General features: G+C 44.1%; 2 protein-coding genes across 2 annotated transcripts; one reads left to right on the forward strand and one right to left on the reverse strand.

Annotated features, from left to right (window-relative positions):
- Positions 1-58657: 58657 nt before the first annotated feature.
- Rmp24 (ribonuclease MRP subunit p24) lies at positions 58658-65440 on the forward strand. Its single transcript, XM_021150769.3, has 5 exons — positions 58658-58843; positions 58933-58955; positions 60780-60979; positions 63268-63467; positions 64934-65440. Exons 1-5 carry the CDS (start codon positions 58767-58769, stop codon positions 65085-65087), a joined length of 654 nt encoding a protein of 217 aa, XP_021006428.1. The 5' UTR covers positions 58658-58766; the 3' UTR covers positions 65088-65440.
- Positions 65441-69961: 4521 nt separating this feature from the next.
- On the reverse strand, positions 69962-117487 carry Rprd1a (regulation of nuclear pre-mRNA domain containing 1A). Its single transcript, XM_021150946.3, has 8 exons — positions 117237-117487; positions 93779-93908; positions 92043-92149; positions 91867-91964; positions 90973-91099; positions 90708-90883; positions 73141-73336; positions 69962-72848 (listed from the first exon to the last, which is right to left on the reverse strand). The coding sequence occupies exons 1-7, from the start codon at positions 117385-117387 to the stop codon at positions 73187-73189; spliced, it is 939 nt and encodes a 312-aa protein (XP_021006605.1). The 5' UTR covers positions 117388-117487; the 3' UTR covers positions 69962-72848; positions 73141-73186.
- Positions 117488-121896: the final 4409 nt, after the last annotated feature.

Consider the following 121896-nt stretch of genomic DNA (forward strand, 5'->3'; position numbering starts at 1 on the left):
CATTCTCTCCTGTTGGAATATGTTCAGAGCTCTTGACTTGCAGTTCTGACTGGCTGGAGTTTTTTTGTTTGCTTTCTTTCTTTCTTTCTTTCTTTCTTTCTTTCTTTCTTTCTTCCATTGGATATTTTCTTTATCTACATTTTAAATGTTATTATCCCCTTTCCTGGTTTCCTCTCCGAAAAACATCCTCCCCCTATCCCCTCCCCCTCCCCCTGCTCACCAACCCACCCACTCCCACTTCCTGGTACTGGCATTCCCCCACACTGGGGCATAGAGCCTTCACAGGACCAAGGGCCTCTCCTCCCATTGATGACTGACAAGGCCATCCTCTGCTACATATGCAGCTGGAGCCATGAGTCCCTTCATGTGTGGTTTAGTCCCTGGGAGCTCTGGGGGTACTGGTTAGTTCACATTGTTGTTCCTCCTATGGGGCTGCAAACCCCTTCAGCTCCTTAGGTCCCTTCTCTAGCTCCTACATTGAGGACCTTATGCTCAGTCCAATGGATGTTTGTTTTCTTTTTTGTTGCTTTTTTAGGCTGCCCAAAGAATACAGAGCTTCTTAGGGTAGCTCTAACACAAATGATTCAGCGCTTATAAAGCTCTTCACCCCCCCCCCATCTTTTTTTTTAAGTATCTGCTTCAAACCACTAATTATAATTTATTATAACAATACTACTCAGGAAAAAGTGCTCTCTCTATAATTAACTGCCGGAGAGTAGGATGCAGCAACTGTTTACTTGGTTTCAATCTACTTGTTTGGAATTTGTTACCACTTGAAAGTTAACTCACAATCAGATCTAAACTCTAAATGTTATAGAATGGTCACCGAAATTTGCTTTTTTTTTTTTTTTTTTTTGGAGGGGAGGATGACGCCTGCCATTCTACGTAGCTGAGAGGGAAAGATCTTATCCTAAAATGTTAACATATTTATGCCTTTTCTGGAAGATGAGATGCATGGCTCCCGGGCATCGGGCACAGCTTTCAAGTGCTGGGTTGTGAGAACTGGAAATGCTCTTCTCTCCGGTCATGCTCCATCAAGCATCGAAATGAAGAGGCGTTGTCTCCTGTGGTCTGTCCCGAGACTTGCACTGATTCTGTCTCCTTATCTGAAAAGTTCGGTGATGACAGAGTGGCATGGCTGAGCCTCATCTAAAGCATTTGGCAAAGGGCTTGGGAGCAAGCAAGCAATTCTGACTTCATTCTGTGCCAGCTAACAAGGTCACGGTGGCAGCGCTAAGGCAGATGGGAGAGTAGGTGCTTGGGCTTCGGCTGAGCTGGGACAGGTACTGCCTACAAATGAACAGCAGCCCTTTTGTCTCCATGCAGGTCAGACTTCTAAGGCAACGTTCAGTGCTTAATTCAAACAGTCGCCAGAACCAAGTGGTTTTTAAATTACTTGGCTCTCAAGTGGTTGGGTGACAAATCCCTCAGTCACCTTCTTATCACCCTGTTACTGGCTTTCAGGTCCTTTAGCTCCCCAGACTGAGATTTTTCTTTTGAGAATGAAGTGAAGAGGTTTTTGTTCCTGGCCTTGAGTGGTGTAAATTCTTGAGGATATTTGCCAGGCCTTGGGAATGCCTACCAATATTCATGCTCACATAGTACCATGTCACCTGCAGTTATTGAAATGTCACGCTGGTAGTTCAGAAGGTTGGCACGTGGAGATTTAGCTTGGTGACACAATATTAAAATAACACCATGCAGATGTGTTTGAAGCATTGCCCTTTTTTGCAGAATAGAAATATTAATAGTTCAGTTGTGCCGGAGGGCCCTCATTTGACAGAGTGTTTGCATACTGTGCACAAAAGTGCCGGGCTCAGTCCCCAGTGCTGCAGAAACTGGGTATGGTGGTCCACACCAGGGTCATAGGGATAGGAGTTTCAAAAATTCAAGACCACTCTTGGCAGCACAGTGAATAAAGTATAAACTCACCAGCCTTGGGTTGCTCAAACCCTGAATGCTCCCCCGCTGTCAAGAGTGTCCAGGGTCTAACTCTTGGGAGCATCCTGTACAGAGCATCTGTACACCTGAGGCCTTGGTATCAACAATAACGTGTATGGTGAACAATGGCATTTGTCAAGATTTTGGGCCACATTGCATTGCGTCTTTTCTGAAGTGTTGAGTGTCCTGGGCAGTGTTCTACTGCTGGGAAGAGACTCCATGAGCAAGGCAACTCTTACAAAAGGAACCATTTAGTTGGGACTGGCTTACAGTTTCAGAGGTTAATCTATTATCGTAATTGTGGGAGGCAGGCAGAAATGGCGCTGGAGTGGTGGCTGAGAGCTTTACATCCTGATCTGTAGGCAGCAGGGAGAGAGAGAGAGAGAGAGAGAGAGAGAGAGAGAGAGAGAGAGAGAGAGAGAGAGAGAGAGAGACTGGGCAGGTGGGCAGCAGGGTGGGGCCTTTTAAAACCACAGAGCCCACTCTCAATGGCGGGAGTCCTGTAGTAAGGCCACACATCGACCAACAAGACCACATCTCCTAATCCTTCTCAAACAATTCAAGTAACTGGAGACCAAGCTTTCAAACATATGCACCAATAGGAGCTGTTCTCCTTCAAACCACCACTCTGGACCAAGGAGCTGAGGCTAGCTACACAGGCACTGTGTGTCCATGTGATTGTCCCTGAATTCCAAAGCTCAAAGCATGGGAGCAGTTCTCATGTGATGTCACATCACAGCTGGGGGAATCTCAGCTGTATGTGATTCTCCAGGGGAGACAGTCAGAAGGGGTCCTTAGTTTCTCCTGTGCCTTTCCCCATTGTTGATATTCATCTCTAGCATCCTGCTATAGTAAACAAACTGAACCATCTTATGGAGATCCTATGAGTCTCCCAGTAAGTCATCAAAAATGGGGATCATCTTGGGGACTCCCAGTGCAAATAAAAAAGAAAAACTGCAGGGCAGAAGTGGTGCGTGCCTTTAATCCCAGCACTTGGGAGGCAGAGGCAGAGGCAGAGGCAGAGGCAGAGGCAGAGGCAGAGGCAGAGGCAGAGGCAGAGGCAGAGGCAGAGGCAGAGGCAGAGGCAGAGGCAGAGGCAGAGGCAGAGGCAGAGGCAGAGGCAGAGGCAGAGGCAGAGGCAGAGGCAGAGGCAGAGGCAGAGGCAGAGGCAGAGGCAGAGGCAGAGGCAGAGGCAGAGGCAGAGGCAGAGGCAGAGGCAGAGGCAGAGGCAGAGGCAGAGGCAGAGGCAGAGGCAGAGGCAGAGGCAGAGGCAGAGGCAGGAGGATTTCTGAGTTCGAGACCAGCCTGGTCTACAGAGTTACAGAGTGAGTTTCAGGACAGCCAGAGCTACACAGAGAGAAACCCTGTCTCGAAAGAAAGAAAGAAAGAAAGAAAGAAAGAAAGAAAGAAAGAAAGAAAGAAAGAAAGGAAGGAAGGAAGGAAGGAAGGAAGGAAGGAAGGAAGGAAGGAAGGAAGGAAGGAAGGAAGAAAGAAAGAAAGAAAGAAAGAAAGAAAGAAAGAAAGAAAGAAAGAAAGAAAAAAAAATTATCCATTTTAAACCTCTTAAAGGTAAGTTAAACACATGGCAATCATACACACACTTGAAGGTTTGTTTGTTTGTTTGTTTGTTTGTTTTAATGGAAAACAGATTATTCTGTTTAACAAGCTTTTCTTGGGTAATTTACAATGGATGTGTTTTCCTACAGCCTTAAATACAGGGATGTTATTTGTGTGACATTCCATTGTATAGAATATATAGAACTTGAGGTACATTTGTTTAACCAATTATCTACAAATAGATACATGGTTGCTTTTCTCTATTCTTTGTGTTATAAACAATGCTGCAGTGAGCCTCTCCATAAAGAATCTCTCTGTGAGCTCATCTAATTGTTTGTGGTACAACTGTGATGCAGTTATTGTATAACAAGGATAGTAACTCTGAGCCAGTAAGTGGGCTCAGCAAGCTAAGGCACTTGCAGCTGAGCCTGATGGCCTGAGCTTGATCCCTGGGACCCACAAGACAGTAAGAGAAAATCCCTGTAAGTTGTCCTCTGATATCTACAAGATTTGACAACACATGTGTACCACACATAAATTAAATAAATAGAATACAACTTAAAGACCGTAATACAAAGATTTCATAACTGTGATGAAAACTCTTTAAGTGATAAAATGAGGTGTGTTACAGCAGATCATGATTTTAAGACTCCCTCCAAGAGGGACTCTGATATTTAAAATGATTGGAATTGGTCTAGATTCTGAAGAAATCCTCACTTACATTAACGGGAGCCTGCATCCACACTCTTTCCAATATATCAACATCATAGGCTGTTATTTACTGTAAGTCTGAAAATATGCAAGGTTTTTCACTGAGATTTATTACAATCCATTTGTCAAAAGTTTTCAGCTGTAAAGAAAAAAAAAAAAAAACCTGGCTCAAAGCCCAAACGGTATGAGATCAAGTGTAGCCACTAACAATAATCTAGCCATCTCTAGGACAAAAACTGTCCACCCTCAGACAAAAGCAGCAGAGCCCAGAATCTATACATATATCATTAACAATGTCTGATGTCAGGAAAAAATTATCACAACACTAAATCTTTAACCAAGAGGAAACAGCAAGTTAATAAAAATCCATGCATGGCTAAGATATCAGAATTACCAGACAAAAAAACTTATAAAGACAATAACTCTGTGTGTGTGTGTGTGTGTGTGTGTGTGTGTGTGTGTGTGTGTGAAATGAGTTAAAATGAAAAATGTAAGGTGAATGAGCAGGTGTAAAGGTACAAAGGGAAGGAAAGGAACTCTGAAAATAATCAGAATTTTATTCTACTGGAAAAAAAAAGTGAAATTTGCAGAAAAACAGATGAATTTGGGAAGTATATTTAAAGAGGTGACCCACGGTCAGAAGTACAAAATCTACACATTCTCCTTCATCCTTGTGCAAGTCCAGGCTGAGCTACATGTCAAGATCATGTCTCAAAAAAATCAAAACAGGAAAAAGAAAGAAATTGGGCCAAAAGCATTAATGGATTTTCCACCAAGCCAGACCAGCGGGTGGCAGATAACCATGAGCAAAGACGTCAACGCTATTGGCTGTGGGGAAATGAAGACTTGAACCACCATAAAATGGTGTTAAAAGTCTAATGGGATGCTAGTAAGTAGGCTGCTCAGACTGTGAGGGAGTGGCTTTCACACATAGGCCCATGACAGGATGTGAGGTGGATATCACTCTGGAGAACACGGAGTGGTTACAACACCTACCCACAACACCTACCTACCACTGGCCCAGCACCTGCAATCTTGGGAATTTATCCCAGAGGAATGAGAACTATCGTCTCACATAAAACCTTGTGCATGAGTGTTCCTAGAAGGTTTATTCATAACTGCCAAAATATAAAAATGTCCAAATGCCCTCAACAGGTATGGTAATCTGAATGAGAATGGCTCCCAAAGGCCCTTAAGTTCGAATACTTGGTCTCCAGGTAATGGAACTGTTTTGGAAGAATTAGGAGGTGTGGCCTTGTTGGAGATGTGTCATTGGGGGTGGGCTTGGAGGTTTCAAAGCCTTCACCATTCCCAGTGGTACCCACACTCCGTTTCGGCTCTCTGCCTGCTTCCTGCTTGTGGAGCAGGTGTAAGCTTCAGCTACTGTCAGCACCATACCCACCTGTGCACTGCCATAATGGTCTCAGACTCACACTCAGAAACTGTAAGCCCTTGTAAACTCCAACCCCTATAAGTTCCCTTGATCATGGTGTCTTATCAGACCAATACAAAAGTAATTAAAGCAGCAGGTGAATAGATACTAACTGTGATAGACTTCTATAATGGAACACTACTCTGTAATAAAAAGGGCAAAATGTATTGATCAGTGACACACATGGTTGATTGGATTTTAGGGCATCATTAAAGAATGAAAAGCTATCTCAAGACTATATCCTATAAGAGTTAAATTCTACAGCATTCTCAAAGTAATTGTAGAGATGGAGAACAAGTTCATGGGTGCCAGGAGAACAGAGAGTGGAGGGACAAGAAATGAGCATTACACCAAAGCGCCCGGTCATTCCTGTGCAGCAGTGGACAGGTCTGTCTTCATGGGTAACCATATAAACCACACAAGCACACACTGCAGAAAGGCACACTTATGTACTTATCTGCAAAGATCTGGGAAAGAAACAGTCTAAACTACTGAACCAATAGGCTTCCTAGTTCTATGGTAGTGATCAGGCAATGTGGCGCTATGTGGTGAGGGATGGACAGTCAGGATTTCCATGTTACTTTCTTCTTGTGAATCTATAAAAAATTTTTAGACAGAAGACTTTGAAAGACTATTCATTGCCAAAGTTGAAAACAGTGTTTGGAGGGGTTTATAACACATAGAGAAGATAAAATGCACAACAAAACAACACAGGGTGGGAAACAGCATGAAGCACTGTTGTGTCTCTGACTGAGAACTAGAGTAATGTCAATTCAAGGTGAATTGTAATGATTCAAGAGTCTGTAGCGACTCTTTGCATAATAAATGCTCTCCCTAGATCAATAAGTGATAGAAAGACAGATGGGAGAGTTAGAACTCTGTTGGGTGTAGCTAGAAAGCAGACGAGGCAAACGTGGAGAATACTGCAAAGTTCAAGGCTAATCCTCAAGAAAATGAGGACAAGTCAGGCGAACAGAAAGGGCAAAATGGCAGACTGAGCCTAACCATGCCAGGAGCCGTGGTGACTCCGTGGGCTAAATACTTCAGTAAAAGATATACCTTGTCATGTGTGTGTGTGTGTGTGTGTGTGTGTGTGTGTGTGTGTGTGTTTTAAATCAAGTTCCTGCTACTAACAGAAGGTACACAATAGATATAAACACAGAAGGACCAAAAGTAAAAGGCTCAAAAGAACCAAACACTAATCCTGAGAATGTTAGTGCAGCTCTGCTGTTATAAAAATGGGCTTTGAGATCAGAAGTATGGCCAATGACATGGGGAAATGGCAAATGAGCACTGGAGGTGTAGCTGAACGTGCAGTGTTTGCTGGAATGCTTGAGGCTCTGGGTCCTCTCTCCAGCATGGCATAAACTGGGTTTTAGTGACATATGCCTGTAATCCCAACACTTTGGAGGTATAGTTCAAGGTCATTATAGGCTACACAGTGAGTTTCATAATAGCCTAAAATACACGGGACCCTGAATCAAAAATAAAATTAATAGTAAATAATAATAATAATAATAATAATAATAATAAACAATTCCCTTAACAGGACACAGTGACCTTAAAAATGCACATGTACCAATCTTCATGTGCAACTCATGAAACACAAACAAGATTGGTCCCAGGTGTGGTCCCAGCACTGTGAGTTTCAGGCCAGCCTGGTCTACATAGTGAGTTTCAGGCCAGCGTGGTCTACATAAGTGAGTTCAAGGACAGCTACAGCTACAAAGAGAGACCTTGTCTCAAAAAACCAACCCACCCACCCATCTGGTATCATAAACAAAGGAACTGTGTAAAACAAAAAAACAAAAAACAAAAAAAAAAAAAACAAAAAAACAACGATGGAAGGCATGGGAGACAGCTCAACACACAAAACAAGCACTTGTTTGTGGGCCAGAGTTGTCCTCTGAACTCCACGTGTGCATCCATACACCCCATATATGTCACACATACAGTGGTGGCTCACAGCCATGGGTGGCTCCAATTTCAGGGATCTGACACCCTCTTCTGAGTTACACAGCCTCCAAGCACATACACGCAGGCAAAACACGCATGCATATCAAAACAGATCTAACAAAATGTTAAATTGAACCAACAGAAGTAACCTCTACAGGCCCACTCGGAGATTTTGACATTCCTGTCAGTGTGTGCCTGCTTTTCAGAACACTGAGGTTTTGAATATTATAGGCCGAGGATTTTCTAGACTGCATCTCAGTTTCAGCTCCTCTGATGTTTCCTTGTGAAGAGATTCGGGTCCTTCAGCTTTGGCAGGAGGCTTACAGGAGTGATCGTGAGTCTGTGGTTCTAACAGAGATTTCAACGTTGCAGTCTGTTCTCTGTGGATGATATCCACCAGGTCGTTTGCTGGAGGGCAGGGCCTGCCAGGTTCCTCCATAGCAATGTCCTCCCTGGGCCTCTGGGAATGGTGAAGCACCTGCACCCACCTAGCACTCAGCTCATGTACTTCTATTTGTTTGGTTTTGGTTTTGGTGTTTGATCAGCATGGGCTCATATTTTACTTAATTCAATATGTAATTTGGTATGTTGGATGTTGTGGCACGTGCCTTTAATCCTAGCACTCAGGAGTCAGAGACAAGTTCTATGAGTTCGAGGCCAGCCTGATCTACATACATAGTGAGACCCTGTACTGCCCCACCAAAACCTGCCACAGTACACATGTATATTTTATTGATCAAATAGTCCCAAATATGGTCACGGTAGCCTCTTCAGCTGGTTTCTATGTCCTTTTTGATGCGTATCACTTTCTTAAAGAGTTGTTATTAGTGTGTAAGATGTATGTGTGGGGTGGGGTTGGATGCACATGTGGGGGTCAGAGGAGAACTCTGGAGTCATTCTCTCCCGTCAGGCAAGCACTTTGCCTGTGGAGCCATCTTGCCAGCTCTCTCATCTGACATTTCTTTCTTTATGGTATCAGATGACCCAGGCTTATCCTGTATGTCTTATCCCAGACCCAGAATCAGCCACTTCTTTAAGGAGCTCTGGACACTGTTCAGGTAACGTAGTCTTTGCAAACAAAGATCTGGGTATGAGGTGTGCTCTGTCTTCTTGGGATAGCATAGTCTTCTCTGTGGATGAGAGTTAAGGAAGAGGTATGCATGCACATGCCCCCCCCCCCCGTGTGTGTGTGTGTGTATGTGTGTGTGTATGTGTGTGTATGTGTGTGTATGTGTGTGTATGTGTGTGTGTATGTGTGTGTGTATGTGTGTGTGTATGTGTGTGTGTATGTGTGTGTGTATGTGTGTGTGTATGTGTGTGTGTGTATGTGTGTGTGTATGTGTGTGTATGTGTGTGTGTATGTGTGTGTGTATGTGTGTGTGTGTGTATGTGTGTGTGTATGTGTGTGTGTGTATGTGTGTGTGTGTGTATGTGTGTGTGTGTATGTGTGTGTGTGTGTGTGTATGTGTGTGTGTATGTGTGTGTATGTGTATGTATGTGTGTGTATGTGTGTGTTGGTAGTAACATTGCTTATATTGTCCTTAATGTGTTTACTTACCTGATTTCTCCACTGTATGTCACCCATTTTCCTGACAATGTCCCTCAACACAGTCATAGAGCATTTTACAGAATACCTTACCTGCACAGTGGTTTATATGCAGCATCTGTTTGTTTCCTACCTCTGGATCGTCTAACTGGTGTGAGCCACATTTCTCCTGACCTGATTTGAATTTCGAGTTAGTCTTTACTAAGCAGGACATCACTAACACAGTGTCTAGTTTATGGATACCATGCACCATGGCTGCCTTAGCTTGGCAGTTTGCTATCCTGAGGGAGAGCAGCTCTAGACTCTCAACCCTTTCAAATTCCTGGCTTTCCTATTGGTTCAGACTAAATCACAGCCTCCAGTGTTACTCAGTTTCCCTCCAAGGCACTCAAGAGAAGGAAGAAATACTGAACTGAATGTATTTATATATTTAATACATTTCTTGGAAAAGGGGGGCCCTGTAGATAGTGCAAGGTTCATTGAAAGGGCAGCATTTGATGCTTTCTGCGCAGGATACAGGGCAGACATTGAGATTCACAGCAGGCAGTCCTAGGTGCTGGAGAGGATCTGGTTATAACTGAAGGAAATAAATGAGAGCCTTTGGATGGGGAACTGCAGAAAAGTGACCCTCAGGCCCCAAGTAGGAAGCCAAGCATCACTTATCCTGCGCTCTCAGGACTGCCCCAGCCTCCATGCTATTGAGCCTGTCCAATCTTCCAAAATTGCAACACTGTTACACTATGTTGCCACCCACAACATTCAAGGCCAAATACTACAGAGAATTAATCCCCCTCCCCCCGCCCAGGCTAACTCCTTCCCCTTCCTCCAGCTTATCTTATTTCACGTTTATGGTTTTTGTCTTGGGCTGCACTCCTAACTGTGCTCAGCACACGCAGCCAGCCTCAGGGCCCAGGTTCAACATGCCTGACTGAATGGATGAAGGAGCCTTGGGTTCAAGATCTGCTATACAACCCACTCCCCTTCTGCTCTAGCCTTTCCAAAGTGCCTTGCCCTGTGTCAAATCCCTCAGGGGCCACCAGGTAGGCTCTGCTGCAGACCTGCGTCCCTCCGGCTGCAACACAAGACACGAGGGGTCAGAGCAGCGCCCGGGTCCTGTGTTGTAGCCTGAGGACCCGCATTGTATCCTGTGAGCCCGGGCAGCCTGCCCGGCATGGCTCCTCCTCTGGGTGGGCTCCTGGCTTCTGCTTGGGGAGTCCCATCTGCTGTGTATCCAGTGAGGAAGCTATAGAAGAACAGAGAGCAGCATGGTTAGTGGGTCCTGGGACTGGCACTGTGCTGCCCCCTAGGGGAAAACCTAGTGGTGGAAATGAGGCTGACCTTGCATGGTGAAGAAACCACAAGCCTGGTGGTGATGCTGAGAGACAGAGGCTATGTGCACGTCCATGACCATGTCCTTCTTCCTCTAAACAGTAAATTATGGCTGTTTATAAGCCACTAATTATAGTTTATTACAATGACACCTCCTAGGAAGTGGCTCTCACTCTAACACCACGATGAGAATTTTATAAATGCCAGGCTGATACAATGAATTGCCCTGGATTATAAATATCTTCACTGGGAGAATGGCAGAAAACACAACATTGAGTCTGTACAGGTCAGAGTGAGGACCACAGAGGCAGACAGCTTCTGGGACAGGCGGGAGCCACAGAGCCACTGAGGCAGCACCCTTTTGGGGCCACAGACATCCGGCACCCTCCCAGCCAGAGGACAGTGACCTGCCCTGCAGGGAGCGCCATCTTGGCTCCGGGACTCCGCGGAACTTAGTCTGTACAGGTCAGAGTGAGGACCACAGAGGCAGACAGCTTCTGGGACAGGCGGGAGCCACAGAGCCGCTGAGGCAGCACCCTTTTGGGGCCGCAGACATCCGGCACCCTCCCAGCCGGAGGACAGTGACCTGCCCTGCAGGGAGCGCCATCTTGGCTCCGGGACTCCGCCGAACTTAGTCTGTACAGGTAAGACTGAGGACCACAGAGGCAGACAGCTTCTGCGACAGGCGGGAGCCACAGAGCCACTGAGGCAGCACCCTTTTGGGGCCACAGACATCCGGCACCCTCCTAGCTGGAAGACAGTGGTCTGCCCTGCACAGGAGCCCTCTGCCTCAGGAGCAGGGAGCACATCTTGGATCCAGGACTCCACTGAACTTAGGAACTTAGTCTGCACAGCTGAGAGTGTGCACCACAGAAGCCTACAGCTTCTGTGACCTGCCAAAGCAACACAGCATCTGGGAAAGGTCCTGTTTTCCGCCTTCTTCTTCGGCCAGGAGGAGGTCCAAATGCCAGATATCTGTACACCTTCCCTTTAAGAGGAAAGCTTGTCAGCAGGGAGTGCTCTAACCACTGAAACTCAGAGGAGAGAGCCTGTCTCCCAGGTCTGCTGACAGAGGATACTCAGAATCACCAGAAGAACAACCTCTGAACAGAGACAACTATAACAACTCCAGAGATTACCAGATGGCGAGAGGTAAAGGTAAGAATCTTACTAACAGAAAGCAAGACCACTCACCATCATCAGGACCCAGCACTCCCATTTCGCCCAGTCCAGGGCACCCCAACACACCTGAAAAACTAGACCTGGATTTAAAAGCATATCTCATGATGATGGTAGAGGACATCAAGAAGGACTTTAAAGAACTACAGGAGAACATGGCTAAAGAGTTACAAGTCCTTAAAGAAAAACAGGAAAACACAACCAAACTGGTAGAAGTCCTTAAAGAGAAACAGGAAAACACATCCAATCAGATGATGGAAATGAACAAAACCATACTAGACCTAAAAAAGGGAAGTAGACACAATAAAGAAAACCCAAAATGAGGCAACACTGGAGATAGAAACCCTAGGAAAGAAATCTGGAACCATAGATGCAAGCATCAGCAACAGAATACAAGAGATGGAAGAGAGAATCTCAGGTGCAGAAGATTCCATACAGAACATCGGCACAACAATCAAGGAAAATGTAAAATGCAAAAAGATCCTAACTCAAAACATCCAGGAAATACAGGACACAATGAGAAGACCAAACCTACGGATAATAGGAGTGGATGAGAATGAAGATTTTCAACTCAAAGGACCAGCAAACATCTTCAACAAAATTATAGAAGAAAACTTCCCAAATCTAAAGAAAGAGATGCCCATGAACATACAAGAAGCCTACAGAACTCCAAATAGGCTGGACCAGAAAAGAAATACCTCCCGACACATAATAATCAGAACAACAAATGCACTAAATAAAGATAGAATACTAAAAGCAGTAAGAGAAAAAGGCCAAGTAACATATAAAGGCAAGCCTATCAGAATTACACCAGATTTTTCACCAGAGACTATGAAAGCCAGAAGATCCTGGACAGATGTTATACAGACACTAAAAGAACACAAATTCCAGCCCAGGCTACTATACCCAGCCAAACTCTCAATTAACATAGATGGAGAAACCAAAGTATTCCACGACAAAACCAAATTCACACATTATCTCTCCACGAATCCAGCCCTTCAAAGGATAATAACAGAAAAAAAACCAATACAAGGACAGGAACCACGCCCTAGAAACAACAAGAAGGTAATCCCTCAACAAACCTAAAAGAAGACAGCCACAAGAACAGAATGCCAACTTTAACAACAAAAATAACAGGAAACAACAATTACTTTTCCTTAATATCTCTTAATATCAATGGACTCAACTCCCCGATAAAAAGACATAGACTAACAAACTGGCTACACAAACAAGACCCAACATTTTGCTGCTTACAGGAAACTCATCTCAGAGAAAAAGATAGACACTACCTCAGAATGAAAGGCTGGAAAACAATTTTCCAAGCAAATGGTATGAAGAAACAAGCTGGAGTAGCCATTCTAATATCTGATAAGATTGACTTCCAACCCAAAGTCATCAAAAAAGACAGGGAGGGGCACTTCATACTCATCAAAGGTAAAATCCTCCAAGAGGAACTATCAATCCTGAATATCTATGCTCCAAATACAAAGGCAGCCTCATTCATTAAAGAAACTTTAGTAAATCTCAAAGCACACATTGCACCTCATACAATAATAGTGGGAGACTTCAACACACCACTTTCACCAATGGACAGATCATGGAAACAGAAACTAAACAGGGACACAGCGAAACTAACAGAAGTTATGGATCAAATGGATCTGGCAGATATCTACAGAACATTTTACCCTAAAACAAAAGGATACACCTTCTTCTCAGCACCTCATGGTACCTTCTCCAAAATTGACCACGTAATTGGGCACAAAACAGGACTCAACAGATACAAAAACATTGAAATTGTCCCATGCATCCTATCAGATCACCATGGACTAAGGCTGATCATCAATAACAAAATAAATAATAGAAAGCCAACATTCACGTGGAAACTGAACAACACTCTTCTCAATGATACCTTGGTCAAGGAAGGAATAAAGAAAGAAATCAAGGACTTTTTAGAGTTCAATGAAAATGAAGCCACAACATACCCAAACTTATGGGACGCAATGAAAGCATTTCTAAGAGGAAAACTCATAGCTCTGAGTGCCTCCAAAAAGAAACTAGAAAGAGCACACATTAGCAGCTTGACAACATACCTAAAAGCACTAGAACAAAAGGAAGCAAATTCACCCAAGAGGAGTAGACGGCAGGAAATAATCAAACTCAGGGGCGAAATCAATCAAGTGGAAACAAGAAGAACTATTCAAAGAATCAACCAATCAAGGAGCTGGTTCTTTGAGAAAATCAACAAGATAGATAAACCCTTAGCCAGACTAACTAGAGGGCACAGGGAAAGTATTCTAATTAACAAAATCAGAAATGAAAAAGGAGACATAACAACAGATCCTGAAGACATCCAAAACACCATCAGATCCTTCTACCAAAGGCTATACTCAACAAAACTGGATAACCTGGATGAAATGGAGAAGTTCCTAGACAGATACCAGGTACCAAAGTTGAACCAAGATCAGGTTAATGATCTAAACAGCCCTATATCCCCCAAAGAAATAGAAGCAGTCATTAATAGTCTCCCAACCAAAAAAAGCCCAGGACCAGATGGGTTTACTGCAGAGTTCTATCAGACCTTCAAAGAAGATCTAATCCCAGTTCTTCACAAACTATTCCACAAAATAGAAACAGAAGGTACTCTACCCAACTCATTCTATGAAGCCACAATTACTCTGATACCTAAACCACAAAAAGACCCAACAAAGATAGAAAACTTCAGACCAATATCCCTTATGAATATTGATGCAAAAATACTCAATAAAGTTCTTGCTAACCGAATCCAAGAACACATCAAAACAATCATCCATCCTGACCAAGTAGGTTTCATCCCAGGGATGCAGGGATGGTTCAATATACGGAAATCCATCAACGTAATCCAGTATATAAACAAACTCAAAGACAAAAACCACATGGTCATCTCGTTAGATGCAGAAAAAGCATTTGACAAGATCCAACACCCATTCATGATAAAAGTCTTGGAAAGATCAGGAATTCAAGGCCCATACCTAAACATGATAAAAGCAATCTACAGCAAACCAGTAGCCAACATCAAAGTAAATGGTGAGAAGCTTGAAGCAATCCCTCTAAAATCAGGGACTAGACAAGGCTGTCCACTTTCTCCATACCTATTCAACATTGTACTTGAAGTCCTAGCCAGAGCAATTCGACAACAAAAGGAGATCAAAGGGATACAAATTGGAAAAGATGAAGTCAAAATATCACTCTTTGCAGATGATATGATAGTATATATAAGTGACCCTAAAAATTCCACCAGAGAACTCCTAAGCCTGATAAACAGCTTCGGTGAAGTAGCTGGATATAAAATTAACTCAAACAAATCAATGGCCTTTCTCTACACAAAGAATAAACAGGCTGAGAAAGAAATTAGGGAAACAACACCCTTCTCAATAGTCACAAATAATATAAAATATCTTGGCGTGACTCTAACTAAGGAAGTGAAAGATCTGTATAATAAAAACTTCAAGTCTCTGAAGAAAGAAATTCTAGAAGATCTCAGAAGATGGAAAGATCTCCCATGCTCATGGATTGGCAGGATCAACATTGTAAAAATGGCTATCTTGCCAAAAGCAATCTACAGATTCAATGCAATCCCCATCAAAATTCCAAATCAATTCTTCAACGAATTAGAAATTGCAATCTGCAAATTCATCTGGAATAACAAAAAACCTAGGATAGCAAAAACTCTTCTCAAGGATAAAAGAACCTCTGGTGGAATCACCATGCCGGACCTAAAGCTCTACTACAGAGCAATTGTGATAAAAACTGCATGGTACTGGTATAGTGACAGACAAATAGACCAATGGAATAGAATTGAAGACCCAGAAATGAACCCACACACCTATGGTCACTTGATCTTCGACAAGGGAGCTAAAAACATCCAGTGGAAGAAAGACAGCATTTTCAACAAATGGTGCTGGCACAACTGGTTGTTAACATGTAGAAGAATGCGAATCGATCCATTCCTATCTCCTTGTACTAAGGTCAAGTCTAAGTGGATCAAGGAACTTCACATAAAACCAGAGACACTGAAACTTATAGAGGAGAAAGTGGGGAAAAGCCTTGAAGATATGGGCACAGGGGAAAAATTCCTGAATAGAACAGTAATGGCTTGTGCTGTAAGATCGAGAATTGACAAGTGGGACCTCATGAAACTACAAAGCTTCTGCAAGGCTAAAGACACCATCAATAAGACAAAAAAACCACCAACAGATTGGGAAAGGATCTTCACCTATCCTAAATCAGATAAGGGACTAATATCCAATATATATAAAGAACTCAAGAAGGTGGACTCCAGAAAGTCAAATAACCCCATTAAAAAATGGGGCTCAGAACTGAACAAAGAATTCTCACCTGAGGAATACCGAATGGCAGAGAAACACCTGAAAAAATGTTCAACATCCTTAATCATCAGGGAAATGCAAATCAAAACAACCCTGAGATTCCACCTCACACCAGTCAGAATGGCTAAGATCAAAAATTCAGGTGACAGCAGATGCTGGCGAGGATGTGGAGAAAGAGGAACACTCCTCCATTGTTGGTGGGATTGCAAGCTTGTACAACCACTCTGGAAATCAGTCTGGCGGTTCCTCAGAAAATTGGACATAGTACTACCGGAGGATCCAGCAATACCTCTCCTGGGCATATATCCAGAAGATGTCCCAACCGGTAAAAAGGACACATGCTCCACTATGTTCATAGCAGCCCTATTTATAATAGCCAGAAGCTGGAAAGAACCCAGATGTCCCTCAACAGAGGAATGGATACAGAAATTATGGTACATTTACACAATGGAGTACTACTCAGCTATTAAAAAGAATGAATTTATGAAATTCCTAGCCAAATGGATGGACCTGGAGGGCATCATCTTGAGTGAAGTAACACAATCACAAAAGAACTCACACAATATGTATTCATTGATAAGTGGACATTAGCCCAAAACTTAGGATACCCAAGATATAAGATACAATTTGCTAAACGCATGAAACTCAAGAAGAATGAAGACCAAAGTGTGGACACTGTGCACCTTCTTAGAATTGGGAACAAAACACCCAGGGAAGGAGTTACAGAGACAAAGTTCGTAGCTGTGATGAAAGGATGGACCATTTAGAGACTGCCGTATCCAGGGATCCATCCCATAATCAGCTTCTAAACGCTGACACCATTGCATACACTAGCAAGATTTTGCTGAAAGGACCCAAATATAGCTGTCTCTTGTGAGACGATGCCGGGGCCTAGCAAACACAGGAGTGGATGTTCACAGTCAGCTATTGGATGTATCACAGGGCTCCCAATGGAGTAGCTAGAGAAAGTACCCAAGGAGCTAAAGGGATCTGCAACCCTATTGTTGGAACAACACGGTGTACTAACCAGAACCCCGGAGCTCTTGTCTCTAGCTGCATATGTATCGAAAGATGGCCTAGTCGGCCATCAATGGAAAGAGAGGCCCATTGGACTTGCAAACTTTATATGCCCCAATATAGGGGAATGCCAGGGCCAAAAGAATGGGAATGGGTGGGTAGGGAAGTGGGGGGCGCTATGGGGGACTTTTGGGATAGCATTGGAAATGTAATTGAGGAAAATATGTAATAAAAATATTAAAAATTAAAAAAAAAAGAAAAAAAAAAGAAAACACAACATTATTGCTATCCACTTGCACCAGGCCTATGGAGAATTTATTGTTTATTTATGGCTTATTTTTATTCAAAAACTCGTGTATAACACTTTTGTGTGGATTTTTTTTCATTCAGTGCTTTCTTATAAAATTCAAATGAAGTTGGTCTAAAATCAAGGCGATGTCCTAATGTCAATTCCTCCAAAGTGACATGTTGATATTTTTTCTCCAGACTCACTGTCGGGTAAACTCTTTGCAAAAAAGCCCATGGGCTTCAGGACTGAGGAGTGAACAGCTCCCTCCCTCCCTCCCTTTCTCCTTCCCTCCCTCCCTCCCTTCTTCCCTCCCTCTTTTCTTCCCTCTTCCCTTCCTTCCTGCTCCCCCTTCCCCTCCTTTTTCTCTGTCTCTCTTTCTCCCTCATCTGTCCTCCTTTCCTCTCCCTCTGTCAATCTTCAGTGTTTCCTAGCCAGTCTCTACCCTGCCCCCCAGGCTCACACAATCAGCCTCTTGGGTAGCTGGGACCAAACCACACCACTGGGTCCAGCTCTCACTGGCTTGTGTCTTCAATAAAGGCGACATGGCTTTTGGTTCCAGCAGAAGGCAGGAGACTCTGGGGACAGATTAGAGGTCAAGCTTCAGTGCAGAACTTAAGTGTCACACGTTTTTCTACCAATGAAGGAAGAATCTCAAGACTTGCCAAGCAGGAGGTGGGACAATGTCCACTCATGTCTACCTTTGTACCTGGATTTAACATTAAACAATTTAGAGGGAGAAATAAAATCCTGCCGCTTGCCCAAATTATCTAAACGATGTCTGAGAGGCTCTTACCAGATGGCATGGCACTCCCTGTGGTATCTGTGGAACTCTCCTCTCGCAGGACTGTAGGACATGCTGGAAGTGACCAAAGGATGCATGAGAGGCAACCATCCCTGCTGGCAGCCATTCTCCTCTCTTCCCTCCCTTCTTCTTCTCTAGCAGAGCTGTTGAGCACAGCCAAGTGACTGTTTTCTCTAGACCAGAGGGAGGCAGGAGGCTCATAAAACACCCAAGGAATGGCTAAGATTCATAAGCTTTTCCCAGGGATTACCTAAGCATTAAATAATTACTGAGGGAGGGGGAGACTCTTGTGTGGAGCTGCCTATAAGTTGCACAGGGTTCCCCAGGGATGTAGTCTTGTGAGTTGTCACCATGCTAGGGAGAACTTTTTGCAAGGCAACAGCCACCCATGGTCCTGTAAGTAACCCCAATAAATCCACTGTCACCACAATAGACTATTTGTCATTAGTACCCCATCTGGGATAGACAGGTGTTTGTTCATCTCCCTAGGAAAAGTCACCCAACATTTGGAAGTCAAGATGAACACAGTCACACAACACTGGGATGTCAAAATGAACCCTCTCATCCCCAGGAACCAAGGACAAGCAACTGGAGTGTGGACCAGCAGGGACAGAGCTGTGTGAGCCAGTGTGAGCCTCTGCACCCGCAGCATGGCATGTCTTCCCAGGTGCCATGAGCTGGGTCCTCTTTCCACACTACATTCAGGACTAGAAAAGCTGATGAGCACACAAGGAAACACATGGGCAGACACAGTGGCAGGCAATGAAGCAAGCCAAGGAAAAGAAAAGCCTCCTGTCCCTGCTGGCTGCCAGGGACTGTCCACCTCCACCTTCACCCGTGTCTCCACCTCCACCTCCGCCTCAGTCTCCACCTGCACCTCCTGCATACTGGAGGGAACCAGCCACTCCCTCAAACCCACACTGAGAAGACTGCCTGGCTCCACATGCCAAGGAGAGGTAAATGGAAGAAAGAATGAAAACCAGAAAGGAGCTGAGAACAGAACTTGGGGCTCACCCCACCTCCCTTCCAGAGAAGGCAACAAGGAAAGGGAGGGTGTCACACAAGGACAGGGAGAGAAGGCTCTGGTTATCACAGTGCCTGTGACAAGTAGAGGGTCAGGAGCCTTCTAGGGGTGGTAAAGCCTGGAATGGGGTAGGACTCAGGGTGAGAAAAGAAGTTCCCATTGAGTAGCCAGTGTGCCTTGTTGCAGTGCAGATTCCAGGGCTTAAACAGGAGACACCAAGTGTCCCAGGAGCTTTTCCTACAATCAGGAGAGGAGGCATAAGATGGACCGAAGCCTGCAGGAGAGGACAATGGTAGAGCTCCTGCCAAGGCTGGAGGACACAGATTCCCTAGTATCCCTGGAAACTGGAAAGTACATAGCAACTTGCCCAGTGGTTTTCTGGGGGAAGGACTGAGCCAGAGGACAGGGTGTTGGGGGATTTTGAAGCAAGCCTGTCTGGCTTACAGCATGCACAGATGAGGTCAACTTTAACTCAAAGAGCCTCTGTGACAGCCATTGTTCCATCCCTGCCTGACCAGCACAGGTCAGGACAGGTCAGCACAGGTAAGGACGAGACCACTAGGAACAGAGGAAGGGGACAGCAAAATAAGACACTCCTCATGCCCCGAGAGTGCATTTAAAGAAACTGAGAAGCTACAGCGGTTGTTTGCAAGATAGCCACTAAGAGGCTGCAGAAATGGCTGTTGTCAAGCAGATGTTGCTGTTGCACACAAAGCAGGCCTGTTTGCCTTCCATTCGCAGCAGGTTCTGTTTGACCTCTATTTTCCTCTATTTATTTCTACACCCTAAACAGGGGAGCCTGAACCTTAAAAAATCACCTTTCAGCCATTTGCAATTCCCTCCCCCTGGTGCACCATGCATCTCCCTAGTAGGATTGTCACAGTGGAGAATAAGTAAGTTTCCTTCTTTACTTTCGATGTGTAACAGGCCCGAGACCTTAGCCCAACTGACTCCAGGATGGATGTACCATTCAGGCCTTGGAACCCAGCATGAAGGCAGCAACACCTGACAAAACAAAAGCCACAGAAAGCTTACTACATTTAGTAAATGTGACCACTAATAAAATAGTTATGTTCACTTCTTATAATGCTAATGAGAAACTGCGCATGCATCGAAGAGTCTACCTTAGACTCTTTAGAGGAGGTATGGCGATGGAGAAAGAGGACTGACTTTAGTCAGACTCAGTCCTGCAAAGCCATTCTCTGTGACTTTAGACAAATCACTTAAACGTTCTAAGCTTTGGTTCTTTACTCTGCAAAATGGAGTTACAAAAACATATCCTGGCTGTCTTAGTTAGGGTTTTATAGCTGTGAACTGACACCATGACCAATGCAACTCTTATAAAAGACAACATTTAATTGAGGTTGGCTTACTTACAGGTTCAGAGGTTCAGTTCATTATCATCATACCAGGAAGCATGACAGCAACCAGGCAGGTTTGGCACTGGAGGAGCTGAGAGTTCTATACCTTGATCTGAAGGCCTCTAGGAGAAGACTAGCTTCCAGACATCTAGGAGGAGGATCTCAAAGTCCACCCCACAGTGACATGACATACTTCCTCCTTGTGAAGTAGGCCACACCTACTCCAACAAGGCCACACCTCCCCTGGGCCAAGCATATTCAAACCACCACACGGGGGCTGGAGCAATGGCTTAGTTGGTAAAGAGCTTATCACATGAATATGAGGACCTATTTTGATCCCAGAACCCATGTAAAAACATCAGGCATAGTGAGATGTGTTTGTCATCCCAGAGCTGGGGAGGCAAAGACAAACAGACGGCTGTGACTTATTGACCAACCAGCCTAGCTGAATGAGTGAGTTCCGGGTAATGTAAGAGATCCTGTCTCAAAAAAAAGAAAAAGAAAAAGAAAGAAAAAGAAAACAAGATGGAGGGTGACTGGGGAAGGCACCTGGGAGTGTGAGCTCTGGCCTCTAATTACATAGGCACACATGCACCGCTGCACCTGCCCACGCATGAACACACACACACACACACACACACACACACACACACACACTGATCTGCCTCTGTACTGCTGTATTTATAGGCAGTATAGGGTGGGTCTTCTCTGTGACTCCAGAAATAAAAGCTTAAAGAAAGGGTTAACAACAAAACATTAGCAGAATAGTTACTTAAGGGAATGATTCACCCTGAATTCATTCATCAAACACATGTTGGGCCTTTTTGTATAGCAGGGCTATGCTACACTCTGAAAAGGCCGTAAACCCCTCACCTGCTTGGGTTGAGGTCAAGGTTGTTCTGAGTTCAAATCCAGCCATTGAGCTACGTGACTAGAAGACTATTCCTCTGAAAGCAAGCTTCTACATCTGAGAAGTGGGAGTGGGTAAGGAACATCACAGGTGTAGAACAACAGCAGGAGGGCTGCAGTGTGTCATCTGTCATAGGGAAGATTCAAGGGGAGACACCAGCTTGGATGTCTGTGTTGTCATATGTGGCAGGGAGATGCGTTAAAGGTGGCACTGCACTTTCGAGAGGGTAGTAGCTTAAGCCCTTAGCCCACATCTCCCCCAAGCACTTCAGGTCCAGACGAGTTTTTTTGCTTCTATCACACACACACCCTTTGCCTTTGCCTCTGCCGTCTCCCATGAGGCTGCCCACCCTGCATACTCCCCAGGGTCAGCTGGGGTGGTGGGAAGGAGCTGGGGGTGGCTCACATCTCATCTTCTCATGTTTCAGACTCTATTGAGCTTCTGAGATTTCTCTATATCATACATCTTTTGCAATAGTAAATGCATCTGGAAGCTGTGGGGTGGAAACTCCTGTCCTGCTCATCAGTAACTGAATCTTATATCCCAAGGTCTCTAATAAAGAATATTAAATATTAAGGGTATATAATAAATATTTGCTAGATAAGTTAAGTTACCTCATAACACAATCCTCCCCCATTTTATCATTGAAATGGCCTTTTTCTTGCAGATATAACACAACTCAATATCTCAAAGCTTTAGCTGAGATCATTTTCTCAAGCATGGTTATTAATAATTTGCCTTAAAATGCTCATTTAAGTGCCCGATGCAGAGATAAGAGGTCTGCTTTCCTGTTGATGCTCACGCTCAACCATAATTATCTGTCACAAGAGGCCTGAAGAGGTGTGAAGATGAAAGCTCAGGAGGGCCAGTGTGTCACTTCAGAACCCTGCCGGTGAGGCAATTAGCAGCAGCCCTAAGTGCTGGGGTGGGGAGGGGCAAGGCTAATCATCCGAAGCGGTGAGTTCGTGCACGCACGCACACACAGACACACAGACACACAGACACACAGACACACAGACACACACACACACACACACTCACACACACACACACAAACACACACAGACACACGCACACACACACAGACACACACACATGCACACACATGCACACACACACACACACACACACACACACACAAACACCTTTCTCCCTGTTACCAGGAATACCCACAGACACTGAAGCCTGAAGAGAGCTGCACTGTGTAAAAATGCGCATGGGGTTGTCTTGCTCTCCTAAGCATGAGATTGTTGCCACTGCTCAGCCGTCCTCTTTCACTCGGGGTCACTGTCACGAGCATTATTCACAGCACCATGCGTCTGTGACTTCCTGAGACGCTCCGTGCCCTTTTTTCTTGGTTGCTAAGATATTTAGTTTCTGAGTCTGTTCTTCATAACCTTTCAATCTTGCCCTGACTGCCAAATTCTCTGTTGTGAGGGGACAGACTGCAGAAACCCAGCAGATACTTTTACTAAGGAAGCTGAGCAGGTTGGCTGATCATGACCAAGCAAGATGGATGCAGCTGGCACAGAAAGCAGCTGCCCCAGTATGTTTATTCTGGGAAAGCTGGCACCTCTTACCGTGTGGTCCAGCTCGTCTCAAACCCATTTCAATCCTGCTTCAGGCAGTTGAAGGCTAAGATGGAAAGCCGGTACCATGACACCAGGGTCCTAGCCAATCCAAGCAGTAAAGAGACTCGGTTCAGAATGAAGATGGCAGGACAGCTCTGTCCACTCTGAGTGACAAGTTAATTTCATCACACCAGCAGTCATCATGTGAAATGAATACCACTAACCTGAAGTGTATTGGGCTTGTAGCTTTTATGACTTTTCATTCAGGAATGGGTGTTGGCTTTACAGCTGTCAGTGAGTTTGCATATGCTGAAGTAGCATATAATATCAAACTCAGCCCCGGGAAGCTGCTAGAATTCTCCTCCAGTCAGCTGTACAGAATCTCCGCTGCCTGACATTTGACATGCCCTCAGCAGGACACTTGTCCTTGCCTTGGCTCTTGGCTAGCACACGTTGCTGGTTGGTGCACCTGAAGGTCAGCTCACTTTCTCCCTTTGCCTCATGCAGAGTAGGTCTCCTCTCCTCAGTAAAACCTCTCTATAAACTCCCTCAAAGGTGCATCTGGAGGCGTATCTACTACCAAAGGTGTCTCATCCTGAAGACAATGAAGGGTCAACATTCCCTCACTTACTCGGAGAGAGTGAAGCTCTGGCTTCAGGGTTTGTGCCTTTTCAAGTTTCTTCTGAAATCCTGAATGTGATCATAAGTCGCTGTAAAATTTCCATATCTCAGATGTTATAACCACAACTGAAGTCATTCCCCACCTCTAATCCCATCCCCCCCCACACACACACACACAAGGTGAGGAGGGAGGAGTGGTCATGGGTACTTGGAAGAGACCCAGGGGAAGTAAGGTCAGGACGATAACTAATCCAGACTTGACAGTTTTGTTGTCCCTCTGTGTAATATGATATGGCTTCTTGGACTTCCCTGGACATGACTGTCTCCTGGAGAAAGTTCTCCCAGTCTCCCCTCCTGGCCAGTGCCCTTGGTCTGGTCAAAGCTTGTGTGTGACTTCATCACTCAGCCACAGGAGTATCTAGGTAGAGTGGGAAACGATTTGATGTGTACACACTGGCTGTGCACAATCTTCGGTTCCCACACTGGTTGAGACAGAGGTTCCAACCAGGGCCACTGTGATGTCTCAGTGAGGAAATGCGGTGCTTTGAATGTTTGGCCCAGGGAGTGGTACTATTAGGAGCTGTGATCTTGTTGGAGTAGGTGTGGCCTTGTTGGAGGAAGTATGTCACTGTTGGGGTGAGCTTGGAGACAAACCCTCCTCCTAGTTGCCTGGAAACAGTCTTCTCCTGTCTGCCTTTGGATCAAAATGTAGAACTTTCAGCTCCTCCAGCCTCATGTCTGCCTAGATGCTGTCATGCTCCCGCCTTGACAATGGCCTGAACCTCTGAATCTGTAAGCCAGCCCCAATTAAATGTTGTGCCTTGGTCATGGTGTCTCTTCACAGCAATGGAAGTCCTAAGACAGAAAGCTTGCTTTTGAGAGACCTAATCCATGAATGTTTCCCTCTACCCACCACTGAAGGAGACCATGCCTGTAGCCACACATCATAAGGTGCTGAGATGGAGAGCTAGGGATTTGGCAGGAATTTGTCATTGGGCTAGGACAAGAAAGCAAGTTCAAGATGAATACAGCTGAGAAATGTGTTTTTTATATCTTGATGGGTTTTGTTAAGATCCTGAGTACAGTAATCATGGGGCCTTTGTTTATGCCTTGCTTGTTCCTTGACTACTTTGTTTATGCCTTAGGACTGACCGTATTCTTAGTATGTACCTAAAATGATTTAAAAGCAGACTGGAAAGAAATAAACCCATGTCAGCTTCAACTTCAGAACTGGTCAGGGTCATGTTCTAGTGTTGTCTAGTTACCTTTTTATTTTCAATCCTCCCTCCCTCGAGAACCTGTTGACAGACTGAGCTGGCTTGGTCACAGAGGTATTTGGACAGTCCCATGGGTTACCACTTCCTGAAACTGCTTGAGCTCTTGGATTCCAGACCTCAGTTTCTGTTGTCACTCCTGCCTCCCTCTCATAATGATCCTTGTGATTATGCTTGGCCATTCCAGAAAAAGCCCTGGCTACAAGATACTTTCTTTACCCTCTAAGGGAACACATTCACACACATCCTAAATAAGGATGTGGCCACTGCTCAGGGACATTATTCTGTCTACAATAACCCCCCAACTAGTGTGATCTTGATGAAGCCATCAACTCTCTGAATCTGCCTCATCTTATACATAAGGAAGAATTAGACTAAATCCTGTCATTTATTTCTAAAATTCTACAGTTCTATAACAAAGCACAATGACACACCGATGAGATGTGAAGACAAGCCAAGTGCCATTTCTCTGCCTAAGGGTCCCTGAGGAAGCCACACAGCAAGGAGGTGATATAGAGACTTGTGGTTTAGTGTGTTAGATTCTGTTTTGAAGACACTTGGAATAATGTAAAAGATATTCTCAAGAAGCCACTCTCTGCTTTTTATCTCTGTCTTGAGTACGGATGGCTGGAAAAGCAAAGGTGTCTGCTGCTGTGCGTGGATCTAGACTTGCAGACACACTCCTCAGGACATTGCTTATTCTCCCTAAGATGCTGTGCTTGGTTAACAGAACACATTAGTGTTTCCCGTGACTGCCGGCTTCCCTTTCCTCCTTCCCCTTTCTAGTGTGCTCAGGGAAACATCTCTTTCCCTTCCTCAGTTACAGACCACCCCCTCAGCTCAATCTACTTCAACTCTTAGCCTCACATCTGACCCTGTATCTACTCTGGCTAAATTCACTCAGGGGCCAGTAGGAAGGACTCTACTTTGTATACCCAATCTCTCTTTTCTCCTCTCCTTAGCATAAAGGTGGAAAGGAGGGCAGGAGAATGGATGGAGAGGATCTGGAAGTGTGGCTTCCTTTCTGTGGTGACCCAAGAGCTACCTGACAACTGTGCTGTCCTCTGGAAAGGTGGGCATCCAAATGCTGGAGACCCAGGAGGAGGCAGGCTTCCCTGCATGCCTGAGCCTCACCATTCCTTCACCAAGGAACCTAGATGAGCTACCTCACTCTCCCTCTTCCAGTCCTGCCCTGGATCCAGCCTCTAGTAGCTCCTCCACTACACATCCCAGCTCAGCCAATGACCCAACACCCACATAAGCCACAACCATTTGAGCCCCACCAGAAGCAGTCTCCCCATTGTCCATGCAACACTCATAGGCTCTTGGTCCTCTGCCCAGAGTGAGTGCTAGAGGTGCCAAAACCAGGCAGAGAGTGACTCTGCCCTTGGCGCCTCCATTTACTCAACAGCCTCCTGGGAGGAAGGTATGGCACAGGCACCACTGAAGGCACCAAGAATATAATGTAAGACTTTCCCACAAGAAATGTATATGCTAACTGGGAAGAAGTAGGACTGAGCAAAGTGCATGGGATAAAGAGGTCAAGTGACTTGGGGGATCTGAGACTGAGGAAACTAAGAAGCAAGAGGAGCCCAGGGGTATGGCTGAGGCAGGAGGAATAAGGGAGTATCGGGAGGGAGGTTACAGGGGTAAATGGGTAAAGCAAACAGCAAAAGATGGTATGGCTACTATAGTAGTTTGGTTTTGTTTCCATACTGAAATAACCCAAGGCAGGCTAGTTTATAAAGAAAAGGCAGCTACTGAGCTAATAAGCTGAAGATACAAGTTCCAGAGACTTCATCCGGTGATAGTCTTGTTGGAAGAATTTCAAAGTGTCACCGGGGCATCACATGGTTGGAGATGTGGTGTGTGTGTGTGTGTGTGTGTGTGTGTGTGTGTGTGTGTGTTCATTCCCGAGTGTATGCTCATATATGTGTGTCCTTCATATGAAGCCACCAGGATCCACTCATGGAGAATACATCCTGGGACCCTTACCTAGTACAATCTCCTTTCTGTAGATCCACCTCTAAACACTACAGTTAAATTAAGTCTCCCTCCTCCTCACACTTCACAGTGGGACATTCGGGGGCCCCTGAGACTGTATCCACATAAGATCTCTGAAACCCCTCCTGAATCCATGAGGGAGATATTAGAAGGAACTGGGCAGAAGAGTGGCATGATGGGGGCAGGAACTTCCTGATGCTCAGTGGCCAACCAATAACAGGAAGCAATATCAGAAGTATCCAGACCAGTCAGGAGGCCTGAGTAACAAGAGATGAAAGGGGCTGGGATCAGCAGGGTCAGTGCTGAGAAATGGCTACGTTCCTCGTCTGTTCTAAAGAAGAGTCAACATCTCCTGCCATTCTTGGTAAGGATTGTGAGGGGAGACAGAGATCATCTGGGCCTAAGCAGCAAGAAGGAGTTGCCATTCCGTGAGATGGAGGAGGAGAGAAGACCGAGGCAGGTGATAAAGCTGTGGTAGTTTGGACGTGCTCAGTCTGTTATTCGGCATCCAGGAGACATAGAGAGGCAATAGTATGTTCCTCTGGACTTCAGGGGGAAAGTCTGGGCTGGTTGTATAAATTGAAATTATATTTAAAGCTACAACATGGAAGAATAGGAAACCTAGAAATAGACCCACATGAAAACAGCCAACTGATCTTTGACAAAGAAGCAAAGGCGATTAAGTAGAGGAAGAATAGTCTTTTCCACAAACAGCACTGGAACAATTGGATGTTGGTAGAAAAAAATGAAATGGACATAGACTGCCTTAGGCTTTTCATAAAAACTGGCTCACCATGGGTCACAGCAGAGAGGCAAACCAGAAGACCAAGAGGCTTGTGGAAGATACAGGAGACAATCTAGGTAACCTGGGGTTTAGTGACAAGTTTTTGGATGAGACACCAGAAGCAGAAGCTATGTTTTGTTTTTTTGTTTTGTTTTGTTTTTTAAGGATCAGAAAGAAATAGTTAACCTTAGTTTACAAAAACAAAGTCCCAGACTGGACAAGACAACGAAGGGAAGATGGATGAAACAAGGCAGCCTAAGGAGGGACGCTCTAACACCTTCAGCTCTCCAGATAGCCCTGTGAAATCCTGAGTGCTTAGGATGGCACAGGGTTGGTGTGATGGCTAGTCTTGTCACCTTGCTTGAACTGAGAAGTTCCTTAAAGCTCAATAAGGCACAGGCAGTGTTGCCTGCTTTTCTCCTTCCCTGAGAAAAACACTTAAGAGATGGGAGATGTGGGGCTGCAGACATGGCCCCATGGTCAAGAACACTAGTCTCTCTCGAAGAGGACCCAAGTTCGGTTCCCAGCACCTACATGATAGCTCACAACCATGGGTAACTCCAGTTCTGGGGAAATTCAATGTCTTCTCCTGATCACCAAAGGCACCAGGCACATAGTGCACATACATACAAGCAAAATACATATACGATAAAATAAATAAATCTAAAAGTGAAAGAGGAGGGATTTATGTAAGGTAAGGTATGATCTATTGTGGTAGAAAGCATGGTGGCTGGGGGTAGGGGCTTTGTCTATGGCAGAGGGAGGGCAAAACAATATGTTTTCAATCTAATGAAACTGGAGGCAAGGGAGTGGGACCAAAATAAAGCCAGGCTGTCATTTTTAACCTCCCTTCCACGATCCCTTCCATCAGTCAATTTCCAAAACCTCCCCCAAAACAGCTTGACACCAGGTGTTTAGACATCAGAGCCCATAGAGAATAGTTCACATTCACACTCCAACAGAGGGTAGACTGGCCCTGAGTGTGGGTAACACATCTACAGGCATGGGGGTTTATATGTAATAAATGGAAAAAGGGAGAAATCCCCCAGTAGCTTGTTGGCTACTAATATCTGTTCTACCACCCCTTCCCCCTTCTAATTACAGAAATCTCCAAAACCAGAAGCCAAAATAAATCTTTGCTCCTTCACAGTATATTGTCCCAGTATTATGTCATAGAGAGAAAAAAAAGACCAACACAGCTGGAGATACAAACTTGGAAGTCAGCATGGAATATGTTTAAAGAACTTGCCAGTCTGCATGATCTGATCTAGGAGTGTCCCCAGCAGAGGAAGGGGAAGATAAAGAACAAAGCCACAGGAGTGGAGTGGAGTCTCCTTTAGGCACAGGCACTAGCCAGTACGGCAGACAGACAAGAAGCTAAGGGGCATCCCAAAGACCAGGCAACCTGGGTTTCTAGAAAGAAGCCTAGTCAGAGTGTGACAGGCAACTGACAACAGTGGCGTTTGAGGACTCCATTGGATTGGCCACAAGGGACTTAGCAGTCAAGCTCTGGGCTATTCTGGTGCAAAGCTCTGCCTAGGCGCATTCTGGAAGGGATGAATGGAGCAGCAACAGGGGCAGCCCGTAGGCAATCCTCTCACAGAAGAGTCTTGAAAGAGAATCAGAGATGATAAGCAACGTGTGGAGGGGGATTTCATCAAAGAGAGGGACACTGTGGATGGAAGACATTGCAGCAAGCTGTGGCTGCAGTGCATGGTCTAGAAGAGAGGGACAACTCAGCCACACAGAAGGGACAGGAAGAACTGGGGAGCAGAGGGCTGGGAGAGAAGGGAAGAGATGGTCACTTGGCCACTGACATGGGAGACTCAAAGCCCTCTGGGAATTGGAACGTTGGGCCCACTTCCTCATACTTTGGAAGACTCTGAGGAGGACACATGGGCAAAGTTAAACTGACAACACCGAACTTCAGAGGAAAAATAAAAGGATATACAAAACTGGAAGTTGGGACCTTTAAGACAGAGGATGACTGAAATGCCTTCCCTGCAGGGAGTACAGGAGACGCTGTGCACAGGGAGCTGCATCTTTAGTACATTCGAATTGCCAGTCCTTTAACCGTGAGACTTAGCACCATCTTATGCAAAACCAGTCAGCTTAGCTATGTTTCTCATCACTGTAGGCGCAGGGCAGCTGTGCCTGAGAAACACATGCTGTCTCCTCAGAGAAAGCCTATCCCTGATCACCCAGGCCTGAGGTACCCACAGAATGAGGATGCACAACTGCCAGAAGACACGTGTTGAAGGGATGGATGGACACGTCTCCAGAAGACTTGCGTTTGGTTCAAGTTCATCTCTGATGACTTGATTGGCAGCTTCCAAACACATTTATGAAGAACTCAGCACTGGGCACTGCTCACAGCCACAGAGGTGCTCCTCAGAGGCAGGTGGAGGCCACAAGAAGACACAGCACCTGCTTCTTGTGGCTGTCCATTTTTTGTTGTTATAACAAAATATCTGAGGCTGGGTAATATATAAAGAAAAGAGGATTGTTTAGCTCAGTTTTAGAGATCAAGGGCATAGTGTCAGCGGGTGGTATCTGGGGTGACAACTTCCTAGTGAATGGCATCATGGTAGAAGTGTGTGCAAGAGTAGAAGGTCATGTGATGGGACAGGAAGCCAGGGATAATTAGGACAGGCCAGCCATCATATTCATCCACAACCTCCTTAAGATGCTCAGCCCCGGCTTCCATGTTGTTAAAGTGTATATGGGAGGGGGAGGAATTGACTTACTCAACTCCCAGTAGGCTCCACCTCTTAAGGGTATCACAGCATCTTAACATAGCAACACTGGGGATGAAGCTTCTGACATAGCAGCCCCATGGATACACTCTTACCTTCCCTGGACCATATGCCCATCCAGCCGAACTTTCCCTCTTCACTTTTTATTCATCCAAATTCCTATTTTCTCACTTAACTTCCACTCTGTGTCTGCTTGGCTGTGCTCCTGACTGTCTCGGGGTCTCTGCATTTCAGGAGGATCTGCCTCTTGGATTGCAGGGCCACGCAGGTGACACGCACATCAGCATGGTCTTCTGTGAAAACTTCCAGGAGTTGGTATAGGTTCCCTCTGAAAGCCCCTGAGCCCCCGAGTCCTCCAAAAGAACAGGGGGAGTCTTGGCTGCACATTTTACCAACTGTTTCCACCTCTGTGGATCCAGCGCTGTGGCTGTCTCTAACAGCAGCAGCCTCCTCCATGGCCTGTGGACAGTAGCTGGCAGACTCTCTAAGTTTCCGGATGGGGTTTAGGTAAACCCCTCTCCTTTAAGGCTGCCTGTCTGCAGCCCTCCAGCTCCTGGCCTCCCTTGGCTTTTCTCTCCTGCTCTCGTGGCCATTCTTCTCTCTCCAGCCTGCTCATCCTTTATTCCTTGGCTCCGCATCCCTCTTCAACACAAATCTTTCCTGTGTGACCTGAGCAGCTGGGGGCTGAGACTCAAGTCCTTCCTCCTCCTGTCCTCTGGGCACCTTGGGGAAGCATGCTGGGCACCGCTGTACCATTTAGTGTCTTCCTCTGCTGTGAGATTAAATGGCTAATGCAGAGTGAGGTGTTTATTAGCACATTTGTAGCTAGCTCTTCCCGTGGCCAATGAGCCATGCCATCCGCTGCAATGCCTCTGGGAAACTTTGGGTCTGGGCCCTTTCCAGCTGCCTTCAATCTTGTTGTGTGTGACTCAGGGAAGCTGTTTTATTGCCAGGAACCTGCCTCTCTTCTCTTCCACACTGCCATCCAAGTTCAAGATCACTGGGGCTATTGACTCTGAATAACAAACTTGTTTTCTACTACTTATTTGTACCCAGTTCTTATTTCTCTGACTGTAGAGTGTCTGAACTCCTATTGGCACTTCCTTGCTCCTGTGTGTCCCCAGACCTACTTGGTTCTCTGTCACACACACACACACACACACACACACACACACACACACACTCATCCTAGAAGCAGCAAGTGCATCTCCATTTGTAGGCACAAAACCCTTGTGTCCTCCTAGGAACTCATTTCCATCTCCAGCCCTAATTCTTTGCCCTTTTAGACCCAGCTATTATTGCTTCTAATTTGCATTGAATGGCCCCTTAGCAACCATCACACAGTGCTTTGGATACCAGCTCACTTCCAATGCTGCTGGATTCACCAGAATCGAAACTCTTCCAGAGTACAATTTAACATGTGATAAACTGAGACTCAAGCAGCTCTCATTGTATCCAGATGCACGCATGCCCTCTACCAAATAATGGCACAGAACCAAGCTGCTCCGAAGGCACATCTGGAGTGCAGCATATTGTTCGTTGGCCATTAAAGGAAGAAAACAAAATCTGAACAGTTTACTGCCCGTGAAATGCTATCAAGTCCTATTAGACACTTTCGAGCTACTACTTCTGGCAGAATGGACTTGGAGTTGGGGACTTCAGACAGACGAGCAGTGGGTGCATGAAAATAGCCAGAGAAATGTAGACCAAAGCCACATAAGATCCTTCTCTCTCCGGTAAAGTGGTTATTATATAAATAAGTACATAAAATGACAGGTGCTGGAGAGAATGAGAAGAAAGGGGAGCTCCGGGTGTTGATAGGCATGTGAATTCGTACAGCCATTGTGGACAGCGGTATGAAGAGCCTTTCCAATTTTGTAAAAAGAACCAAAGCTGATGTTGTAATGCACACTTTAATCTTAGTTCTCAGAAGGTAGAAGCAGGAGGATTTCTGTGGGTTTGAGGCTACCCTGGTCTGAATAGCAAGTTCCAAGCCGGCCAGAGATTCATAGTGAGACTGTCTAAAAAAGCAAAACAAACAAACAAACAAAATCAACAAGCCAGGCATGGTGGAGCACACCTTTAATCCCAGCTCTTGGGAGGCAGAGGCAAGCAGATCTCTGAGTTAAAAGCCAGCCTGCTTTACAGAGTGAGCCCAGGACAGCCAGGGTTCTGTTACAAAGAGAAACCCTGTCTCAAAAACAAAAATCAACAAACAAACAAAAAACATAGAGCAACAATCCCACTGCTGGGTATATATGACAGGTAAATAACGTTCATATTCTGAGAGACATCAGTGCCCTGCTCCTGGATACACTGTTTACATCTATAAAATGGACGCAAATGGGCTGGGGATGTAGCCCAGTCAATAGAGTGCTTGCCTACTGGTGTGCATAAAGCCCTTGGTTTGATTGCCAGTACTGCATGAAGGTAGGGGAGATGGGAAATGCCTGTAATTGGCTCTCAGTGGATGGAGGCTGGAGAATCCAAAATTCAAGGTTATCCTTGACTAAGCAGTTTGAGGACAACCTGGACTACAAAAGAATCCCTGTTGTGCTTGGAGTTGAGGAGTCAGAGACAGATAGAGACACAGGGAGAGAAAGAGATTGAGAGATGGAGAAAGGATAAGGAAGAAAAAGAAAGAAAAAGAAAGGAGGGACGGAGGGAGGGAAACAACTTATGTGTCTACCAGCCTATAAATGGTTAGTGAAATATTGTACAGAGAACAAGAGCGTGCTCTTCAGCCAGAATCATCACAGAACAGAATCCTGACATTTGAAACAACCTTTGAAGGAACCAGATAGCATTCAAGCCAGACATGGAAACACAAATACCACAGAACCACAGTCATTTGTCCATGATGTCACTGGAGGCTGGGAGAGCAGGTGGGAGAAGGCATGGGTTGAGGTTGTCCCGTGAGTCGTATGGGGCAGCTGCACAGAACAGCTTCTCGTGCTTACTGAGCAATAGGGCGACTGTAGATAATAAGACATTGCATATCCCAAGGAGGTATGTTTGAGGCGACAGATGTGTGGGACCAGGTTAAAGCAGTAGTGGATGCTGAAGTGTCTGTCACATGGAGTGCTTCAAACATAGATGCTTACACTTTAGAGCATCAGTTAGAAGTGATTCTCATTTAAATTTTGAAACGAATAAAGGAAAAAGTTTAAACTATATGTAATATTAAAGGAAACAGATAATTTATAATATCCTTTTTAAAAGCTGGTCAGTGGTGGTGCACACCTTTAATCCCAGCACTCAGGAGGCAGAGACAAGTGGATCTCTGAGTTTGAGGTCAGCTTAATCTACAGAGTGAGTTCCAAGGCAGCCAGGGCTACACAGAGAAACACTGTCTCAAACAACAACATCCATAGCTTTTTTTTAAAAATCACATTTTGCTAGATTCCGCCTTTCCCAGAACAGATCTAAACACTGCTGTGCTGGCAGACTAGTTTCCTGGGAGAAAAAAGCGTGAAGCTCTAACTCTTAGTGTTTCGTGCATTCTGTGGTATGAATGATCCCACCGTGATGGTTTCCAGCCATGGACTATGTGAGAAGAACCCATATTAACAAAGGTTCTGCAGGTTTCTGACAGCCAAGAAAGCAGACAGCAACCACAGCAAGATGATGTGTAAGGATGGGAGACAAAAGAAAGCAGCAAACAGAGAGGTTAAAAATGGCACCCAGAGGGCTGGGGGTGGGGTAGCTCAGCTGGCAGAACGTTTAACTCTCAAACTTGGGGATCTGAGCTGAACACCCAGAACCCATGGGGAAATGGCTAGATCTGGTGGCATGCAGGTTGCTGGCCAACCTGCCTGTGCCACTGCGTGAACTCCAGGCCGGTGAGAAATCTTGTCTCAAAAATAAACCGTGGAGCCACCAAGATGACTCAGCAGGTGAAAGCACTGCTGCCCAAGCCTGGTGACCTGAGTTTGTCCCCTGGAACCCACATAAAGGTGGAAGGAGAGGACCAACTCCACAGCGTGGTCCTGTGACACCACACATAAATAATAAATTACATAGTCCAAGGCCCTACCAAGTCTAGGGTGAGACTTGATTTTTTATTTTTTTTTAAAGTAGACAGAAACTGAGGAATAACACTTGGGGTTGTTTTCTGACCTTCGAACATGCACACTCACATATACATACATTCTCACATGTACACGCACATGCACACGCAGAGTGAATGGACCCAGGCATTAGTATATACAAACATTCATTGCCAGGCAAGGTGGCACTCTCTGGTAATCCCTGCAGTCTGGATGCTGAGGCAGGAGGATGGAGTACTAAGCCTGACTGTAATAGAAATGCCATGGAGCCCAAGATACGTTTGAATCATCGAATTTGGCTTTAAGGCTCCCCAGCACTGCAAGGAGCCTTACCTGGTCCACCATGTTCTAAAGATAAAAAGTCACATGCTGAGAAGTGCCACTTTCCTCTTCTACAAGTAGGTCATGTTCCTCCACCTCCCCTGGAGCCTGGAAGCAGCAACTGTGCCCTTCACTCAGCACTCGCTCACATCAGCATCAGCCTAGTGCACTGACCTTGGAACTGAAAAGGCCAGCCACAAGCCAGGGATGCAGGGATGCAGGAGTGAGGGACTCAGTGCTCCGGATTCCTGCTTTGCTCTGCTTGGCAGAGCTGGGATGGATGCCATGGCACAGCCTCTGAGGAGTTGCCTATGCCTGCACCAAGGACCAGACCTGGCAAGTTTGAAATTGCTCTCTCCTGAAGCACAGATGCTGGATGTAAGACCTCCTTATTCTGGTGAAATTGTGTGAGAAACTCGTACTTTAAAAATAAGCTTTTCTAAATGGACAAGATGACTTATGTGTATAATCCCAACACTTGAGAAACTGAGACAGAAAGATTTCTACAGATTAAAGGCTAGCCAGACTACAAAGTAAGTACCAGGCACCAGTACTTCACAGTAAGACTGTTTCAAAACAAAACAGACATGTACACACACGCACCCCAGGCTGTGTCCTGCTTTAAGCTATTCCATATTGTATACAGAGTGTATGAAAAAGTGTTTCTTCAAGCTGTTTTTCAGACTTCATTGTGCAAGCAGTTTCTGACTCTGTTTTGAGTCTGGAAAATGTCTCTGCACCTGGGTAGACATGAATGACATTGTCTGTCTGGCACCATCCACTGATAATGACTTATTCCTGGGAATACCCCACAAGTTTATTGCATGAACTGAGACTGTAGGAGCACATAGGTACATTAATATTATATCAGAAAAAAAAAAAAGCCTAAGAACCCACCAGAAAGGTGTAACGCCTGCCCCCATGAAGTGGTGGACAGCTACCGCTAAGATGGCACCAGCTCCCACTGAGCTTTGTCTGAGCACACAATATCAAGGACCAATAGGCAGAGAATCTCCAGCTGTCCCAGGGGCTTCAGCTGGATTTGGTCCGTACTGCTGCCGTGACCACCTGACATCTACCTTTCTTCATGGTCACCCATCTAGCCCCGAGTCATCTACCCATATGCTTCCACTCAGTCCTGCCTGTTCGCCTCTGTGCTGTGCTCCATTCTGCAGCTTTTCTCTCAGACCTGTGGCTCACAGTGGCCTGACTCCAGCTCCCTCTCCAGCTGCTTGTTATTTTCCCTCTCACCAAGATGCCACTACCTTTCAGTGGTCAGCCTTCCTCACCTTGGGCCTTGGGACCCTCGAACTCTGCTGTGGCCTCTCCGTCCTTTACAGTTCTTCTGTGATACACACATGTATATATGGAGACATATCCACCCCTTTACAGGTATTCTGTAATCCACACATGTATATATGGAGACATATCCACAACTTTACAGCTCTTCTGTGATCTGCACATTATATATGGAGACATATCAATCCCTTTGCCGCTCTCCTGTGATCTACACTGCAGAGACATATCCACTGTGTGATCTGTAATGTGCGACCTGAGTTACTGTGTTCATCTCAGTCAGAGCTACCAAGGAAAGCAGGTATCTGCGGAAACACACACACACACACATGTTCTAATGTGTGGCTGACAAGCACACACACGGCAATAAGGTTTTTGTTACAGTGTGATATACATACAGGAAAGTTCAGAAATCATGACAAAAAAGAGCCAGGACACCCACATCCCCCTCCCCAGCCCCCACTCTCACTTCACTGAGCATGACCTGTCCCCAGTGGCCTCCTTACGTTTTCCAGTCACTTCACAGTCACTGACACCTTTGACTAACAGGGTAACGGATTAATGAAAACATATAGTGAGTGTGGAAGGAAAAGGCCATTAATACTAAACCAGAAAATGGAGCAGGTACCTGTTACAGAATTTTTAGAAGCTTGGTCCAGAAATCTCCAATTGCTAGTCTATGTCCACTGTCACCTGACTCCACAGAGTAACAGCCCCACACCCCAGGACCCACTAAGGCTGAACTTCGATCAACCAGGACTGCTCATATTTACACGGCTCTTATTTGCATGGTAGATTGCAGACCTGGAAATGCACAGCAGCTCACACTAACTTCATAGAAATGAACACTAGCCAGTTTTGTCTCCCTTCACAAGGCACAAGTTACATGTCAGGAAACCGAACAGAAATGGAGACACCACTCCCACTCACTTCCCTGTAATCCGTTACCCTAAGCCTCAGGTAAAATTACTACCCAGTCTGCTGTCTTCCTATAGTCCAGTCCATAAACTGTTCTTAGTCTGTTCCAGAGGGTGGTTTCACTCCCTGCCCACCGACCCTGTCCCCACTGCTGCTAACCCACTGCAGTAAATAGTGTGCTGGGTTTCTCCTACTCTTGCTTGGGAGAGTCATCTACAGCGTGACACATGGGTCCTGATTATCCAGGACCATTGTTTTGCTGTTTAAATATATCCCAGTGTATCTAAAAATTTTGCTTTTCTGCGAAAGCTTTTATTACCATTTGTCTTAGTTAGGGTTTTACTGCTGTGAAGAGACACCATGACCAAGGCAACTCTTATAAGGACAGCATTTAATTGGGGCTGGCTTACAGGTTCAAAGGGTCAGTCCATTATTATCATGGTGGGAAGCACGGTAGCATCCAGGCAAGCATGGCTCCAGAGGAACTAAGGGCTCTACATCTTGCTCCAAGGGCAAAGAGGAGAAGACCGAAGACTCTCAGGCAGCTACAAGGAGGGTCTCAAAGCCTACCCCCACAGTGACACACCTACTCCAACAATGACACTCCTCCTGATAGTGCCACTCCCTGGGCCAAGCATATTCGAACCACCACATCGTTTCAGCACACGTTTAGGCTGTGTGTGTGTGTGTGTGTGTGTGTGTGTACCACACAGCTTTGCTTTATTAGATGTTGCTATAACGTTTGTTCAGAGTAATTGTACTGAAATGTGACAACTTATTTATTCAGTTAAACAAAACTCTTTTAAAGTGTAATGATCCATGCTGAAGAAGTCATGGCAGGTCTGATGCTTTAGTGTTCGGCTCTTAGCAGCTCTCTGTAATCTAATGTCACAGAGCTCTGTGCAATAGAGAGACCTGCTAATTCAACATGAAGATCTTAGGTTATCAGTCCAAAATGTAGAGGAGTAAATACTCATTCGTTCACTATGCAAACTGGAATACGCCACCCAGGCTGTGAGTGACCACGACGGGGCTTGTTTTTCATTATCAGCATTTCTATTACATAAGGAGCAGGAATAGATGCTCTCCTCTAGACTATGGTTCAGTGCTCTGTTGCAGGGAGTAGTCAACACATAGAGATTAGAGAAAGCCTGGCTTACAGAAGGGCAAAAGAGGAAATCAGCGTATGCTATCTGCAAATGACAGGAGCTCACGCCTGCAAAAATCTGGTGAATCAAAGTGACTAACTCTACAAAGCGTCAAAGCAAAAGAATGTAATGTAAACCTTTCAAAGCAATGGCCTTCATGCATCAGAAGACTCAAGGCAAGAGCAAATCCCACCCATAGACAGCAGTAAGAAACAAAGGGAAATGTGCAGGCCTAGGTGGTTAGAAACATCTGAACCTAAATGAGAAAGTCAAAGCTCCTGATGGCAGGCAGGAAGGAGACTGGGACAGAGGGGACTGCGCCTTGACTCTAAGTAGGAAACGCCACATCCGAAGATGTCAGTTCTCATCTAACTAATGGACAAGGATAATGAAAGGCCAGCTATGGTGGTTTGAAGGAGAATGTCCCCATGGGTGCACGTGTTAGACTGCTTGTTCCCAGTTAGTGGAACTGTTTCAGAAGAATTAGGAGGTGTGGCCTCTTTGGAGGAGGTGTGGCACTGGGAGTGGCTTTGTGGCTTCAAAATCCCACCCAGGCTCAGGGTCTCTCTCTGCCTGCTGCCTGAATATCAGGGTGTAGCTCTCAGCTACCTCTCCAATGCCATGCCTGCTGGCCTGTAGCCAGGCTCCCTATCATGATGATAATGGACTAACCCTCTGAAACTGTTAGCAAACCCCCAATTAAATGTTTTCTATAAGTTGCTTTGGTGGTGGTATCTCTTCACAATAATTGATGAGTAGTAACTAAGATACCAACCAAATAACAATGAGCATTTTCATCACACAGAAGGTGATCAGTCATCAGCGGACACAAAGTGTATGACTATAGTTACAGAGAAGTCAAAGGAGGAGGGGGGGTTGGAGGAGGAGGAGCTAATAATGACAGAAATGTCAGTGACTGCTTAAGCAGGGACAAAGGTGGAAGGAAGAAGTGATAATGGTGATAATGCGTAGATAGCTTCATTTAAGAGGGACAAATTACTCTAAGATTAGATAGCAGTGGTTGCTTCAATAGCCTGTGAATATACTAAGAACTATTAATTTGGATATTTTAAGTAGCTGATACATATACACACCACACAGTAGTACGTGTGTGTGTGTGTGTGTGTGTGTGTTATAACCCCAATAAAAACCACTTATATTTTATGTAGAAAAACAGCCATACATGATTTGGAAAGTAATTAAAAAAAAAAAAGGTCAAGGCAGGGCTAACCATATGATATACTAAAACATGCGCCCTGCATTTAAAATATTAAGGTGCTTGGGCTTGAGGGCTGGCTCACAGTAGGAACACCGGCTGTTCTTGCAGGGGACCTGATTTTGGTTCCCAGAACTCTCAGAGCTCACAAGTGTCTCTAACTCCAGTTCCAAAAGATCCACTGCTCTTCTGACTTCTAAAGGCATCAGGTACACACGTGTTGCACAGACATATGTGCAGACATGAAATGAAATAATTTTAAAGACATCCACACATATTAAAATGAAATAAATTTTTAAGAATGATGTCCCTGCTGGGTGGTGATGGTGCACATGGCAGGTAGAAACAGACAGGTCTCTGTGAGTTCAAGGCCAGCCTGCTCTGTAGAGCTAGTTCCATGACAGCCAGAGCTACACAGAGAAACGCTATCACAAACAAAACAAAACAAAACAAAACAAAACAAAACAAAACAAAACAAAACAAAAAACTAAGAGAGATTCTTCTATGCCTGGCAAAAGAGAGAGCGGTAGAGATATCCAAGAAATACGTGGCCCAGCCCCCACTCACTAAGCCTGGGAGAACTGTGAGCCCAGCACAGTGTTAGGCTCCAGGAGAGGAGAATAGTGTATGCCCTGTAGGAAGGGCCTTCTGGATGCCTGTCCTTAGGGCTGCCACTAACCCACAATGCATACAGACATGAATTATAATGAGGACTCTCTCTCGCATAGATCCAGACCTCTATTAAGGTATACAACTTGGGTGAAAAGCCTTGCCTGGACTTACCCCCACTTCCCCCCACACTCCCAAGCCTTTGTGCAAAGCGGAAACTATGCAGCTGCCCTCATGGGTTCTGCATTGCCTGGGTTTACAGGCCTGCCCTTTCTTCATTGGTCAGTGAGGCCTAAACCCAAAACAAGGGCTCAGAACAGCTGCCTGTATGCCCAGAGTCTCAAACCCCACCATGTTCACTGCTCACAAGTCAGAGCTTCTGCCCCACACCCTGGCCAACAGGCTGAGCCCAAGAACTGGAGCCTCCACTGAGTTTCTGTATATGCCCCAGGCGGATGAACCCAGGGCTCCCTGGCCAAGCAGGGTAGACAAGCTAAGGAGACACAGGGAGGTAAAGAAACCCCTCACCCTAGAACCTGGCTGGGATCAGAAACTTTGCCAAGCTGTGAGCTCGAACAGCCTGGAGCCAGCATCCCCTGTGCCAAGCCTGTTTTAAGATGTTTAAAGCAACAAATGAGCCACACTAGCTTAGGCCCAGGATGGTTGTGACCTTAGCACTCCGAACCCAAGCATGCACTTCAAAGAACCACTTTACAAAAAGAAACCCTTAAAGGAGTCAGAATGCTAACTCATATAGATCTACTTGCTTTTTAAACTTAACTTAAAATTTAAGCTTTGCATAATCTTTCAATCATTTTACAAATTACATTCTTTTGAGTAACATGGCTTAAAAGCCAAATAATTGCTTCTAAAAAGCCCACAGCCAAGCCCTGGATGTACACTGTCCTTTCCTTAACGCTTTCTCTCTCTCTGTATTTATCTCCCCACCTCTTTGCACCTCTCCCCCCCCCCCGCGCACCCCCCCCCCCCGTCTCTTCTCTTCTCTATCCCATATATCCATCAGAAATAAGTTTTTCTCTACCTAATAAACCCACTAACTTGGATCACCCTTGTTTATTTGGAAATTCATTTCTAGTGTAGTCTAGCATGCAGCTTTACCTGATGGACGGTGGGATCCTGTGGCTGTGGCCCCAGCAGTGCTGGGCTGTGTCACCCTGAAGCTGATGACAAGATAATCCTCAGAGCCCAGAATCCTTTGAGGTTCATCCCTGTATCTGAGCTGCTTCTCTAGTCCCAACCTACCCTTGGTAGCCTTGTGCCCTGTTTTTCCTCCCCAGAGCACCCTTCCACCGAGCTCACTGCCTCTCACTCCCCACCCCAACCCTGGCTCATCCCCCCCACTCCCCACCCCAACCCCAGACAAATGGACCACATTCATTGATGGGCAGAAGTGTCCAAGCTTGGTGGCCTCACTTACCTTGTGCTGTCACCAAAAGTACACTGGGTCCAAAAAAACGCAGCAGTGGCACCAACAGGAAGATGTGCTAATCAGTCAGCAGGAATTCCTGAGAAAGTGCTACCTCCTGATGCTGCCAGCATCCGCCCAGTGCTGAAACAGCCTGAGCCACCTTGGCCTGGTTTTCCTTATTAGGAAAATCACCAAACTCTCAACTCTGGGGTGATGGAGGCACTGTGTCCTCACAGCAGTGGGCAGGCTCTCAGGTGTCTCCTCACTGGCCAGCACATCCATTCTTCCTTGCTGGATACTTCTCAGGACTTGGGTATTGGAGCCCATGGCCAAAGCTTTGGTCTGCAAAGAGAACTCAGAAAGCATACCCTGCAGACTTCATGGGTGGTGGGGTGGAGTGCTCCCCTTCTCTCCAGCAGGGACAGGGTGGTGGGGTGGAGTGCCCCCTTCTCTCCAGCAGAGACAGGGTGGTGGGGTGGAGTGCTCCCTTCTCTCCAGCAGAGACAGGGTGGTGGGGTGGAGTGCCCCCTTCTCTCCAGCAGAGACAGGGTGGTGGGGTGGAGTGCCCCCTTCTCTCCAGCAGAGACAGGGTGGTGGGGTGGAGTGCCCCCTTCTCTCCAGCAGGGACAGGGTGGTGGGGTGGAGTGCCCCCTTCTCTCCAGCAGGGACAGGGTGGTGGGGTGGAGTGCTCCCCTTCTCTCCAGCAGGGACAGGGTGGTGGGGTGGAGTGCTCCCCTTGTCTCTAGCAGAGACAGGGTGGTGGGGTGGAGTGCCCCCTTCTCTCCAGCAGGGACAGGATGGTGGGGTGGAGTGCTCCCCTTCTCTCCAGCAGGGACAGGGTGGTGGGGTGGAGTGCTCCCCTTGTCTCTAGCAGAGACAGGGTGGTGGGGTGGAGTGCCCCCTTCTCTCCAGCAGAGACAGGGTGGTGGGGTGGAGTGCTCCCCTTCTCTCCAGCAGGGACAGGGTGGTGGGGTGGAGTGCTCCCTTCTCTCCAGCAGAGACAGGGTGGTGGGGTGGAGTGCTCCCCTTCTCTCCAGCAGAGACAGGATGGTGGGGTGGAGTGCTCCCCTTCTCTCCAGCAGAGACAGGGTGGTGGGGTGGAGTGCTCCCCTTCTCTCCAGCAGAGACAGGGTGGTGGGGTGGAGTGCTCCCCTTGTCTCCAGCAGAGACAGGGTGGTGGGGTGGAGTGCCCCCTTCTCTCCAGCAGAGACAGGGTGGTGGGGTGGAGTGCCCCCTTCTCTCCAGCAGAGACAGGGTGGTGGGGTGGAGTGCCCCCTTCTCTCCAGCAGGGACAGGGTGGTAGAGGTAAACAGCCCTGAGGTGTGAAGGGACATGTGTGTTGTGAAAGCAAATGGAAGAGACAATGAAAAGAAATCCTTTTCAAAATGGGAACTGGGGACGTGGGAAGAAGAACTCCAGCAGGACTCCAGCCTAATGCAAACTGCATCTGCCTTTACCAGAACCAATGAAACCAGAACCGCTGGGCCACTGCAGTGTGCCCAGAGGCCCCTGACACAGATGATGACCCTTCTCGCCCATGTCCCCATCCTATTCCCTCAGGCACTACTACTATTCCCTCAACACCACAGCCCCCACCCCACTCTCCATCTGCCGAGCACTCACACACAGAGCTGCCTGAACCCAGGGCCTTCTGCCACAGCTTCAACCCCCTAAGATCCAAAGTGAGGGTTGAGGGTTTTCCTGACAGTTCCTGAGTCAGGGGTGAGGTGCAGGTGTGTTGAGTGTGTGTGTGTCAAATGTGCATTTCCAGGGTTCCCTTTCCTGTGAAGTCTGGTGGTTCCCGACCAGATGATAGATAGATGATAAAGGAACATAAGAAAAGCCTGGTGGTGGTGATGAGAAAGAAAAACGGGGGGGGGGGGGGGAGGTGTTGTTGTTTTGTTTTCTTTTGGGGAGCTGGTTGGTTAGCTGGGTTTTGTTGTTGTTGTTTGATTTCTGGTTTTTTTTGTTTTGTTTTGTTTTGTTTTGTTTGAGACAGGGTTTCTCTGTGTATCCCTGGCTGTCCTTGGAACTCACTCTGTAGAGCAGGCTGGCCTTGAACTCAGAGATCTGCCTGCCTCTGCCTCCAGAGCACAGGGATTAAAGGCGTGCGCCACCACTGCCCAGCTGAAAAGGTTATTTTCTAAAACAAATTGGTATAGTCATTGGTTACTCCAGACAAAGACATTTCCACAGCAGCTCTTTGCAGAACTGTATGAGGTGTGTGGCCTGAGGAGAGGGACATGCTCACATACACGTGTGGAAGTGGCAGGATATCAAACTCAAGTCGCCAGGCTTGGTAGTAAGCACTTTGCCCACTGAGACATCTCGCTAAACTGAGAAAGGGCCAAGATCCAACTGTTGTTTAGAGACAAGGTCTTCAGATCCCAGGTGGGCTGGAAGTGAGACAGGGGTTGACCTTGAATTCCTTCCGATCCTCCTGCCTCTACCTCCACACTGACAGATTTCAGGCCTCTGTGTCACCACCTTGGTTTAGTGATGTGGGGGATTAAAGGTGGGTCCCTGGCACAATAAGGGGACACCCTACCAACTCAGTTACATCCCCAGCACCGGCTTGTTGTGCGACAGGGTTTCCTGTAGTTTAGACTGAGCTAACCTTCTTCCTCCACCATATTCCAAGTGCCAGGATTCAAGGTGTGCACCTCCACACCCAGCTCATCCCCTACCCATAAACGCCCTTGAGTGCAGACCTCAAGGGAATCTGGGTGGTTGATGGGCCCATAGAACGGCAAAGCTCTGGGATGAGAATATGCAAAGAGCCGGGTGTGATGGCGCACACCTTTAATCCCAGCACTCCAGAGGCAGAGGCAGGTGGATTTCTAAGTTCAGGGCTAGCCTGGTCTACAAAGTGAGTTCCAGGAAAGCCAGGGCTACACCGAGAAACCCTGACTCGAAAAACAAAAACAAACAAACAAACAAAAATGTTTAAAAAAGAGAGAGAGAATATGCAAAGAATGAATGCTGGAAGCTTTCCACCCCAGCCCCCAGCCCCCACTCCCCATTCTGGAAGAATCGTGAGGCTCATTCTCCCTGGGGTCCTGGCAGTGAGAACCTACGAATAATCGAGATGGAATCCTAATAGACAGCTGCACATAGCCTTGGAGGAGCGTACCAGGAAAGAATTCCTTTCTCTCTTGGAGGAGGGCTGGCAGACCTGTCTCCCACCCTACTCACCCTCCTTCTCTCTGGAGGAGGGCTGGCAGACCTGTCTCCCACCCTACTTACCCAACTGTGAAGCACTGAGCTATGTGTGGGGCAGCTATTGTGGTCTCCTAGCTTCATTTGGGCCTGATCTGTCTAGTTCAATTGAGGCATCTCTGTTCATTGTGCTGTGGTGTTCAATTCATACATCCCTGCAGAGAGAATGGCCCATGCAGAACACACAGGGTCATGATCAGAGGCAGCTAGTAATCCTCCAGCTTCCAGCCTGAAAGAAGGCTAACACAAAATAGAACCAGAGAAGGAGAGAGAGAACCAAGAACCCAGAACCCCAACCCAGCATAACTAGAACCCAAATAGATGTGCCACAAAACCTGGGTCTAAGTTCAAGGATGCATATGTGAGTATATTTCTCATAATGGAAACCTGAAACAGCCAACTAAAATGCCACATATCCTCTGAATTGTTAAGCAACCATAGAATAGAATCAGGCTAGGGAGACAGCTGTCTATACAGTGCTTGCTAGGCAAGCATGGGGACCCAAGTCTGAATCCCCAGCACCCACAGAAAATGTTGAGTGCAGCAGCACACAGCTGTCATCCCAGAGACAGGAGGGAGCATGGGACTTGCTGGCTAGCCAGTCTAACTGAATACATGAGCTCCAAGTTCCCACAGAGACCCCAGCTCAAAAACCAAGGACAGCAGTTGAGAAAGACACTTCATGTATGCAGGTATGCATGCATGCATGTATGTATGCAAGCATTCACACATGTGCACACACATAAATACATATGCACACACAAGAACAGATGTACACACATGAACATGTATGTGCACACAAACAAATGAACACACATAAACACTTGTACAGACACATGAACATACACATACACACACATACACGCACGCACGCGCACACGCACACACACCATCTCAGGTGACAAGCTCTGGAAATGCTGGCTTTGAGAGGGGTGATTCTCAAGATTAACCAATCAGCTACACAGACTGCTCTATGGAGTATTGATCGACTTGTCAGATCATTGTTCTCAGCTCCCACACTGCTTGCTCCTTGGAGGTTTTGAGTAACTTTATAAGGGTCTTGGAATGTTACAAGACTGGCCTGTATTTGTGGGCGATTAAAATAAGAATTAATTATTGTGATGGTTTGAATGAGACTGGCCCCTATATACGCGTATGTTTGAATGTTGTCTCCGGTTAGTGGAACTGTTTGAGAAGGATTAGGAGGTGTGGCTTTATTGGACTAGGCGTGGCCTTGTTGACGGAGCTATATCATTGGGGGTGGGCTTTGAGATTTCAAAAGCCCCTATCAAGTCCATTTCTCCTCCCACCTCCCAACCCCCACTGTAGATCAGGATATAAAGCTCTCATGCCTGTCTGATTCCTAACATGATTATCATGGACGAACCCTCTGAAATTGTAAGCACCTCATTTAATATTTGCTTGGGCTTTTGTTTGTTGTTTTAAGTAAGAGTTGCCTTGGTCATTGTGTCTCTTCACAGCAATAGACAGTAACAAAGACAATTATCCAGGAAAAAGGCTAATAAATCATGAACCATCAATAAGGTTTAATTGTGATACTCACACCGTTAGCTGGGCACATTCTGCCAGCCAAGGGGAAAAAAATGTGATCTTACTAACCGAAAAAGAAAGGATGCTTTCCCTGGCAGCCAGTTTGTAAAGTTTAGGCTCTTAAATGCTGACATTAGCAGAACCACACTTCAGCTTATCTGTATTTCAAGCGACACCAAAAATGTCAACATTAATCTAAGTGCTGGCAGTGTTCGAATGTCACCGATCCTGGCAGAGAAACGTTCACATCAGCACTCACAAGAAAGCACAGTGGGCAGCAGTGAGATTTTTCAAAGGAAGCACAGCCTGGCAGCAGCAGCAGCAGGAGGACTCTGAGGTTACAGACAGTGTGGCATCCTCTGCACACAGGGCAAAGGGGTGGAGAAGCAGGGGATAAGGGGAGGGGTAGCGTGGGGTGGGATCAGCAAGACAGCTAAACTTCTAGTCCCAGATGATGAGGTGGGAACAGCCATGGAAGGGCGCGGTAGCTGTGGTTAACTTAGAAATGCAGCAAGCTGCTCACAATTGCTATAGGAAGACCTTGCGTAACCATAGCTAATCTCACCACAAGGTAAGTTTGACAATAACTTTACCCCCATTACACTGCTGAGGAGACTGCTGATTGGCTATTTGCCTGAGTTCTCATAGATAGGAGCCTGGCCCAAAAGCCACCACTCAGCTATATGGCCACCACCATCCAATTTACCCTTCTCTGGGGCAGTTCCTTGTGAGCTGGTCTAGCAGCTCCACCCCTGGCTTATGCTGAGCCTTTTCACATCACCACATGATCCCTCTACAGCAGCCCAGAAGTGTAAACCAATGATCGTCTCTAGGTAACTACAATCAATGGGCACCAGGAGCTGATGAGAAACATGCAGGCTTGAGATCCATTTAGCCCAGGGGTCTGCACACAGCCCAACCAAAGAAACTCACTCCCACCATCACCACCCGCACCCCCATCTCATTCTCCCTCCCCACATAAACCATGAGCAGCAGAATTTTCGCTAGAAACTTAAACTGTGGTGCTTTGAATAAAGAATGGCCCTTACAGGCTTGTATACGTGGATGTTTGGTCATCGGGGAGTGGCACTACTTAGGGATTAGTGTGGCCTCGTTGGAGGAAATAAGGAACTGGGGATGGGCTTTGAGGTTTCAGAAGCTCAAGCTAAGCCTGGTGGACCTCTCTCTTCCTGCTACCTTCAGATCTGGATGTAGAATTCTTGGCTGCTTCTCCAGTACCATGTCTGCCTGCATAATTCCGTGCTTTCCCACCATGATGATAAAAGCATCAACTGAATGCTATCTTTTGTAAGAGTTGCTGTGGTCAGCTGGGCAGTGGTGGCGCACGCCTTTAATCCCAGTACTTGGGAGGCAGAGGGAGGTGGACTTCTGAGTTCGAGGCCAGCCTATGAGAAGCCATCTTCATTGAAGAACAAACTCCCCAGAGAGAACATGCTATAAGAGCCCCAGTAGGTTCAGACCTTTGCTGAAGTCACCAACTGCTACCTGCCAGGACCAGAGAAACCACAGAGGAGCAGGGCACAGAAGGAATGACCCCGGCTCAGCCAAAGGCAAAGAGCCCCTAGGGCTACGCCTGCCAAGCTACACACTTTCTGAAGGATGACGCTGCACTTCAAAGTTAATCATGACAGGTGTCACCAGACTCTGGGCCTGCCACACAACTTGTGGAGGTCTCAGAAAAAAAAAAAATGTATTTGAAAGCATTCCTTTGCTCCTGGGCAGCTGTGGGAGGCCACTGAGCTGGATCTGAGGAAGGAGGCTTAGTTTCCCAGTCAGTGGAGCCCAAGCCTCTCCTTGTACACAGGAAAAAAAAAATGACCCTATTGATTCCGTTTTCATATTTTAATGCTGTCAGCTCCTGGGGCTATTAAATAAGCAATGGGAGGAGGGGAAGATGTCTGAAGGCCTAAGCTTCACCTTCAGAATCCATAGGTGGGAAGGGAGAACCAACTCCAGCAAGCTGTCCTTTCACCTCCACATGTGCACCGTGGCATTTCACTATGTGATACGTACACACACATGGGGAGGAGGTGGGGGGGGGGGTCTTGCACCTATGACTAAGTCCCAGCGGGACACACTGGGGAGAGGGTTCTTAGACAGGACTAAGTCCCAGCCAGATGGAATTGGAAATGTGTTGTTTGGAGCTCTCAGTCTCAGAGTTTACTCTCAGGCTACTCTGACCCCAAGGAAGCAGTTTCCAAGAGAGGCATGGAGTGGCCACATGACCTGTTTAGGCCTCATCCCTATTCCCAACTTCCAACCCCACCTAGAGACAGAGAAAACTAGGGACCCAGAAGGGGGCAAGACATGACCAAATAATTTTCTTCTGACTTCATGACTGGTTTTGTTTATATATATTTTAAGATAGGGTTTCTCTGTATAGCCCTGGGCAGTCCTAGAACTCACTCTGTAGACCAGGCTCAGAAATATACCTCCCAAATTCTGGGATTAAAGGTGTGAGCCACCATACCTAGCTTTTTAAAAAGTAACTTAAAAATACTATTTACAGCATTTTAACTTGGTAGGTGTAGTAACAACAGGGGCAATAACTTCAGTAGGAAAGAACTCTCAATTTTACAATGACCATCTATAGAAAAATGTCTTTGGATTGATAGCTAAAGCTCTGACCAACATTCTTAGGAGCTGGAGAGATATCTCAGTGGTTAAGAGCACATACTGCTCTTCCATAGGACCTGAATTCGATTCCTAACACCCTTATTAGCACATTGAGCAGTTCACAGCCACCGATAACTCCAGCTCCAGGGGATCTGGTGCCCTCTTCTGGCACATGGGTATCTGTGCTCAAGGGCTCATACCCACACACAGCTTATGCTCATATACATACTTCTTTTTTTTTTTTTCATTTTTCTTTTTTTAATTTTTTATTAGGTATTTTCCTCATTTACATTTCCAATGCTATCCCAAAAGTCCCCCATACCCTCCCCCCAACCCCCCTACCCACCCACTCCCACTTTTTGGCCCTGGCGTTCCCCTGTACTGGGGCATATAAAGTTTGCAAGTCCAATGGGCCTCTCTTTCCAGTGATGGCCGACTAGGCCATCTTTTGATATACATACTTCTTTAACGTGTTTCAATCTATCCTTTGACAGCTTCATAAAAGTAGACGCTATATCTTGGTCATACCCATGACCCACTCTCCCCTCTCACTCCTGCCGAACCCCTCATTCTGCCCAGCAAGCCCCTGTTTAAGCTTCTTCTCCTGATGCTGTGATAAAATACGCCAAAGAGGCACCTTAAGGGAGAAAGGCTCCTTCTGGTCCTCAGCTCAAGAGTATGAAGCTGAAGCAGCAATCACCTGAAGCAGCGTGTCAAATCACATTCACAGGTGGGAAGCAGAGGATGATGGATGTGCGCTGCCTCTCGGCTTCCTTTCTCCGTGTATACCATCCAGCATCCCAGCCAGGGACCCCACACAATAAAGATGGGTTTCAGGAAAGCGAGATGGTTCACGAGATGGAAGAATTTCCACCAAGCCTGACAGTCTAAATCAGACCTCTGGGTTCAACAGGGTGGAACGAGAACAGACTCCTGCAGGCTCATCTCCCAAGTGAGTCTAGATTGTCAGCATGATAATTAGCACTGACCATCACATCCCCTCCTACTTCCAAGTCTCTTTATTGTTGTTTGATGCTGGAAGAAGAGGGGAAAGAAGTGTCTCTAATTAGGGCTGCTTGCATGAGGATGGTGGAATTATTCACAGGGACAAGGGCAATGTACACCACGGATAAAAACTCCTCTCCTGCCCCAGCAGCCATTAACCTCCAATGGCCCTTAAGGAAGAACAGCTAACTGTTCAAGTAACATTGACTCTACAACCACTCAGTTGTTTACACAAGGTGAAACAAAACCCGTAAGAGGACGGACGGCCACTATTGCTGAGAAAATACTATATGTCTTCTCCTTGAATGTCACTATAACCCTCTGAAATGGATACCGGAAGCCTCATTTTACAAATGAGAAAACTGAGGCAACATACAACAATACACGCCCAGGGTCACATGGCCAGGGGAAAGCCTTTCCGGTTCTCTTAAAGCTCAAGAACATGTCTACTACGCCACCAAGACTTCCCTCTCTGCTCAGGCATGCTCATAAAACCTCTGTGACTATGTTCACCATAGTCCTTAAGGGAACCCACATCTGGCCCTCCCACAGCTCCATTATCAGCAAAACTCACAGAGCTGCATCCCCTGCCACACCTGGCTGCAGAGAGCTGTGCAGACAATGCAGGTGTGAGCAAGGCCGGATGACACAGAGCTGGTCCTGCTCATTGGCTGAGAACAGGAGCAAGGTGGCCAGGCACTGGACCTGGAGCCCTGAGCATGCCTTATGCCAGGGCCCATCAGGCACAGAAACCAAGAGTAGAGGAAGAAGCCTAAGGATGCCAAGGAGGCCAAAGCCAGGTGAGCTGGCTCAGGGTGGGTCTTACAATTTATGGGGGAGCAACTGGGGCTGGGGCACCAAGACTGATGCCTCCGCAAGGGCAGCTAGAGGAGTTAGAGGTTAGGCCTCTGTCATCATGATTATCCACAAAGAGGACTAGACTAAGGCTCTACACAGCAGCCGGATTCCACGAATGAGAATGAGACACAGAAGCAGCAAGGCCTCTCTGGGCCTTTCAAAGCATTCTGTTGGCCAAAGTGGGACACAGTAGGTTGAATAGTGAGTTCCAGGACAGTCAGGGCTATGTAGAGAGACCCTGTCTCAAAATATAAAACAAACAACAGACAACTCAGAGAAACCCTATTTCGGGAAAAAAAAATGATCATAGAGGCAGCTCTGACTTAAGGAAATGAAAAATAGACTCCACTTCTTGATAGGAGAAGTGACACATGCCTGCAGGGATCACCGGCAGCTGTTCTTGCAGACAATCTGCCACATACAAACACAAGCATCCCAGTTGTATAGACTTTCCTGCCTTTATTTCTCCTTATCCCTGCCTGGAATGCAGGTGTGGTGGCTGGAACTTCAGCAGCTATCTTTCATCCATGAGGTAACCTGGGTGATGAGGGCTGCACACTGAGGAAAGGAGAGCGGGAGAGAGAAGGAGGAAGGTTCCCCCAACAGAAGGAAGATCACACCAGGTCACACCAGGTGCACCTCCTCCCAGAGGCACCTGGCATGCACAGAGGTTACTGGTTTCTCCGTTATAGGAAATACAGTGTGCTCAGATGCAAATGTACACAGCCAGCAGAAGAAATTACACAGGCAGCCTACATTGCAGCGTTTCCTAGTGTGGGAATCTGTACCAGGAGCCTGGGGGTGTTCAAGTGATAGAGTGCCTGCCTAGATTACAAGAAGGTTTGAGAGCCCCTCACCACATAAGCCTGGGCATGGTGGTGCACAATTATAATCTCAGCTCCCAGGAGGTGAAGGCAGGAAGGTAAGGATCATCAAGCCATATACAGAATTTGAGGCCCAATCTGAGCTACAAGAAACCCAGGCTTCAAAACAAGATGAGCTATAGAGATGGCTTAGTGGTTAAGAGTGACCGCTGTGCAAACATGAGGATCTGAGTTTGGATTCCCAGCACCCACAAAAACAAAACAAAAGCAAAAAATGGGTGTTTCTGCCTGGACAACACAGTAGAGCCAGCTGTGATGCTGAAGGGAGGAGCGAGCCAGCCCCAAGGGTGCCAGAGCAGAAGAGCTGGCCCAGCCTTTTGCTGGCTGTACTACTTGGGAGAGTGAGCCCCAAGCCTCACTGGGCAGCACAGTGGACATGGACACCTACTGTGTCCCCCTTTGACAAACAGAATGCTTTGAAAGACCCAGCAAGGCCTTGCTGATGGCATGGATGACCTAGACAGGGCAGTGCTGGAGATATGGCTAGAGGAGAACCAGGAGGCGACCAGCTCAGTCACCCCCAAGGCCTAGATCCAGGGCTTTGAATTGGCCCACACGAAAATCTAAATCATCTGTGAACTGTTGGGTCGAGTAAAAGGGCCAGGCGGATCCTACTGACCCAACGGTACAGGATCTTCATGACACAGGGCAACAACAGAATAACTGGAAGGAGTCCCAGTGAGAATCCAATATTGATGATATCAGAGAAGCCAGAGGCCAGAGTGACTCATTGCATGAGAAGATGTGTGGATAATGGGGTATATTGTGGGACACACTGCAGATTCCAGGATGAGGTGTTTCTAAGTTTTGTTTTGTTTGTGTGTGTGTCTGTGTCTGTGTGTCTGTGTCTGTGTGTCTGTGTGTCTGTGTGTATGTATGTGTGTGTTTTATTAGGGTGAGGGGGGAGATTGCAGGGGTTAAGGGTGGACACCAGGGGATGGCGAAATGAGTAAGATTGGGGTGCATGATGTAAAACTCACAAAGAATCAATAAAACTAGGTGCTATAGTATGCACCAGAAATGCTAGTGTGTGGCATGGGGGCAGAGCCATGGATCCAAGATGAAACAGTTCAGTGGTCAACTCAAAAGATAAAGTGATCCAGGCAGTGATGGTGCACACCTTTAGTCCCAGTACTTGGGAGGCAGAGGCAAGCGGATCTCTGTGAGTTTGAGCCCAGCCTGGTCTACAGAGTGAGTTCCAGGACATCCAGGGCTTCACAGAGGAAACCCTACCTTGAAAAACCAAAAAAAGGAAGAAAGAAAGAAAGAAAGAAAGAAAGAAAGAAAGAAAGAAAGAAAGAAAGAAAGAAAGAAAGGAAGGAAGAAAGGAAGGAAAGAAAGAAAGGCAAACACATAAGCAAAACACTCCTACACATAAAATAAACAAATCTTTAAAATAAAAGAAGGTGAAGAAGAGACTGAGGAAGACATTCTAACATCAACCTCTGGCCTCCACATTCACGGGTGGATGTACCTGCACACATATACACACACAGGCATCTCTCTCTCTCTCTCTCTGTCTCTCTCTCTCTCTTCCTCTCTCTCTTTCTCTCTCTCTCTCTCTCTCTCTCTCTCTCTCTCTCTCTTCCTCTCTCTCTTCCTCTCTCTCTCTCTCTCTCTCTCTCTCTCTCTCTCTCTCTCTCTCTCTCTCACACACACACACACACACACACACACACAAAGGACAAGGCCATCCTCAGCTACATAGCAAGTTCAAGGCTAGCTTGGTCCACATGAGTGATATTTATAATATATGTTAGCTCTAATCCTGATTAATTGTGAACGTTCATTACAGTAAGTCACATTCTAAGCTCAAGTTTGAGGAATCCTGGGGTTATAAGACATACAAGGCACACCTCTATACTTTTATATACATATTGTTTGAGGAGAGACTCCCTTACGACCTTTCAATCACAATGGATCTTCCGTAAGGGCTCCCAGTGTGGCACCTTTTAGGGAAAACAGCACGGGAAGTTCAAGCCTGGTAATCAAACCCACACACACACACACACACACCTCCCAAGGCTTTCTCACTGTCGACAACCCCCTCTCAGCACTGACCTCTACCGCCACCATCTGAGTAACTTGACTTCTTCCAAATTCACACAGCAGGCAAATATCTGAAGCAAGAGCGGGTGTGCACTGGAACCCCACAACTGCCAAGTCAAACGAGAGAAGCAAGCTGGATGTTGCAGATGAACGCGGGGCACACAGGAATGAGTCTGCCAGGATGAGAAGTCCCTCTCCCCTCAAGCGCCAGGGAAAGGACGGCTGTCCAGCGCTATAGATTTCTTGTGAAGAAGCCGAACTTGGCTCGGCTGTTGTTTAACTCGTTTTCGTGTAAAGTTTGGCAAAACTTTTGCATATATTTCAAATTATTGAAATATTTTTATTGCCCCTATATATTTCCAGGGAGCATTTAGCTATCTAAAAACAAATGGACCCTTTCTGAATATATTTAAATATAATTAAGGAGGCAAGGCGGCTGCACATACTATTACTGAGTCTTCGTGTAAACAAATTACTCATTGCGCTGCACTGGCAAGACCTTGGGGTCCTGATGTCTAATTTTTCAACACTAATGATTTTTAAGAAATTCCTCGGGGCACAGAAAAACACAGCACCTGCCCGCGGGCCTCCAAATCTCATAGAGCTCCGCGTCTTCCCCTTCGGTCCCGCCCAGAGCAAACCTGTTGCCTGCGCGCCGCGGTTTCTACCACCCGGTCGGATGCTTAAAACATCGGCGGTGACAGGTGGACTCCGGACTGCCCGGACTCCGGTTCCCCTGCCAGGCGCTGGCGGAGGTGCGGATCCAGCCGGTTGCTTCCAGGCTGTTCCCAAGTCTAACCTCCCACCCCGCTGCGCGTTTCCGCTCTTTGCTTCCTGTGTGCAATCTAAGTGAGCTTCTGCTCCCATCCACTGTGCCTGGAACGGTCCCTGGAGCAGGTCCGTTTCTCACTTTCCATAGCTCACTGACCCAGGCTCTGTCACTGCTCGCCATAGTCCAGCCGACGTAATTCTTCGTGTCCATTCTAATACAATAGCCGCTCCCCAGTCCCCGCACTGCCCGATTTACTAGAGTGACTGTTTTTACTGTCCACATCTCAGCACCTTGGTAGAAGGACCTTTCCAGGATCCGTGCCCGCAGCCGGGATCCTTCTGCACTCCGACTGACTGCCCTAGTCCTCTGCCCGGTCCTGGTCATTACTTGGGCCGGATGGACTGGGCACCGGGGATGCTCGGGGAAGCTGGCTCGAGCTCGTCAGGATCGCATTCGAACCCGGATTCTCGCCTGGATCGCACTCGAACCCCAGAAGATGCTTACCTGGTTTGCATTCGGACCCGAATTCGGGCCCTCAGAATTGCACTAGGACCCGGGCTTGAGCTCCCTGGATTGCACCAAGACTCGCCTCCCGAATGAGAGAAGGCTTTGCTCGGCAGCAAAGAAGTCCGGGACTGGGAGGCCAGCAGGGAGACCCAACCAAGTCATCCCTCTCAGTTCGTTTAAGGGGAGTTGCCGAGAGTCTATGCACTGACCTGGCGGGGCCTGAGCGGTCCGAGTGACTCCTCCAGGCCAGTTTACCCACCCATAGTCCAGGGTCTCCCGGTTGCTCTTGGTTGCTTCTCTTTAGTGAGAGAATTTGCGTCCCGCGGAGATCCATGCGAAATAAAACTACTTTTCCCTCTGCTGGTGACTGTCGGGAACTGCATTGCAAGTGAAGCTGAAGGGTTTGCCTCTCCGCTGGCCCCTTCAGCTTAGGATCTTCCCTCCAATATAGGGTTTGGACCCGCGCACTTCCTTTAAGCAGTTTATTTTATTGTACTGTGTTTCGTTTTATATGTCATATTAAAACAAAGTAGCTCATTTTATGCTTTAGAGTCATTTCTCCACCTTATTTTATGTTAATTTTTTAATGCAGGAGTTTTGCCTACAGACATATTTGTGCATTATATGTATGCCTGGTACTCAAGGAGTCCAAAGAGGGCATCGGATCCTCTGGACCTGAAGTTACAGATGCTTGTGAACTGCTTGTTTGCAAAGCCAGTTCCAGGACTGCCAGGGCTACACAGAAAAACCCCGTCTCGAACAAACAAATAAACAAAGCAAAACAAAAAACTAGAATTCTATTCTGACATTTTTGGCCAGAGAACCAAGGACATCTCCGGAGAAGCCGTATTTTGATTTTTGGGTTTTATCTTTTCCTGAACTCAGTGTGTGAGTTAACCCTCTGAGGAAATGCCGGGCTTAGTGGTGCAGAGTCATGGTTTGTGGCTCATGGAGGCAGCTATTAACCTGAGGGCAGAGCAGCGGCAAGTGGTGGAAAGAGGAGTCAGGAGTGGACCTCGGGATGTGAGACTGGAATCAGCAGTGGGGCTCGGGAATCATAGGCTGGAAGCACGAGTGGGACTCGGGGTCCGAGCCTGGAAGGAGTGGGACTCGGGGTCCAAGGCTGGAATCAGGAGTGGGCTCAGGATCTGAGACTGGAAGCACGAGTGGGGCTCGGGAATCATAGGCTGGAAGCATGAGTGGGGCTCGGGGTCCGAGCCTGGAAGCACGAGTGGGACTCCGGGTTCCGACGCTGGAATCAGGAGTGGGCTCAGGATCCGAGAAGTAAATCAGTCATTTGGGCAGGTCTATGTGGAAAATCAGAATGATTTCGGCAACTTTGCCACTTTGAAAACAAGTAATACCTCAAGCAAAACTGCTGAGCAGGCGTTCGAGTACAAGACTGTGGTGCTCAGAGGAGGGGCAAGGGTCAGGTGAAGGACTGTCTGGTGGAAGGTGAAGGAAGTGTGTATTCCTCTTCTTTTTTGCTCTATGGGTTGGTAAAACAGATCAAAGAGTCTGGAAATAGATGCAACGTGGTCACTCACACTTAAATAATCCCAGGCTGTGGCAACAGGGTAAGATCAAGGACTGCCTGAATTAAATAGTTTGAGGCTATCCTGGACTACGTGGTGTGTCTCAACCGAGAGAGAGAGAGAGAGAGAGAGAGAGAGAGAGAGAGAGAGAGAGAGAGAGAGAGAGCCCATTTTGTTAGATGAAGTGACACTGCATTTATCCTCTGGGCTTGTCATGAGGATTAATGAGTTAGCAATATAAATTATCGTGTTAAGAAAAGCACCTGGGGCCAGGCAGTGGCGGCACATGCCTTTAATCCCAGCACTCGGGAGGCAGAGGCAGGCGAATTTCTGAGTTCGAGACCTGCCTGGTCTACAGAGTGAGTTCCAGGACAGCCAGGGCTACACAGAGAAACCCTGTCTCGGAAAAAAAAAAAAAAGAAAGAAAGAAAGAAAGAAAGAAAGAAAGAAAGAAAGAAAGAAAGAAAGAAAGAAAGAAAGAAAGAAAGAAAGAAAGAAAGAAAAAAGAAGAGAGAGAGAGAGAGAGGCACCTGGGGGGCTGGAGAGGATGTCTCAATGGTTAAGAGCACTGACTGCTTTTCCAGAGGTCCTGAGTTCAAATCCCAGCAGCCACATGGTGGCTCACAACCATCCGTAATGAGATCTAAGCCCTCTTCTGGTGTGTCTGGAGATAGCTACGGTGTACTTAAATATAATAAATAAGTAAATAAAAAGAAAAGAGAAGCACCTGGATTGCACGTGGACCTGGATTGCACGTGGTAGTGCACACCTTTAATCCCAGCATTTGGGAGGTAGAAACAGGAGAATCCCTGAGTTGGAGGCCAGCCTATTTGTAGTTACAGGACAGCCAGGGCTACACAGATACAGAGAAACCCTGTCTCGAGGAAGGGACAAAGGAAGGAAGAAAGGGAGGGAGGGAGGGAGGGAGGGAGGGAGGGAGGGAGGGAGGGAGGGAGGGAGGGAGGGATGAAAAGGCACCTGGCAGTAATGCTCATTACAAATTGTTTCTCATTTTATATCAATGAGAAAAGGCAGGGTCTATGGTAAAAGACCTTAACAGAACTTGCTGTTCACTTTATAAAAATAATCATGCTTAATATCAGCTAAAGAATGTGTGTGCCTGTGTGACTATCAAGGTGAATGTCTTTAAACCTAGCATTCTGGAGGCTAAGGCAGGCAGATCTCTGTGAGTTGCCAAACTGGTCTACATAGAAAGTTCCGGGCTGGTGAGATGGCTCAGTGGGTAAGAGCACCCGACTGCTCTTCCAAAGGTCCGGAGTTCAAATCCCAGCAACCACATGGTGGCTCACAACCATCCGTAACAAGATCTGACTCCCTCCTCTGGAGTGTCTGAAGACAGCTACAGTGTACTTACATATAATCAATAAATAAATCTTTTTTAAAAAATCTATAAAAAAAAAGAAAGTTCCAGGACAACCATAGCTATGTAGAGAGACTGTCTCAAGAAATTAAATTAGTAAAATGCATTCATTAAAAAAAATGTGTGTGTGTAATAAATCACACTGGGGCTGGAGAGATGGCTCAGTTATTAATGACACTTGGTGGCTTAGTACTTAAGATCATTGATTGAGCCTGGTAGTGATGACACATGCCTTTAATCCCAGCATTCCAGCATTTAATCCCAGCATTCCAGAGGCAGACGGATCTACAGAGCAAGTTCCAGGACAGCCTAAACTTGCTACACAAAGAAACCCTGTCTCGAAAATCATGAACAAAACAAAGAAACATCCGTTGAGTGTTCTTGCAGAGGACCCTAGTTTGGTTCCCAAGACCCTCATGTCAGCTCACAACTATTTGTAATTCCAGTTCCAAGGGATCAGAAATCTGACTTTCCCAGGCACTGCACCCAAGTGAGGCACATACATTATAAGCAGACAAAGCACTCATACACATAATAAATCTCTTTTCAAAAAAGAAACCAAACTAGAAAGTAAAACACCTGATGGTAGTTAATTGATTAACCTTGTTAAGCTACCCAGAAAAATCTGGACTTGATGGTTAGAAGAGGAAGGAAGTCAGTGTGGCCGGGGGAGCCCTGGGCTCCGGAGCCTGTCACCATTCTGGGTACAAGAACTTCGTTCTGGATGTTGTAGTGGGGGTGGGGACAGGGACCGGGGTAAGACGACAAGACCCAAGTCATAAGCTAGATGACCTCGAACTCCATACGCGACACGGAGGAGACCGGAACTCCTGTGTCGCGAATGCGTGTTTCCGGAGGGAGTTTGAGCGCAGAGGCCTAGGATGGTTACACTGAGAAAGCCGACTTCCGGCGTGGAGTTCTTTCACAGCGTTTGGGCGACTGAGCTTTCGAGCGATGCGGCAGAAGTATTACATTGAAGCGGCTGCTCGGGGCCTGGTGGGAAGCTGCCCCGGCCAGGCCCGGTACCTCCTGTAAGAGAGGGGCGGAGGATGGGCGAGCGGGCAGGCGGGCGGGAGGGCAGCCACGGTGTCCTGGCCTCACCCCCGCTTTTCTTTTGCAGATGGGCCTACAGTTCGACACACGGTAGGAGAACGCCGACTGCCGTGGATACGGCCCTTGCCACCCCAGTGGTCCAAAAGAGAAGGGTGATCAACTTGTCTCATTAAAAAAAAAAAAAAAAAAAAAAATACTCCTGGCTTCTCAGTTGCATGAAAACCCCAGATTTCTTAATGTCTTAATCCTTAGCACTAGATACATTGATCAGTCTATTTTATTCTTAAATGTGTTTTGATGATTTGTGTTTGTCTGGGCACAAGATGCGTGCCTGATGCCGCGGAAACCAGAAGAGGGCGTCGAAACCCCTGGAGCCACATTTAAAACCGGCCCTTAGCCCCCATGTGGGTGCTGAGAACTAAGCCCGAGTCTCTGCAAAGAGCAACCAATACTCCTAACCCCTAAGCCATTCCCTTGCCCCTTGATCTGCTTTTATTTTTAAATTTTATTCTATTGAGTTTTGCCCTCATATCTGCATCATTTGGGAGCCTGGTGACCAGAAGAGTGTGATGGAATCTAGACCTTCTGTTGGATGGGTTCCCGTGGATGGAACTCAGGTTGTCTAGCTTGGTAGAAGTGCCTTGATCCCTTGAACCAACTCAACAGCACCACATTGATCAGGGTTTCAGTAGTTTCCACCTGTCTTCCAGGCATCTACCTCTTACTCCTGTATCTCTTGGTTTTCCTAATAATCTTCCAAGAGCCAAACATTGTTGTGTCCCAGAACTCAGTTCTTAGATGACATTTTTTTTATTCAGTCTTGGGACTGGCTACAATATACTGAGACCTTCCTGTCTTCACCCCTCCTTTTTTAAACAACTAGTTCTTACCTTAGTAAACAGTGATCTTGTCTTTATCTTGGGGCTATTTCTTGAAACCCTTGGTCTACCTTGTACTAACAAATCACAGTGACTTTAAAATACCTCCCAACTGACCCACTCCCCCCCCCTTCCCTTCTCCCTCTTGGTTTGCCCCCCCTACCCCCGCCCGCACCTCCAGGCTCACTCTGGCCCAAATCATTATGGGTGGTTATGAGCCACCATGTGGTGGCTGGGATTTGAACTCATGACTTCCAGAAGAGCAATCAATGCTCTTAACTGCTGAGCCATCTCACCAGCCCACTGACCCACTTTTTATTCATGCTTGCAACCTGATCCAAACAATTACTGCTGGCTGTCAGAGGGCATTCTGCAGTCTCTTTCTAAGCTGGAATGCCACATAACCTCCGTGACATACTTCCAGTTGGTTACTCAACTTCAACCATGGTCGACTTTCATGCTGTTGTGTTCCTGGGCTTTGCAGATGCCTTATCGTGCCTGGAACGCTACTTTCTGCCTGCTGTCATTTTTCTCTGCAATGCTCATTTGATGACGCTTCCCTAAACATCCTTCTTTGAATTACAATAACTTTGCCAGCCTCTGCGCCTCCTTCATTAGTCCCATCCCTTGGCCCAGCATTAACATGTGCTGGTCTATGTCATCTAGTTGTCCTCTGTTCACAGTACACAGAAAAGTACTAGTTGTATTGATGGTAGAGAAGGAAGGGAAGAAAAATCCTGTGCCGATTGCTTTGTGGTAAATGTGTTGATAACTAAGCAACAAATGAACAGAGAAGTATAGGCCAGTGACCTGCCTACCTGCTGCTGCAGGAGTGGATGGGGAAATTAGAGAATTCTGTAAAGTACATTATTGACAGTTTGCTTTTATGCATTTTCATATCTGGAGTTTGCTTCACGAAACTGTATCTGCTGATAGCATCAGTATGTTTTTTCCCCCACTTATGATACCAGTTGTTTGAGGTAACAAAATATTCTGACTTGCAAACTGTGAATTTTATTTATTTGTTTATTTGTAGAGGATAACAGCACTTTTCAGGAAACATGTCCACACTGCTTCCAATTGTTGGTTCTGGATAACTCTAGAGTGCGCCTCAAACCTAAAGCCAAATTGACACCAAAGATACAGAAACTTCTTAATCGGGAAGCAAGAAATGATACACTCAGTTTTAAAGAAGCGAAGCTGTTGAGAAAGTATAAAGACTCTACAAGTGTGCTGGTAAGGTTGCAGTTTAGTACATAAAAACCAGTGTCGTTTTGTGTTCTTTCCCTTGGGGAGAGAATCAGCCTGACCAGAGCTAAGTTCTAGTTGTTCATTTGGAGTGTTAGAGTGCACACATAATGTTTCTGTGGTAGTGAGTCACCGAGAGTATAATTTAAGACAGGGCTTCTGAAAGCCCTGGCTGTCCAAGAACTTGCTTTGTAGACCAGACTGATTTCGAACTCAGGGTCAGCCTGACTCTGCCTCCCCAGTGCTGGGATTAAACATGTGCATTATCACACTGACTAGTTTTAATTTTTGATAATTCCCCAAAACCAAGGATTGATGCTCTTACGTGCTCTCACCTCGCTGTTGAGCGCAGTATTTTCTGTTTTGAGAATTCCTTATGTTTAGCAGTCACACTCACAAGCTCAGTCACCATTTAATCATTTCTTCAGTAACAAATAATTCCCTCCTCACTCATCTTATGTATGAAGTCCCAGGGTCAGCACGTGTCCACCCAGCAAAGTGTTTAGTGTATAAAATGGAATAAAACAAAAATTCCCAAAGGCTTACTAGATGGAGACCATTATCAAGTATATCTTCTATTTTGCATGCTCTGTGTGAACATTACCAACTTACTCAAGTGTATGCAGGCACTGAGGTAAGGTCTTGCTATGTAGCCCAGACTGGCCTTAAACCCACTGTGTAGCCTAGGTGACCTCAACCTATGAGCTTCCTGCCACAGGAACTTACTAGAAAACAGATCAATATATTGGGAATCTATTTCCAACTGTTGAGAATGTTCCCCTAGGAAGATTTGCATCTGTATATAGCTTTTTTCCAAAAACTACAAGGCAGCAGGCCTTCATCTATGCAGACTGCTCTAGTTACTTTTCTGTTGCTGTGACAGAACGCCCTGACTAAAGCATCTCATAAAAGGAAGTGTTTAATTATGCGTACTGCTTCACAGGGCTAGAGTCCATGTTGGCCAAGTGGAGGAACAGCTGAGGGCTCATGTCCTGATCCACAACCTTAAGGCAGAGACAGACACTGGGAGTCACCTTCTTTGAAACCTCAAAGCCTGCCTTCAGTCCAACTTCCCAGTCTTTCTCAAACAGCTATACTAACTGGGGACCAAGTGTTGAAGCTATGAGCCTAAGTGGGTCATTCTCACTCAAATCACCACATAGATCTTTATTTGAATTTTTGTCTGTTTGAAATCTGAGTACGTCTCACGTAACTAGCTTAAATTCTGTTGAGACATAGGCTATGTAGAAAAGGCATTTAGGTACAAAGTGGACCATGTCTTGGCAATGCATCCTACTGAGGCTGGAGAGATGGCTTAACAGCTCAAAGCACTCGCTGCCTGTTTGGTTCCCATCAGCCATTCCCATAATCAACACACTTTCTGTACCTTCTGGCCTCTTCAAGGGGACCAGTCTTGTACATGGTGCACATATTTTCATGCAAACAAACACCCATAAACATAAAATAACAATAAATATTGATGGAAATGGAAGGGTTTTATTAGTCAGACTAGCATTTAACATAGTCACTATGGATTCAAAGGTGCTACTTAAAATGCCAGTGATCGGCTCTGTTTTATTGAGAAAAGAACTAAAGTTCACCAGCTAGAAAACAGTAAATCTCTCCTGCTGTTAAAAAGAACATCCAAGAGTTAGTGAATGCCCTCCTATCCCTAGCTCCTACACAAATCAGTTTCATAATGAGTCCATTATCTTTTAAAAATTATTTTATTTTTGAGGTAGAAATATGATTGCACCATTTTTCCTTCCCTTTCCTCCCTTCAAACTTTCCAGAACCCTTCATTCCTCTCTTTCAAATTCATGGCCTTTTTTCTCTGCTACATGCGTATATGTATATATGTATATATGTATGTACACATATACTCCTAACTATAACCTGCTCCATCGATATAGTGCTATGTATGTTTTCAGGGCTAGCCAATTGGTGTGCTCCCTCCCAGGAAAACGATTCCTCCTGCTTTCCACATTCCTTAGTTACCTATAGTTCTTTCTATAGGACTAGGGGCTCAGGGTGTCTCACTACCCCCAAGCCTGTTGTCTTTTTAAAGTATTTAAATATAAATGCCTAATCAGCACCTTCTCGTTGGCAATTTTATTGTTTTGAATTTGTCTTATCTGACTCCTCCATAGATTGCAAGCTCCCAGAGGACAGTCTCTGTGCTAACTTGTCTCTGTCATACTCACATAGGAATTGGGGAAACATGGTTATATTGAGTTACCAGAGAACTCACAGGACCAACTTCTTTTTTGTGGTAGCTGATTACCTGTAGGACATGCAACAGAACAGTGAGACACCATGGTAAGAGTAGAAGCTTCCTGTGGGCTCTGAAGAGCAACGCCGCCACTGCTGCCAACAAAGCCAGCCCGAAGACGCCAAAGAGAACGGCTCCAGGCTCTGCAAACCTCGGTCAGAGTACAAATGGTTCCAAAGGCAAGAGTCCCTCCTTGACCATCAGGTACTTAAACTTGTTAGCTGTGTGAAACATGAAGTGTCTGTTTCATGTGCATCCTGAGCCCCTCATGCATTACATTACAGGCTGTGGCACATTTGTCTCCCATGCCCGTTGTTGTTTGATAGTTCTAATCCTCTTCAGTGCATGTGGCTCCTTTGCAGTCTCTCCCAACACCTGACGCACAGCCACAGCCAACTTCCAAGTCTTCCCTTCCTCCTGTTTCTTAACTCTCAACAAGATGTCCTTTTATGCATCCTTACCTAAACTGGCAGAGATTAGCAGCTTCTATGCTGTAGTTTGTTACCAGTTTCTCTTTTCTACTGCTGCTGTCCTGGGCCAGGTCCTCAGTAACCTTTTGTCAGGACTAGGACAGTGCTTCCCTGAGGAAGACCTGGCTCAAGTGCAGCTGTCAGCAGTCTTTAATAAGCCGGGCTGTATCGCATTGGGTAAATATAAGTGCCTCCCAGTCCCGCACTTGCCTGTCTTGTGTGTTGCCTCGGTTTCCCGTGTGTTGTCTGAAGCCCTCGAACTATGTTTCCAAATGGTAGGTATTACTCTTTTCTCTGTCACCTCTGGGAAGGTAGATGAAGCGAGATTTGCCACAGACTGCACGTTTTAGGACCCCTCAGTATAATAGTCATGGATTTAAGTACAGTCCCACAGCTACTATGTGAAGAGGATTTCGTTACAAAGGAAACTGAACATAAACGACAAAATCTAGCCAGGACTGGTTTATTTCTGTTTAATGATTGAAATTTTATATTGAGCTTCAAGTTGATGATACTGGGTTAAAATGTCAAATCCAGTTTTCTGTATATTACTGATTTTAGTCAATATTTGGTATAAATACAACCGAAATTTCACTTTTTGTGTAAATGTGGATAAAAGAACATTTCGCTGTATTTAAAGCCATTTATTTGCCTTTAGGAGTTCTGAGGAAAGGGTTCAGTTGGTAGTCCTTGCTGTGTAGACATAACCGAGTTCAGATCCCCAGCACCCAAGTGCAAACTCATACTAGATAGTAAACGGCGTAGTGTGTGGATGTATGCACCTGGCACTATCCAAAAACACCAGTAGTCTAGTGCCTGTGCTGTGACACCGCCATCCTGGTGGGGAAGACATAGTAGAGCAGTGCCTCCTCAGGGCCTTTCGCTGGAAAGGAATGAAGCCTGCAGTTGTATGAGTTGTCGTGAATGTTGGTGTCAGGTGTAAATTCAGCCTGGAAACATCTTACCTCTAGGTTCATCTTTCAGGTATCATGGGTGCTTCTAAATGCCTCCTGAAGTGCTGCTCTAAGTGCCTCCTAAATGATGCCAGGATTGGATATTCCATGAGGCTTTTGTTGTTGTTCATGGGAATTACTACGATGAGCACAGCCAGTGTCCATACGGAGCTGTAATGCAGTGTGGTATACACAGCAGATGATGTTGGGCGCAGTGTGATTGACAGGAGTTTTTCTCTCCTTTCAGAACACCCACATCTGGACAGGCAACACCCATTTGCTCCTCAAGGAATGGGAGCAAAAGAAAGAAACACTTCTCTCAACTAAAAGCACTGCTTAGTCAGAGTGCATCTGACAAGAGCCCAAAGCTGGACTTCAGGCACTTCTTATCTTCTCTATGAAGAGAATGACCTCTGAAAGAAAGAACTGTCTATCTAGTACAGCTTTTGTCCCCACTTTGATGTCTGAGCACATGGAAACTAAGTCAAAAGCAAGCTGTTCTTGTCACCCTTCAGTGCTGTGGGAAGTGCCTCATTAAACCAAGCCCCCTCGGCCTCCCTGGTGAATGTGAAGACCAAAAAGTAAATGACCAAAGGGAAAGGTACTGCTGCAGCCACGCCTACAGCTCTATCTTATCTCCAGTACCAACAGAGCAGAAGGAACCCCAGCCTACAGGTTGTTCTCTGAGCTCCACATGAGTGCCTGCCTGCCCTGCAGCAGATGAATAAATGTAATAAACAGCTTTGAAAACTAAGACAGTTTTTATGATAAAGGTATAATGTGTACCGAATGGTAGTATTTAATTTAGATTTTGAAGTTTTATTATCATTTCAGAAGGAAACAAGGTTTCTTCCATGTATAAATAACTATTTCTAATATAGAAAAATCAAATGTATTTCCTCAGTCATGTGCATAACAATATTAGTAAACTAACTATGAACATTTTCCACATTTTGAAAGATAAACACCTGCCCCCTCCATGCCCATTCTAGAGATTAAACTCGGGGGCCTTGCTTGCTGAGCAAGCACTGTACCAAGGGTTGGGCTAACAAGGGTTAAGCACTGCAGCAGTGAGCCAGGCCAGTCATTCCTTATGTGTCTACAAAGTTCACCCTGTTACTACTACTGAGCCTCTCCTGATTTAGATCATGAATTCTGAAAAAAAAAGGGATTGTGCAGTGTGTTTTAGGAGTTGAGGTAAAGTGAATCACTGGGGAGTTTTTCAGTGCACTGTTTCCTAGTCTTAAAGAACTTCAGTAAAAAAATTTGAGCATTAGTTTTGTTGGATCTTTGGGAAAATGATAAGATGTCTTCTTAGGAAGGTGTAAAAAAATCCTAACACTTCTGAAAATAGTTACTGAGGAAATATTTTTCTCCTTTTGCTAATCAAAGTGCTCTTGTACAGTTTTAGGGATCATTAAAAAATGAAGGACAATTTTAATTGGCAACACACAAAAAAAGGCCATATTTAAAATAATTTCCAAACTTTTAAAAAGCAAGACTTCTAGTGTGCTTTGTTGTCATACTCACCCTCTGTCCACACAGTGCACCTGTGGAATTAAGGCGAAGATCAAAACAAGAAAATCAAATGGTATTTTAAACCACTGATGGTTTTTGGTAATGCCTACAGCTTTATAAGAAACTAAGTTCCTGAAATGACAGAAAACAAACATGGAGAATTCTGGTCATGAACTGACAAAAATAGACCTCATACACGTTTCATTTCGTATATCACTTATTTCATATTTCATAACAACTAAAACTGTAGGCCTACTGTGCTGGTTTATCTGAAAAAGTGATTACTGCACTGACTGTTAAGGCGCTAAAACTACCCAGAGGGCTGCAAGTTTGACAGGTAAAAGCACTTGCTGAGACCTTCTGACCCAAGTTTAGTTCCTAGGACACACATGGTGGAAGCAGAGGAACAACTCCTGCAAGCTATCCCTTGACCTCCACACAACAACTGTGGTGTGTGCACAAGCACGTGAGGTCTGGAGAGCACTCGTTGCTCTCGGAGAGGACCCAGGTTTGCCACCACATACATGGGTGACTCACAACCATCTGGGACTCTAGGCCCAAATCAAATCCCTGCCCTCTTCTGACCTCCCTGGGCTTCAGGCCTACATGTAATCCACATACATACAAGCAGGCAAACCATTAATAAACATAAATACATCTAGGAAGGTCATAATGAAAATACTTCCCCTAAATTGTAAACACTTCTCTTAACTACTGTTACTTAAATGGTATGCTTTGAAGTGTGTACTATTTAAAAATGCTGTAACTCCAGCACTACACCTTATTACTGAAAATGTTGGTTAAGGGAACATGGAGGAAAAATGCATGTTAATGAACCAGTAAGCTCAGTCATTGGAAGTTCGCTTTCGATAGGTTCACAGTGGGGAGACTAGATCTATCAGGAAAGACTGTTTTAAATCTACTGATTTAAAATGTTACTATAGCTGTAATTGTTCTGTCCCATTAATGGACATAAAAAGAAGCAAAGAGGCAGGGGCTGACAACTGCAGCCTTCAGTCTTCCTAAGTGCTTGCAAAGGCATGCAAACTAGCAGCTCAGTGAAAAAGCACCAGTGACATTTGCTGCTAATTTGGGCATCCATGTCCAATAGACTAGGCTGTGATGAACTGGCCATAAAGCTCACCTGAGGCCATACAATACTCAAATACTAGCTCAACAACAACACAAAGTGTTAACTGCAGCTCAGATCCAAAACCACAACCACACCCAGGCTCCCCCTGTTTATGGTAGTATAGTGAATATGGTGAAATTATACAACATTTATAGCATTTTAAATGATCAAATAATTTGGTCCCAACACTCAGGAAGACTGAATTCAAGGTCAGCCTAAACTGTTATATAGTGAGACACTGTACCAACAAGCAATAGAGTTCACTGATAGAAGACAACTCATGACAGTATTATTTGGGAAAAGCCATATATTAATGTATGATTCTTAAAATACACCCCTCCCCTCAACTTGTACTTCCAAATAAATATGGTAAGATTTTAGATATGTTTAAATCAGCCAATGATTCTGAGTCACAGGATTCTTTAATTTAAAATTCCAGTTTTATACTTTTCTGTGAAGTGCAGAATTCAAATGTGGTAATTCTAAAATTTGTTGCATATCCTACTTTAGCCAATTATCCATTTGGATCACTGTTGGATGCTTAGGATATAATGTTCAGGGGCTGGACAGACAACTCAACAATTAAGAGGTGTACTGCACTTACAGAGGATCCAACATTTCACACTGTGTATAACTCCACCTCTGACTTGTGACTTGCAGGTATACATACACACACAAGCATGCACAATAAATCTTTAAAAGACAAAGTGTTCATTTAAAAAGCAACATTCTTTAAAAATCTTAAATTACCTAAAGGATTTGCTTAAGAGGAGTATGTCCCTAACCTTGGATATTGTGACTCTGTAAATCTGGGCCCAATTATTTGCACTAAGAACAAGCTCCTGGCCGAGGCTAATAGTTGTTATCTAACACACTTAGGAAGATGAAGCTCTGAAAATTGTACTATCCCATTCCTACTATCTTACACACTTGAAGACACGCATATAGCTGAGTAGTGATCTTTGTGCCCCAGAAGATGCTACATCAAACACCACCTGAAAACACCCCATCAACAGTTCATTCTACCCGCTGTGCTGGTACAAACTATAACACACACACACACACACACACACACCGTCTCAACTTCACTAACTTGGGAGAGAGTAAAGCAATGTGGAGAGTAGATTTAAAGGTGGAAATAGAAAGGAAATGAGCAGAGCAAGCCCAGCAATTAATATCAGAAGAGAGAAGGTGGAAGGAACAGTAAATAAAAGAGGAAATCAATAAAGACAGGGAAGAGACAAACAAGGTAGCTCTAAAGGTGAGAATGAAGAAGAGAGTAAGAAACGTAACCAGTCCCAATCAATACCAGCACTGAGCAGACTCAGGCAGGGAGGCCCAACCCAAGGGCAGCCTGTGCTTTGAGAAAGCAAGCAAATACCCCAATGGTTAACAGAACGAGGTAGGCAAAGCTGGCTCACTGAGCTGGAATTAGATATTAATCAGGGAAGTGGAAATGTGAAGGAAAGACCTGGGAAGATGCAGAGTTGGCATGCAAACCCTTGGGGATCCCTCATATGTCCACTATGCCCACCTCTTTGCAGCCTCTGGCTATGTGCCAGTTTATGAAACCCACTCTTATGTAAATAGGAAACATGAATCCAGATGAGGTTGACAAATACCATCTAGGAATGGGAGGGACGGGGGAATAGCCAGAGCAATGTTATTACCTCCCAAACTTTCCAGACTACAAGAATCAGAATATTCTGATCCATTTGATTAGAATCCTTTTTTAGTAAGCCTCAGCTAAGTCCTCATCCCCTCCCTTTCCTCCCTCCCTCTCTCTCTCTCTCTCTCTCTCTCTCTCTCTCTCTCTCTCGTGTTACATCACAGATCTAACTAGGGCTTATGCTTAAAGTGTTCTACAATTGAACTATATTCCCAGATGCAACTGAATTATCAAACGCTCCAGCCAATACTGCCCTGCAAATTCCCACAGTTTCTAATATTTCTCAGTTTTACTTTAAATCCAAAGCCTGGGAACTGGAGTGTTGGTTTAGCTAGCACTACAGTATATACCTAGCATACAGGGACCCTGATTTGGATCCCTAGCACCACAAAAATTAACTTGAGTTGTCACAAGGAAGCTTCAGGTATCAACTGGATCTGTGAGGAAGGAACCAACTATATGATGAACGGTAAAACCTATACTTCATTATTCTCCATAATTGCTTAAATATTTAGTGTTTGTGTGTATGCATGGTACACGCGCCCAAGCAGAGGCTAGAGAGGATGTTGGCTTCTTTCCTCCATTGCTCTCTGTGGCACTGTCTTCAGATGCGGGGTGTTCCTGCAATGTGGCTGTCTCCACCCCCAGTACTGGCACTTGAGCCATGCCCAGCTTTTTATGCAGGTGCTGGGGAACCAAACTCTGATTCTCCTGTTTATACAGCACGGGCTCTTACCCACTGAGCTACTTCCCCAGGCCCTATTTGAATATTTGAGAAAAGAATCAAGTTGGTGCTCAGCCCCTGCAGTTTAATAAATACCTCTGATGATACTTTTCTGTTGTCTCTGCTTCACTGACTACTCCCAGGACTTTGCCAACTCCCTCCCGTTAGTCCCACACCTGCCTGTCCTTTATCAATGAACTGGATTCAGAAAATAACACACACACACAAACTCTTCAAAAAGAACATAAAACTTTATTAGGATCTTACACTGTCATCAGATACAGCCAAAGAAAAGGGTTTATAAAAGACGGAGTATCCTTTTTCCATGTGCTCTTGACACCACAGACTAGATGGCAACAGATGCTGTGTATACACAAATCCATTAAGTAACCCAGTGTTCCCTTCTGTACAGAGAAGAACTGAATTCACACCGTCAAAAGCTTTTTCTAGCACAACTGAGAAGTAGGGCTCATCTCTAGGAGGAACTCCTAGTAGCTAGTAAAACAGTGTCAGGCTTTTGCATTACTTCAGAGTGGGAACTGAGGAAGGCCCAGTCACTGTCCTCTCCAGACTTCAGACCAGTTCATGAACCACACACCACAAAGCTACTCATAACAGTGACAGCAGACAACATCATCTGAACTCTGAAAATCATGATGGGTGGATCATCCTAGCTTTTTTTAATGCTAAAGGATTTCTTATAGAAAAATCCTGATTCAGAATGCTGTGAACAGCTATCACAACAGCTACAGGTGGGACGGTCTTCCTCAGGGAAGGCTGGCTACAGAGCTCAGCTCCTTTCCAGGCTCCCAGCTCCCCCTATGGTTCATTTACTTACTGTAGTGTTGTAGGAGCAGAGGGAGCACCGGGGAATCTGCTCAAATTGCCACTCCGACAGCTCTCTGCACTGTTTGTGGAGAAAAGAGGAATGGTGTCCATTCACAGCACAGGACCTTGCTACAATGTGACATACTTTCCCTTGAGGGCCAGACCAGGTTGCTCTCATACTTGTAATTTGCCTCCAGTACATGGTAGAGTAAATGTGCATGATTTACAGTTTGGTATTTTATACCCCTCACCTAAGCCCATTTCTTTTTTCTTCTTTTTCTTAATGCAGGGTCTCACTCATGTAACTAATGGCATTGATCTCACTCTACAGAACAGGCTGGCCTTGAACTCACAGAGATCCTCCTGCCTCTGCCTCCCAAGTACTGAAATTAAAGGCATGAACCACCACACCTGGTTTAAGCCCATTAAGTTTAGTCTTCCTTTCAGAAAGGAATATTAACGACTGTAAGGCTGAAAAACTTACTTCTAGAACAAACTGTACAGTCTGTTCAATTAGTGAGCTAACCAACAACTTGTGGTTTGGGGATTCAGGTTTTGAGTACTAGCATTTATCACAGATCTCATCACACTCTTTAAAAAAATAATACATTTTATCATAAATATTTAGATCAGATAGTGGCATCAAAAGAGTATCTAAGTCTGTCTTCATGGTGAAAATATTTCAGGAAACTTCTAAAAGAGTTTATATCTTCCCAAGAGTATACCATTTATAAATTAGTTTTAAATGGAAAAGTATCTAGTTTAGATGGATAAATCACTGTGTCAGCAAATCATAAATAAGTTTAAGATACTGAAAATAAGTTAACACACAAAGCTTTTGCTTTCCAAAACAACAACAAAAACTTACTTGGCATACTTTCAAAACAGGCATAATCAGGGTATGTAATGTGTGTCTCCTTTGCTGAATCTTTTCTTCAATCCCTACCCCTAAGGAAAAGATAGCAGCACTGGCAGCCACCCCAGTGTGAGGGGTCTGGCTGCTGCACACAAACCCTTATGTGACAGACAAACGCTGCTCAGGATGTGCTGGAGCCACTTGTCAGCTCATTACAAGCATATCCGTGGTCCAGTGGTTTGGGCTTCTAGTTGAGCTTCAGCGGTGCGCACAGAGAACAGCTATAGCTTCTGTGAGGAAATGTGTCCTAATTCCCAAAAGTTGTCATTGGAAGATAGAACATTCATGGGATGGGGTGATGCCAGACATGTAACTCTGTTTTGGAGAGAGGCCAGTGTTTAAAGCACTGTTCCCAAATCTACTGGCTATTAAAGATAAATTACCTGTCACTTCTTCACATGGAAATTCATTTCAACTATATCCTCTAATACTGAGAAAGAAACAGTGAAGCCATTCAGAGTACTGAATATAACTGGCCTGTGAAATTTAAAAGGTGTTCTACAGACTATTTACTTGGACTCCGATTACATGAGAAATGCAAAGCAATAAGGGAGAAAAACATCTCCCTCTGCCATCATGAAACACAAACCTGCAGGTTCACAGTGGAACTTAAAAGAAAGCTGGAGAGCATGCACCTGCTCTAACACACCAGGTTCAAGTACAGATAAAGGTACATTTGCTGTGTATTTACACGTGTAAACAGACGAATATAAAACTCACCACATCTACCCTGTAGTACAGCATTGCTTAATTCCAAAATATAATCATTCAAAAACATTACAGAAATAAACTGTTTTGGGCTACTTAATTGAGCACTATGGGTACTGAGTTGTTGAGCTGCTCAGGCTAAGAGCTACTGTTTACGTGACATGGGCAGGGATTAAGCACTGGGATTGTGTCGCTGCCTGATGTTTCCTTTACGCCCCACAGCTGGTGTTTTGTTAAGGGATCTGATGTAAGAAGACTGACCCGACAGAAGCAGTCAGCTGCAGAGCTGGAGTTGTGCTCATTAGGACAGCAGAACTTACAACACTCTTAAAGCATTAAATGCACTTAGTTCTAAATAATGTGATCAAGGGAGTGTTTATTTAACAGACCTTTTATCCTGGGATGGCATTTGAGATGGAACTACTACTGTGCTACCGGGGAACCTTCTCTAGGCTTTAATTTGACCCTGCACACGGCATCCATGTCTAGTGTTAAACTCAAAAGGCATGAGGACACACAGAACCAGTATTTGGGTGGCAAGAGTAAGGTGAAGTTGAAACATTTAGTCTCTTCTATAATCAAGCTCTAACGATCCCATAAACAGTCTCACATCAGCTCCTGATCAGTTCTTCTCATTAGGAATTAGATAGTGTACAGTGATTAGATACTGAAAAAAAATAAAGAAAAGTAATTGAAAATACATGAAGAAATAGAAACATGGAATTTCTCACAAGGCCTTGGATCAAAAAAAAACTTACAAAAGATTTTTTTTTGAAAATAATCATTAAGTTCATTAATACACAGAAATCATCACTTGGTTTTAACTAAGTCATGTTAACTCACTAATAAAATAGTAAAACAAACCAACATTTTAACATTTTATACTTCCTTGTCATTTCTTGTGTTAGTACCATTCTCAACAATGTACAAAAATAACTCTACAGGACTATTCACCTAACCTGTCTCCATGTCTGCCAAAGTCCTGGCCCTGGAGGAGACTGGCCATCAGTCTTCACTGTAGATGTCCCCCGCAAAGGGCAGGTGCATGTGACTGCCAGTGACATTGGGCAAACGAGATAAATCTGGCAGGCTCTGGATCCGGGCTCTTAGTTCTTTGCGTACCAGGGAAACTCGGGCTAACTTGCGCTTGTATTCCTGCAACAACAAATCACTCGTTAGCTTTCATGTTGAAAAATCAGTCTAGCTTTCTGCTGATTCTCTGCAGAATTTTGTATTATTCAGCTACTGGCAAATAAATGATCATACCATTGTGAGTTTGAGTCAAATGGGCTACAGAGGTAGGAGAGCAGTGAAAGTAAATAATAGCCATGCAATTAAATATCACAATGAAGCCACTTAGTGTGTATTTTCTTTTTTTGTTGTTTTGTTTTGTTTTGTTTGTTTTTTGACACAGGGTTTCTCTGTGTAGCCCTGGCTGTCCTGGAACTCACTCTGTAGACCAGGCTGGCCTCGAACTCTGAGATCCACCTGCCTCTGCCTCCCAAGTGCTGGGATTAAAGGTGTGTACCACCACCACCTGGCTAGTGTGTATTTTCTTAGGCTGAAGTCTCAAAGTGTTCTCTGTGATTGCTAGCAACCACTGCAGCATAATCATAACTGGGACTTTGTCTCCAACACAAACGAGCTGCTTCATAATTTCATTGGTGGTAGGTTTAAAATAGTCCCATGTAACTGAGGCTGGCCTTGGATTCAGTATGTAGCGAAGGGTGACCCTGTAATTCTGATCCTGCTGCCTAACTTGAGTACTAGAATAAGAGCAATGAATCACAGCACCCAGTTTATGTGGTGCTGGAGACACAATGTGGGATTCTGGGTATACTAGGCAAGTACTGTATCAACAAAGCTAGAATATCAACCCCTAGGATCTTTTATTACTATCTATATAACTGCCTTAAAATTAACATCATGACTATACCCCACTATTATTAATAAAGGATACATTATTATACACATTTTAAAATTCTGACAGCCTCTCTTCAATACAACTTGCAACATCTGTAAATGATATGCATTTTATGTATTAACTTGCAATGGGGAACACAGATCACCAGACTGTGCACCAAAAGCAAGAAAAAGGATTTTAAAAGGCTGGCAACCCTTAACTCAAGGAACAAAAGGCAGTCAGTCACGATGGTCTTTGGCCACTGTCTGTAGTAGATATTTCTCACCCTAAATGAATCCTCAAAATCCTCACTTAAATCCTCTCCAGAGAGCATGTGGACCTTCTTACACTCTTAGCCAATAGAGATGAGGCATGAGAGGGAGCCAAAAGGTAGATAGCCAGAACCCTTCTTCAGTGTACCTCAGTGTTGGTGGCATACCTGAATTTCTTTAGTGATTTCTAAGAATATACCCCTTCTTTTGTTTGTTTGCTTTTGTTTTTAAGAAAACTACTGGTCCCACTATGTATGAGTATCTGAGAACATCCAGAAAAGGGTCCGGACCATACAAATTGTATAAAAGCCTCCCAAATGATGCTACCACCCAACCAGAATTGTCAGTCACTTTCCTCTATTTTTGATGCCTAAAATACTATCAACCAGGGAGTAGTCTTAGTATTTATTTCTAAGCCTCCTCTAAAAATAATACAATTGCCCTGGCAAGGCAGAGGATTTGTCAGATTAGTATAACCCACAGCTCTAAGGAAACGAGAGGGAAAGATCTAGAATAAAGAACTGGGCACATTAGCTGTAAATCACACAGATAACCACAAACATGAGGGGTTTCAATATCCTTGCCTTTCCAACCAATTCTGACAACAAGGTGCACTAGCCCATGCTTCAAAGACGACAACCTCAAAGGCTGACTCCCTTCTTACTTTTTACACTTGCCACTGTCTCAGAATACCAACCCACCACAGTACCTTGGGTAGAATACACACACATTTAAAAGTAGAGGAGTAGGGTGTGGTGGCGCACGCCTTTAATCCCAGTACTCGGGAGGCAGAGACAGGCGGATTTGAGTTCAAGGCCAGCCTGGTCTACAAAGTGAGTTCCAGGACAGCCAGGGCTACACAGAGAAACCCTGTCTCGAAAAACAAACAAACAAAAAGGTAGAGGAGTAGGTTTCTTTGGTTTAAGTACACACTTCTAAACATCACTTGTGAAGAGGAAGGGTACACCTCAGTGATAGAGTGCTTGCCTAGCGTGTGCAAAGCCCTGGGCTCAACTCTTCAGCAAGAGTGCATCTGGTGGCTAGTTTTAAATATTGAAGTACAGTCAGGAGTAGTGGCACCTTCAGTCCTAGCACTCAGGAGGTGGTAGCAGGTGGATCTCTGCAAATTCAAGACCAATCTGGTGTGCCCAGGAAGTTCTAGGCCAGCCACAGCTACAAAAGGGGACCCTGCCTCACGTACATATGTACATAAATACATACATACATAGTAACATAACACTATAGACTATATGCTTGAATTAGATCTGTGTGTGTAATCAAAGGTAAGAACTGGGCAGAAACAATAAAGCTGACATTTTTCTATTTGACATTCTGGAGTTTAATAACCCTGAGTATTTTTTTTTAATTTATTCAAAACTGAAAATAACTCTACCTACTAGTGTAACCAACTTGTTTCTTTTCTGTGTGTTCCATTAAATTACTCTACAGCCTTAGTCCCACACACTGTTCTCTGACCTCCGCATGTTCAACCTGGCACACAAAAATGTACATACACAAACAAAATACATTTAGTTTTGAAAGAATATGGGCTTTTTTTCAGAAGCCTAGACAACTTTCTCCTAACATTTTCCCCTAATTTAAATCACTATCAGTGTGGCATCCTTTATGTCTTTATCAAAGCCAGGCACTCCACTCTCACATATCTAAGCTAACTTACTAAAAACACTCCACTGTAAAAAGCAAAACGTAAGAAAGCATGTGTGCTAATTTGGGTTTAACTCAGCCAGTAAGAGCAGAACTGACACCTTCTGGGGCAGCTGCAGCATGGGAACCACTCCTAACCTTGGTCTTTTATGTCCCCACCCGACTGCTCACTTACAAAGGCCCACATTTCTGACCCTGCCCACTCATCTCCAGTCTACCTACCAGTCTCATCCCCACAGCTGCAGTCCTGCAGTCTTCAAAGTTCAAGTTTCATTCATCCATTCTTAAAATTTTTAGCCCTAAACCAAGTGTGGTGGTGCCCATCTTTTTTTGTTGTTGTTGGTTTTTTTTTTTTTGGTTTTTCGAGACAGGGTTTCTCTGTATAGCCCTGGCTGTCCTGGCACTCACTTTGTAGACCAGGCGGGCCTCGAACTCAGAAATCCGCCTGTCTCTGCCTCCCGAGTGCTGGGATTAAAGGTGTGCGCAACCACGCCCGGCTGGTGGTGCCCATCTTTAATCCCAGCAGAGGCAGAGGCAGTGGAAGCTAAGAGCTTGAGGCCAGTCTGGTCTATGTAGAGAGAGTTCCAGGTTAGGAAGAGATACATAGACTCCATCTCAAACAAAGGGTTGGGGGCTGGAAGATGGTTCAGCTCTTAAAGGCTAGGCCCAAAAGGAAAAACAAAACAAAACAAAAAACAAACAGAAAAACATACCATTGTTACCAAGCTGTTTCTCTATCTAGAACATTTTTCTGGCCATTCTTCCACCTATGTCGTCTTTACCAGAAGGAGCCTTCATCTTGTCATGCTTCAACACTGAGTTAAGGTTCAGGTTTAAATCTGAGGTAAAATACTTTTATCATGTTAAAGTCCTGGGCCCAAGCCTAGCACCAAAGGTAGTGGTAGTAGTAAACTAGTCCCTTAAAAGATGTGATCAGCCTTGTAAGTACTGCCAAGTTCAGATTTCAAACTAGAAGTTTCTCTCTGTAGCCAATCCTTATGTATAGAGGACTTCAAAAACTCTCTTGACCAAAGGCCAACACTGCCTCCGTGGACCTCTGTGCTGTGTTCGTTTTTCAAAGCTCATTCTTTCTAACCTTAAATACTACAGGATTGTTTCCAAACTTCATATTTGTACTGGGGAGGTATGAGTCAACTTTTTGTATAGTAACAAGCAGAGCACTAACTACTAACATCCAGTCAGGACGGAGATAAATGCTGCCTCCTTAGTCTTCTATGTCCATGACCTTGAGCAAGGATTACCTTTGATTATCTTAGTCTCTGTGCTTTCTTCTTTTCATTTTTTAGAAAGGGCAGTTTTGCAGATCTGTAATGCTTAAACTGTGATTATCACTCTAGGATAGCATCTGAATTAGCTCAAAAACAGCAGCTAGAGCAGTGCTTCTCAACTGTCCTAATGCTGTGGTCCTTTAATATTGTGGTGACTCTCAACCATAACATTATTTTTGTTGCTACTACATAACTGTAATTCCGTTATTCATAATCATAATTATGATTATGAATCATAATGCAAATATCAGTGTTTTTCCATGGTCTTAGACAACCCCTTGAAAAGGGCCATTCAATCCCTAGGTTTGAGAACCACTGGGCTACAAGAGTAAACTTCCCAAGCTGGATGGGGTCATGCACTTGGAAGGCACGGGTAAAATAGCCTAAAGTTTGAAACTAGCCTGGTCTATATAGTGAGTGTCAGGCCAGCATGAGCTACAGAGCTCTGGAGACCCTACCTTAAGAGGTACACTAAAACAAAACAGAATAAATCAAGAGTTATTTTAGGCATCATATAGTTATTCTAAAACTCTCAATAATTTAAAGGTTTTTGAACTTGTACTTTTATTCACCTTTCCTTGATCCTATATCTATTCTTTCTTTTCTACACAATTGTGACAAAAAACAAAGCAAAACCAAAAATCTACAGAACTGAGTGTAGTTCATGCCTGTGCTTTCAGTACTAAGAATGACGCAGGAAAGAGGTTCAAGTCAGTCTGAGCTAGTGATACCCGGTCTCAAAAGCCTATCCAAATAAAATATGTATTTAAAAACAAACAAAACCTATCAAAACAAAGATGAATTTCCACTACATCTCCCAGTGCCAGAAAGACTGAGCAAAGAGAAGGACCTGCCTATTAAAGCCCCACCCACTTCTCGGGAGCCCTCAGCTATACTGTAAAGTGTACTACAACAAACCGGAAACACCAGGATTAATTCTTTTGAGCTGGTTTTGTGACCTGTTGGAAGCAACCTGAACAGATTTCAGAACACTATAAAAACAGGCTCAGACAAGTCACTCCCTCCTCTTTGCAACGACTAGATTGACAATACCCAATATCAAAACCTATACTTTGAATAGTGACATCCTAGCACAATCAAAGACTTTTCCCTCCACAAAAATTCTAAAAGAAGTAAATACACTATTTCCATATAATTTCAGATGCTGCATCTATGTGAATATGCAATCGGTTTATCTCTTCAAACCACTGTGCAGCATTATATCTGATCACTTACATTGTGCTTTGAACTCATCTAGTACACTCTAACCCAAACGAAAAATGCCAGTCATTATTCTAAATCCTTCATTTAATTTCTACATGTAGAGACTACATGCTATACAAGATGAAACTTGTCTTAGGGTTTTAATGCTGTGAACAGACACCATGACCAAGTCTTATAAAGGACAATATTTAATAGGGGCTGGCTTACAGGTTCAGAGGTTCAGTCCATTATCACCAAGGAGGGAACACAGCAGTATCCAGGCAGACATGGTGCAGGAGGAGCTGAGAGTTCTACATCTTCATCTGAAGGCTGCTAGCAGAATACTGACTTCCAGGCAGCTAGGATGAGGGTCTTATAGCCCACACCCACAGTGGTACACCTACTCCAACAGGGTTACACCTTCTAATAGTGCCAATCTCTGGACTGAGCATATACAAACCATCCCCCCAAAAAAATGTCATTGCCATTAAGAACCTTCAAAGTCAACAGAAAAATGAAAAACAAAGGTTCAAACTTAGACTGGCTCAGTCCTTATGCTTCCCATTGCGCCCACCTGTTTCTTGAATCCTGGAATCAATTGAGTGGAGTATTCTGACTGTTACCTAACTGAAAGCTCCTAAATTACCACAGGATCACCAGCTGAAAGGGGTGAGCCATCATGACTCCCTAACTCACGATCCAAGGAGAAAACTGTGACTAAATACCTTTGCCTTTTTAGAAGTAGACTCACCACTTTCACCTATGTAAATATTTGGGTGATTTTTTATATTCACTAACATGGGCAAGTTCATTCAGAAATGGTGCCTAGCATTCCAGGAAAGTTGAATCCATCAGCAAGCCTAAGTTTAACCTTAAAAGAACCGAGGTATTGTTAAGATGGGAGCTGATAGGCAGCATATAGCATTCCAGGAAAGTTGAATCCATCAGCAAGCCTAAGTTTAACCTTAAAAGAACCGAGGTATTGTTAAGATGGGAGCTGATAGGCAGCATAGGACACTGGTGATTTTTCCATTAACCAGGCAACCTCAAAAGCAATATAATGCAACTTAAAAAAAAAAAAAAATGACCTGCTTCTACAAATACTGATGACTAAGTGGAGCTGACATAACTTGTTAACTTGCAAGTTTTATTTTCTGATTATTACATCACAGTACCTTAGACTGTTAAATATCATGTAACATCCTATTTAAGGATGCCCCATTGTTCTACAGCTTCAAAGAAGTATGCCAGAAAGGTAAGTTGGGGCTAGTGTTTGGAATAAAAATTATTATATATATTATACATAGTGGCTACATCTGTTGTATCCTCAATGGGCTGATAACATGAGGTGCACACCAAAAAGTTCTTCATTCACAGATTTCACTTGGCTCGACAATGAACCCAACTTTCCCCTCATCCTTGTCACGTCCATAATCCCGTCACACCATCACCTCCAACAGCAGACTACTTTGCTTTCGAATGTCTTTCAACATAAACCCCACGCTGGTGGGTTCAACACTTTTTGTCAGTTTTCCTGGGATGTTGGGCATCAATACCAACCAGGCCCCACTTCCAACTTCTTGCCGGCACAACTTTGCCAAGTCCATTGCAATTCTGTTGCACTACAGGAACTTCCCCCTCTGGCTTCTTTTAAGGCTTTTTCTTTGGTGTTCTATGATGTGAACAGGATTTGCCTACAAGAAGACTGCATTTTGTTTTCTCAATCTCGCTTGACATTCTAGTTTCCCTAGATCAGGAATTTGGTTTCTGCCATTCATCCTGGAAACCCTTAGTCATTGGGGCTTCACTCTCTGCTGCTTCTCTCTTCCAGTATTCCAGGCATGTAACAAAACGTCTCAACCTTGGATGTACGATTTGTGGGTTTGTCTTCTTGTTCCTTTTCCATTCTGCATTTGTTCAGGGAAGTTCTCATTAGCCTCTCACACCCTCACCAACTATCTCCATGGCTGTCCTAAACGGAGTCAGGTGCCTGTCTGAAGAACTAGGTGAATGTTTCCTTTATGTCTTTATTTGGGATATTTTCACCTCTCTACTTGCATTACTGTCCAATGAGGCATGTGTCTGCTTTACCCACTTGAACCCTTAGCATATCAATCATTTATGTTAAATTCCTGGCCAGGTCATTTAAAAAACAAAAACAAAAAACTTCCTCAGACAGGCTAAGTTTGGTTCCTATGCCTGCTTTGTCTCTATATTGCTTTAACTGACATTTAACAAAGTGCCATGCAACAGTAACACAATCATGCCAGGGCGTGAAGCTTTATGTTAGCATCTCATGAGTTAAGCTGTAGAATGTTGAAGATATAGGTGTCAGACATTGAGAAGCCAACATTAGCAGTAGTGCTCCTAGTTCTGCCCTTGAAAATAAACCAGACTCTCGGGATAGTGTCCAAAGCACCCGAGAGCAGGCATTCACACACATGCATTTGGTCCCAGCGCTCGCTCTCCTCCTGCTCTACTTTGACGCATTCTGTATTTACATCTGCTACTGCCCTGGCCCTAGCTCTTGCCTCTGGATAGACTGTGGACAGCTCATTCACATTGTTAATATGGAATCCCATGTTTACTAGTTCAGCTCAATGCCATCCTATCTACATTACCTGGCTAATAGATTACATTGACTAGTACTTTCCCATATTTGGTATTACCTAGTAAATAGCAAATCTTAACCATGGGTGAAGTTAGCTAGTCTTGGGTAAGTTTTCAGAGGCAGCTCTAAGCAAATGTGCATATACATTTAAAATATGTACATTTTTCAAAGCTGTTGGCAACAAAAAGCAATCTCCTCCAAATTACCCAATAGGCTTCTGATGTTGTGTGTTTATCTTTTTTTATCCAGAAAACCTAAACATGGTTATAATCTCAACAGTCCATTGTCTAGAATATTCTTTGGAATTAAAAATAATTAAAACACTGCAGCACAACAAACTTACTGAAGTCTTATCACAATCAACTTCTATTTAGTTCTGCATTGTAACATGTGAGTTATCTCAATTCTGAAGTGTATTAATTTTTCCTATAAACTCCCAAGTGTTTATATGCTGGAACAAGACTCAGAGAGGGAGGCTTCAAGAACGAAACAGAGTTTCTTCCACAGCAGTTAGTATTCTACAAAAGCTGACTATAGGCCAGTAAGCCTGACCAAATTTTACCTATGAGACTGTAGTACTCTAAACATCACTGAGCCACCCTTAAATGACTAATCATTACTGCTAAAGAGGCTCATGTTTTATCTCACTGCCAGCCCCATGAGTTACTGGTCAGAGAGGCCCCTCAAACAGCACAAGCTATTGCTATCACACTTGGTTGCACACTAGCACCAGATTGTAAAATCCTGTTGCTGCACTTTGATTGTAGGACACAAGAAAACTGCACTTCCTTGTTAATTGCTCCTACTGTTTTCATTGTCTCAATCCAGTATCAAATCTCTAAATCTACCCATGCCAAACTTCCTCAGGAAAGCTCACTTTGCTACAGTATACAACAGGTTCTTGCTCCTGTCAAATGTGAATTCTATAATCCACACTTCAGTTCTGAACAGCAGGTTCTATGGAGTGATTTTAGTGCTAGCACTTGTGAAAGACAGAAAACATACCAAAGTAACAAATGTTGGTTCATTCACACTGGCTTTCAGCTGCTGATAATGTGTGCCACACCATAGGAAAATAAGGGACATGGTACACCTGAACTTGCATTTAATCTACTAAAGATGGTTACATTTTACTCTTCTTTAGCTCACAGGGGAAACATTTACAACTACATTCTCTTTATTTTATAATTTACTTATAATGAGTATACAAAGTTCATACCTTGAATACTAAAGGACTTAGAAGCCAAAATGTAAACAATTTTGTAATTAAAACCTTAAAAAAAAAAAAAACTCTGAGGAAAAAACTCCAATCCTGTGCATTATACATAAGTGTTGGTACACTGTATTCTTCAGAAGGGGTCTTGTACAGCTCAGGCTGGCCTCCAAGTCACTATGCAGCTAAGCATGACCCGCAACTTCTGATCCTCCTGGTTCCATCTACCCAGTGCTGGGATTACTGGGATGAACCACTGTGGTGTTGGGGATCAAACCCAAGGCTTCAGGCATGCTAGGCAAATATGCGACCATCTAATACATCTCCAGTCTAATCATCCATCCAGAGAAGAGGACATGCATGTATCAAAGGCACAAATATAGAGGCCATGGAACAAGCTGAAGGAGTCAGCTTTTGCCTTCCTCCACATGGGCACTGGGGATTAAACTCAGGCCAGGCATGGCAGCAAAGTGCCTTTACCTGCTGAGCCATCTTGCCGGTCTGCCGATACTTTGTTTTATACACGTTTAAAAAAAAATTTTTTTTTAAATATAGTGTCCAAACACTTGTAGAGATTAGAGGACAGCTTGCAGGAATCAGTTCTCTCCTTCCAGTATGTAGGTAGGTCCCAGGGACTGAACTCAGGTCCTCAGGCTTGGGAGCAAATGCATTTACCCACTAAGCCATCTTGCCAGTTCCTTTTAAACATATTTATAACAGTATCCTGTTTGCAGGTAAGTACCGCCATAATACATTAACTTTAAACTACAAATCCAACCACATGTCACTTTGCTGTACTATGCCCTGTCCTTAGGTCACAGCCACAATGTCTGGCTGCTGTTGTTTATATTGTTCCTTTCTTGCCTTGCCTAGATTTCCTGACTACTCCTTTGATGATTCGAAAAAACAAAACAAAACAAAGAACTTTCCTCATACCTACAGCATGTGGTCTTATGATGGACACTAACTAGTTAGGGCATTTCCAATAGTTACTCTATTGTGACCATTTTTTCACCACACACACACCTACTCCACCAGCTCTTGTAGTGCTGAGCTAGTAGTGGGCTGATCTCAGAGCTTCATGCATGCATGGTAGGCAAGTACTATACCACTGAGCTACAAACAGCTCAGTGCCCAGATAACTGCTGCTAGAGGATGCATATATTCTTCAGTGTAGGAAGGAATAAGAGGGTAACAGGATGAATGTGATCAAAATAATGGTATGTGTATAATATTGTTAAAATAAACACTAACAAAAAATTTTAAAGGTCAGTGCCTAGAAGAAAAAAATTGCCATAAATTATTTATGCCATAGAAAGGATTTATTTATTCAAATGTTTGAATATTCTCTAAAAACTAGAAAGATTGACTATATATTTTACAAACTTACTTTCCTCAGAGGCCATAACCTGACTATCAACCATATACTTTAAAATGTTGATTTCCCTAATACTTCAATTCATGGATTAGGTAAAGTGGGACATGGAAGACAGAAGCAGATAGATCTCTGAATTCAAGGCCATAGTGAGCTCCAGGACAGCCGTGGCTATGTAGTCTCTTTAGGGAGGGGAAGGAAGGGGAGTGGAAGAAAAGGGAGGAGAGGAGAGGGAAGAAGAGGGGAGAGTAACTATTGGAAATGCCCTAACTAGTTAGTGTCCATCATAAGACACGTGCTATAGGTATGAGGAAGGCTCTTTGGTTTTTTTTTTTTTCTTTCTGGAATCATCAAAGGAAATCTTGGCAAGGCAAGTAAGAGCACTGTTAGCAATCAATAAAGTCTAGGGAATTAGCAAACTAAGCAAGAAGCACATATTCACCTTTGTAGAAAATGCACAAGAGTTAATTAAATGGTATTTCACATTTATGCTAACAGGTCTGACACTACAGTTGTCTCTGCTAAGCCCTGCAGGCATGAATATTTTAAGAGTCACTGTAGACATTCATAATCCTTGCTAACTCACTGCGTCATCTTTAAAAGGAATCCTGTATCTCCTGTGGCTCCCCAAAGCAAGAAAAAAGTCGTAAAGGCCATGACAACAGTAAGTACACTGTTTGGACAGTAGTCACCATACACTTGGAAAATCCACTTCCAGTCAGCTCTAGGTGAGTCCAGAAAACCAAAGTCTTGACTCCCGACTCTCTCTTTACTCACCCTGAGCAACAGCTTGCAAACTAGTTACGCACCTGTGATAGTATAGTCCTTTCTTCAACAAAGACCTTAACAAAGCGACCAAATAAACTCCACTCATAATTAATGTGGGCATAGTGAAAAATGCCTGTAATTTGAGCACTTGGACGTCTGAGGAAGGATTCAAGCCAGTCTGTACACAGAGGGAGATCTCATTAATGAGCAAAAGAGGACAGTTAGGAGATAACACTAAAAACACTAGACAAGCCAGGAGTAAGGCTTTCTAAAAGATTAAAGCAAGCAGAACCCAGCATATATATGACAGAATATAGAGGAAAACCTTGTAGAAATAGTGAAAACAGGAGAAAAGATGAGCAATATGGAGTAGCAATTCAGAACATTTCATGTATGTAATAAGAATACAATGAGAAGCTCTAAGTAACTCAGAAGTAAAACCAAAATTCAACAAAAAGAACAGGTCTCCAAAACCAACATCCTAGTATGTGCACAAAATCATGACCCTCTAATAATGCAGAGGAGGAAAGGGTTGCTCAGCAACACCACTGTTTACTGAGGACAATGTTGACAAAGTCAACTAGAATAACCTTTCTTTCTTTTTCTTGAGACAGGATCTCACTACAGGCTATCCTAGAACTCATCATGAAGACCAGACCCACCTCAAACTTGGAGATCCACCTGCCTCTGCCACCCAAATGGTGGAATTAAAGGTGTGTGCCTCTATGCCTGGGCCAGGATAACTTTTCAAGCCAATCAACAAAATTATGAAAACTAATAAACACCAATAAAAGGAACCAAATTATTTTTGACAGAAGCTATAGGATGGATGGACCTAGAAGTTGGAATGCAAATTAGACGAACATTTCACTATTCTAGTAGTCAGGGTTCCTGACAATGGAACTGGTAGCAGAGGAAAAGGGAAGCATAGAAAACTGCTGTTTCCTGGTGGGAGAGCTTCAGCTTTGTAGGAGTTCCAGAAACTGACCATACAACAGAGGCCTTGTAAGCATGAGGAATTAGATTTGGTTCCCAGAACCCACAAAAAATAATCTGAGTGTGGAGAGGCTCACTTTAATCCCAGCCCTGGGAAGTAAGAGACAGGGAGATCTCTGAGGCTCATCAACCAACCAGCCTAGCCTACTTGGCAAATACAAAGCTAATTAAGAGACCCTGTCTCAAAACACCAGGTCAATGGTGCTTGGGAAAGAAACAGTAGCTGATGTTGTCCTGTGGCATATATATACACATAAAAACTGTGTATCTCTTGTTGGGTTATCTTTTTTCCTCCTAAGAACTTAAAACTACCACAAATAAGCAAAGATTTAACTTGAGATTCAGAGCAGTAGTTTCCAACAGCAACAAGTTGAACGTAATAGACATCCCAAAATGTTACTTAAGCCAACAGTTTTCAAAAGTAAAAAACTGAAAGAAACAACGTAGGTAGATGCCATTTTACAAGAGGATATAATTTGGCTATTAAAGTTAGACTGGTAATCAACAAAAAGTAGATGGCAGAGAACTTGCTTCTCACAGGCAAAGTTTTGGGAGTCATCCCCAAAAATAAAGGAAAAGAGGAGGTGTGATAATTATATGGAAATGTTTACAGTTAATGTGCAAAGTAAGACAATATATAAAACAGTTGTTCATACAACAATCTCATCTTTCAAATCTTAAGGATGAGAAAAGTTAAGGAATAATGGAATTGTAGATAGCAATGCATGTAAAACTATGATGACCACACACCACCTTTACAGTATTAACAAAATTTCAGCTCAGGTAAGCATAGTGGTGCACACTTGTAAGCAACAGGAAGGCTGCACTAGGCTTCAGAACAAGATTGTCCATCACTTCATTGCTACCACTCAAAGAAGCTCAGACCACTGTCTGGAATACTAACTGTTAGATCAATTCCTGTAAGAACTCAGCACGCCCCACCTTTCCTTCTAGTTTACTCAGCAAACAGAGTACAGCCAATGTCACTGCTCCTTCCTGTGCTCTGAACTGCCACCATCTCTTCATGGACATTCAAGTGCCTTCCTCACTGCAGGGCCAACCTACTTTGAATTCCATGTCACTTGTACGAGCCCTCTGCCTCTGCAAGGCAGCACACCAGTCATCTGTACATGTCTCCATCCCCTGGAAGGGGCGAGGGGAATTCCAGATGCATTTGGCCCTGTCCCCTTTTCAGCCTCAGCCCCTTCAGTGCTCCGCAGAGTTCACTCTACAAGTCATAGACCACTCAGGTGTTCCTCTTTTACCAAGGGAAAGGACAAAATAGAAACACTTTCACAATGTAAAGAATGGCCATTTTCATCTTTGTTCAAATTACTGAGCCAAACTTGTAGCTACTGTATGCCCTGAACTAAGGCCTTTCTAGCAAGCAGTCCTCTTCCCAGCCTCTCTTTCCAGGGTCAGTCATCCTCAACCACTATGGTCCACAGATTTTACTACGGCCAACTAAGATACGAGAGGCAAAGAAACTACATTTCATAGTCTTATTTCAATACATTGCTTTAATGTACTGCTATTAATTCCTTATTATATCTACCTTATACATTAAACTTTACCTTAGGTATAAATGACAAGAAAAATGACATGAAGGAATAAGCATTCTCAATTAAAATACAAAGTATGAAAATAATGAAAACTTTACACACACAATAACCATGTTGTTGCAATGACAAACATGATGGATATTAGAAAGCAACCAAAGTCACAATTTGCACAATTAAATTTAACTTACAGGTCAGTATACACACACAGGAATTAAAGGCTGGGGCAGAATCTCACTATGTGGAAAAGGCCAGCCTGGAACTTCCTACAAAGATCAAGCTGAGAGTTGGGCAGTGGTGGTGCACACCTTTAATCCCAGCACTTGGGAGGCAGAGGCAGGCAGATTTCTGAGTTCAAGGCCAACCTGGTCTACAGAGTGAGTTCCAGGACAGCCAGGGCTATACAGAGAAACCCTGTCTCAGAAAAAAAAAAAAAAAAGATCAAGCTGAACTCAAACTCATGCTTTCCTGCCTCAGTCTATACAGTGCACTAAGACTAAGACACATGAGCTATTATACCTGGCCTATTAATTATTAAAGGGATAATTATTGCCTTCAATTTGTCACATCTCTAACTCATATGCAAAACAAATTCCAATAAAACAGGGGTTCTATCTCTGCCCCCCATTACTGGAATTATGGGTTCACATCACTTACAGATGGAACTTGCTTTGTTCAAGGCTGACTCTGAACTCAAGAGATCCACCTCTGCCTCCTGAGTGCTGGGACTAAAGGAGTCAAGCACTTTATAAAGGCATGCTTATTTCACAAACTGTACTGTGGAAGCTGAGCAATCAAGGATCTCGCTGATATGGAAGAATTTCTCATCTGTACATTGCTTCCTCTCCAAAAACATCAAATGAAAATGTCACTTTAAATCATCCTACCATGGCAGACACAGATAATCCCAGGACTCCTGAGGCTGAGGCAGGAAGCTTGAGGTTCCAGACCAAATCAATCAGTCTATCAATATCTGTTTTATCTATCTGTTCAAATCAATCTATTCATCCCATTTCAGATCAAGTCAATCAATCTACTAAGTGTACATAACTATCTAGTGTGCAACAAATTACCTAGTATATAAAATTTTCAGTGATTTCAAATGCTCTTCCTCAAGACATTAAACAGCCACTTCTTAAACTTATACTTTTGTTTCATTTTTGCACAAAGACTAATTGGTGACAGCAATACATCATCAGTTTCACTGAGGCTCCTGAGGACTGTGACCCGAGACATCACAGCCGATACAAAACTGCACACTTTCAACTTTCAGTCCTTCGTCTCTGTCAGGGTGCTGATGCCTTCTAATACAAAGTATATGTTAATACCAACTCATTGTCACAGCTTACAACAAAAATGACAACTGCCCAATGACAATTGATAAGGAGTTCTTGCTATTTTAAACTTCCTAGTTTATGTAACTAGAATCCTTAAAAGGATGATTCTGAGCTGGGCATGGTGGCACACACTCAGCACTCGGGAGGCAGAGGCAGACAGAACTGAGTTTGAGGCCAGCCTGGACTACAAAGTGAATTCTAAGACAACCAGGGCTACACAGAGAAACCCTGCCTTGAAAAACCTGAAAGATTTAAAACAAACAAACAAACAAACAACATAAAAAGAAAAAATCTGGTCACAACAGAGGTTGATTTTTCAAAATAAAATTCAAATGTGCTGAACACTACACCTCCCTGCAGGGCTATTTCAAGTCAGTGAGTAGATGGAACAGGAAGGATTAGAAAGCTGGAGAAACACTTCTAATTTTGCCAAGGGGGTATGCTTCTTTCTATAAAAACAAGAAGCCAGGACGGCTTTTCAGGTAGAATGCACTGATGCTGAAGACTGGATGCTGCTGTGTCTGGGCTCTAAACAATCCAATAGCACTCTGTGAAAATGTGGGAGCTACTTTATTTCCCTGCGCCTCACTTCTATGACTATAAAGTGTGGATAATAATGCACCCTGCTATGCAGGGCTGAGTAAGGTGATTATGTGAAACGCCTAGAACAGTACTCCTGAGACATGGTAAATGCTAGTATTGCCACCATCAGCTCTGTGCGTGACTATTAACTAGGAAACTTGGCTAGAATGCACCAGCAAAAGGTCTGGGGGCGGGGGTGGTGGTGATCTATTTTTTTATACGTCAAATATAAATTCTATTTTTGAATCTAATGATAGTCAAAATCAAAAGTGAGAATGCAGGTATTAAAGTAGAATAATAAAGCTTCGCTCTTCAATTTTCAAAAACATGAGACAATACAGGCTTTGGAGTTTGATTTTATTTTTAGCTGGAAGAATATGCTAACGATGATGGCATCAACAGAAGATACGCCGTGTCCAATATCTGCAATAGAAGCTCAACAGAAGTTAAAGAGACTGTACCAAAAGGCTGAAGACACTGTTGACATACTCACCCTTAGTGCTGCAAACAGTGAAAAAAGTAATGATAGATTATTAAAACTGAAGGCCACTACAACATCTCAAACAGGTAAGTCAACTAGCAAATTCATGTTCTAAGAAATTCCATTGTATCTTTTCCATTTCAAGTGGGTAATCTCTTCTAGGACAGAGCATAGCACTAATAATTGAGCAAGTTTATGTGAGCAGAAAGGCAGCAAACTGAAAAGGGACAGTGCAAAATTAGGAGTTGAGCATTTGGGGTGGAATAATCAAACAGCTCTCAGAACTGGAACAGCAGAGCCAGTACAAATAGCACCTAGGGCTTACAGAAAAACTAATGAGCCAAGAGCTAAAGAATAAAAAATTAACAGGCCGGTGTGGTGGTGCACACCTTTAATCCCAGAACTTGGAAGGCAGAGGCAGGTGGAATTCTGAGTTCAAGGCCAGCCTGATCTACTGAGTGAGTTCCAGGACAGCCAGGGTTACACAGAGAAACCCTGTCTCAATAAACCAATAAATAAATAAATAAATAAATAAATACATAAATAAAATAAACCTAAGAGGCAATACCATGATATACCTGCAAATTTAGAACAAGCTGTCTGTAAAAAAGGGACTCAAACAGAACAGTCTTACACAGCACTAGACTTAGAACAATTCAAGTAAGAACTAGTAAGTCCAATGGTCTTTTAAATAAAACCAAACCCAGCTCTCCTATACTGACAATAGCTACTCTGCTCAAAATACATGATGAGACTGCTTCTTTAAATGCTCCTACGCTCCCAGACTCATTACCAACAGTAACAACCATACCTCATCTATCCACAACCTTCTCTGGAACAGCATGTGCAAGCCCAAAGAGTCCAAGAATATGTTCAGTGTGAGAATAAAGAGGTGGAGAGAATTTGAATACTTAAACGATAGTGGTATTTACTAGAAGAAGAATTCAATAAACAATGTACTGCTGCTGACAAGACTTCACTAGAGTTGTTATGTTCTCATTATTTCTGTGCTTGAAGAGTTTCTAGTTCTATTATATGGAATTTCTTATAAATGATTTTCAAATCTAACAAATTCTGCTAACACCAAAATTTCAGGTTTACTTAATCAGGCTGCTGAGGTCAAGGGCAAAGAAAAATTCTTGATAGCAAGAAAAAGCTTACCTGAGCCACTGGCTAGAACAGTCCACGATGCAAGAACTCTAAGACGCCCAGATACATTAAAATATATTAAAATTAAATTAATATGCACTAAAGAAGGAAAAGGTTACGCACTTCCAATTTATGTTCTTTCTCTGCAAGGGCTTCCTTTTGACAACGAAGAAAATCTGCTAACATTCGAGTGAGTTGCTTTCTATCATCTATTTCTGCCGCCAGTCTGCCATTATAATCTGCCAGCAGCATACAAGCATCTTCTACCATTTTAGAAAGCCTTTCTCCAGATTCTTTATCTAAGGAGCAGAGGGTAAGGCAATTATTACACATGAAATGATGCTGTGCTCCTCCCAACACCACCGTGGGTCTCACCTCCTCTTCTTACCTGTTATCTTCTCAAGCAGGGATACTTCTTGAACTTCGACAGGCAAAGAAGCTATCCTTTGATGGACTGCTGCGTCACCTGAGGCTGCATTTTCTAAATCTTGTAAGGCTCTAACAAGGTCGAGAGTCTAAAAGATTATACAACTTCAGAACCAGAAGAAAGCAAGCTCTAACAAACACACAGGACTTGACACCTCTTTCATATTTCTAATCTTTAGGAAGCATTCACCAGAAGAGTCTGCAATATGTAACGCTTAAGACAGCCCTTTTTTCATGTGTTTGGCCTCTGTGTATGTGTCTGTGCAACATGATCATGCCTGGGCCACCAGAGGCCAGAAAAGGGTGCCAAAATGCCCTGGAACTAAAGTTATAGATGTTGTGAGCTGCCTAATGGGTGCTGGGACCAAACCACACCTAGTTCTCAGGCTAAGAGATTAACTGATGTTAAGAGCAGCTCTTAACTGGCAGCCATCTCTCCTGCCCCCAATCCTGTTTCTACATGTTAAGAAATTGGTCAGGTAGTGCTAGTGCACACCTTTAATCCCAGGAGTTGGGAGCCAGAGGTAGGTAGATAGTTCTTTGTGAGTTCAAGGCCAGCCTGGTCTATATAGTGAGTTCCAGGACAGCCAGGGCTACACAGAGAAATCCTGTCTCAAAAAATGAAAAATAACAACAAAATCTTGTGCGCGCGCGCACACACACACACACACACACACACACACACACACAGACAAACACACAAACACCATACTACTTCAAACAAAAGCAAAAGCAATTTGTTAACCAGGAAAGAGAGAAAGATTAACTTAGTGCCTTTCTTATACCCAGAACACTGAAGTCATCAAAGCCCAAAGGTAATACAGAGTTAAAATCCCAGAGCTGCTTTGAGATTTACCTGTGGTGGCTCACTTGGGGACCCTAGAGAGGAACAATTTTCATTCTCATCCACCTTTATTTGCTCATAAGTCCTCTTCCTTGTCTTCTTATCTCCATCTGATTTAAAAGACATGGAATGTTAATGAGATGTTTTCCTGAGAGGATCACACAAAGAGAGCAAGATCCTGTACTTACACAGCGCGTGCTTGAGTTGCTCTAATACATCATTTTCATAAACAGACCGTTCTTCCCAAATAGATAACACTCTCCCAAGGTGCTTCTTACAGCTTTCATCAGTTTCACTGAAAAAAACAAAGAAGAGAGAGAGAGAGACAGACAGATAGACAGACAAACAGACATTAAAAACTAAGAGTAAAAATGCAGTAAGTGCTAGCACAAAGTAATGATTTAAAATGCCCCCCACCCCAACCCCCACCCCCGAGCGTGTACACACACACACACTGGACCCCAGCGAGAGCTCCCAAACATAGCTGAGCATCACGGCAGCAACTCAGGAGAGGTGTAACTGAAACACTGCCCTTGCCTCCCTTAAGAACTCAGTAATAAAACTGTACATCAAAATGGTTTTAATTGTCAATGGCTGATCAGGATCAAAGGCAGGAGGACACAAGATTTGTTTCAACACCACTGGGAGTAACTGGGACCAGCAGGATCCAGGGACGCAGGAAGCCCGTCCGACTAGTGGCTTGGGTTCCTTCTGGTCTGTGCCTGTTTCCCTTGGGCACAAACTTCACAGCCAGTTTCACAACACCCAGAGGAAGCTCCACTTCCAGGTGCTCGAACAGGCCCAGGATCATAGGATCAAGGTGAGGAGGACACATCTGTTCTAATTGTCAAAGGATTTAGGAGTAGACACTAAGGGTTTACAAAGATGATGTTCCCAAGTGAAAGAGCGAAAGGACCCAGCACTCGGGAGGCAGAGGCAGGCAGATTTCTGAGTTTGAGGCCAGCCTGGTCTACAAAGTGAGTTCCAGGACAGCCAGGACTATACAGAGAAACCCTGTCTCAAAAAAACAACAAAAAAAAAACAACAACAAAAAAAACACCCCCCAAAAAAAAACAAAAACAAAAAACAAAAAAAAAAAAGAAAAAAGAAAGAGCTAAAGGACAGTTTCAGATCACTTTTTAATTTTACTGAACCCATCAATATATTTGGCATGGAAATGAAATGGAGCTTTTCAGCAGCTCTTGTCCATAAGAAGTGCTATGAATGAGAACATGGTGCACAGCACCCGAAGAGATCTAGCCCAGTTCAGAGAGAATCTTATCTGAGAATTAAGAGCAACTCTGCAGCCTGGCTCTGCATGGGACTTAGGGGACTTTCATTCCCTTCAGCAGTACCTAACCTGGGTTTTGCATTTGTGTCACAAGCCTAGGGACTGGAGTCCATTCCCTGGGACTCATGTTATAGAAAGAATGAATCAACTCTAATCTCCATCTGTGTGCAATAATACATGTGAATATGCACATAAATGAAACAGAAACATTTTAGAGTGCATAAAAGAAAAGATTTCCATGCACAAAATTACCTGAAGAAAATCTTTTCGAAAGTTTATGATTATTTTAAAGTCTTTATTTCTAGAGCACTTAATTGTTAGGAAATACACGCACACACTAGAAAACTGAAGAAACACTGTGGTATTAAGTCCAGGATATCAGACGTAAGATGAAGGTCTACAAAAATACATTTTCAGTTCAGTTCCTTCCTCTGCTCTCAGTGATGTTCATCCCAGCAGGATACAGCAGAACATACAGGAAAGCTGAGATTCAAGCATCCAAATGCCCCTCATCAGCAGCTTAACTCCTCACAGAAAGCAAAACCATCACATACTGTATGAACGCTTTAAGCAAACCCAATCTGTTTATCTTGCTGATTCTAAACCTTACCTCATGCACAGAAAGGATCCTACCTTGAAACATGCTTGAATGCCTCCACTATTACTGGTGCAAAATCTTTTGTGAACTCTGGCCCCTTCCTTTTGCTGTTTTGAATGACATCATTGGCCAAGTAGAGAAAAGTAAGCTTCCTGTTGGGTTTGGCTAAAAAATTAGAAAATGAAAAAAATTAAGATACTAAAACATCCTCATTTAATTCAGGCAAACTTTTTTAGAACATGAACAGTTCCAACTTCTCCTAACAAACTCATCAAGTCACTGCTACTAACATCTCCAGGGTAGCTACTCAACCACTTCTCAAGGTCAGTCATGTGTTGGGAAGAGAGGTCTTAAAGGGCTCAGTGATGGATCTCTCTATCCCCTTGTAGGTTTATTATGGCGCCTGGGCCACTGGTATCTTCCATTTCTGATCTCATCATCATTCCCAAGCTAAATATATTTTATATACAGAAATACTCAACATGCACAAAAACTACATCTCTGTAAGTCTTTATGCATTAAGCTTTACAAAAAAACCTGAAAATAGCTATTTAGTAAGGTGGTGATGAGTCAGCATTCTAAACATGGAGTCAAATGTATTAGTGGACTCAAAGTCATTAAACTATTGTGAAAAAGCAGAGTACAAAATATAGAACAGATTGCAAGACATATCACTCAATTATGTATATTGCCTTATGCAATACATATTTGCCATTTGACCAATAAGACAAAATGATAAAAGGTTAGATTTTTTTCCTCTTTAGATTACATACACGACCTATGTCACTGAGTCCATCTTGATAAAACATTCTTCTGCCTGCTATATAGTCTGTGGTATCATGAAGCCACAAGATTTCAATAGCTGTGGTCAGAGTATATTTTTACCAGTTAGTTTTGACGATAAGGTTCAGAAGCAGAAGATATTGTTTAACTTTTATCAAGACAAGGCTTGCAAGTTGAAGAGTTCTACAGACTGGGAATACAGCTCTATGGAAGAACATTTACTTGGTATACATGAGGCCTTGGAAGAAGATGTGGGTGGGGGCAGGGGGTAGACAGAATTGGTTGGATAACTATGAACAAGAATTCCCAGAAAGAAACTGTCTGCAAAGGAATGTTATGAAGAGGTTGGAATGTCATAGACCCAGAGTCTAAGGACAATTTATCTTCAGTTCTCTTGCTCCTCCTTGGCCACCTCTGTGCCAGGCCTAATATCCTGTGACTAACAGAGAAGGATCCCTCAGAAGTATGAACAGATCCCCTAGTTTCCAACAATTAAAGAACTAAGAAAGAAGTCAGGTGTGATGACACATGCCTTTAGCCTCAGCACTCAGGAGGCAGAGGCAGAAGGATCTACTTGAGGTCAAGGCCAGCCAGCCTGATCTACAAAGCTAGTTCCAGTACAACCAGGGCTACACAAAGAATCCCTGTCTTGAAAAACTAACCCCTCCCCCCAAAAGAGCTAGGAAAGAATCCTGTCAGATAGCACTAAAAGCCTGTAGCAGGGTTCTCTCTGTTTTGCTATAATCTGCTTTTCAGATGTACTCACTAAGGTACTTGAAAAGTATTGTGATTTTATAGCTTTCCTTGCTCTGTTACTATAAAATTCATGAACTAGGCTAGGCATGGAGGCTCATGCCTTTCCTCTCCCCAATTAGTAGGTAGAAACAAGAGGATCTCTGGGAGTTCCAGGCCATCCTCGTCTATACAGTGAGATCCTAACTCAAAGCACAGACAAGTGTGGTGCCAAAGAGGCAGGCACAAGTCCATCTCTGGGTCCAGCTCAGACTGCATGGCCCTAACACCAAGATATTATTTTCAATTTTTCCTCTTGTGGAACCAAGGTTAAAATATGAGAAAATCTGAGTACTCCCTATAAAGCCAGATGTGATAGCGAACACATTTAATCCCAGCACTTGTGAGGCAGAGGCAGGCAAATCTTTCTGAGTTCAAGGCCAGCCTGGTCTACAAATTGAGTTAGTTTTGGGACAACTAGGGCTGTTACACATAGAAACCTGTATCAGAGCAAGGAAGGGAAGGAGGGAAGAGGATGGGAAGAGAGGGAAAGAGAGAAGAAAGAGAGGGAGAGAGGAAGAAAGGGAGGGAGAGAAGGTCGGAGGGAGGGAATCATGAGAATGCTAGGAGGAAATTGCAAAAAAAAAATATTTATAAATAAATTTAGGCTGGGCGTGGTGGTACACGCCTTTAATCCCAGCACTTGGGAGGCAGAGGCAGGAGGATTTCTGAGTTCGAGGCCAGCCTGGTCTATAGAGTGAGTTCCAGGACAGCCAGGGCTACACAGAGAAACCCTGTCTCGAAAAACCAAAATAAATAAATAAATTTAGACAGTTTTAAACATAATAGCCATTAATATTTTTCACACAGGCCTGTAACAGTGGCACCTGGGAGATAGCTGCAAAAAGACTGAGAGTTTAAAGCCAGCCTAAGATGTAGAGTAAGACCCTGTCTAAAAACCTAAAAAGCTAGGGTTGTGGCTCAGTAGTAGAATATTTGCCTAGCATGCATTGAAACCTGGTTTTTCCATCTCAAATTTCTAATTCCCTAAAGAAACTCTGGGGTGGCAGGCAGATCATCAATCTAGGCCATAAATCTGACCTAGTCAGTTCCTACACTTTTGCTGTTCACAAGATTCCCTAAAGACACCTAGTTTCCATATCTTCAATTTAAACAGTTTTTATGCTATGTTTGCTGTGTGCCAAAGATCATAACTGGCACAAAAAACAAAAACATCTTTCCTACCCTGTTCATGTTTTGTTGTTGTTGCTGTTGTTTGTTTTTTTGTTTTTTTGTTTTTCAAGACAGGGTTTCTCTGTATAGCCCTGGCTGTCCTGGAACTCGCTCTGTAGACCAGGTTGGCCTTGAACTCAGAAATCTGCCTGCCTCTGCCTCCCAAGTGCTGGGATTAAAGGCATGCACCACCACTGCCTGGCCATGTTAAAAATTTTTGCATGCTAGTCACACACTGGCAGATTAAATACTAAAATGCATGTTCCTTCTTCCTTTACTTCCTCTTCATTAATAGTCACAACAACATGAAAGCAATGATAAACACAACACCCACTATGCCCTTCTTATGTTTTGCTATATTATCATCAAAGTATAAGCCAAGTAAGTGTCACTCACTATCTGTATCATGTAGTACTATCACTGTACTGTATCCCACTTCCCTGAGGGAAACCATATGCTGCTCTGGGTGGACAAGTATAAACCCTTTCCCTAGAGCCAGTATATCAAAACACACACACACACACACACACACACACACACACACACACACACGGGGAGTGAAAAATCTATTACAAAGAAAGGTTTGCCACAGCCATACTGGTAATCCCACACTCAGAAGGCTGAGGCAGGAGGACAAGTTTAAGGTCAGTGTGTAATATGTTATGGGACTTATTCTAAAACAAAAACTATACTGGGTTGCAGGACAGATCAACAGATAAAAACAAATAATTGCTGACAAACTTGACCATCTGAGTTTGATTCCCAGGTCCCATGTTGTCCATGGACCTCCACAGATGGAATATGCCCAGTGAATAGACGTAGTGATGGTTTTTAAAAGCTCTATTAAGCCAAATGTGGTAGTGCTGACCTATGACCCTAGTGCTGGGAGGCAGACGGAAGGAAGATTTAGAACTTAAGGCCTACCCAGTAAACAGCAAGAGTGAGACCAACATGAGCTAGAGAGACCCATCTCAAAGAAACCATAACAATGCAATTTAATTACATTTTCTGAATGAATTTTGCCAAAGGATTAATTATAAATGATGAAGAGATGACACGTTTCTTCCTTTATTAACTCAGGTAATTAGTATTTACCATATTTACTGGCACTAGGAATAAAAGACTTGCAGTCAGGCACACACAAACCTACATACACTTAGCACACAGGAAAACAAATAAAATTTAAAAAGTAGTCACCCTTTAAAAAGACAATACCAAACTATCAGAAGTTTAAGCTTCACTGTTTAAAAAAAGGCTTACAGCATTTCTGCAAGGGGATGGTGGGCAGGCACACAAATACCCCTTCTAGAAAGCTCAATCAACCAGGAAAGATCTGTATCCTGAGTAGAACAGTGGTCCTAACTGGGAGGTAGTAAGAAACTTCGGAAGGCAGGGGTCTTGATGGAAGAAGGTCACTGAAGACATTCCCTTAAAAGCTGTATTTGAATCTGGCTGCCCCTTCCCCTCTCCCTCCTGCTTCCGGACAGCAGTCAAGGTCACCATAAGGCTGCTTCTCCACAGTTCCAAAACCAAAGAAGCCAACCAACCATGGACTGAACCATGAGTAAAAGAAAAGCCCTCTTCCACTTCTGGTTTTGGTTTGTGGGTGTTGATGAGACAAGGTAGGCCTTAAACTGGGAGTTTTCTCGCCTCCAGTTGACTATCTCAGATACTGCATCACAGTAGTTGCAAGTTACAACTAAACCCTGAGAATACTACAAAGGGCCAGATTGGAGGAGGAGGAGGAGGTGGTGGTGGTTCCAAACTGGAGCTGAGATTTCTGTCTTGCTCTCCTTGCCCACCTTAACCACCTCTATCAATTCCCTTACTTTCTAGAGGGGCAATGCTTACATAGAAGAAAAGGTGTTCTCTTCACTGTCATGATGTCCTGCCTCCTCCTAGTGCCAAAACAATGGGCCAAGGACCTCAGACAAAACCTGTGAAGCCATGAGCCAAAAACTTTCCTCCTTAGACATTGTTGATGTAAGGGATTCTGTGGCACTAATAAGAAAGGCTACTAATGCAGTTTGAGCCTCAATGCTATACCCATTTCACACAGGTCTCGGACGATACTAATGCTATCAGTCTGAGGCCCATACTTTTTTTTAACGTAAGTTCTCAGTCACTATATAGCCTTAGCTAGCTTAAACAGAGTCCCTATATAGACCAGTTATACCTTGAACTTGGGCTTATTCTATTGCCTGTCTCCAGAGTGCTGCAAACACAAGTATACACCAACATGCCTAGCTGAAGACAGACATGAGAAGACACAATCTCTTCAGCAAATAAATTGCATGAAATAAAAAACAATACACAAACAAGAACAGGGGAAGGATGCCAGGCATAGTGATTGCACACCTTTACACCCAGAGCTCAAGAGGCAAGGCAGGCAGAGCTCTGAGTTTGAAGTCAGTCTGCCTGATCTACATAGCAAGTTCCAGGTCAGTCAGAGATACACAGTGAAATCCTGTCTCAAAGTTAAAGGAGGAGGGTAAAGAAAAGAAAAGATCTGACAACCAAAAGTTTCTTACTACCTCCCAGTTAGGACCACTGTTCTACACAAGATACAGATCTTTCCTGGTTGATTGAGCTTTCTAGAAGGGGTATTTGTGTGCCTGCCCACCATCCACTTGCAGAAATGCTGTAAGCCTTTTTTTAAACAGTGAAGCTTAAACTTCTGATAGTTTGGTATTGTCTTTTTAAAGGGTGACTACTTTTTAAAAAGGGAAGAATCAAACAGCAAAATGAAGAAGTCAGGTTTGGGCTCTACAGCTGAAGCTAGTGCTCAGCTGGAAGGTACTTGCCCACCATATATATTAGCAAACTTTGGATCAATCCCCAGCACTGCATAAACTAGGAAGTAGTGGTGTACACTTGTAATCCCAGCACTTGGAAGGTTAGAGGCAGGAGAACCGTATGTTCAAGGTCATACTTGACTATACAATGAGTTGGAGGCAGCCCTGAATACATGAGAGTCTGTCTCAACAACAATGATGATGATGAAAACCGGATGGTATTCATGCAGTAACTGCCCATTCCTTACTTTTGTGTATGATTGGGGATTTGTTTGGGTTTTTTTCTGAGTTTTTTTGTTTTTGTTTTTGAGACAGGATCTCAAAGAACAAGCTGTGTAGACCAGGCTGGCCTCAAACTCACAGAAATCCATTTGCCTCTGCCTCCTGCCTGCTTAGATTAAAAGGTGTGTACCACTACACCTGGCCTTCAGTGAATAATTTTAAAAGTTCATTATAGGCAATGAGCTAGTGGGATATTCTCATCTCTATGTCCCAATACAAACAGGTGAATAACTTGGTGCATGTATCTCTCAACCACTGTGTGAAACCAGTACACACATAAGACTTTTTCATAAATGAAATGCTATATTATGCTTTAAAAAGAGCCAACACACTTCATTTAGATTGTACCTTTTGTACTGATAAACAGATAAACACTTCCCAACAACTTCCATTTCTTCATGGCTACAGGGTCACATGATATACAGGGTTCAAATCATTTATACCTTTTATCCCATGAATCTGAGCAAATAAATATAGGATGGATTCCAAGAGGCAGAGATGATGAACTGGAAGGTATACAATAAATTTCAACAGATGCTGTCATGTCCATCATGGTACACTCCCTGTAACAACACACTATACAACCAACAAGCATTTAAAATTTTTGCCAATCTTGTGAAATCAACAGTACTTTTATCTGCAATTCCAAACTAGTAAGGGTTTCAAAAACTGACAGTTGTTTGTGTGTTTGTTTTTGGACTTTGTAGACAAGGTTTCTCTGTGTAGCTTTAGCTGTTCTAGACTTAGATCTGCCTGCATGTCTCCTGAGTGCTGGGATTAAAGGTCTGCACCACCACTCAGAGTGAGGCTCTGTTCCTAACACAATTATATTCCCTCTTTGGTAAACATTCCATTCACATAATATTGCCTGATTTCAGCTGAGATAACTGCTTTTCCTTATTAATTTATATTTATGAATAAATTATCCTTTTTCATACTTTAGATATGTTGTTGCTTAAAACTGAAATTTGGCATTTTCTATATTCACAGCTTTAAGAGATTTATGTAGTTAAATCTATATTCTACATGAATCTTGGCTAATAACCTATTTAAAGTAATCATTTAACATGTCAAAAAGTAGTGATAAATGTACATTCTTCCATGTTTGCATAACTGCTTTTTATTCACTCACATGGAATTAGCTTTCTCTATGGCACTGGGTAGAATAAAGCCTCGCTGTTGATACTCCATTGGTTGGTTCTGAAGGATCTGAGTGACCACGGGCCTCCATGCAACAAGTATCTTCCTCAACCACTGTTCTGTTCCATTCTGTGGACTTCTAACTCCTGTGGACTATCTCTGTTTTGAGTAAAATGTGTTTACAGTCTGCCTAGAAACTCACAATGGATACTACTTCCACTACTGACCCAGGTTCTTCCCAGTCTTTTTTTCCCAATAATCTTTAGAATTACTTCTAAACTTGTTTTTAAAAAGATCCTGGGGTCAGCAAGATGGCTAAATCTGTAAAAGTGCTGGCCACTAAACTGACAATCAGAATTCAATCATAGAACATACATGGAAAAAGAAAACAAATTCCATCATGTTGTACACACACACACACACACACACACACAATTTCTCTGCCATTTACAAATTAATCCAGAGACCACTATACTGACCTCTTTATCAAGCAATTTTACATACTGCTTTACTATTCTAAATTTTAAAGCAAAACTTTTGGGGCAATAAAAATGATTAGTGTTTGGCACAGCATTACATTAAATTAGAATCATTAAAAATACTAACATAACTGGCCAGAGATAGATGGCATAACAAGATGCTTGCTGCTAAACAATGCAAACCTGATGACCTAAGCTCCATCCACAGAACCCAGGTAAAGGTGGGAGGACAGAACAACTCCACGGTTGTCCTCTACCTCCAGCTGGTGCTCCATGGCTTATAACCCCCACCTTTCTGCCATCAAATACACAAGAATAAATTTAAATGTTTTAATTTTAGAAAGTACTAATTCAGCATGACAACAAGAAAGTATCTTCTACTGGCAGAGACAGAAATTCAGACAGCTCACCTCAGCACTCAGGAAACAGGACTGGCAGTTCAAGGCTAGCCTAAGCTACATAATGAATACCACCCAGGGTTTTTGTTGTTGTTTTGTTTTGGAAGAACACACACACACACACACACACACACACAGAGGGGAGGGGAGGGGAGGGGAGGGGAGGGGAGGGGAGGGGAGGGGAGGGGAGGGGAGGGGAGGGGAGGGGAGGGGAGGATGAATAATGAACCAGCTGGGCCTGGAGTAATGCACACACCTTTTTAATATCAGCACTTGGGAGCTGAGACAAGCCTTAAGCCTACACACGTTCCACCCTGCCTAAAAAAATGTTTAAGGTGCAAATAGCTCAACAGTAAATCACTCCCCTAGCATGTGACAAGCAGTAGAGAGCTTGACCACTAGCTCACCCTCCAAAAACAGTAACAAACAGAGTAGGATTCTAAGAGGTCCAAGCATTACATCCAGTCTCAGTCACCTGCAGGAGACTTCTGATTCTAGGGAGAAAACACAGGCATCTTCTACTCCTGCTGCTGGTATTAACCATGACTAAAGCCAACAGGAGAGAGAAATAAAGGACTGGCTTGGGACACTGGAACTCAAAACAGCAGCATGATACTTCCCCAGTTTCTTTGTAGCTGAGGGTCTGAGAAACTGTAACAAAAGCTGACATAAAAACTGCTTAAAGAGCAGGGCAGGGCATGGTGGTGCACGCCTTTAATCCCAGCACTTGGGAGGCAGAGGCAGGTGGATTTCTGAGTTTGAGGCCAGCCTGGTCTACAGAGTGAGTTCCAGGACAGCCAGGGCTACACAGAGACACCCTGTCTCCGGGGGAAAAAAAAAAAAACAACAACAACAACAAAAAAAAACCCTGCTAAAAGATAAAAGGTTTGTCTGGTTCACTAGCCAAAGCACTAGGAAAAGTGGGTGGGGGTGGGGTTGCAAGTACCTGTGTATACTACATATATGCCTGATACGCACAAAGGCCTAAAGAGGGCACTGGATCCCCTGAAATAGCTACCATGCAGGTACTGGGAATAGCATAAGACCTCCAAGAACAGCCATTGTTCTGAACTACTAAATCAGTTCTTCAGACCAAGACAGAAAACTTTTAACCAATAACTGCCATAGTCCTGCCAAATACCACAGAACAAACCTATGGCCAATTCCAAAGGCAAAGGTCAAATGGGAAACCCAGATTTCTGCCTTCATAGGCCCCTAACATGGAGTGGCGCAGCCCAGTCACAGCTGCATTAGAAGGCAAAGTGGGGAGCCAACCAGGATGGACAACCCGCCCCCTCCTAGTAAGAAGGAATGTGTCACAGGCAGGAAACCTGCTCTCCTAAAAGCTCAGCAGTAAGGGGAAACACACCCATTCCCTTTCTCCTTGTGAAGTCAAGGAAGACCTAGGGAATCCTCAACAGTCACCATGTCTCCCTCCTAAGGACATGCCTTGTCTGAGATCCAAATAAATCAAGACTGAACAAAAGTAAGAGTTTCATAATATCATGCAGTAAATCTATGAATCAAAGCCAGATGTAGTGACGCTTACTTTCAATGTGTTTGTTTGTGTGTGTGTGTGTGTGTGTGTGTGTGTGTGTATTGGGGGTGGTGGAAGCAAGCAAAATCTCTAAGTTCAGGGACAGCCAGGGCTACACAGTAAAAGTAGGTCTCAAAAACAAAAATATATATTAACAGCCGGGCGTGGTGGCACACGCCTTTAATCCCAGCACTTGGGAGGCAGAGGCAGGTGGATTTCTGAGTTTGAGGCCAGCCTGCTCTACAAAATGAGTTCCAGGATAGCTAGGGCTACACAGAGAAAACCTGTCTCAAAAAACCAAAAAAAAAAAAAAAAAAAAAAAAAAAAAACCAAAACCAAAAACAAACAAACAAAAAAACCCAACTTTTGGGGGGTTTGTTATCTGTTGCTTTCTGAGACAGGTTCTCACTATTCTTTTGAATCTGGGGTAGTGTTTGTTTCTCAAATGCTGGTTATACCTGGGAGTGAATTCGTTTTTATTCACCCCAACTAAAGACAAGAAGCTTTCAAACAGAATAAAAACTACAATTATCAATAGATGTCAACACCAAGGAGAGGTGAGAAGTATCTGAGAAAAAGCTTAAAACAGTCATCATAAAAAGGCAAATCAGCATGAAAATGTGTTTAAAAATACATTTCCTATCCGTGGGACACAGGTGTAGTGGTCCCAAGAAAGGAACCTGAAACCGTGAGTGCACACTGCAGAAAGGATGTCTCAGATCATCAACACACTCAGAGCTCAAAGTCTAGGGAGGTACGGGGTGCCACAAAATAAAGCTAAACAGGCTGGAGTGAGGTGGAGTGAGGACCATTACACTGAAAAGAACTGGTGAAAACAGTTTCATCTTGGAAAAAAAAAAATCAATCCAACTGGAAACTCCTAGCTCTGGCCGGCTCAGAACCTGTCATAATGTAAACTCAGTTGTAACTGAGCCACCTGGAATTAAAGGCATAGACCACCAGACCAGCCAACTGAAAATTCTTTAGCATGACTGGCCAAGAAAAAAAAGAGGGGGAACACCAATCATGAGTATCCGTAACTATGCAAGGACTCATTATCTGAAGAGGTCACAAGTTCCTAATGAAATCTTTACTTTTAAAATGAAAAAAAATCAAAATATTGCACAACTCTCAGATTTTATTTTCTGAGATCCAATCAATAATTCATTTAATACATACCTATAAAATATCTAGTGAGATTTATGTTTAAAAAAAAAATAAAGACAAAGGCTCAGTCTTGGGGCTGGCTGGCAAGATGGCTCAACAGGTAAGAGCACTGGCCGGTGTTCCGAAGGGCCTCAGTTCAAACCCCAGCAACCACATGGTGGCTCACAACCACCCGTAATGAGAACTGACGCCCTCTTCTTCTGGTGAGTCTGAAGACAGCAAGAGTGTACTTATTTATAATAATAAATAAATCTTTGGGCCTGAGAGAGTGGGGCTGACAGGAGCGAGCAGAGGTCCTAAATTCAATTCCCAATTCCCAACAAGCACATGAAGGCTCACAACCTTCTATACAGCTACAGTGGACTCACATACATAAAATAAATCTTTCCCCAAAAAAAGCTCAGTCTTCCAATATGAAGAAATTCAACCCAGACTTGTTATATATAATGCATATAAGAAATGCTATAATACAAGAAAGAACTAGGGGGCCGGGCGTGGTGGCGCACGCCTTTAATCCCAGCACTCAGGAGGCTGAGGCAGGCGGATTTCTGAGTTTGAGGCCAGCCTGGTCTACATTGTGAGTTCCAGGACAGCCAGGGTTATCCAGAGAAACCCTGTCTCAAAAAGGAAAAAAAAAAAGAAAGAACTAGGAAAGTGCTACCCTCCACTTAGTAATACCCACCTATTAAGAAAAAAAAAAAAAAATCAGCCAGGCGTGGTGGCGCACGCCTTTAATCCCAGCACTTGGGAGGCACAGGCAGGCGGATTTCTGAGTTTGAGGCCAGCCTGATCTACAAAGTGAGTTCCAGGACAGCCAGGGCTACACAGAGAAACCCTGTCTCAAAAAACCAAAAAAAAAAAAAAAAAGAAAAGAAAGAAAATCATATGTTCCAGTCATCTATGGTAAGGACATATGTTCTACTCTTGAGGCTTTAAGGACTTACGCTGGCTTTGCTGTGACAGCTTATAAGTGTATGTTATGACCGCAGTGCCTGACCTGTGCTTTGCTAAAATGGAAAATCCAGTAATCTCTGTGTGTATATGTTTAACGGGGAAGCTGTGAGCACAGGATTCAATGCTACCAATGGCTTTGGGGAGCCATGGTGATAGGTGAGTAAGTGGGACTACTGTAATGATTGACAACTCTAAAGCTTGAGCAAACATGGGAATCTACAAACCCCATCTTAGTGAACTCAAAAGAACTCGCACACAGACATCCAAGTACAGGATGACAACAGTAAGATGTTCACGCAGAGACAACCAACTAGGGAATGACAACAGTGACGTACACAAAGCAGTAAGCAATTACTACCTTCTCCACAAGAGACTAGAAACCAGTTACTCATCAGCAACAATGAAGCCAGTTACTCATCAGCAACAATGAACACGGGAAGACTGATACACAATGTCCTGGAACATCATAGATGTAGTGATCCTATTAACCAACAATTCCGGGTAGGCACAGCTGTTCCTGCCTGTAATCCCAGCACACAGGCTACAATGGGATTACCATGAGTTAAGGCACAGTCTTACTATGCATGAAACAACCCTTAAGAATGTATTTTATTTTTTGCGTGTGTGGGTGTTTTACCACTTGGGTGCCTGGTGCCTAGAGGCCAGAAGCCATTATCAGCTCCCCCAGAACAGAGACAGTTTGTCTGAGCTGCCCTGGGGCTGCTGAGTACTGAACCAGGACCTCTGAAAGAACAGCCAGTGCTCTTCACTACTCCAGCTCCTCCAAGACTGCGCTGTAAAGCTGAAAGAGAACCTAAAACCCTTCAAGCTACCAAAGCTAAGGTAAGTTAATTCAACCTAACTCTAGGTGTGACATTATAAAAGGACTCTTTGGGGCTGGAGAGATGGCTCAGTGGTTAAGAGCACTGACTGCTCTTCCAGAAGTCCTGAGTTCAATTCCCAGCAACCACATGGTGGCTCACAACCACCACATCTGAAGGACTCCTTAAGGCTGACCTGAAAAACACAGATATTAAAAGTCCAAAGATATAATACTCAAAAGGGCAAGTATGAAAAAAGACTTTTATTTATAATTGTTACATGCCTCTGAAGAAGGGTTCACTTACTGAACTTAGCTAATTTAATTTTCTTTCTTTTATTGGGAGTTGGTCAATATGGGGTTTCTTTGTGTAGTCCTGGCTGTCCTGGAACTACATCAGGCTGGCCTCAAACTCAAGAGATTCACCCGCCTCTGCCTCTCCAGTGCTGGGGTTAAAGATGTGCACCACCACCCAGGAAGATTTTATTTGTAAATCCATCCAATCCCTTTCCTATAATCAGTCCCCAGCTGCTTCTCCCCTCGAGTTACCTTGGCCCCCAGGAATAAGAGATCCGAACAGTTATTTATTTATTTATTTATTTATTTAGCTATTTTAAGTTACTTACTTGGATCAGGTAGTGGGGCAAAGAGAGCCAAGGTTCAGACAACTTGTAGGATTCAATTTTCTCCTTCCATCATGTGGGTTCAAACTGAGGTTGTCAGGTTTGGCAAGTGTCTATCTAATGAGATATCTGGGTGGCCCCTTACTAATATCTTTAAGATAAAGAATGGACACTATTCTCTATGGAACAGAGACATTGACACTAGCGAAGGCCTGAAGAACAGACCTTTTAAAGCTGATCTTAAACTGTGTCTCTGCTTCTACAGTACTTTGATTATAGATGTGCAATATTACATGTGAAAAAAAAAAGCAAAAAATGTATATGCATTTACTGACTCATGCCCAACCCAGAAAGATGTAAACTGTGATGACAACTACATAAAAGCAGGGGACAGAGCTGTACAACACACTTAGAGCTGCTGAAGGAAACTGGTAACCAAGGTGGCTGTTCCACCGCAGAGATAACTGTCAACAGAGCATGGGAGCTGGGAAACAGGAAAGAGAGAGAACATGTAAGGACACGCACATTCAAGTGTAAAGTGGTAGTATTTTTTTAAAAATGAAACTCACTTAACAAAATAACCATATTAAGACAGAATAAAAATAAGCACATTCAATGGTGTTTAGGATACATGTAAGGTTATTGTGGTGGTCAGAATGGAAATGGCCCCCATAGCTCATAAGGAACAGCATTATGGAGGCATTGCCTTCCTACAGTAGGTGTGCTCTTGTTGGGAAGTGTGACACTGGCTCACTATCTCTTCCTGTTGCCTGAGGATCCAGATGTAGAACTCCCCCTCCCCTCTCCTCTGCAGCACTGTGTCGACTCATGCCACCATGCTTCTCACATAACAATATGGACTAAACCTGTAACTAGACCCAATTAAATGTTTCCTTTTATAAGAGTTCCTGCAGTCATGATGTCTATTCACTGCAATCAAACTCTAAGACAATTATGTAACCATTACTTCTAGGTAGTTCCAATACATTTTCAGTTCCTCCAAAGACCAAATATACCCATTCATCTCCCCCCTTTCCTTCCTCCCCTCACTACCACTTTCTAGTCTATGATCATCTCTAATCTTGTATTTCATATAGACAGAATTACGCAGTATGTGACCTTCTATGTGGGGCTTCTCATTTTCCATGACGTGTACCCAGCCTGTCCATTCTGCTGTATGCACCAGCACTTTCTTCCTTTTTATGGCCCAATATTACTTCAGTAAATAGATATATTACATTTGTTTATCTACTCATCTGGTGGTTGAAATTCTGGTCCTTGATGAAGAAAATCACTGGGTTTAGGGCTAGAGGCTCAGAAACTAAGAGTCCTTGCTGCTCTTACAGAGGATCCAGGTTCAGTTAATGAATGAACAGTGGATTGTTCACAATTACTTTTTAATCCCAGAATCAGGGGATCTAATGCCCTCTTCAGGCCTCCAAAGGGATCTGCACACACAGGACACACATACATACTTGTTTTTTATATTTGGAGGTGGGGAGGGAGGGTTGTTGTTTTGTTTTGTTTTATTTTTCAAGACAAAATGTCTCTGTGTAGCCCTAGCTGTCCTGGAAGTTGTTTATAGATCAAGCTAGCTTTGTGTGACAGGATTTTTCCCTGTCCAATCACACTAAAATATTAGGGCAGCAGGAGGCCTGTGATTGGACAGAGAAAGGGTAGGCAGAGCTAAGAGTTAAAGAGACAAGAGACTCTGGGGGAGAGAAGAAGGCCAAGATGGTGGCAGACATGAACCAGCGTGGCTTTACCAGCCACAGGTAGTTACAATATCATAAAGGTTAGAATATTGGGATAATTTGTCTAATCTAGGTGGGCAGCTTGTACCATTATTAATTGGCTTGATATTATTGTGTTGGCATCGTGTGTGTTGAGAATTTATTGATAAATAAATCTGACTGGTTAACTATAAGCTTTGAGGGTTTTGATTTACTGGGTTACTGAAATGTAGGACCACCGAACTACAGGGGTTTAGGCAGAGAAGCAACTAGCATCTCCAGAGACAAGCAAACCAGAGCTCGGAACACAGCGACTGGGTCTACCTAGAGACAGAGCTGGAGGACTGTGCCAGGGTTGAGAGTGGCTGACATAGTGCAGGAAGACTGCTGGTCATTTTTTTAATATTTCCTGCAACAGCCTTGAAGTCAGAGATCCTCCTGCCTCCGCCTCCCGACTGCTAGGATTAAAGGTGTGGACACTTCCACCTGGCTGATAACTTTTTTTTTTTAATTTATTTATTTATTATATGTAAGTACACTGTAGCTGTCTTCAGACACTCCAGAAGACAGAGTCAGATCTCGTTACAGATGGTTGTGAGCCACCATGTGGTTGCTGGGATTTGAACTCCGGACCTTTGGAAGAGCAGTCGGGTGCTCTTACCCACTGAGCCATCTCACCAGCCCCCTGATAACTTTTTTTAAAAAATCTAAAAATTCATCTAATGTGTTAAGGTATACAGCAGAACTAATGCCATCTAAACCATCCTAAACCATCAGCTGTAAACGTACCAGCTGACTAATATTCATAAATGTAAAATGCTCACACAACTCTGAGTCCGAACAACACTCAGGATATAGACACAACAGTGTGTGTCCGAGAAGGACAAAGCCTTTATTGTGAGTCAGAATAACAGTCAGGATACAGACACAACAGTGACTATGTCACAAATGACAAAGCCATTTATTGTGAGAAATCAATGAGCTCACAGGATTAGGAAGGTTGTTAAGGCCCCATATCTGTAGCTGACAAACCAGAGCAAGAAAGGCAATACTGTAGATCTAGGCGAGCCTGAGAGTGGGAGTGCTCAGTGTTCTGAAGGCTGTGGGCTGCAGGCTCCAGACTGAGCAGATGTTTCTGCTCAAGGCTTGGAGAATGTCTCACTGGATAAGCTCTTGCAAGACTGGGGATCCATTCCCAGCACCCACATGGTGGCTTCACTACGATTCCTTAACTCCAGTTCCAGGGATCAAACACACTCTTGACCTTCATGGGCACCAAGCACACATATGATGCACAGACACATGCAGGCAAAACATTCACACTTAAATAAATCTTTAAATAAATGTAGGGAGTCCTTGTCTAAAAAAACAAAGAAAGATACTTGTATCTTTGGATTGACAGAAACTCTGAAGCCTGAAGCAAGAAAACTGCCAAAAAACAGGCAATCAGGCACTGCCAAAAGTGAGTGTGCTCACTCGAGTTCTCTCTCTCTCTCTCTCTCTCTCTCTATATATATATATATATATATATATATATATATATATATATATATATATCAAAATGATAGAGCCACATTACAGCAAGACTATTAACTCAAACAAAATCAAAACAAGAACCAATACTTTATAATATGCTACTAAGAAAACTGGATGATCTGGTAGTTTGAAATACAGTCTTTGACTACTCAAATAAATTAAATTTGTTTTAAAGAATAATCTATAAAATTGCTCTTAAAAGGTAGAGACAGGAAGATCAAGAATTCACAACCATCCTTAGCTACATAGCAAGTAAATCAAGGCCAGCCAGAGTTACATAAGACCCTACCTGTAAGTAAATGAAGAAATGAGAAAACTTAAAATCACAACCTAGGAACCAAAACTCTATCACTTATGATGCTTACAAACACTACAACGCTGAGCTTTACTGAACTGTCTCTGAACCAGAACTGTGGTCCCTAAAATGGACCAAAGGGCTTCAAGACATTCAACAATACAGACCATTTTCTTAACTTACAAAAACTCAATTACTTTCTTCAGTTAAGTAATTTTTTCAGTTAGGTTACTTTTTTCATAAGACAAGAGAGGAAGGGACAACAGTGAACCAGTTTGAGAAACACAATAACTACAGATGTAGAATAAGCCTACAGTTGTCAGAGTTAAAAAAAAAAAAATGCCATCACAAAGATGTGAACTTTAAAATGAAATAGATTGAAATGATGCTCTCCCAAATACAAAAATGCTTTTTTTCTTGCAACTAATAAGATAATTCAATAGTTAATGCAGGAAAAACAAGAATATACAAGAAAATTCTGATTAAAAAAGAATAAACGAGCAATTGTGTGGAGTTGGGGAAGTGAGCGATGTCCTGCAAGCCATGAAAATCACTGTGTGGCACCAGAGCCTAAAAACACAGACCAGCAAGGTAGACACAGTAGAGAAGCCCATGAAAGGCTTGTATAAAATGGATGTTTCCCTTCCTTCCTCCAAAACAGAAATTATGAATTGGAAATGTCCCATGAAAACATCAATGGCAAATGCCTACATTTAAATGACCAGCGTGGCTGAGGACAGAGTGGCAAAGCATTTGCTGCAAGACAATGAAAGAAAACAAACATCTAAAGGGAGAGTAAAAATCTGTCTTCTCACAACAGTTTCTAGCAAATTCTATTCACACTAATAAGCTTTAAAAGTCTTCCCAGATTCCCTAAACTAAACGAGGCCACCTTTGCAGTTACTCAGTAGCAGAATCCACTTTTCTGGCTGCCGCATGAGCTCCATGCAGATGGTTGTAGCACTTTATCTGCTCCACCTTCTCAGTCCAGGAAGAGACTGCAACAAGTATTTACTGAGTAAAGCAACAGTCAACCTGTACATTTCAAATAAAAACTTCATTTTATTTAAAAAAAAAAAAAATAGGGGGAAAATGGCTTATGCTTGGTATGCAACCTGAATTCAATCCCTAGCACCCATGAAAGGCAGGCAGTGCATCCAAGCATCCAGGAGGCAGAGTCAGGCAGACCCCTCGAGCACTGGCGAGCTAGCTGGGCCTAATCAGTGAGCCCTGAGTGAGACGGCCCATCTCAAACAAGGTGGCTGCTGGCTTCTAAGTAAAGACATCGTCCTCAACCTCTGCCGATGAATGACATGTGCACACACATAGGTTACACTCACATCCATGTATACAAATGCACATAAGAAATCTTTGATATGGGCATGTGTGTTCTTCAGTGTGCAAGGGGCGATCAGAAAACAACTCTGATTACATGTAGGTAGCAGAAATAGAACTCAAAGGCTTGGCAACCAACACCTTAGCCCACTGAGCCATTTTATAAGTCCTTTCCCCTAATTTTGTTAAACCTATAAAAAGACACTTGTTTGCTTAATGTAAGAGCACGTTTATTTTTTTATTAGAAATTATAGGTAATTTACATAACCAGGAACAAAAAAAAATCACCATTTTGAAATAAATACATGTCACAGGAAAGAAAAACTAAAGATACTATTACAAAGCAGAGGGAAATATCAGTTCAGAGGAACTGGTATTTTAGAAGGAGCATGTCTGTTTAAGGCACAGCAATGCATCTTCTGCTCATTATCTAACTACCAGTTTATACAAAATATAAATATTCCTTAGAAAATAGTCTGTGGGTCCCCTGAGATCTTCAAAACCATTTCCTGGGGGACAGTGTAGTCAGAACTACCTTTACAATAATGCTAAATCCCTCTATCTTTTCCTCTGTTTCTCACACACATCGCACCAGGATGCCTTGAACTGTACCCGCAGCTGCACAAATAACACTGCAGAAATTAGTCACTCCTCTTCCTAATATTCTTTTTTTTTTTTTCGAGACAGGGTTTCTCGGTATAGCCCTGGCTGTCCTGGAACTCACTCTGTAGACCAGGCTGGCCTCGAACCCAGAAATCCGCCTGCCTGTGCCTCCCAAGTGCTGGGATTAAAGGCGTGCGCCACCACGCCCGGCCAAAATCTTAAATTTAAAATAACTTGTGATAGTAAAGGGATTCTCAACCCAGAAAGCCTGGGAAATCCTGACCCCTAGACCATGCAAACTGTGAGAAACCAATATGGCTTATTTGAAGAAAGAGGAAAGCCAGAGAGACAGAGACAGAGAGAGAGAAAGAGAGACAGAGAGAGAGAGAGAGAGAGATTGATTGATTGATTGATTGATTGATTTATGGAACATAGCAATATCCTACAACAACCTTTTGATACTGAGCCAAAGAAAAATGGGAGGCAGTGGAAAGAAGATGAACAACAAATACTGGCTGTATATTTGATGCTTTAAAAAATTAACATTTAGGGGCTGCTGAAACGGCTCAGCAGGTAAAGATGCTTGCCACCAAGGCTGATGGCAATAGAAAACTGACTTCTGACCTTCACAAGGGCACCATGGCAAGCCCAAACACACACAAAGATGAAGAGAAAGAAAAGCCTAACATGTTTTAAGTGTCAGTGAAGATTATCTGTTGAATGTGGCTGATGTCTACCTGGTGCTTGTATTTATTTGATGTTTTATGATTTGTTTTTCTTGATCAGCCTACAGGCTGAAAATTTAAACTTCCCATCCAAAAAATGTTACAAAATCACTTTATATTACAGTTCTTATTCCTGGAAAGGGATATGAAAAATCCATAAAAATGAGGAAAAAGTTAGATATCTACAAATTCAACAATCATCTTCAAAGATAAAGTTCGTACAAGAAAATTCAACTATTTTTAACTATGAAAACTTCAGTGAAATCTTCTTCAATTCTAACTCCAAAATAGAAACAAGTAACAACACAGAAAATTATCAATTTATAATAGAATCTCTTCAGGGACGTATGTGTGTGTATAGAAGCAAAGAGCACATAGTACACAATACTTATTTTATTAATGTTATTTCTTGCTAATCTAAAGCATCAGTGAGTACAAATTCAACAAATACTTAAGGACTCCCATCAAAAGACAATGAAGCCGGACGTGGTGGCGCACGCCTTTAATCCCAGCACTCGGGAGGCAGAGGCAGGCGGATTTCTGAGTTCGAGGCCAGCCTGGTCTACAAAGTGAGCTCCAGGACAGCCAGAGCTATAAAGAGAAACCCTGTCTCGAAAAACCAAAAAAAAAAAAAAGACAATGAAAATTGAATAAGAAAAACCCAAAGGAGCCCATCATCTACTTGATACACAACATACCACCGCTCCCCACATACAACACAACAGAACAGAAGAAAGTTTCTTCATGCATGCACGTGCTGCAGCAGGGAAGGATCCTATCGGAAGCTGACGAGCAAAACTAATGGAAGTGGCAGGGCCCTCAGGTGAGCCTTTCCTGTGATGAAGAAACAATGTGGGGGCGAACTAAGCCAGCGCACTGTGAGAGAGCTAGTTCCCATCACCAAGTCATCCGTAGTAAACCTGGAATATAGTGCTCGCTCACTGCTTTTCAGTTTAGGTTGTTTGTTTTGAGACAAGGTCTGTTTATGTAGCCCAGACTGGACTTGAACTTTTAATTTGCCTACCACAGCCTCCCAAGTTGGAATTACAGGTAAGCATGACCAGAGCAGAGATAAATGTTTCACTGTAACTGTAGATACATGTAAACACTAGATTTTGCTCATTTTCCAAGTTTTCTAAATGGCAAATTGGTCTGTACCTGACTGTTTAACTCAAGATTTGGTTATTTCTTAATTCAGTTATGCTGTTTCACATAGTTCTATCAAGAGTGCCCAAGATTTTGACACTGTAACATACTATCATCTATAAAACTCACACTCAAGAAGCATGCAATAGGCCGGGCGTGGTGGCGCACACCTTCAATCCCAGCACTCGGGAGGCAGAGGCAGGCGGATTTCTGAGTTCGAGGGCAGCCTGGTCTACAAAGTGAGTGCCAGGACAGCCAGGGCTACACAGAGAAACCCTGTCTCGAAAAACCAAAAAAAAAAAAAAAAGAAGCATGCAATAGGGGGCTGTAACACTGGTTTACGAGTTAAGAACAATTGTGTCACAGAGGACCAGAGTTCAGCTCCTAGTGCCCCACAAGGTGGCTCACATCCACCTGGAACTTCACCTTCAGGAGAGACGGCCTCTTATGGCATCCTTGGGTACTGCATGCACATGGTGCACATATATAAATGTGAGTGAAACACTCATAAATTAAAACAAACAAAAAAAAAAAAACCTATACAATAGGGCTGGAGAGGTCCTGTGCACTTCCTGCTCTTGCAGAGGGGCCAGGTTTGACTTCCAGCACTCACATGGTGGCTCACAACCATCTATAACTCCAATTTCAGGTTTCAACACTCTCTTCATGTCTCCTCAGACACACAAATGGTACACAACATACATGTACACCCAAACACAAATCAAATTTTTAAAACTTTTTTCTAAAGAATGGCACAACAGGCCGGGCGTGGTGGCACACACCTTTAATCCCAGCACTTGGGAGGCAGAGGCAGGCGGATTTCTGAGTTTGAGGCCAGCCTGGTCTACAAAGTGAGTTCTAGGACAGCCAGGGCTACACAGAGAAACCCTGTCTTGAAAAACAAACAAACAAACAAAAAATGGTACAACAGAATACCCAAGAATAACAAAACCATACAATTAAAACAAACAAACAAAAAAGATCACACACTGTCATGTTCATGACTGTGTTGGGCCGCATTTATGCTTAGTCTTGACTGGATGGAGCCCTCAGCTGCAGAATACACACATCTGTATCCAGGTCACTGATTAAAAACAAAACAGAAAACCTTGCTGGGCATTACAAATTTTTGTGAATATCACAATTTAAAGGCCTTCTTCTTTTCCTCCTCCTCCTTCTTTCTTGTTTTGTTTCTTTGTTTTGTTTTCAAGTTATCTTTTTACCCACGGCAAACACATAAGTGCCCATATCCAAGCAAGGTACACACACACACACACACACACACTAAGTATAGTAAGAAAGGGGACTGGAGAGATGCTGCTCACTCCAGGTTCAGTTCCTAATACTTGTAACTCAGTCCTAGGAAACTCCACGCCCTCTTCCGTCATCAGTGGGCACCAGGCACACAGAGCACATACATACATACATTAAAGCAAAGAATTGTACATATAAAACTATTTTTTAAATGTAATAAAAATAAGTAAAAAAAAAAAAAAAAAAGCCGGGCAGTGGTGGCGCACGCCTTTAGTCCCAGCACTCAGGAGGCAGAGGCAGGTGGATTTCTGAGTTCGAGGCCAGCCTGGTCTACAAAGTGAGTTCCAGGACAGTCAGGGCTATACAGAGAAACCCTGTCTCGAAAAACCAAAAAAAAAAAAAAAAAGTTAAAGCCCAGACATAGTATACAAAAGTCATGCAGACACCTGCAACAGTAAAGAACACTGCCACTATTCAGTGATTTAAGAATTCAAATACAAGTCAGAGTAAGCCAGTGAAAAAGGACAGGATCTCACTATGCATCCTTCCCACTATGCAGCCCTACTGACTTGGAACTCACTTTGCAGACCAGAAAAACCTAGAGCTCCGAACCCATGTGCTAAGATTAAAGGCATGTGCCAGCGGGCAGTGATGGGGCGCGCCTTTAATCCCAGCACTTGGGAGGCAGAGGCAGAGGCAGGCATTTTTCTGAGTTCGAGGCCAGCCTGGTTTACAGAGTGAGTTTCAGAACATCCAGGGATACACTGAGAAACACTGTCTCAAAAAGCTAATAAATAAATAAATAAATAAATAAATAAATAAATAAATGGCATGTGCCACCATACCAGGCCCACCAATACCTTTTCTGTGTGTCTAACACAAACTAGCTCTTTACAGATAGTTACTCAGCAGGAATGAACTGAGTTTTTTGTGTATCAGTGAACGAAAGACATGTGTTCAAAAAAGCTCACTTCACTTTGGGGCCCACTATTAAATACTTTGTAAATCAAGGACTTTCAACTAAAGGATCCTTGGGTTACTAACTCCTGTCATTTTCAGGTAAGGCATTTACAATCTACAATCCAGAAATGTGCCAGCCAAGATCTTTTCTGCCAAGAAAGGGCTCTTTACATTACTTAGACTCACAGTTCAAAAACTGGCACACCTGTATTGTTGGTAATACGTGAGCAAGTTGATCTATCATAGAAAGGGCACAACTCCCACCCCACGTAATTTTTCCCTTCTCCTAGCCTCCATGAAAAACTACAGAATGAGAAAAACACCGACTGAGTTTCAGACTCTCGCCAGATGCTAGGCCTAAACCTCGGTAATGATCCAATGTTACAATGTTAGATCATGGGACTTTTTGGTTATGTATACTTTTAGTCTGTCACTGCGGACCAAGCACTGGCTCTGTGGGACGCATCAGGTGAACGAAGAGCTGAACACACTACTCCCCCATCCCGCGGACCCCACGATGGGACGCGCAGAGAGCCAGGGCTAAAAGCCGAGCACCGGGAGCACGACCCCTGACAGTCGGACGGTTCGCTAAGTGCCAAGGGCAAGATGCCGTGAGCCCGAGAAAGGACCCGGGATCCAGAAAGCCGGGGTGAGGCGCGAGATACCAGGAGTCCGGAGTGGAAAACGGGGAGCCTGGGGCAGGGCGCAGGATCAGGCGACTCGGGGGAACACTCCCCGGAACCTAGGGGAGGTCGCAGGGAGACGGAGCGGAAAGCCAGGGGATCCGGACAGAATCACCAGGAACCTGGGAAAGCCTGAGGAGTCCGAGCAGAGCTCAGGAAGCCTGCACAAGGGGAGTCGGAGGTGGGAAGCTAGAAACCTGGGGAAAGACCGAGGAGCCTGGAGTGGGAGCCTGGATCCAAGAACCCAGGAGCCCGGGGCAGGACGCGCGCGGCCGCTCACCTTTGCGTAGCTCCCGTTCCCACACCGTGACGATGGGCCGCGAGTGTTTGCGATGGTGGATGAGCCACAGGGACAGGGTCTGCACGCTCTGCTGCGAGTTGCTCAACTCGGACAGCTTCTTCTCCAGCGCCGCCTCAGAGAAGGCGGACATCCCTCCGGAACCACGTTCGCGCCGTCCTACGCCGTGGAGCCGAGGGGAGGAGAGTGTCGCCGCCCTCGTCGCCGCCTCGCCCCCACACCCCACCCTTCCCCACGCCCTCACCACTACCACCCCCGAGTCCGAGGCCGGTCGCAATCCAGCAAGATGGCGCCCGGCCGGCAGTGACGTCACACACCGGGCCCTGCCCCTCGCGCTGCTCTCCCTGGGAAAGGAGCCGCCGCCTGGAGGCGGGAGTGGGAGGGGGTAACCGAGCGGAAAAGGAAGAAACTGTACAAATGCGGAGAAAGGGGGCGGGGCGGGGCGGGGCGGGGCGGGGCGAGCATCCTAGGGTGTGGCCAAGCCCCCAGTGAGCTGTACTGAGCTTTCTGAATCTTGTTACTAGGGAAAACTACTCTGCTACATTAACTATAATGCCAGAGCTCTGAGCAGGTTTGTACGTGAATATAAGTTGATGTAGTCACTTTGAAGGACAATTTGGATAATCGATAAAACTAAATATCTCATAATCCTGCCAGTGACTACAGCTAAGTGTTGGGGGCCAGTTTAGGTAATATAGTATAAAACCTGTCTTAAAAGGGGTAGCGGGGCAGTGGTGGCACAGGCCTTTAATCCCAGCACTTGGGAGTCAGAGGCACGTGGGTTTCTGAGTTTGAGGCCAGCCTGGTCTACAGAGTGAGTTCCAGGATAGCCAGGGCTACACAGAGAAACCCTGTCTCGAAAAACCAAAACAAAAAAAGACTGTGTACACCAGTCATCATTGCTCTGCGGCCTGCCTGGGCCAAACCCTGTCCTCAGTACTTGCTTTTCCTGATACTCCAGGTGTCTTGAATTTCAGAAGCCCAGGACCTGGAAGGTGCTCTGTGTCCTCACTTCTAACTGCCAGTCTCCTACAAGTTAGTCCTGTTCCCAGGGAAGAGTGTGCAGAAGGAGTTCACAGTGTGCCACTGGAAGTGTGGGGTCATGACCTTCCTGACTTCTTTGTTGTACTCTACACACATGTCAGAGCACCCAGACCCTGAAGGCTTTGACTACATGAGTTACAGTCACCACGGTGTTCACCGTGCGTGCGTGCGTGCGTGTGTGTGTGTGGTGTGGTGTTGTATATATGTTTGTATATATGTGTGTTGTGTGTAAGCTGTATGGGTTGTGTATGTAGCCTGACCACATACTTACAGATGGGATCTGTGCTTCTGCCAAACACTGAAGAAGGAATAGGTAGTGGCTACCTCTGGACATTTTCTTACCCTCAGAAAGCTGTTCAATATTTCTGTGCAACATCTTCAACCTCAACAGCAAAGTTTACTGTCAGCTATTTTGTATCAGATTCAAGACTGAGAACCACATTAAAAAAAAGAAACACAATTCATTGAAACTTAAGGAATAAGGGAAACAAATCCATCCATGGTGGTTTTTTTTTGTGACTACTGCCCACAGCAGAGAGGAGGATCAGCAGAGCAACAGTAATCCATACCAGGAGCTGGGTTCCAGCTGTTCTCTTCTCTGATACAGATCACAACAAGCACATAGAAGTTCAAAAGATGCAGTTAGTGGATCAGTTTGATTTTAGTTGAAACAAGAAAATTACCATTTAACACCTGTTTAGAAAAATTTTTTGTCTTTGTTTTTATTTTGTTTTTCAAGACAGGGTTTCTCTGAATAGTCCTGGCTGTCCTGGAATTTACTTTGTAGACCAGGCTGGCCTCTGCCGCCCAGGTGCTGGGATTAAAGGTGTGTGCCACCACGCCCGGCTCAAGTGGTTTGGTTTTTTGAGATAGGATCTCGTTCCATATTCCTGCCTGTCCTGGGACATGCCACCCAGCTCAGGTTAGCTTTGAACTCATAGAAATGTACCTGCTTCTGCCTTCTGGGTGCTAGATGAAAGGTGAACACCACCACACCCAAGTTTTTTTTTTAATATGTATTTTATATGCACTGAGAAGTACTTAAGTGTGCTGTCCTATAACTATCACTGTGTAGACAAGGCTGACTTTGAACTCACAGAGATGTGCCTGTCTCTGCCTACTGAGTTCTAATATTAAAGGAGAGAGCTATGTTTTCATCTTTAACCACAAATTAGAAGGGAAGAGGTAAACTGATACAGATTCATAGAAATCTTGTTGAGTGTGGTGGTGGTGTAGTGTGTCCACCAGAGTAGACTACTCAGACATTGGTTTAAGCCAATTGGAAGTTTTTAATAAATACTGTTGTAGATGGGCCTGGTGCTGTTTGTATTTTGATGCCAATTCCACTTTGCGGGGGAGGGGGGGCGTTGCAGATAAGGAGTGAGTCATGTACTCAGATGACTTCTTGTGAACCGATCCCCTAATGAATAAAGGAGCCAATCACTGGGCGAGTAGGGGGGACTTCAGGGTTGGACAGAGGAAGAGAAGGACTAGGTCCTTTTGGACAGGGATAGCGTGAGGAAAAGATGTAGCTACAAGCATCTCCCGGATTCAATGGTGGATCTGTCAGGATTCGCCACTAGAGGATTTAGATTTAATAAAGCTTACGAGACTTGGATTTTAGGGCTGGTGAGATGGCTCAGTGGGTAAGAGCACCTGACTGCTCTTCCAAAGGTCCGGAGTTCAAATCCCAGCAACCACATGGTGGCTCACAACCATCTGTAACGAGATCTGACTCCCTCTTCTGGAGTGTCTGAAGACAGCTACACTGTACTTACATATAATAAGTAAATAAATCTTTAAAAAAAAAAAAAGACTTGGATTTTAGTTGCTGTGCCCAACGATTGAGTCACTGTCATTTAGGAACTAAGTTTGTGTGGTGCTTTCCTTCATGAGGCATCTCACCCAGGCACTGCCACAAGTGTGGGTTTGCCTGAAGTGCCCCACAGAGGCTGTGGGGGAGTTGAAGCATGGGGTTGGCATGGTAATGACCTGCCAGTGGGAACCTAGCAAGCTGCCAGGCCAGAGAGTCTCCCCAAGATAAAAACAGGTCTGCCATTACCCACCATTGCATTGGCTAGCCCTAATCCCCCAACCCCCACCGAATGTACCAGTTCATTTTTTTAAATATATCCTGAAACATTAGACAGTAAGCTAGGGCATTCAGGATCCTAGTGTAATAAAAGCCTTTCTCAAGGTAAGGTTTTAAACAAAAACATGTCCTGGGTTGACATATTTCGGTTAACAGGAGGCCAGAAGCAGAACTACAGAAGCCAAAAAAAAAAAAATAAGGTCAGTACATTTAGAGACTTTCCAAGAATTATGAGCTTTGATGGCTTGGGCCTTTGTTTTCATTTTGGCAGATGATAATGTCTATGTGCTGAGTTTTATGGCCTGAATGGCATTTTCATCATGGAGTTAGTTGTGGTAAGGCCTGAGATAAGAGGATCATGAATTTAGGTAATGAATTACAGGCCAAGCAAGACTACGAAATAAGACCCTGTCAAAAACCAAAACAAAATGTATAAGCCAGGACTAGTGGTGCACGCCTTTAATCCTAGAGCTTAGGACACAAATGCAAGTAGATCTCTGAGTTCCCAGCCAAGGAGGGATACACAGTGAGATTCTGTTTCAAAACAAAACACCATAATTCTAACAAAAAGAAGACAGATACAAAAGATTGGATATTTTGTGATTCCATTTATATGAAATATCCAGAATAGGTTAGCCCAGAAATAAAAAGTGGTTGCCATGGGGACTGGGGTAATGGATGACTGTTCAGTGGAAATTTCTTTTTGGAGTGATGAAAATATCCTGGAACTAGAAAGAACTGATGACTACATTGGAGTCTTGATGTGCTAAACACCACTGGCTAGTATGCTTAAAGACAGTAAAGAATTAAAAAGTACAGTAAATGGTTATTTCCCCATCATGTGAATTTTGCCTCAGTACAAAAGAGAGAAAGAAAACAACAGGAAAAATAAATTTCTTATAGGCTATCATTCGAGGGAGGGAGGGTCATGGGGTACCTTTTGTGGGCCCCTGCCAAGGTGTACCCCTGAGAAATTACATCATGCAACAGGTCTACTGTAAGAGGTTTATTGGGGGAAGTGAGCACAAAAGGTCGTCTCAGAGTGGGCACATGAGGGAAAGATAGAGGCAGACTGACAGACAGGGAGACAAGGAGATAGAAATGGGTAACAAGAGAGATGAGAGCAAAGGCTGAGAGAAGACAAGAAAAAGAAAAGAGAAGGCAAGAGAATTCAGAGAGAGAGAGAGAGAGATCTGGGGTAGCTGAGGGCCCTTTTATGTGCAGCACCCATCACACCTGGTGCACCTGGCAGCAGCAGGTGATAGCATAAGGTGCTGCTAGGTCCCTGAGAGCAAGCCAGTGGGAATGCCTGGTTACTAACAATTTTCCATTTATCAATTATACGTACTTGCTTATTGGGTGGTGAGTATGGAACCCAGGGTTTCATACATGCTAAAGATGTAATACCACTGAGCAACACCTCCAGCCACATTCCTCAAATTACTAATGAGGGATCTTGTGTTTACCAAAGTTAGAGAAAAGAGAAAAGAGGTATGTCTTAGTTAG

The sequence above is a fragment of the Mus caroli genome, unplaced genomic scaffold, assembly GCF_978045245.1.
Source record: "Mus caroli unplaced genomic scaffold, Mus_caroli_1 scaffold_19, whole genome shotgun sequence".
In the NCBI taxonomy this organism is placed as follows: Eukaryota; Metazoa; Chordata; class Mammalia; order Rodentia; family Muridae; genus Mus; species Mus caroli.

Excerpts from the sequence above, each read along its gene's own strand:
- Rmp24 (XM_021150769.3), top strand. The coding sequence starts at position 58,767 with ATGCGGCAGAAGTATTACATTGAAGCGGCTGCTCGGGGCCTGGTGGGA. Across the intron at positions 58,844-58,932 it reads GGCCAGGCCCGGTACCTCCT|ATGGGCCTACAGTTCGACAC; the intron begins GTAAGAGAGGGG and ends TTTCTTTTGCAG. Across the intron at positions 63,468-64,933 it reads AGTCCCTCCTTGACCATCAG|AACACCCACATCTGGACAGG; the intron begins GTACTTAAACTT and ends CTCTCCTTTCAG.
- Rprd1a (XM_021150946.3), bottom strand. The coding sequence starts at position 117,387 with ATGTCCGCCTTCTCTGAGGCGGCGCTGGAGAAGAAGCTGTCCGAGTTG. Across the intron at positions 92,150-93,778 it reads GCATTCAAGCATGTTTCAAG|TGAAACTGATGAAAGCTGTA; the intron begins GTAGGATCCTTT and ends TGTTTTTTTCAG. Across the intron at positions 91,965-92,042 it reads GCAACTCAAGCACGCGCTGT|ATGGAGATAAGAAGACAAGG; the intron begins GTAAGTACAGGA and ends CTTTTAAATCAG.